The sequence below is a fragment of the Hippoglossus stenolepis genome, chromosome 7 (assembly GCF_022539355.2).
Source record: "Hippoglossus stenolepis isolate QCI-W04-F060 chromosome 7, HSTE1.2, whole genome shotgun sequence".
NCBI classification, from domain to species: domain Eukaryota; kingdom Metazoa; phylum Chordata; class Actinopteri; order Pleuronectiformes; family Pleuronectidae; genus Hippoglossus; species Hippoglossus stenolepis.
Genome location: NC_061489.1, coordinates 23,238,617 through 23,360,512, shown reverse-complemented (window position 1 = coordinate 23,360,512; position 121,896 = coordinate 23,238,617). Strand labels below are relative to the sequence as shown.

The 121,896-nt window shown below is 41.1% G+C and overlaps 7 protein-coding genes across 8 annotated transcripts in view; 3 read left to right on the top strand and 4 right to left on the bottom strand.

The window, feature by feature from the left end:
* Nucleotides 1-575: 575 nt before the first annotated feature.
* Nucleotides 576-4,750, top strand: LOC118111887 (uncharacterized protein C4orf45). Its single transcript, XM_035160656.2, has 4 exons — nt 576-734; nt 1,553-1,782; nt 2,402-2,460; nt 4,603-4,750. Exons 1-4 carry the CDS (start codon nt 671-673, stop codon nt 4,622-4,624), a joined length of 375 nt encoding a protein of 124 aa, XP_035016547.2. The 5' UTR covers nt 576-670; the 3' UTR covers nt 4,625-4,750.
* An 812-nt stretch (nt 4,751-5,562) lies between these two features.
* On the bottom strand, nt 5,563-9,777 carry LOC118111886 (high-affinity choline transporter 1). The gene is made up of 9 exons (XM_035160653.2): nt 9,730-9,777; nt 8,422-8,668; nt 8,049-8,165; nt 7,781-7,936; nt 7,477-7,625; nt 7,256-7,399; nt 6,996-7,149; nt 6,376-6,593; nt 5,563-6,299 (listed from the first exon to the last, which is right to left on the bottom strand). The coding sequence occupies exons 2-9, from the start codon at nt 8,603-8,605 to the stop codon at nt 5,760-5,762; spliced, it is 1,662 nt and encodes a 553-aa protein (XP_035016544.1). The 5' UTR covers nt 8,606-8,668; nt 9,730-9,777; the 3' UTR covers nt 5,563-5,759.
* A 2,417-nt stretch (nt 9,778-12,194) lies between these two features.
* On the top strand, nt 12,195-19,351 carry ppid (peptidylprolyl isomerase D). Its single transcript, XM_035161208.2, has 10 exons — nt 12,195-12,360; nt 13,800-13,940; nt 14,346-14,452; nt 14,797-14,985; nt 15,252-15,374; nt 15,595-15,701; nt 16,112-16,253; nt 16,928-17,014; nt 17,238-17,280; nt 18,909-19,351. The coding sequence occupies exons 1-10, from the start codon at nt 12,276-12,278 to the stop codon at nt 18,995-18,997; spliced, it is 1,113 nt and encodes a 370-aa protein (XP_035017099.1). The 5' UTR covers nt 12,195-12,275; the 3' UTR covers nt 18,998-19,351.
* A 624-nt stretch (nt 19,352-19,975) lies between these two features.
* etfdh (electron transfer flavoprotein dehydrogenase) lies at nt 19,976-29,615 on the bottom strand. Its single transcript, XM_035161207.2, has 13 exons — nt 29,377-29,615; nt 28,546-28,704; nt 27,683-27,912; nt 27,307-27,388; nt 26,716-26,834; nt 26,298-26,375; nt 25,608-25,754; nt 25,076-25,216; nt 24,684-24,827; nt 23,852-24,020; nt 22,899-23,081; nt 22,172-22,393; nt 19,976-20,237 (listed from the first exon to the last, which is right to left on the bottom strand). The coding sequence occupies exons 1-13, from the start codon at nt 29,405-29,407 to the stop codon at nt 20,074-20,076; spliced, it is 1,869 nt and encodes a 622-aa protein (XP_035017098.1). The 5' UTR covers nt 29,408-29,615; the 3' UTR covers nt 19,976-20,073.
* A 1,533-nt stretch (nt 29,616-31,148) lies between these two features.
* rxfp1 (relaxin family peptide receptor 1) lies at nt 31,149-82,395 on the bottom strand. 2 transcript variants are annotated; one of them, XM_035162336.1, is made up of 18 exons: nt 82,050-82,395; nt 75,855-75,992; nt 57,697-57,780; nt 51,882-51,987; nt 48,049-48,120; nt 47,275-47,346; nt 46,046-46,117; nt 45,879-45,950; nt 45,703-45,771; nt 45,486-45,557; nt 45,208-45,279; nt 44,625-44,696; nt 43,375-43,446; nt 42,840-42,911; nt 41,717-41,946; nt 35,635-36,045; nt 35,246-35,464; nt 31,149-34,086 (listed from the first exon to the last, which is right to left on the bottom strand). In XM_035162336.1, exons 1-18 carry the CDS (start codon nt 82,090-82,092, stop codon nt 33,680-33,682), a joined length of 2,355 nt encoding a protein of 784 aa, XP_035018227.1. In that variant the 5' UTR covers nt 82,093-82,395; the 3' UTR covers nt 31,149-33,679. The 2 variants fall into 2 exon arrangements, with proteins under 2 accessions (XP_035018227.1, XP_035018228.1); XM_035162337.1 differs by having other exon boundaries at nt 33,874-34,086; nt 35,259-35,464.
* A 31,345-nt stretch (nt 82,396-113,740) lies between these two features.
* On the bottom strand, nt 113,741-120,588 carry tmem144b (transmembrane protein 144b). The gene is made up of 12 exons (XM_035161661.2): nt 120,388-120,588; nt 120,104-120,271; nt 119,880-120,002; nt 119,305-119,404; nt 119,038-119,118; nt 118,838-118,916; nt 118,577-118,656; nt 117,891-118,009; nt 117,386-117,505; nt 115,906-116,003; nt 114,940-114,993; nt 113,741-114,262 (listed from the first exon to the last, which is right to left on the bottom strand). The coding sequence occupies exons 1-12, from the start codon at nt 120,464-120,466 to the stop codon at nt 114,179-114,181; spliced, it is 1,185 nt and encodes a 394-aa protein (XP_035017552.1). The 5' UTR covers nt 120,467-120,588; the 3' UTR covers nt 113,741-114,178.
* Nucleotides 120,589-121,712: 1,124 nt separating this feature from the next.
* gask1b (golgi associated kinase 1B) overlaps nt 121,713-121,896 on the top strand; it is an 8,768-nt gene continuing 8,584 nt past the window's right edge. The window contains exon 1 of the mRNA XM_035162227.2: nt 121,713-121,896. This exon is cut by the window's right edge and continues 918 nt beyond it. The gene's annotated coding sequence lies outside the window, so the exon portion shown is untranslated.

Genomic DNA, 121,896 nt, shown 5'->3' with positions numbered 1-121,896 from the left:
TAAGAGGAAAACAGATGAAGAACTCTTTAAATAAATACTAGATGAAATAAGAAAGGAGGTGCCAATGTAGGCCTATTATAAGTATAACAATAATATTAGCTTTATTTATATAGCACCTGTGAAAACATGGTTCACAAAGTACTTTGGCAAACAAAGCAGACACGGGATACTCACAAGGGTGACTGCACAAACACATTCACACTGATTACAATTAATAAATAAAAGCAATAAGAAGACAGACATTCCTACATATATATTCATTCATACCTATACATGTGTAGCTATGTGCAATAGTCAAAATGATTCTAAAACTATGAACATTATGCTGTTGATGTTTTGATTATATTTGTTGTGAATTTAATAAATGGTGTTATTATGCAAAAAGAGAACTGGCACCATTTCTGCTCCCATGTTGATTTATGTCATGAAGGTATCCGGGACAAACTGAATTCAAATGTGCAGCGGACATGGTTCAATGGCAGAAACATCCCCTTGCTTTTAGAATGTAACTAGGCCACAAGCACTGACACCATGACAACCGGTTGTTGCATGACAACTGAGCATGACCCCGTGGGCGGAGGAGACCGCTGGGCTCAAGTTATCGCCAAAGGTTGCCCATTATTTAGGTGTAAGCAGCTTTGGACTGACCCTATAAGATGAGAGTGGGGCAATGATGGGAGACAGTGAAGCGGCAGAGGGAGGGTCACCGTGTGGAAGAAGGATGATTTTCACAGGTAGGAGAGAATGTTCTTTTATTGTGTTAATGCAAGTGTAGGAAGATAAATGTGTTTGGAAAAGGATGGAATTTGAGTTAAAGCAACGAGTCGGTTGTCTTTAATATGCATCTGTTGTTATCATAACCAAGACCGCTAATTGGTTGGGACTCATGTGTTGTCAGGCTTCTGTAACACAGGCTTCTTTGAGATGATGCTGAAATAATATAATATCAAAACATATGTTCTGTGTCAGAGCAAATGTGAATGTAACTGGACACACGGTGGCGCTGTAACCAGGGCCACAAGTAAGTGGACATATTCTGCGAGTGTGCAGGTTTGAGTGTGTAGTTATAATAAGGTATTCTGTATGTGCATTAAGATTTTGTGAATTTAAAGTGAACTTGTTTGATACATCTGAGTTTCCTGCTCTGTTTGGGTAAATATTACACAGAGAGTAAATATGGGTGGGAGGCCTTTTCTTCTGTAAATACCTTTTAATGTTGTTTAATGTCGGGGAGGCAGGTAAGATCACCTGTAGTTTCTTTTAGGTAAGTTTGTGGGAATTGATTACAGATTGTTTTGCTTCTTGTTTTGCCTATATCTTCATTTTTTCATTTATGTTGTAAAAATAAATACTTATTGTTTGACTGTCGTGGCACTGGACATCCTGGGGAGTGGGGAAAAGGGTTATTCTCAGGTTACCCCACACCGGGCATAACATTACATTGTCAATGCACATGTTATTGTCTGTCTCTGTCATATGACCGAACACACATGAACATTTCCTCAATAAAGTATTTAGATGTCTTCTCTTTATGTCCCCTGTGTCTGTCAAGGTCCAGATGGAATCGGAGACTACAGGCCGAGATCAAATTATTTCCCCCGGCACATCGGTGAGGGCGCGTCGTCACCTGAGGCCACAGGAGACCTCAGTTATCTGTGCCGAGCTGCACCCTGCGCCCCACCTCCTATGCCCAGGCAGAGCTACGTGGGGGAGGTGGGCTGGGGCTGGCAGTACAACCAGGTGTTGAACAGTGGGACGCTGCTCAGCAATATGCAAATCAAGGTACTGCTTGTGTGCAAATGAGAATGAAGAAGCATCATCATCATCATCTTCACTTAATGCACCACAAAGATTCACTAATGCAGGTAGACATTACATTTGATGCAGGATACTGGGATAAACTGAGGCACAGAAATACCAACAGTCCCCTGAAACTCAATCAGGCTGCACCACATTAAACACACTTACAGAAAGCATTACCCTTAATACTTATTTCCTAGGAAATCAGTGAACATGTTTAAAAACACAGTATCTTGCAAAGTTGAAGAAAGATGTAAAATATTCCTGGATCATTCATTCGACCCAGGATCTGGATACGCATCAATATTTGATGGGTTCTCTGCAGATCCATACCACAACCTTCAATTAGTGCTAATCCATCCTGTAGTTTTTTGCGTAATCCTGCTAAATAACAGACGGACACTTTAACAAACACAGACCTCATTGGCAGAGGTACTGCCACTCATTACTTGTGACCCCAGAAATAGGGATTTCAGAGGAGTCACGATGGATGTCAATTTTCATTTTCTTTCTCAGGAAAACCAATGTTATCATAATGTAGATAAAATAAAACAGCATCTCAGGAATGAAATAACCGAGCCCTGTCTTCCTCTCCCGACAGAAGACGGACATACGGACGGCAGTGGAGGACAGAGTGGCTCACAGGTTTCAGAACCAACAGTGAGACAGAATTTCTTCCCCTCACTTTTGTCTTCATGTTTCAATCGCTCAGACTCGTGTTACAGGATTGTGCTGTGTCAAATGGACAAGTGACAGCATGTTGCACAGTGTTGAGTGACTGCATTGGAGGTTATCTGCTTGTCCGTTCATAATGCAACATGTTTACCTCTGCAGGAACAAACATTGCCTCGAGCTGGAGACAGGAAATCAGAAATCATCAAAAAACACACACACACACACACACGGACCCAAAAAACACCTTGGAAGATTCACATTGTAAATTTATCTTCTTGAATGACACAGTATCTACAAGCCACTGCATGTACACTAAACTTAAAAACTATATCTGGATAGAGATTCTATTTTCTGTTGTGTTCATTTTCTTACATTGTGGTTTAAATCTTGTTTCAAAAAACATTTCTTCACTTTTATGTGTGCAATTGTGGTCGGGCCCCTTTTATTTCAAATTATTTAATTATGTTAATATATTATAACTTTAAAAAAATTCATGTTTTAAGATATTTAAATATCCTTAATGGTGCAGTAGTCCCACAGACTTCAAGAATATATAACTAAACAGACCAACACCTTACAGACGGGTCATGTAGGTTGTATTTTCTAATGTGTCAACCTGGAAGTTTTCACATTTATTCACTCCTTTTGTTTTCTGGTCTAATCTTCAGAGCCTCGTGGGACCAGGACTGTGAGGTTTGTGCAGAGACAGCGCACATTCATCTATGTCACTGCTTCAGTGTGAGAAATAGCAAAACAACTCCATTTTCAAAACAAGAAAATTATCATATGACAACATATCTGGGGAGACAAAAACATATTGAGACATATAGGAAACCAAGTTCTAAGGCTGAATAATGGACTGTCTTTATAAAATGATCGGGTGTTCGAGCTATGAGAGGAGCTCACAAAGAAACATGTGAGTGTCACTCTGCTCATCAAATGGGCCCATTTGTTGAAAGGGTTTGTTATTAGGCTCACAGTCTCTCAGAAGAGATCAACAAATGGTTTCCTGGAATCACGCCCTTCAGCAGCCATGCAGTCAGCACGCAGAACACAATCACCGTCAACAATAGACGAGTCAATATTGTGCGTCTGTCCAGGGGAACAGGACACACAGCGAGAGCCTCTGACACAAAGGAGCACAGACTCTTAAAGGGGCAGATGTCAGCCTCCAGTGAAAAGAACAGGTTTGAACTGTATGTAGGAAAATATACAATTTAAAAACAATTATAGTACATAGTTTGAAGTACATTGTTATGTCCTCCCTTTGAGATTCATTTGTGAGGCTCGATGTTTTTTTCAATTTCCATCCTGAAGTAGAATCAATTCTAGGGCACATTCAATTAAATACTCGACGACTATAATATAAGTAGAAAAACCCCGACTGAGGAGGTGAACAACATCATTTAAAAGCTGTTTATCTCAGCTGGTCAAGCTCAGTTGTTCTACAAGTCTGCAGATTAATTACTTAATTCAAATGATTAAAAATTGTACTAATCTGTAAAACATACTTTTCCTGATTATAATCATAAAACTCTTTAAAGTAAGTGTCTTCTTGAGAAAACATAAATTCAAACTAATTGGTGTAACCGGTGGAGTTTGGTCTAACCAACCAATTAAAAGGAAAAAACGAACATTAACTTTCTTTGTGAGGTGTTTGATTGCTTTATTTTATTATCCCACAGAAAGAGCCAAATAAAGAAATCTTCCTGTCAATTGTGTGCATAACTTTAGCCGGAAAAAAGTCATTTTGGAGGCGGGGCTTTGAGGCAAGGTCCAATGGGAGGAGGTGGGATGTATCGGTTTCATTTCATTGCTTTTCCAGGATTACCAACCCGTACTTTAAATACTCCAAATGTATAATGAACTCTGTTGCACATATTTCCTGCTGTGTAATCGGCTTTGCTCCATTAGCCTCCAATAATAGTTTGATAGGGTTGGAGTCCGGGGTGTGTGAGGTATTACAGGGGGAACACATCTCTGAAAGTGATGAGTTACTACCTATGTGAAATAATATTGAGCCAATTATAAAACATCACACCCTGAAGATTTACATCTAGATCAGTGATGTATTTCTTTCATGGACTCCCTGTCCCCTCCGATGACTTCCTGTTTGTTTCCTCCCAGAAAGAAGATGGCAGATAACTGACGACGAGTCAAGTTTTCACAGAGACGGGTTGAACGGCAGATGGCTTCTCACCACCCACGGCGGCCAGAGGAGCAGGCTGCTAATGAGACTTGTCGAGTTGGATTAAACATCTTTTCATTCCTGTAACATGTCGAACATTCAGCACTTTCATTTGTCACTGCCCCCCCCGCAGCCAGAATGATGAAAGAGAACTTCACATAAATTCCCGACATCAAAGACCCTCAGTTTGTTGTCCTGCACAAGTCCACACACACACACACACACACACACACACACACACACACACACACACCTGTGAAAGTTCATGGAAAGTTTACGACGCCACTTCATTAGTTTCGATCATTGCAAATCATTTTGGAATTCTGAACTCGTGTGAAGCTTTGGCAGTAAAGTCTGGGCAAAGAGGGAATTTGCTCAATGTGGTGGAACATGGCAGATATATAGTTTTTAGATCATTTCCACAAAAAAAAAGCAATCACAAAGTCAAGGTGTTCAAATGTCTCCCTCTGTGTCACATACAGGACTTTTCATTTCCTACACCTGTTTTGTTTCAGTTTTATGTCGGTTTGTTTTGATTCTAAGCAAGATTACACAAAAACAACTAAATGGATTTTCATGAAGCTTAGTAGAAGGATGGAAAATGAGCCAAAGAAGAATCCCTTGAATTTTGTTGCAGATCTGGATAAAAGGGGCAGATCCAGGAATCCTTATCACTTCTGTTAACACGTTTTTGGTGTGGATCAATTTAAAATCTAGGGAATTAAAATGTGGTTTCATAAGGGGACTGTTGGGCCTTAATGGATGTATGCGCTCTACTGAGGGTCATTCTAGTTCCTCTAAATAGACACACAACATGGTGAGATCACAATCTTTGTAGTTCAGTAGATCTCACTGTCATTTGTCCCAGTATAAACAAAGAACCCAATAAAGGACCGAAGTTGCAATAAGAACTTATTTTATTGAAAGACAGTCAATCTTTTTGAACTGTAGACAAATGTGCTCAGTGAATTGTTGCCATCTATGTCCACTTTTCTTAATACCCCTGTGTTTTGGATGCAGAAGTCTCCATCGGGATGTAGGATGCGATAGAACTTCCTGGTCTGTGTTAGAATTCAAACAACAGATATTCAGGGACTCACACACACGCCTCAGTCTGAGGACATGTGTTATCCAGTGTCTCAGTCTCATTGTCTTCTTTGGCCCCATGTACCAGTGTCAGCTCTCGTGCTGATTGCTGGACTTTCACCTTGAACACGTCACACTTCTCAGGTAACAGGCCTTTGTTGAAGAGCACAGACGTCAGATAGGAGAACAACACGATGGCAGCAATGGCAGACAGCATGGAGATGGTCTTAACTGGAGCGTACTGGACATAAACTCCATCCTCAAGAACACATCCTGGGAAGTGGAGGACAACTGGCAGCCCGAGTGATGGGAGTCCACTGAGAACTCTGAGCACCAATCCCACCACACAGCCCATAACAGCTCCGTAACCATTGGAGATATTGGCGAAGAGGACGCAGACCAGTTGAGGGAAGATTATGACGTAGGTCAATTCAGTACTAAGAATCCAGAAGAGTAAGACACTGTGTTTCTGGCTGGTTAGTGATGTATCAACCAAACCCACGACCAACACAGCAACTCGGATCACCCACTGAATCTCTCTGTCTGATGCCTGGAGAAAAAGTGGAGAGGAGGAGGTGAAGAGGTTTGAGATACTAACTATTATCTTATAATTCAAATTTTCTCACCTGTGGCCTCAGGATGTTCGTGTATATGTTGGAGGTGAAGACAGAAGCAGCAGAAATCAAACCAGAATCAACAGATGACATCACAGCAGCAGCAACACATCCAGTTCCGATTATGGAGATGGAGGACGGGGTGAGGTGCTGTAATGTGATGGGCAGGATTTGACCTGCTTCCCCACGATCATATGGAAATGGAGAACCATAAGACGTCAGGTTCCAATCTGAGGAGCAGACCAAAGAAAATTCATTCAAAAATAGAACATTGCAGTGGACACCGTATAAAGTGATCAAGGATAAAGTAATCAAACGTCCACATCGTCAACAGAATCGCTCCTATTCAAAGGCTGGTTAAATAATTTGGTTATAGTGATCAAGTAGTCTGCTTACAGTGATCATTTGGGGTCTTTTTATTTCTTGGACGGTAAAATAGTTGTTTTTTTTTACAGTTGACTCTCCTGCACTAAGGATTGGGACTCAGCACTTTGTTTTATATGGTAATGGATTGGTTTTCTGTGATTTAACTATTGATTTAACATGTTTTGTTATTTCGGTAACATTAAATACAACAGATAAGTGGATGTAAGATTTCACAGTTTACATAAGTATGTAGAAGTTGTCAGTACCTGTAGATGCAGCAGCAGCCCCAAGCAGTATTGGAGGTGTTCCAAACACAAGTATGACGAAAGCAGCGACAAAGCACGAGAACTTAGCTGTGGCTAATGAAGAAGCTGCCAACGTCCTCTGGTGTAAACACTGATATCCCTGACATCCCAGTGCCTTGAAAATGAAACAGAATTAATATATGACTCATTTATCTTGAGGATTTCTCTCAACACTAGAGTGAAGTACATTTGACATCAGCCACAGTTTTGCTCCATCTTACAAACATCAAGAACTCATCAATCATGATCCCGGTCTTCTCCAGTCCTGGTGCACCAATCCAGGGAGCGTGTAAGGTGTTGTTCATCAGTGTCCCGCTGATGTCCAAGCAGTTAGGGTTCATCAAGACAAAGGGAACACACAGCCACTGCAGAGACAAATACAAATGTAAGTAATGAACAAGGACCAGCGCACTTTATAAAACCTTAAAGAACAGCAACTCACCAAGCTAATGAATATAAGAACAAGCTGAATAATATCAGTGTAGGCCACAGAGTAGAAACCTCCCAGCAGAGTGTAGATGATGACAACTGCAGCAGAGATCCAGATACACAGAGTGTAGGGCAAATCCAGGACCACACTCATGGTGCCTCCTGTTAAACACCTTGTATCAGTGGAATTCTACTTATATACAGACTGTACAAATATCACTGACTCATATTCCTTCAAATACATTTATTTTAAACTGACATTTAAACACACACATATATGAGGAGAGGTTAAAGTGCTTCTGTACATTCTCACTTACCTAAACTAATCAGTGTTCCTGCTACCCATAGTATATCAGTAAAAACTGAGGTCAGGCTCAGTCCAGCTGTCAGAACTTGTCCATACTTGATGCGGAAAGGGTCCATCATTGTGACACACTTCATTTCTCTTAGTGGTTTAGCAAACACCAGGCCACCTTGATGTAATGAGGGGGAAAACAGAAACTAATGATAATATCAAGAAATCACAAAAAATAATGATTCAACTTAAGGTGAAATGATGAAGTAAAATTGCCAACTTAAACTTACATATAATAAAAGATACGCTGTATGCAGTTAACATCATGGCTGCCCAGGTTAGTCCCATTGACGGAGTGTACACCATCTCAGCTGTGCCAACAATGAAGCCTCCTCCAACCCATGTAGCTGCAGGATGGATCAACACACAAAGACTAAAGGTTAGATCATAATTCAGTATTATTGATCAATAGGACCAGTAGTACCTCATCCAACCAAGACAGTTGTTAGTCAAATCTGATTTGGCTGTTTATTATTCATACTAAACAACAATTCATGATGTTTTCTTGTAAAAATACTGCTTTTATAAATCGCCAGGTCTTTCTGCCTCCATGCCTGTGACAGACAGTTTCCATCCTGTTGTCTTCAGCTGAGCTGTCCTCACCTGTCAGGGTGAAGATCCCCACCACCCAGTTGATGCTCCGGTTTCCCAGTAACGTCATCTCCATCTCATTGGCTCCACTTTTCTTCTGTTTCCTCTTGGACTTGAAAGAAGCCCAGATGCCGGTCCCAAGGACCATCAGGTAGAAGAACACCATCAGTATCACTCCTGGGATGTTCACTGCCATGATGAAGAATGTTGACTGTCTTTCACACCAGCGTGTTTTCACCTGAGTGACCGATGAGAGAAACTGGGAAAACAACAGACCCACAGAGAAATGTGTGTCTCAAGAGACTTTTCGGCAAAATTTATTTCTTCTTTGGGAAAGAATGGGCAAGGTTTTGTGTGTTAGTTTGTCTCCTTCCATCAGAAAAAGGTGACTTGATTTAATTTGTACTGAATAACTCTCGCTTCTATTACGCAAGATAATGTGGCCTCGATGCCCAGATGTAAAAAAACAACAGAATAAAAACATAAAATGCCTGCATACAGCTCCTGTGGTGTCATCCAAGTATCCGGAAGCCCTGACATTCATATTGCACTCGAAACGGCGTCATTACATTTCATTTAGCTGACGCTTTCATCCAAAGCGACTCACAATAAGTGCATCAACCACGAGGAAACAAACCCAGAACAACAAGAATCAAGTGACTACATTAGCTTCAAAAAAGCCAAACTACAAAGTGTTGCATGTAAGTGCAACTAAACAGAACTAAACTTTTTTATTTGTTAAGAAAAAATGTTTTAATCCAAGTTGTGGTCTGAAGAGATGTGTCTTTAGTCTGCGGTGGAAGATGTGTAGACTTTCTGTCCTGATGCCACTGGTAACCAGTGAAGGGAGCGGAGTAGTGTGAGTGAATTTGGGTTAAAGACCAGTGGAGCTGCTGCTTTCTGTATGAGATGCAGAGGTTCAGATGGCACTAGCACATGGGTAGGCAACCTTAACTATCAAAAGAGCCATTTTGCCCCCTCTTCCCCCAAATAAAATGTGTCTGGAGCCGCAAAACATATTTGATACGCAGCTTATAAAGTTTTATATATAGTTATACTATCCACCACCCGCAGGGAAAAGCGCCTGGCCGTAGACCTAATAGGATGTGACGCATATTATAGTTGACGAAATATTATATAAAAAAGTGAGAGCAGGCCAGACTGGAGGCGGACACAGAAACTGCAGCTCGGTACAAACCAGCTGCAGCTTCTGCTCTGATCTAGAAGCTGCTGCAGCGCTGATCTCTGAGCAGCTGTGACCAGAGGAACTCGGTGTTTTCACTGTTTCCACTGATAAGATGCTGCCGCTAAGTCACTTACCGGCTGCTTCACGTGCTCTGATCTCACTGAGTGCGTCTCTGTCGCGAGTGAGGGGGCGGGGCGGAGCCCCGGGGCCTGTGTTTATGTGCGCTGTCACGGATAACACACACACACACACACACACACACACACACACACACACACACACACACACACACACACACACACACACACTTGCCCGCTCCTGGTATTTCATGATGGCCTGATACGTTCATCGTGACGTTCACTCACGTTCACGTTCATCATATGAAAACTGATTCGTAAAGTTTCTATAAGCATGTAGGCTTTTAATATCTCTGTGATACATGTATGTATGGATCCATTGGGCAGTGCAGCAAATCAAGCACGGTAGCTCGGATTACTGGATTCATATATGACAGATGATCTACTGGATGAGGTGGACAAGACAAATATTTATCTGGGACAAACAAATGATGCCTGGTCAAAGGATGTATGCACATTGTTCTGTAACTTAGGGTTTGCACAGGTTCTTCTGGACAGTGAAAAGGTAAATATGTGTTTAGAGAATCTAAATCTGCACAAAACAAACAACAGGTGGACGACATATGGACTAAACAAAAGATGCATATTCTTACAATGATAAACACTGAACATGGTACAGAGAACTCTGTTGTATACAACCCATCTAATAAGCACAGATCCCTGTGTGCTTAGCTGAGATCAGACTGTGGAAACTGGACGATACCTTATTGCAGCGGGGGAAAGAGCCAATCTTAAAACAAAGATGTAGAAAATGTGTTCCCTTGTTTTCTACTGTTTACTATGTGAACTGCTTAATGGTCTGTTAGATATAAAAAAAAGAGGATATTGATTTTGTAAAAATGGATGATGTGCAAAGGCTAAGTAGGCAGTTTATGTATTAAAAATATAAATTAGCCAATTATCTGGAGGAAGAAACAACGCTCTTCATCGAGTCAATTTAAAGATGCAGTAGTTCTATAGTTTGTCTATGTAAAACCCGACCTGCGGTAACAGAGGCTTTTCCATCACTGGTGATGATCATAAAGTCAAATATCCTGTGAGGATTTTAATGTTTTATCCACAGATTCCATTCCTACTAACATTGGTAAATGTGTTCTATGAAAAAATCTCCCTTTATCTATTAATCATCCTATAACAGGGGTCTTCAACGTTTTCAACGTCAGGCCAAGGACCCCCAAACTGATGGAGAGGTGGAGCAGGGACCCCCTACTATATATATTGTATAAAATTGTGTTTTTATACACAATTTTAAGAGGTCCTCCTCGGGTCCTTGGTTCAACAAGTATTTATTTAGAAGCAATGAAAAGGGTACAGCATAGCTATGTGCACATAGCTATGGGCACTCAATACACAGCCTCGGCTAAGTCAGTAGCACGGGGTAGTCAAGAGTCGCCCCGAACGGACGACAGGTGCAATATTTATAATAGTAGGTAGAACTTCATTGGTCAATAACGAGGGGGAGTCACCGTGGCTTAGCCCTGGCTCGCCCTTGCTGGTGCACAGGCGTGGTCCCAGCATCTTGGAACTGGAATCCACCAATGATGAGGAGCCGCTCCCAGGTTCGTCCCTCCTTTGATAGTAGCTGGGCAAATCTTCACATTCTGACAGTGTTTGGTTTTGTGTATTAAAAACAATCTTTGACCCGGCTGAAGCCTTGTGGGTCTTCAGTAGTTTTGCAGATACGGTGTTGTTGTTCATTGGAGTGAGAAATCTTGTCTTCCTGCTTTATCGGCTGTATGTTCTGTGTGAGTAAGCATGCATGTTTTTCAGACAAGACAACGCCTTTCCTATCTGCCCTTCAGACTGATTTCTTTCTAAGGCATAGGTCACAGCTTTTTATGAGCACAGTGCATTCATGTATGTGTGATGTTGAATAAAGCTAAGGGAATACTGTAATATATATATGTTAGGTATGAGAACAAGTTTAAGTACAGTGTATTGTATGCCACGGATTACAGTCCTAACACTCCTCTTTGTGTACAGGAGGCTTGGAGGGACAGGTCTAGGAGTGAACGGGTGCCCAGCTTGATAGTGTGTCGCTGAATGTGTGCATTGCTGACTGAAAGATAACATCATCTGCCTCCATTTATCCGTTCACTACAATATGTTGGATTCATGTTAATGTGTATTTAAAGACATTTAAATTTGTGGGAAAAAAAAATTGTCTAATCAACCAAACATTTCGCGACCCCCCTGCAGTACCTCCGCGGAACCCCTAGGGGTAATGACGGTCCTCAATTTTATTTTGAGAATAATGACCGGAAGTCTAATTGTAAGTGAACGCAGCCCAGACACAGCCTCGTTTTTATACTTTAGATAAACACCAAACACTTTGCTGTGTGATTATTATTTTACACCATTATTGTTTATTTAATCTCAAATACAATAGTATTTATTACAAATAAACGTATTCCTCCGTTATTCAGACCGTTACTCCACCCCGGTAGGCTCTTACTGTGAAGTTCTATAACCGGAAGTAATTAGCCTTCAGCTAGGCTAGCCGTAACAAGTGAAGTGAAGTGGCCCCAGTCCTTAATTTAAAAATGTCTCACACAGCGCCGGCCGAGAAGCCTTCAAACCCGGAGAACCCCCGAGTCTTCTTCGATGTAGACATCGACGGAGGAAGAGGTCAGCACCAGTCTTTCATTTCACTGTTAGCTAGCAGCTCTGCAGCCGTTAGCCTCGTTAGCTTAGCACCACCCAGGAGAACCTGAGTCATTTTATCAACAGCCACAAATGTAATAACGTGATAATGAACCTCCCTGGGACCCGTAGTTGTTAATGAAAGTAGCGGCTCACTCGTGTTTATATCGTGAGTTCAGCTTTAAGTTGTGTAATATTTGTCTGTGTGCCTTGTCTGAATGAACCACGTGTGGTTTCTTTCGTAGACTTAATTCAGCCATTTTCCACCGTAACACAATTATCAAGTCTGTAAATAATAATCACACGTGTTGGTTATTCAGCAGCTTTTATTTAACACGTCTAAACATCACTAATTGGATTTTTAATATGTTGCTGCAGCTTGGATGGGCCTGTTCTTTCCTATTGGGATAATCAGGCTATTATAGTGATGATAGAATATTTAAATATCCTAATACACCTTTTAATTTGGTAAAGACAACAATAATCTATAATTGGCTCCATGTGAAGGTGCAGGTACAATAAAAGAAAACCCCAGGATGAATGAATGGAGACACATAATGAATGAGGTGCACCGCCTCTGTGTAACTGAGTAGTTAATACTCATACATTTAAAATGGTGATCAGGCTCATTCACTCATTCTGATTCCAAAACAAGATGGAGAGAGGATGGAAGCATCTCAGAGACTTTGATTTAGAAGATCACAGGAGCTTCAGGGACAAAGACCACACTCGGGTTCCTCGGGTTGATCGTCAGTGCAGGGCTCGATCGGACGATATATCGATAATTATCACGATACACGTCACATTATTATTTCTGTTAAGTTTAAAGAGTGAAATTTTGCCTCCTGAGTGAAGGTTTTGGCTTTAAACTCTTCTTTGTTGTCAGAGAATGATAAAAACCTAAACATCTTACAAATCAGAGGTAGATGAATTATGTAGTGTTAAATATCGTATTCATATATCTGACTTTTGTCATGAAAATGATTTTATTCCCAAGTCCTATGTCAACGATTACATGGGGTGATGTTAAATTTATTTTTACCTTAGGGCTGCCGTGCATAAACCTCTCACTACAAAGATGAATGCACATTTGAAAGTATAACCTGGACTCTTATCTATAGAGATGTGTGGTTTGTGATATGGTCAGATGAGGCCATTCTTCACTATGCTGTCCACATGTGGGTGAGTGCATGTGTTGAAAAGGTGTTTCCATTCCTCCATTAAAGTTTTAGTGACTTGTCGAATAAATGTCGAGGCTGTTCTGGCAGCTCGTCGGGGCCCAACATCATATTTTTCCACATTATGTCGGTTTTTCCTTTGATTTATCACCTGTCCGTGTGTGATAACGTGGTCCAGACTGCACTCAGGTAGAATATATTATAGGTGTTTGAGTCTGTCACTAAACTTGTGTTTTCTTTCCACAGCCGGCCGAATAGTTTTTGAGCTGTTTGCCGATATCACCCCGAAGACTGCTGAAAACTTCCGGGCTCTGTGCACTGGAGAAAAAGGCACCGGCAAATCGACCGGGAAACTGATGCACTTCAAAGGATGCCCGTTCCACAGAAGTACGTAAACTTCACATCTGCTTATATCGTGTCATTTCAGTTCGGAGGGACACCTTGAAGTTTGAGTTCGCACACATGAACCCTCGCCTGTGAGCCACTGAACTCCTTTTTCAAAGAAAACTACTTTGAAATGGGAGTTCACCCAACTTTGCGACAAATATAATTATATGTCACATATGGCTACATTTCACAGGGGATGAATGAGAAAATATTCAGGGAATAAAAAAAACAACTTGCTGAGGCTTTCTCTAATCGTCATGAGAAAGTATATCATTAAAAATGCAACGTAAATGGATTTTAATAGACTTTTTTTGGTAACATGTATTTTCGGGAGCCACAAGCAGAGCTGGCGTTCAGTCTGGTTAATCTGGAAATTAAGAGTTGTTGTAAATTTGTTTTTGACAGTCATCAAGAAGTTCATGATCCAAGGAGGTGACTTCTCCAACCACAATGGCACCGGTGGAGAGAGCATCTACGGGGAGAAGTTTGACGATGAAAATTTCCACTACAAGGTAAAACTATCTATTAAGTTTTATATATATATATATATATATATATATATATATAATATATATATATTCAGCCTTTTATATAAACCAATTGTATCACCACAGGAGATTTTAAATAGTTGTTTCTACATCACGTTTCCCTTCACTGATTCTATCTAAGCAGCTATTTTTCAGTTAACTAGCAACACTTAGGCACACACTTAAGTATACTGGGATGGATTTTGGTTTTTCTTAGAACACGTACATTTCTTAATTAGCAATGAGTGCTTGTTATACTTATTTCCATTGCAAATATGTGTCATTTCTATTTAAAAATCCTTTTCTGATTTATTTTCCCCTCCATGTAGCATGATAAACTGGGCCTGCTTAGCATGGCCAACACCGGGCCGGACACCAACGGCTCGCAGTTCTTCATCACCACTGTCCCCACCCCTCACTTAGATGATAAGCACGTTGTCTTCGGACAAGTGTTGAAAGGAATGGGTGTCGTAAAAATGCTGGAGTTAATGGACACTAAGGATGATGCCCCTGAAAAGGTAATTACTTTAAAAGTTCTACTCCGAAATAGTATGTACAGTTTTACCAACTTTGCATTAAACACTCACAAAAGAGTCAATTAGCGTTTTATAATAGTGATTTCCGCACTGGTGTGTTGCTTTCATTTCATATTTTCTTCCTTAAAGAGTATTAACATGTCGCTCGGGCTCTAATTATGTTTTTAAGAATGCTACTAAGACTTTTATCTGTTTCTATAAATAACACTTTTTCCGTCTAACATTTTTTCGAATATCTCTCTCTGCAGCCGTGTGTCATAGCAGACTGCGGTGAGCATAAGGAAGGGGACAGCTGGGGCTGTGCACCAAAAGACGGATCAGGGGACAGCCACCCAGACTTCCCCGAGGACTCCGAAATCGACTTTAAAGATGTAAGTGAGATCTTTGATCATCAAGGACACAGGCAAAGTTTGGCAGATAGCATCAGACGTTGTCAGCAGGTCTCAATCTCCATGTTCTCACACCTGAGCCCCGACTCTGAACTCAGTGCTGGACACAACCAATCGAAATCATGGCCATAACGGCAAGAATAAGAAAGTTCTATTTTTCATGCCAGCAGTCATTTATTCAAACTTGCATTTTCACTTTCAGGTGTTTAAAGTCCTGACGGTTGCTGAGGATTTGAAGAATATTGGAAACAACCTTTTTAAGAGCCAAAACTGGAAAGGTGCTGTCGAAAAATACAGCAAAGCCCTCAGGTAATGTAGTGTGTGTGGGTGTGTGTGTGTGTGTGGTTTACTCCAAGTCACGATCACTTCTATTACACATAGAGGCACACGTTCATCAGAATCATCCAAACGTTAGAAATGATGATGCTGCTCCCAAGACATCTCAACTAACCCTCTCTGTCGCTCTCTAGAATATCATTAACCTCATCTTAATGTTGCAGACATGTTGTACTCTGAGATATGTATCTGTATCTGAAGTAGCAGCAGCAGGTTGATGGCGTTACAGCATCTTATGACTTCAGGCACAATATCATCCTTTCATCCTCCCACCGCCGTTTCACCTGTGATTCACTTCAGATTGAACGCTGCTCAGGCAACATTGATCTAGTGAGTCTAATCAATGCTGTCACTGACAACGAGGCTGATTTGTTCCTCTGCAGGTACTTGGAGGTGGGTGGAGATGTGCTGGACGAGGAGGTGCAGATGAAACTGAATCCCGTGGCCCTCAGCTGCTTCCTCAACATGGCCGCATGCAAGCTGAAGATGCAGCTGTGGCAGGAGGCCCTGGAGAGCTGCAATGAGGTAACAGGCCACAGCATCACAATAACATGGCGCACACTGGTTCACCGCTCATGTGCTGTTAAGACCCCTGATTCTAAGAATGTATGCCTTCACAGTGCTAGACGAGAAAATCAATACCACTCTCCTGTCACTAAATATGAAGCTACTGTCTGCAGCCTCTTGGCTTAGCTGAGCATAGAGGCTGAAGAAGGGGGAAACGAGGAGCTTGGCCTGGCGCTGTCCAATGGTAAATTGGTAAAAATCAATGTAAAAGAGCATTTAACGCTCATTAATTGAGCAGTGAGCTGTTGAGCAGGCAGAGATAAAAGCAAGCAAGTGCATTGTTGACTTGTATGGAAATAATTTAATTTCTGCAAAATAACAACTTACTATCTAAGGCTGAGACCAGACACCCCACATAGAAATCTCATTTCGAACACTTGTATTAGGTCACTACCCAGAGCTCATGGGTGCAGGTCGGAATGCAGATTGATTTAAAAATCGAAAAGCTTTGCTCAGCTCCTTCTTCACCACAACGGTCCGGATGACTGCTGACGCTGCACAAATCCCTCTGTCCATCTCTCCTACAACCTAATACACCCTCAGAGAATACATGATGCAAACTTAATGAATAAAAGAACACACAACGAGGAGGGGATTTGATGCCTGATGTGTATTTCTGTTGTGTCTCACAGGCTCAGGACCTGGACCAAGCGAACACTAAGGCACTTTTCCGGAGGGCCCAGGCGTGGCAGGGGTTAAAGGAAAACAGCAAAGCCATGGTAACGTCAACAACAGCACCTCTGTCTCTGAAGTGACAAATTGAAAAATCAGATACTGTACAACAGAAGTTCAACATGCACACGTCCTGTTGTCTGTATAGATGGATTATGTTCTGTAACTTCTGATTTCTTTCACACTTCTTGAGAACAGACAGAAACCGTGTGCGTTGCATCTGAGGGCAGATCTGCTCACAAACTGTTTTCTGTGTTTCTCACTTGACAGATTGATCTGAAGAAAGCTCAGAAAATAGCTCCAGAAGACAAAGGTGGGGAACGTTTTCTGTTTGTTCAGCTTTTTCACAAGAGCCTTGTTTTGTTACCCTGCCAAGAATGCAGCAAATATTTCCCTCTTTCCTCCACATGTTTAGATAAAATTCAAGCATATGCGTGATCCAAACTATCCACTCAAGCTCAAGCACCATGTTAATATCGTCAAACAAACACAGGGAAAGACTCATATTGGCCGATATAAGCTGTCAACTGATAATCAATCAGGCTTTGATTTAAAGTTACGTCTAGGACAAATAGGATTAAAAAAGAAAACGCCATAAGTGCCTCAGCTGCCAGTCGGTGAAGTGAGTGTGACTCATGAAGGTAAATCACTTCTTCAGTGTTTAGTGACTGATGCACTTTCCAAAAGGACAAATTCTTCCTGTGAGGTAAACACTTGAACAAGTAAATACTAAGGTGTAAACAGATGAGAAAGTTATTTATATGATAATAAGAGCATGTGTTGCTATTTCTTCTTGCTTCTTTGGAGTAGTTCTACTGGTTTGGAGGATTTATTTTTGCTGCCTTCAAATAATCACATTTACCACGGTAACAAGAAATCAGAACAACACCTCCCTCTTGTGGCATTCAGACTTCATGAGTTGTGATGCGTGTGCTGACATTTACAGACGTGGCAGAAGCCTTGAAAGACAATTTGTCGTTGGATGTGATGATTTTAATTTGTTGTAGTTATTTTTAACTTGGCTTGAGCAAAATGTTGACATTTCCAACAGCCTCACTTTTCCCTCCTGACATTATGTTTGTGTTTCCTACTGCACGTTACCCCTCCTCCTGATTACTATAAACACTTTCTGCGTGTGAATGTGGAGAATCTGTTGGTGAGGGACAAGATTTTGGGGCTGGAAGCTTCTGGTTTTTAATTTCTACTTTGACCAATCATGTTTGAGCAGGCTTTGGTTGCCTGCAGGTAAAAAGTCCATGTGAGGAGCAAAATTGACCAAATCATCTGCCTTCATATGGAGATAGCTGTTAATAGAGATCAGCCAAAATGATGTCTGGACCCAAAACACCTCCAAAAAGTATCACTGTTCGTGTGAAGATTCACTCGACTGTAAATGATGTACAGCAAACGTACATATATACGCTGTCTACACCGCTGCCTCCAGAGTCTAATGCGTAGTCAGAGCTCTTGACATCGCTTGCTCGTCCATGTCGCTGCTGCCTTGAAGCTGTATTCTCAGGGTTAAACCACTTCAACACCAAGCACCACTTTTCACGTCATAACCACAAGCTCACGTGTTCCATACGAGCGTTTGTTCCATCTGCACTGGTTGTTTAAGGGAACAGTTCAGAAGTAATACTCCTAATACGTGAAAGCTCCAGGGCTCTGGGTGGAATCCGGCTTCTGCAAATCTCTCTCAAAGTGCCGCGCTGCTCTTCTGATATTTTAATATGCCCTTTATTGGCTGCTGGCTACAAGATAAGAGCCGTCACAGCATGATGCTCTCCCTGTGTCTCAGGGAGCAAGCTTTCTTTAAAATGAAACAGACAGCGAGCAGAAAGAGGCAGAATGTTCCAAAGTGGACCAAAAACAAATCTCATACAAACTAGAAGTGATTAAATTGTTTAATCAACTAAGTGAAACTGATTTTTGTTTCGACAGCCATCAACAACGAGCTGAAGCGAGTGCAGCTGAAGATCCAGGAGGAGAAGGAGAAAGAGAAGAAGATCTATGCTAAAATGTTTGCGTGAACATTTCACCCAATGATGCAATTAGTTGTTAATCAACATTTGAAAATCATCTGTACAGATGAAGGTGCACTGGCAAAGATTTAAGTGTGTAACCAGGTGAAAATGTGCTGTATGTTTAAGTTGACAGGCTTTCTCTTATTCTCCAGTCGGCACTTTTCTCTCTGTGCGTGCGTGTGTGTATGTATTCCAATGAAGGAATAACAGTTGTAAGTTTTGACCTGTTATCATGACAAGTTTTATCACTGTAATGAAAAGTTTGACTCCACTGCTCTGAGAAACTGGATTAAAACTTCTGGGGTTTGAAAGACGACAATAAAGATAATGTTGAATCCGTGCTCTCTGACGAAGCCAGTACATCCATTTGTGTTAGTTTTTTTTTTACAGAGGTTAATAAATCAAACAGGACAGCAGTCACGTGTTCTTTATTCATTCCTGTTATATTATATTTTGTACAATACTGTGTGGATCTTTACAACTGTGATGATGCTAAAATAAAAACATGGATGCACCGATTTGACTGGGTTTTAGTTGTATTGCTTCAATACAAAAACTGGGATCTTTCATGTGTGTAAGGCAACGTCAGGCTTAAATAACATTTCAATATATTCATACATATATTGGTCGTAGTGTCACAGATACCCAGTCCAGCTGTTTTGAATCAATATCACTATCAGATCGGTGCATCACTACAATAAGCCTGAATTAAAAAAAACACCCTATACAGATCTTGAAGGAAATATATTATCTATGACAGCTGATTAAGTACTTCTTTAAAAAAAACTGTTAAATGCCCATATTGTTGAGGGAATCATCCAAAAACTACTGACCTCTGCTTCCACTTGAATTTTATTATGATTCTGAATCTGTTTCACAACCTCTGACCCAATACACTTGAATTTCAACAACAAAATACTGCTTTTGTATTTTTTGAAATTTTATTATTTATATTTAAACTCAAAAACAGCTACATAGATTTTATTTCCCACTTCCACACTTTGGCACATCCGCTGCCAACAGTAATCCTGAATATGTCGTACTTACAGTCGAGAGAAAACATTAAATAAAACTCCTGAGGTTCACATTCCATTGTAGGCGGGTCCGCCGCCGCCTTCGGGCACAACCCAGTTGATGTTCTGGCTCGGGTCCTTGATGTCGCAGGTCTTGCAGTGGACACAGTTCTGAGCGTTAATCTGCAACCTCATCCCGTCTCCTGTTTCCACGGGAACGTACTCGTACACACCTGGGACGGTTCGTTAGAAGAGAGTAAACCAGTTAGAGAACGGGCACAAAGGAACCAAAAAACGGATTTCCACTAAACTTGGTGGAAGGGAAACGATCCACGAAAGAGCCTATTAAAGTTTAACTTTTCACTTCAACACAGCAAGATATGGTGTTTGGCGTTTTCCCAGAGAAATGATTCATGGATCGGGATTAAAAAAATAAATAAATCTGACATTTGGTGCCTCTTCATTGAATTTAAGGGGGACATTGAGCCTTGGTGGTCGTATGTGCTCCACATTCATGTTTGTTCTTGCTTTTGACAAACTACTCAGCCACCGCAGTGTTTTATTTTCTACTCAAGAGACAAAGATGCATCAGCTTTTTTTACACCATTGCCTTTTATTGTCAAAACTCATGCTTTGTTTCAAGTGGTACTGATTCTTCAGTCTAAATAAGCAGCTCAGGGCTTTGTATCTTACAGCTGAACCACAGACCTGACTGCTGCCCCTCCCCACAGCGACCAGAAGTCTACATGAAAGACGGTGGAGTTAAATCCCACTTTTTGAATCCAAAACTGAAAGTAGGACATTTTGAATGAACGTGATGAGACACACATCTTTCACAGATCACAAACGGAGGCGGCCTTTCTGAATGTGGACGATGCTGCAGTTTGAAATCACAGGTTTGAAGATATTGTTAAATCTATCAAAATTAGTAGAAAACATTTTAAAGCATCAATTTGCATTAGCAGGGCATTAGATGTAGAAATTCATAGATTCTGTCTACATGTAGCCTCTTCTACAGAATCCTCTCGACAATTTATGGCAAATAATTCACCATTAAAAGGTTTCTACACGATTTACAATAGATTTCCCTTTGACAACAACAAATGGTGCGAGTTCTGCTCTGGAAATGAAAAGACTAAAGACGTACCGATCACTCTACCCCCCCCCTCACATCATATCCCAGGGGAATAAAAACAAAGCTGCTGTGTGAATGGAGTTTCTTCACTGCTACAGTTTCAGATACTGTGCTGCTGTATCCAATCTCTTCAGCTCTTCATCAGCGCTCACCTCTGTGGACCACACACTGTCTCGCTGCATTTGGCTTCTCACGTGTTCACGTGAGCGTAGCTGCTGTAGCTGCTGACCACACGTCATTAACCTTCATTCAAGTTTCCACAGGATTCAAGCTGTTCCAGTGTCTGAGACAGAATACGGAGCTCAGCTCTTCAATCACAACTGCAGCGAGGAACACAGACAATAACCTGAGACAGCACAGCCTGCTCGCCTCAGTCCCCTCGCTCTCTCTTCTCCTATTGATAAAAAAACGCCAGCACATTCGTTGTGGACATGATTGAAAGATAATGGTTTTAAAACAAAGGCTGTTGCAGCAATCCAGATTTTCAGAAGTGAGGTGTCATATTTCTGGAGATCGTGTGTGAAACCAGGGAAAGTTTTAATCCTTTGCAATTCATTTCTACAGCAATAACTCTTTTTACTGCACATCCAACCACAAAATAAGTTTAAAAAGAAAAATCACACTTCTAGAAATCAGCCTCTATTCCAGTTCAGTAATTTCAGGGTATATACGCGATCAAATGTTTCCCATCCCTCATTTCCTGAATCTGTCAGAATGGAACAGAGTACTTCTCCAAACTGCTGCACCCGGCTGAACATTCAAGTGTTTGCTTCGTTATTGTACTTTGATTGTTTGCCACGGTGCCTGAAACGCTGCTCTTGGCCTTCTTTCAAAAATCGCCTCCAAATCAAACTGTGGTTAACTTCGCTCGGAGTGAGAACACGACCTGGACGCACACACTTGTTTTAGTCTCTTTTGCTTGTGATTTTGGTGAAAAACCACAAGCCACAAAAACAATCAGGGAAATAAAAGAATAACTCATCTATTATAGATTGTATATGTGATGCTTGCCAGCGTTTGTGAGGGTGTTACCTGCGGGGCAGAAGCGCTGCTCGGGCCCGTCGTATATGGCCAGATTCCTGGCAACTGGAACGCTGTCATCCTTCAGGGTCAGATGGGGGGGCTGGTCCCCCTCATGATTGGTGCCACTTAGGGCCACAGAGGAGAGCAGGTCGAAGCTTATCTTGCCGTCGGGCTTGGGATACTCAATCGGTGTGCAATCTTTCGCCGGTTTCAGCTGGTCTGCATCAAGGCCTGAGACAGATGGAGCGGAGCCGGTTATGAAATGTTGTTTTTTTCTCCGCCCGAGATAAGATGACCTCATAGCTCACCTGAAGGAAACCCGCTGGCATTGTGCGGCTACTGCTGCTCATCAGCAGCACAGATAAACACGGTGAAAATCTTTTCTGATGCACTGTACATATAACAACTCTTTCCACGTTCGCCTGGGGCCATGAACGCTACACAGGCTTCACACAGAGCTATATTCTTTATATACCGTGTTTACATGGAAAGGCTGCGTTCTTATAAGAATCAATAGAGTAAGAAAGCAAGAGAAGTTTCTTTTCAATGAGATTATATAAATACAGGAGGTCACATTCTTTTTAGGCCTCCCAATGCGATTTTCTATTCAGTGCTTTGTTATTGAACATATTTATTCTGTTCATGTTCAGTATAGATTCTTTACAGCCATCCTTTCCCTCAGCTCTTTGTTCGCCTTCATACAGCAGCTTATTAGATTCTGCACCATGATCCTCACCACAGTGTTTGAGTGTCCACGGCTCTTTTCCTCTGAAGATCCAGTAGAAAATACCGGTGTAGGCCATTCCACCGTACAGGCCGAAGTAATTGTGGAACGACGGCCTGATGTTTCTCACCGCGCGCAGCTCTTTCCACACCCATGAGCTCTTTAATGCCTCAGCGTACTCCGGCACATGGAGACCTGGGAGGAAAGAGAAGAAAAGTACGATTTCTATTCTGCTCGTTTTATGGAACAATGCCTCGTGTCACCCTGACCGTAGTAAATATACATTTATAAAAGAATGATTCAACTTGAAAATGTTCCAGCAGAAGAAATAACTTGTAGAGATAAGTTCAGTACAGACTAAAACTCCACTGCCATTCCATTGTCACACTTGTCCATTTGTTTAAAAGCATGTTTATGCTACACAACTACTCATTTCAAGGACACTTGTTAGAAGGATGGGACATGGGCCAAGGAAGAACCCTTCACATTTTGGCAGACAAACCGACATATCCCGGATTTCTTTGTTATTACTTTCTGTAACATATTGAGATAAGTCATTGTCTGAGATTTTCACAGATTTCCAAGGTAATAATGAATGAAACCTCGATGAAAGAAACCAGGCATATGTAGGGGACTGATATCTAGAGTGTGCACAATTCGTGGAGGGATTTGTTCTTCTCGAATACAGGACTTTTCTCCATACTTTCTTTAACAAAGCACGATATTGTGTTTTTCCCGACATTTTTGTAAATATCTCCTGAAAGCCAATCAGCTTTGTATGTGCTCTCAGGGCCCTTCTTGTTCTTCAGTGTTATGAGCTGCACAACTGATATTGTATTGCCTAAGTGGATTCAAACCCTGGCACATAAAACATGACCCAACCTTTATGAATGCAATTATTACATGTTCTCTTTTTTCCCTACAGACAGTCACTACGATCCAGGCTATGAATGGATGTTGTGTACCTGCGCTCTCTGAATCCAGGCTCTCGGCTGTGAGTTTGGGGAAAATGGCCTCGGCAGCCAGCATGCCGCTCTTCATCGCTGTGTGGGTGCCTTTGATCTTTGGGACGTTCATGAAACCGGGGCTGCAGCCAATAAGAAGCCCTCCAGGGAACGTCAGCTCTGGGATAGACTGGAGAGGAAGAGGAGTTGGTTCGAGTTAATTTTCAAACTCTACTTTTTGTTCACAACATGTTGAACCTTAGTGCAGATGAGCGACAACTGCATCGGACACTGGATCTCACTCCTGTTAGAGGAATGCAAGATAGGTAATACTCACTTTTATTTTATTACAATGATAGTTTCAAACGTATGAATAAATGTTACCCAGTGCAGATAAAGTGCTATTATTTTAAACTGTCTATATTGTTACACATTATCTTAATGTAATCTAGGGATGTCATGATACCAAAGATTTAGAAGTCGATACCGATACCATGAAACTTCCATGATTGTCAACACCCAATTTGAACAACAGTGGCTATGAAGCCTTCTCTTATTAAAATCCTTGTGTTCTTACTTTAATTTTCAACTAGGAATAAATTGTGTCCCTAAGTTCCTTCAGGGAAACTGGTTATTTTAATAGAGTTGGGCGCTACAGTCTCTACCCATGTAAACAAATTAACTGGGAGTACATCTTTGTTATTTTCCCCAGTGACAAAGCCGCACTGGATCAATCTCATGTAATTTAGATGAGGTCTGTTTAATGACGTTAAAGACCCAACGAAGGGCTGGTTCACTGCTCACAAGTTTGACAGACACACATAATGCCATGCAACTGTCCTCCGTTCATTACCTGTAACCCTCCCTCGTTCAGGGCTCTGGCTCCGTATCCGATTCTGGTGCCTCCCTCCAGAGTTGGTGCTACGAACGGATGGTGTTTCCAGCGCTGGAACTCTCTGAAGGGACTCAGGTAAGGGTTGCTGTAGTCCAGACCGACCTGGAGTGGGAAATAGAAAATATTCTAATTAAATCAACCAAATAAGTCGAAGACACCAAGGAGACAGGTACCTGGAAATCCATTCATTATTGTAATTTTTCCCGAACGTCTTGTACTGTAGTGTTGAATTAAAACTGTTGCATAACCAGAGTCTTGGTTATGACACATCAGGTCCAGCTTCTATCATCTCAGATGACTCGAAAACAAGTTTGAAGTTTGCCAACAGAAATGTCTCCAAAGCAACTCACCACAAAGCCCAATGCCACCAGTGGCTCTCCTTCGTTCAGGTGATACAGGAAGGATCCTCCGTACGTGTTCCTGTTCAGGGGCCAACCCACAGAATGCTCCACTCTGCCTGGCCTCCACTTCTTCTCATCAATCGCCCACACCTTTAAAAAATTCATAGAGCGAACAAAAGTTGCCAACAGGCAGAAGAAATTTCATTAATTTCACTGATTTATATTTATTTAAAATCAGCATCAACTACATTTGGCTTTGAGACTGTTTTGGTTTTCATTAAGGAATAAAATGTTGGTTTCTTGTAACAAAAACAACACATTTAGGAGATATAGACGATATATTTATGTGGTTTAATGCTATCAGGGTCAACAGAGTTTACTTTATGGGGATTGTGATGCTGAATCTCCGGTCGGATTCCTCAGGACGGACATTCCTCATTACGAATGATCAGATAAACCAGATTAAGGGGGGGGGACGGGGGGAGTGGGATACCAGTTTCTTTCGGACTTTATCTTGATGTTGTTGCTATGTGTTGTTTACCTCCTTCAGGCCGATGGCGTAGGTCTGGGGCTCGCAGTTCTCACGCAGGTTGAATTGCCTGTAAAGCTGCTTGGCCAAGTGGCCATGGCAGCCCTCACCGAACAGCGTGACTTTAGCATGGAGCTCCATTCCCCGCTCAAAGACATCCTGAGGGACGAGAGGAAAAGGAGGCATGAAGACATTTCATGAAGACCAAAAAAAAAAAATGGTATAATGAGCAAAAAAGAAAAAAGGCACCTGTTCAAAAAACATCTAAACCTACATTTTTGTCCCAGGTTCAGACTGTATCAAATTTGGTGATGTTAATGTCATAAATTCTTGCAGAAACTTGGCTGAGGGACATGATGGACTACATGTTGCTACCTGGTTAATAACAGCTTGCCATCTCATCATGACTTGTGTGATCTCATTAAAAGTAAATGCCAGAGGCGGATTAACAGGAACAAAATGTAATGTCGCACAAAGTCTGTTGGGTCAGTTCAGTTTAAATTAGTTTTAATAATTATTTTCAAAGCCTTGGTGCATCTAAGCTTTTCATGTGTATATTATAAAATATACTAACTTTAAAATTGTACTTTTATTGTTAATAAATCTGCAAACATTTACAACATGCTCAAGATCAAAAAAAAAAAACAACAACAGTGAAACAATTTTATTAAATTAAATTTTATTAAATAAAAAAAAAGGTACCTTTGGTGAACCATCCTTGGCGATGCCTACATCATTAGTGGCAATTCCTTTTACACTTCCATCTTCATGAAACAAAACCTTGACAAAATAAGACAGATAAAAGTTAACATTTTTAATTAAAATGACTCAAAGGTTTAAAGCAACTTTCCATCATTCTTTGATGAATTATAAAAATCTGATAAGGTAATTTAACACGAATTTACAAACTTAAAGACTGATCTTTCTTAATTAAATTCAAAGAAACTGAAAAGTAAAAAAAAGTCTGACAAAATATATCTCATCTGGTTTTCTTGACTTGACTTCACAACCATAAACTCAACCTGACCACCTATAGCATATTTTCATAAAGATATAAGATGAGAGGGGGGGGGGAAGTAAAAATATTCAGTACATCAAAGAAATTCCAGGGCGGTCTCACCTCAGCTGCAGCGTAACCAGGGTACAGCTCCACTCCGAGCTCCTCAGCCTGCTCCCCCAGCCAGCGCACAAAGTTCCCCAGCCTCACAATGTAGTTGCCATGGTTCCCCATGGGCAGTCCTACAGACAGCCAGAAAAATCATGCACTCAGTAAATCAACACTGCTGAGGGTAACAGTGTTTTATGAAGTTGTGACATGTGGAGCCAGAGTTTGAGAGCTCCTGCATTTCTGCTTTAATAACATAAAAACAAATAGATATAACTTTAATCCATTTAAATAATCATTCTCTGATGTTTCTTTTGACCGTATGGATTACAAATATGTTCTAAACTGATTATAATTGGTAAATAATGTGTGTTGGGCCTTCAGAGGTCATTGCATCTTTCTCTCCATCAGTTTAGATTCACAACATGTCTGTTCGATATATAAACCACTTAATTTGCACTGCAGACATTTAAAGTGTCAGGTTTAAATCCTGCACACCTCTGTTTGGAGCCTCCTCGCTCGCTAATGTAAATAACACATACCGGTCAATAATCTCTGACTGAAACCATGACATCAATACGACAATCCAATAGTGTTTTTTTTTACCTGGCAATATGGGGACTGGGATTCTGTGTTTCTCTGTTAAAATGCTGAACACATCTTCAGTCACTGGCGTGTTCAGAGGTGCCTGAGTTAAGAACAAAATGTGTATTGCTGAGAGCGCACAAGGATTTGTGATTATCAATAAATAAAATTACGATCAAATGACACGCTTTGTTATTCAAATAAATACATTCTCCAATATTAGCATACATATAGACAGTGTATGTGTATGCAAATCATGATGAATAAACAGTACTACATGGCTGTATAAACATATACTGTACAGCCACAAAACATATAATACACAACACAGAGAAGCAGGAAGGGTATATTTATAAACACCTAAGTCCCAAAAGAAGAAATGTTAAACAAGACTCACGCCTCGTTCCTTCCAATCAGGAAAGAGCTCATCGAGTGCGGTGGGCTCCAGGCAAGCTCCGGACAGAGTGTGAGCTCCAATCTGAGAGGCCTTCTCCACAAGGCACACCCGCAGCTCCTTCTCGTGTTCGTTGGCTAGCTGCTTCAGACGAATGGCTGCCGAAAGGCCGGCAGGGCCCCCACCGACGATCACCACATCCGCCTCGTCGGCAAACCGCTCCATTTCCATCCCTGGGAATGAATCAGAACATGAGAGGGAAATATTAAGGGAGACTAACCATGAAAGAGAGAGGCAATACATTCAGACTCGGTGTGCAATATTCCAGGACTGAAGTGTTTGGATTCCGGGTTGAAGACTCCGGTCATGTGCAGGGAGAGCGCAGGCAGGAAGGTCAGTTATTGTCAGACAGGTTCAACAGTGAATAACTTTATAAGGTTCCAATGATATAATAATCTTTATTCATATATAAATAAATATCATTGGTTGTGTTTATTACAGTCGTGCGAGGGCCACAGCCTTTTCCCCCCAGACAACTTTATTTATTGATCAATTGGTACATGAAGAGGAAATCAACAACTTACCAACCCAGCCTATAAGACCATGATACCAAATGTTACAGGAAGTTCTCAAAAGGAGACGTGTAATGCAAGTTATACTTTGAATTGTCGAAAACATCTTGATTTCTTTAGTCATTTCCTAGAAGATGTATTATGAGTTTGCCTGGGAAATTTACTCTTGGGTAAAATTGAAGAATAACAGAATTACTAGTCCTGAACATACATATCAGAAACATGGATAAGATTGAACTGGATCCCTCAACAGTGCCTTGATCATGAGGCAGAAACCCAAGTGACGTGTCTCACCTTCCCATCTCTGGTCCTTCTCCCTGGGGTGGATGGTGTAGTGTGTTGTGATGCGGGGCGCTGACACCGAGGAGCAGGATCTGCTGTGTAGTGTTGTGTACAGCTGAGGGGCAGCATGCTCCGTATGCACTGTTTTCAATGCCCTGATGCACCTGTGGGCTGCAAACACACGATCAGACCAGTTCAGACCTGAGACTGTGTACTTTACAGGCTGGGTTTACTCTTATCTGGTACTTCTGTGATAAGATACTCAGGAAATACAACAAATGCACGTAGCAGTTCAGAGAGGTGACATAATGCATGCAACCTTATGACAGCGTGCCAGAAACAAGCTTAAACGCTATTTTAGTGGCTAACGTGGTGAGAATAACATGAAGCTGCCTCACTAATATGCAGCAGTGGCACCATGCTAGCTAGCTAAGCTATATACAACTGCTGCTAAGCTAAATTCAAGCTCCCTGCTGCGAGTTAAAATCATCATAACATCACACAAACTTTCACAATAACAACAAGTCAGTGACAGAGTTGGTGAATAAATGAAAAACGAGTGAACGGTTCATTTAACCCGGGACAAGGACACAGTTTCAGTGACCCACACACTGGTTCAACTTTAACCTACATGTTAGCATAATGCTAGCACAAGCTGGACTGTTTAGGGCTGGTGCTAACGCAGATGAACCAATGTCAAAAATAATAAAAGCCACTCAATTAAGTGGCTTTTAGTGTGTGAATAAGTGAGCTAACACCACTGTTGGTAAAGTTAGCAAAACAACTTTCAGCACCAAAACATACTCAAAAATACTTTAGCTAACATGCTAACAGCAGACATACCTCTACTGGAGTATCTGCTAGCTGGAAACATGGTGTGTCAGCTAGCGTTAGCTCACTAGCGGACCGTGGGTTTGCCTTTAAAGATCCGCTTCAGGGACGCTGATGTGCGGGAGAGACGAGGAGACACAGTCGCTCTGTTACAAAATCTGAGTCCTTACAAAACACGTCTCATAACCAGGACACATGTCCGCGTCACAAAGCTGCGCTGCTGCTGCTGCTGCGGCGCCGCACGCCTCTCCTGCCCCAGTGTAGATCTGTAAACATTCACCGTGTGTCAGTCAGGGGGTAAATCCAGGAGAAACACGTTTATGAATCAGGTGTGAAGCTGCAGAGGTCGTCCCAGGCCACTGTCCACTGTCTGCAGAAGGTTTATATTATTGTATAGAGACTTTAGACTTAATGGTTTATTCTGCACACGCTCATCTCACCACTAGAAACATCCTGGTGATCCAGGATGTTTCTAAATCAGGGGCCGTACTGTACACAGAGGTGCCCGTTATATGTCCAACATCCACACACAACCCCTGATTCAGTAAGATGCACACTTCCTAATTTACTGTTCGCTATATGGCTGTGACTATACAATGCTCCCAAAAAAATTAAAGGTGCAGTGTGTAGAATTTAGCGACATCTAGTGGTGAAGTAGCATGTTGCAGCGGAACACCCCTCACTTCACCCTCCGCATGCAAGCATAAAGTCATAAAAACTCAAAGGTGTTAAGGTTGTCCAGTCTGGGCTACTGTAAAAAACATGTCTGCCTCCGTAAAAAGGACCTGCTCCTGATGTAAATATAAAGTATTTAAATTTAAAGTATTTAAATATAAAGGGGCCATTCTAGGGTAAAGAAAACCACAATTTGTACAATTTAGATGAAACACACTAGTGAAAACACAACTATAGGATTATTTCATATTCAATGTCTGCCAATAGATCCCTTTCACCTAAATCTTGCACACTTCTACATTTTGTAAATTTAACCAAACATGTAGCCCGTAAAGACACATAAACACAGCTCCAAATATAACGTATAAATAATTACATAAATAAAAAGAAACCACATGAATAAGTTATTTCTAGAGACAGTAATCCTGATTCATTTATGGACAACTAATGACTAATCAGTGGTGGACTAGCACCACCACACACCAGAGTATAAGCCTTTTCCCTCAGGCCACAAGACCTCACTAACTAGTGTAATCAATATCAACAGCAGACACCCGCACTGTGCATTCATGTACAATTGCATCATTCAAGTACTCAGCCTTAACTGTTATTACATATTTGGCTTTCTATTTTTAAATATTTGATGTTCTCATTATGCCTTTGCCCATAATAAAATAAGAATATGTAGTACAAAGTACAAAGTTAAGGCTGGATACTTGAATTGATGCAATTGGATATAAATGTACAATGTGTGTGTCTGTTGTTGATGTTGATTGCACTATAGTAAAAAAAACATTATTCTATGTAATATACTTAACCCATTATTGTTGTATTATCGTGTATCCAAATAAAACTGCACATATTAAGAAATACTTTCTCTTCTGAGTGTATGTGTTCTTCTAGGTGGAATTTAACTGGTTAACTTCCAAAAAACATCTAAAGATATGGAAATCCGAGTTAATTGTTATTTAAAGGTCCGTTGCTGTGCATTAACTTCTTTTAAGTTCCTTACATTTGTGTTAAATTCCCAAAAAATCTTCGATCTTTAAATTTGCATGCAGGAAGCTTCATAGCAGCTGCTTTGCACGACATATAAGGTCAACAAGCAGTTTTTATTCAACTTCATAATTTATTTATTGTCGGGCACAGGTCAATACAACAAAGAAACCAATAACACAAGTTTAAAACAAACGTTCCCATCAATATTCAATAGAATTCTTTTCAGCATGAATGGTAATGTGATGTAAACACAAACGGTCACATAAAGCACAATGTACTCGCATTCCATCGTCATAGCATCGAATTTATTCTCCTCTTGTGTTGTTTGCAAAGCATTCACACATTCAACGTGTCTGAAAAAAAATCTATTTCTACAGGAATCAGTCCTTCACAGAACCAAGTATGCACAGATGCATGCATAATGACCATTGTTACAAATGTCTTTACTGTACAGATCACAGTGTTAAGAATGTGTTGTGTGGTTGTTGGTGAGGTCCATGTTCTGACCCCCAGACCAGCTGGGGAAAGTCTACACAGGGTTTTTATAAAAGACAATTTAAAACTGCTGCCTGTGTAGCTGCAACTCACTTATAACTTTCACCAAGTTATACCTGTCCATATTAAATACAGTACATTCTTTACCAAACCCATCTTATATATTACATTCAATATTTCACAACGGACTAAAGACAAAAATACAGAATACAAAAAGTTCATATTTTTTGTTTCCCTTGCAGACTGCATGAGAAGATGAAGAGGATTTACACAAAGTAAAAAATATCTTTGCTGCTATAGGTTCTTTGTACAGTGCTGTCAGCAATATGAGATTCAAGGAGCAACATACAGCATGAAATGAATTCTGATGTGCATATGAACTCTTGACAAAGGAAAGTTATAAAATGGATCAGTTCATCCATCAGAAGAACTCCTCACTGGCTCATTGTACAAAAAAAAAGAGAATTTAACCTTCAAGTTAATCATATTTTTTCACAATGTACAGGTTTACATTAACTCAGATGGTTCAATGACTTCAGCTGAACATGTAACAGATTTCCAGGTCACACAATGTCCCAATGTCCCAATGAAAAGACGATAATGGAATTACTGCACTGCTGACCACTGTGTTTGATGGAATTCAGATCCATCCTGAACACCATTATCCTCATTTTATTAAACCTTCCTTCCAATTCCCATTTCTTTTAACACTTAATATGACTTTTACAAATATGTAGGAGCATCTTTGGTGATAAATGTGGCTGTGGTGTTTTGCAGAGGGATTCCCATCAGATCATTTGCATGTGTTTTAACAGTTCCCATATTTAAATGAACTGTCACCTGCCATGGCAGCATAGGCTGATTTACAGCTACAGATAATATGATACCAGAGTTTAAGCTGGTGCATCAGTGTCAGGAGAGATGCTAATAAATACGATAAGAAATGTATCAAACATGTCGATATAAAATTATATTACACCAAACGTATTACGGTCAGTATATAAAATACTCAACAAAAGAAAACATTAGCAAACAAACACGTTTATCAGTTTTGACTGCAGTAAAAAAAAACAACAATAAAACTAGTTTAAAGGAAGATTACGTGATTTAAGCAACCTTACACAGAAGGGAGGTCAGTTGTTGGTAGACCAGTCCCAACAGTCTATGGTTCTAAGTGGTTCTAAGTACTGTGGATACTGTGGAAAAAACTTGAAATGATATTCAGGCTTGAGTCGAGTTCGATCAAGTCGACTTATCTACTTGATCTTTTCAGGAATCAGGAAAAACATTGGGTTTAGGTCAGGCTAGGACATAAAAACACAGATGCCCGTCAGGTTTGGGTCATAATCGCTTGGTTTTCTCTTTATAAAAACATTTATAATAAAATTCATGACTTCCAGTGGACATTATATTGTAATTATTTCGTTCAAAATGTTTAAGACCAAATGGTTGATCCACCGTACTAATGCCGCTGCCATGGCTAATAACTAAAAGTAAGAAATGCAGCTGTTATACCTAATGCCTGCAGATGGTGCAAATGTAGTTAATCCACAGATGGGATCCGAACCGCTTCTGTCTTAAGCCTTAAGTGGCTGCCTCTGCTCTACTAACTGAATTCATTAAATTGTGTTGTGTTAATTAACAAGACATACAAAATAATTAAAAACACCGCCTTAGTTGCTGGGAAATGAAACTTACTGGGGTTCAGTGGGCAGAGTCATCTGTGGCTGAGAGACACTTTATCTGTATTTATCTGTCGGCAAGAAAATCCCGTTTTTGTTATTAAGGGATTTATTTTGTAAAATAAATGGATTTTGGCTGGTGACATTGTCAAAAAACCCAACAATGTGTTAATCCGTCTTTCGATATCTTTTCCACCAGTGCCATGCTGTCATCCCCCAGGTCCATTCACCTCCACAATACTTTAGCCCCAGGAGCCATTTAATAGCGGATTTCAGAACCCAACCCTACATATAAAGGATTTATAGACTTCTGCTGGTGCTCCGGTAAGACAGGCACTGGGATTTCCAAAAAACACTCATGAATACTGATGAAGAAATCAACAAGTGTATCTTTAAACAGGTTAAATGCTTGTTATTGTGGCGACGGATGAAGCTGGATCACGTTTACTTGCAGCGAGACACACCTAGATGAGTTCATTTGTTTGTGTGTGAGCGAGCGTGTGCAGCATGGTTTGTTTCTGTGAGCACACCGACACGACCGTACACTGCTTCTGCTGCGTGCACGGCGCAATGACATTGTATCCCTCGTTGGGGTTTTCCACAGGGGTGAGCTTGGCTAGCGTGTTTGTCATTTCCAGAGCGTGGCCCGGGGTGAGGCCGTGGCTGTTCTCCTGCAGCGGCCACGTCTCCTGCCAGGTGAGCGACGGATGATGAGCGGGGTGACCGCTGAGCAGCGGCCTCCTCTGCCTGTAGTTAGCCCACACCTGCAGAATGGTCTCTTTGAAAGGCCGCGTGGTCAGCGTGTACAGGATGGGATTAAGAGCACTGTTGATGGGGAGGATGAATATGACCACCCAGGAGCTGATGGTACCTGCAGGTGCAGAGGGAAAACACAGAGAGAAATGAAACAACCGACCTGGTATGTGGCCTGGCTTTAAAGATGAGAACAATAACATGAAAGCCTTTTTTCACAGGCATTTGTATGATAAAGGGAAATATTTTTATCCCCACATGGGGCCTCCGCTCATCACTAAATGGACTAGAGTGCAAACGTCATCAAGGTGGCTACAGTTAAATGCTCTTTATACAGTAACACAGGTCTTCAGCAGATATTAAACTACTATATTGTAAGATTAACACACGATTATTGAAAAACTTAAAGGAAGATTCCACTGAAAATACATCTTTTGAGTTTTTGCTCCTTGTAAGATTGACAGGTGACTGTAAAACATTTGCAGCTCTGCCAGTCGTCAGATTGGATTCACAGCAGATGGATTCAAAACGTGTGTCAAAACTTTTATCAAATATGTTTTGGTCCAACTTTTATAACATTCATATGCTCTGTATCTCTCAAAAAATAATTTTCTTATTTTCTGTCATGCCATCATGTCTTCAAAGCTCATCGCCTGTGATATTTTAGCTTCATTTCTGGATAGTGGGAGAAAGACGTGTCTCCCATTATTATTTAGTGTATGTGCTAAACCAGTAAAACTGAAATAACATTTTAAGTTGCAGTTCAGTTTACAAAACATGATTATATATCAAGAAAATAAATAAAAATGGGTTTATCATGGTAATGATTTAAAGGTTCAGTGTGTAGTATTTAGTGACATCTAGTGGTGAAGTTGCATGTTGCAGCTGAATACCCCTCACCTCACCCTCTCCTTACAAACATGATACAGAATCTGTGGTAGCCTTCAGTTGTCATAAAAACTCAAAAGGTGTTTAGTTTGTCCAGTTTGGACGCCTGTAGAAAACATGGCGTCCTCCGTAGAAAGAGATTTTCTCTAAATCCAAACACAGGTTGTTTTACCTTGAGCCACGAAGACTCAAGTATAAAAGTATAATTAATAACATTTTAAAACTCCTGTGAATCCTGCTGCTATCCTCTGTGAAGGAACCAACCAAGAACCTTCTGGATGGAGCCACACTGAAGTTACACTGAGGGAGCACGATATTGTACATGACACTCAAAACACAGACTGTCAGTGGAGCGTTTCCTTTAAATGTTTATAGCACTTCTACTATACCGGGAATCTCCACCTGCAGCAGTGACAGGATCTTGAGGATGAAAATGGGGATCCAGCACAGGGAGTCCGTCACGACGATGGAGAAGAACCTCTTGGCGATGGTCACCTCTTTCTTGATGTGGTTGCTGTACATGGTGGTCTGAGTGCCTGTTCTCTGGATGTTATAGAACATGCTTGCATAGGCGAGGACGATGATGAGGAACGCCACCAGGTTCAGACCTACAGGGGAGACATGTTGTTTGATTCTGGATCAGCTGCAGCAGCATGTGTTTGCACTGCGGATTTGCATTCATAACAAGCTATGAATCCACATGCAAATAAATACAAACACACAAATAGACAATCACAACAAAAACCTTGACGGATTATTGAAAGTACAGATTCCCCACCTAGGAAAATAACGATGGAGTAAACGTGAGCCCACAGCGTCTCAGGCTGCTCCGAGTGCAGCGGGAAGCAAACCCCGTTGGTCCCGTAGAAGTTGCGGAACAGCCCCTTGCAGGCCAGCGGCAGGAAGGCAACGATAAAGCCAAACACCCAAATCCCGAGGAGGATGGTGACAGTTCGTCGCCAGCCGGGCGTCAAGTACTGGAAAGGGTAGACGATGCAGATGTATTTCTCCAGGGTGAGATAAGTGAGGAGCAGCACGGACACCTCGGTGGACAGCATGGCCAAGGAGCCGATGACCTGACACTGACCACTGTCCATCCAGGCCTGAGCGTGCCGGTTGTACTCGCCTCGAAACTTCAGGTCATAAGCGCCGATCATGAAGAGGTAGACGCCCATCAGCCCGTCTGCACCTGCAAGTAAGAAGAGCTTTTTTAGATCAGTGGTTGTCAACTTGTCTGAGTCCTGATCCAATGATATAAATCAGGCTGATGCATGTGACCCAGCTGAGCAGAATATGTTTTATTCTGTTTGTCTACTTTACAGATGACCACGAAACTTGGTGGAAGGACAGAATATGGGGCAGGAAAGAGCTCAGAGAATACAAATCAGACAAGTTTAAGGGACTGTTATTAATGGGGTTTGTGCAATTGGTGCAGCTCCAAATAAAGATCTAGATCTAGTGAATTGAAATGTGGGGTTTCATCAGGGGTCTGTTGGGCCTTGGCGTGGAAGTATGATCTCTCTAAGGGCCCTTCGAGTTCATAAATCCTCTTTTTATCCCACAGTCACTCACTAATGTCAGTGGACAGGTTGGGTCGCTGGTGACACCGCATCGCAGGTGTGTAATGCAGCTCTTGTCTCATCAGGTGGGGAAGCTGAGATGTGTTTTCTCCTCAGCGTCGTCTGCCATAACTCTGAACCTTATGATTAAATTGAGCTGAACCTTTGACTGTTTTATGAGCCTTTTCTCACTCTAAGAGCCAATGAGTCATAAGGAACACGATGCATTCACCTGAGCAGCCAGACATCTCCTGCACGGCCAGAACAGACCTGACTTTGACTTTCAAACACACTCAATCACATCCATTCTAAAGCAGATCGTATCGCTGGCACGGAGATTTAAATAAAAAAGCAATTCCAAGTCTTAAATATGCAATTTTATTCTAAATATATCATTTTCTTTGTCCACGACCATCTAGCGACCTCAAGATATTATCTCGCAAGCTCCGCGTTGAGAATCGCTGATTTGAAGAACTTTACAAACTTCTGTGCAATAACAATAAAGCAGTGACTTCAAAATATTCAGCAGCCGCTCAACCTTGAGTCTTCTCTCAAGAGAAACGTGACCGAGGACAAACCACTCGATGCCAACATTTAAAAGGCCTTTTTATACAAAGCTGGATATAAAGAATGGAGCATGTGCAGAATATGAATTACACGACGTACATTCTGAAATCCTCTTGGTCAGACTGCAGTTCTAAAAAAGAGCACATTAGATCACAATCCAGCCAGAGGCAGCCGATCTAAAGATTTTGTGTCACGATTGATGGTGAAGATGTCCACAATCGACTTTTGGAGCAAATCATGAAAGATGCAACAGATCTGACATGAGGGTGGTATTGATTGTCTCTCGTAACTCTCGCCACATAAGCGAGTAACATATTATTCACTGTGTCAATAGTCTTTTTTAAGATTGAATGGTTGAACAAATGTCTTCAATCAGAGGCTGTTTGAGCTAGAAAAAGATCGACCTTGACTATTGTCCAATCATTAAAAAGGATGGGTTTCAACATCCATTCAGTCCCTTTTCCACTGGGCAAAAAGCCCCTGACACCCACTCACATCTGGCTTTTTCTGTGCAAAGGAGATGAAATAACTGGCATTCACTCCAAGGTCAAAGGACTGCGCGGTGGACACACGCTCCGGTACTGAAACATTCATGGAAACATGAAATCTGGGTGAACATATTGATTAGGCAAGACTGCGAGGTGACACCGGAGTTCCTGGTGCATTTGTGACGCAAAAAGTTACGCACCAGTGGGAAAAAACAGATAAACAACTTTTATTAGTGGATTTACCCCCATTAAAAAAAAATAAAATGCATATATCTGTTCAAAGTTCAGATAAAATCTTGAGGTAAGAACAGGGTTGGACAGAAAATTGTGACCTGAGCCGAACTCTAACATCCGTATATGGATATTTATGGGTAAACAATAATTACATGTGCATAATTACATAAAAAACATTGAGGGGTTTATACTGCTCATCTAATGGGAAGACTGCTTGTGCATTTTTCTGATTGAACGCATTGACCTTTAATCTTCACAGATGTCAAAGCATTCGGCTCCAAGCCTGACCTTCAGTTCAGGTTTTCAGATGCACAAACGGTTGCCTGGAAGAAGGATACCAAAATAATGAATGAATCCCTACATCTTGTTTCCTTCACGCTTCACACTTCATCTGCCCTCTGCAAATTCATCACAATGTTCTGCTGACACTCAAAGCTGAAATTTAACTCACAACTTACGACCTCTGAGGGATTTTTTGCTTCATGCTGTCACTGCTTGATGTTTAGTCCTCGACAAAATGATACAGTAAATTCATGACCCGAACCCCCCCCCGAGGGTCGTTTTCTTTGATACACAAACATACCAGTAATCATCAAGAAGCATTTTTAATTCAACATGTGGTGCATATGATCATTAAAGACTCATGTCGGTATATGAAAATTGAACGGGAGAGCGGAGGTGAATGTCAACCTGGATGATTCTCTGACACCTACGCCTAGATGCCACTTAACAATTCAATTTAGTTTGCAGGTTTAGCAGCTTTCTTACGTGTGTATTGGATATAAATGTGAAATGATACTTCAATTCAGAATGCGAATGTAAATCAGTTCATCAAAGATTAAAACTTGACCCTCAGGTTGGCGTTCCCTCGAGCTCAGGGTGGAGAGGACACTGGGGGCCCAGTTGCATGGATACCGAGATAAGTGACAATTAAATAATAGAAAAAGGCGATAGGAAAGAAAATGTTGGATTCAGATCACATAAATGTGTGAAACGACGCTGGGAGCTCCAGCGCTAAAAATACATAGAATTACCACTTCTATATGTCGAGAGGGCCCATTGGTTCAAATTAAATCTATCTGCATGGCTCAACTCGGTCCAGCCCTTTAATAACGGGATGTAAAGCAACATGCAGACACACTCTGATAATTAAGAATATCTCGACTATTACTCTTGTGTTAATTACCTTAAGCCCCGACTGACATTCTGGTCATAAACTTTCGAATTCTGCGACGTATTAAGCGAGTGAGCCCTCACACGAGATATGAAAAACGACTGTGATCTGCGGCTTTCATTGTGGATGCAGCAGGAAAGAGAGGATCCATCCACCGTAACATATATTTTCTGCTCTGCATGTGTGAGTCCTTTGATCCGAACAGCTGAGTCTTATGGTAAATCCATATAGGGGACCTTCAATGTCTTCTCGCTCGGCACAGTTGCTCGTCAAACTAAATTATCTCTCTGCGGTAACCATACAGGTAATTTACATCACCTCTGAGGGCTTCTGACAACAGGATGATGTGGCTGAGATTGATGTGGTCGGCTTTAGTGTACGTTCTCTCCTCCCATCTGCCTAATGACTCCACAAATCTCTCTAAGTTTGTAACTTGCATATCAGGAGAAAACGTTCATGCTCACACCTTCACACTTGGCACGTGTCCTTAGGGCCCAATGAAGATCAGTGTTGAATCTGGTGTAATTAAGACATGGCGATATTTTTAATATTAATCAACTTCAACACAGATTTTCCAGTTCAGGGTTCTGCGTACTGAGTGGAGCTTCACCAAACTTTGAATAGACAGGTGAACAGCTCTTTGAGCAGCAGCGATCGAGCAGCTTCAGAGTCCCAGAGACTGTTTGAAGAAGGAGAAATCCGAGAGACGCTTTGCACGAGCAGAGTATATCTGAGTGCAGGGTTTTGAGTGGGAGCATTCGAAAATCTGTACGTGTCCTGCTCTCAAAGCGAAAGACCGCACTCTTGAATAAAGATATAGGAGGAAACCCATCCAGCATCACCACAGCGCGTTCCGAACAGACATGTGTAGAACGAGCGATGCACTGACTTCACACATCATGACGGGATAAACAGCGTTCTTCAATCAGAGGCCAGAGAACGACACGCTGCTACGTGAAGGGAAATGCACTTTCTTAGCTTGAGCGGCTCCATCTCAAATCAAACCTTCTGTTCGGCATCAGTGCCGAGTCTCATCTTTAAATCATTTCCTGTCTCTCCACGAGAACACACACGTCTTTTCTATCAACCGTCCATTTTAACCTGACACACTCGAGAATCTCTCTTTTTTGATCCCACTCTTTACAGCTTTAAATGACTCTTTATAAAACTTGGACTCGTTTTTCGAATAATAGATTTTGGACATTATTATTTGTCTGGTGTGATCTGCTTTGTCATAGCAAGGACTGAGACAATAAGGCAGACAACAATTTATTAATGTAAGCTTGTTTTTTGGTATACTCTCATATAACATACTCTTGTTGCTACCAGTCTAGTCTGCACTTTGGGTCCTGTTAAATTCAAACTCTATATCCTGAAGACCTTTCACCTGGTAAATAAAGTCAGTTTGCTGTAGAGGAATAAGCTTTTGAACAAACTCCATCCAAACAAGATGCTGATCTATATTTGTCATGTACAACACAAAAATAATAAAAAGAAAAACCCCAACACATAAAGTTAAGGCATTTACTGCAAATGAGTGACTTAAAGATGTTGTTTTAATAACAAATGATTACACACATCTTCCATTAACGTGGCACATGAGTCCAACTATCTAATCAGCCATCGACTGGACTAATCATCTCGTGCAGTTACCACATTTTTATTACAGTTTTGTTTTATGAATCATTTCTTGGAGTGAGTGAATCCTTGTATTCAGGAGATATTTAATGAGATTTTCGGTCATTCACACATTTAGTATTTATGAGGGTGTCTCACAGTGTGTATTATATGAAAGCAGTTGATGAAACACACTGATAATCACTCTGAGCACCAATTTCAACTTCCCACTGGGTGTTGAACGCTTTCAGAATTTGTCAGTTCCACCTCTGCAGTTGTATCTGGCTCAGCTCCACGACCTACAGTCAAGCTTATAAACACACTGAAAGGGTAAATATGAATGTGTGTAAACTGTGAACTCGTTTTCATTAGTCAAGCAGCCATCAAATTAGCATATTTTTAAAAATGTGTTACTGGACAGTACAAATTTAACCATCTCTCCTCGTATAACGTGAAGAAATTGGACTAGACTTGTACTCAGTAGAGCGTTTACCTCCACAAAGGCCCAACAGTTCCCTTAAATCCAATGAAGCTGCACCAAATAAGATAGATTCATAAAGATCAGTGCCCTAAATGCAGTCAGCCGGATTTTCTTTCATCAATTATTCTCTGAGAAATGAGTGAAAATGTCAGAAATGCCCCGTCTCGCAAAGGTGAAGAAAGAAAGTGAAATAAATTCACCCCTTTTGTCGGGATCCACACTAAAGTTTAACGTCTTCTATATTATATTATAGACTTCTATATATTCATATATATTCAACCAGTTCTATCCTTCCATCAACCAGCAAACAAACCGACAGACCAACCAGCCAGCCAACCAATCATCAACAAGCTAACCAACCAACCAGCCAGCCAGCAAGCAATCATCAACTCAAATCAACAACTAACCAACCAACCAGCCAGCCACGCAATCAATCATCAAGCTAACCAACCAGCCAGCCAATCATCAACTAACCAACTAACCAACACCATCAACCAACTAACTAACTAACCAGCCACCAATCAACCAACCATCCAGCCAGCCAGCCAATCATCAACTAACCAATCAACCAGCCAGCCAACCAGCTAACCAACTAATCATCAACCAGCTAACCAACCAGCCAACCAACGAAAACATAACCTCCTTGGCTGAGGTAATAATACTTGTTACGGATAAACTGTATAAGTATTGCACTTTGAGCATAAAAGATATTCAACAAACAGAAATCTGACGTGACTCACAGCAGAGGGAGATGATGCACATGGCGTGCAGTTTGTTCTCGGAGCGAATGTACGAGCGCATGCAGATGACGAAGATGTTGCCGAAGCAGGTGGTGGCCGACACCACCCAGACGAAGACCCTCAGCACGATGTTGGCCAGCAGATCCTCGAAGGACGAGATGCCGTCGGTGTTTGGCTTGCAGCTGCGCACGTGAGGAGCATAGCCGCAGTACTGGAACTTCTTGAAGTAGCTGTGAAAGGAGATACAATCAGGGTATCATGTTAAAGACAAGAGAATGGAGTATAGTATATATTAGATAAGTATATTAGATTTCTCCAATGTTTTGAGACGTTAAATGTTTATTCCTTCACCCAGTAGCAGAGATTAGTTTAATTCTATTTGTGGTGCTCACAGCAATGGCCCTAAATACTAAATACAGCTAATTAGCACTTAACAAAAAGTACAACCGAAGCCTAAGGGAATGTCAGTAAAGTGCTAGTTTTGCAGGTGTCTTTTTATAAAAGAAAGTATTGAACAAATTAAACATTTGACAGGATAAAATTCAATAGGATTCCTCCTCTGGGGAGCATGAATAACTTAATGGAAATCAGTGCAAAAACTGAAGAGACATTTCAGATGTCACTTGCTGCTGAATCAGCGACATGTCGTCCCCGAAACATTGTTCAGGTTTTCTGGTTTATCGCAGTCAGCAGTTTTCAAGGGACTGCTTTCTAGTAGAGAAATAGTCCCTATGAAATCCATTCTATTTGTGTGTATACTGTTTCTGTGTCTCTTTTGAAAGAGACAGAGATTCTTGGACTGTGTCTTAGTGGAACTCGAATTAAGCCCCTAGAATAAAAAGTCTTGAAAAGCTTCTGCGATTGTACCAGAGGCTGAAGAAGGCGTATATTCACTCTCTGTATTATCCTATTCAGGAACTCCATGGGGTATCTCATTCTGTTTCAACCATAGAGTAATCCCGATTTAATCATCTCCCAGCTGGAGATGACACATTTATATATATATATATGTGTGCACGTGAGGTGTATATATATATGTGAAACGCCTGTGATCTTCATGTCAGTCCAGAACAGATCATGAGTGTTAACAGTCGAAACACTGTAAAGCATGAAGAACACTTACATATGAGTCAAGTATTTGAGAGGTTCAAACATCCGCCGTTGTATGTTTCCAATTTCGATCCCCTCTATGCTCCTGGAGAAACATAAAGACGTTGGTTTGGACTCAGATTCACATGACGCACAAACACATAGTCACATGACTGAATAATGATCGTTCAAAAGCACACAAACTTATTTTCAGTTTAAGCTTTTCCTCATGAAACAGCCTTTCATTTTTTGCAACTCAAGCTTGTGTTCAAAAGAGACGGCACATTTACCACATTGTATCCCAATGACAGAGAAGCTGTGCTATTTGGAAAGTGGGACAGTGCAGAACCAAGACCTTTAGCTTATAATTGCCTTCTTTACGCCGATTTCATTATCTGGATTCATCACACTCAGTATGTCTGCTGCTGCTGCTCTGCACCTTAACGTGACCTGAACGCTCTGCAAATGCCTCTTCACACAAAACGGATCTAGTTTCTCTTTGTGCGATGGGGATCATTATTTAATTAGTCGCAGGAGTCATTCGGCGCAAAGCAGCGAGGAATACTTACAAGGACTTCAGTTTGTGCAAGTCGTCGAAGTGGTCAACTTGGAGCTCCAGGATGGGGTTGTAGGATATATTCCTGGAAAATAAAGGAAAACAGTGGTGAAAATAATTTGGATTTGTTTAGTAAAATAACTTTCAATGCTGGACTTCCCTGAAAATAGATCTAACTTTGGTGACATTTGGATTCGTCAAAATGTCAAAATGCATATTTTTTATGCAGGTGTACTCTTTATTTCAACGCCTACAACTTTACCACCCCAGCACATACGACCTTCTGCTACTGTACATATTTACAATGTGTCCTTGACTTATTCTTGTTTGTATGACATCTGTCCTCCACCCACCACCACGTTTGTTTACCGGTAGAGAAGGAATGCATTTGTCTGCCTGCTACTCAAAGTTACAATCCTTCACACAGCATTTTTTCACACAGTTCGTGGTCGCCATTGCTCCGACAATTTCAATTCAATATACAGTATTTATAATCATTCGTTATATATTTCTATATATTAGTTTTCATTGGTTGTGGCTCAGTCTGCCAACTCCTGGCACAGGATTCAGAGTGCACACATAAGGGATTCACAAGGCATGGAATACACCACATGTTCAATATATGTGAGCCCACTGCTAATAAATAAAAACCCCCCACTGTTGTTGTTTCACTTTGAAAGCATCCAACTGGGTAAACACATGGTGGGGGTTTTATTTTGAAAAGGATCCCAAGGCAACGCAATATACATGCAGCTCTGGGAAAGAAGGAAGACACCACTGCAGTTTCTCTGATTCTAACATTAATAGATGAATATTTTAGTTTTATTTATTATACTGACGACATCTCTGGAGTGGTAAGTCCTTTTTTTTCTTCTAGAACTGTATATAAATAGGCTGTAGATCATATAATATCAGCAGGGGTAGCGCTCACAACGGTAAAAAATGAATCTAGACAACTAATTAAAAGATGATTAGGGTTTATCTTAACTCTGCCCAGCTGTTGTGTGACTACAGCCTCAAAGAATACAACTTTAAAGTGTATTTACAAAGAGATAACTCATTAAAAGCGCAGCTTAATGCCTTTAATCAAAGTTACAGCAAAATCAAAGGGGGTGTGATCCGTGTACAGTATTTCTGCAGGATGCCGAAATACCTCTGCATCAAAAATAGCCAGTTGAGTGAGAGCATGAAAGGAAAAATCCCTTTTGATATTCATGGGATAGGTGAGCATGAATACAGCGCTGCAGATCCCTGTGTACTCACAGTTGAAGCAAATCCCCCAGTAAGACAAAGAGATTGGGCGGAATCGCCACCAGTCTGTTGTTGGAGAGATCCCTGCGCGCCAAAGACAAATCCACGTTGGTTCCCCAAAGGAGATAAAGCAAAAAACAAATGTTGATGCACAACACTCAGCCTCCAACAAAGGCTCACAGATCTTGAAAGAGGAAATATCTATAACCTGTGCAATGTACAGGGGGCGGATTGCATAACGGTGCGATAAAGGCTCCATCTACATGTTTGTAATGTAAGTCAGCGGTTTGATGCCCCCACAGCTGTGGGTTTTATGTGCAAAGATAATGATCACAGCTGAATCAAAGCTGCGGTGGTGAGATACAAGTTGGGCTTGAATTAAATTTACCAGTTTGACAGAAAAGGATATTGTCATTAAACATAGCCCCAAATTAGCAATATATAGGGACTATATATAGGGGGATATAGGGATATAAATGTGTTTTATCATAATAATTTATTAGATATAACACTGTTAGAGATAAACAGTTACCAGGAATAACATATCATCAGATTCTTTTCAATCCGATAGTCCATTCAAACAAAATGGACTTACAATTCTCCGAGCTTCTGGAGGACTGAGAGAGCTTGTTCGTGTATGTGTCCGATCCTGTTCCGCTGTAAAACCCTGGAGGGAGTACAAACAAATACAAAAAGGGGGTGACCAGGTTACTCCCTGACCTTTTAAATCCTGTTTAACGAGCCGCTCGCTCTGACTCCGTGCACGGACCAGAGAAAACCAGGCTGATTTTCACAGGAAATTCAGGAAAAAGGATTTTTCAAAGCAGAAACGTTGCCTTTACCACAGATTACATAATGTATGTTTGTACTTACAGGACTGTCAACATATTGCATGAGCAGAATGAGACGTTTCCAATCGTCTCTATGAGATTGCCCTCCAAATCCCTGCAGGAACAGGTTATGAAAAGCACAACACACACACATGAAATGTACAGAAATGTACACACACACACACACGCAGACAGAATATATTCTTCCAAAGACATTTTCTCCCACGAGGCAGCTTTTGACTTCTTCTCATCCTACTTACAGCCAGTTCAATCTCGGCATTTCCCGACAGACGTCATCCAGCTTTGTCAGAGAGTTGTTCAACAGAACCCTGCGAGACACAACGTGACAAGTACAACAAGAGGCTTTCAGCAGTTTGACAATTTGAAAAGATATCACAGCAAAGCAAAAATAACGATGTACGGAATTAAAACTCACAGTAAAACAAGGGAGTTCAGTCCTGAAAAGGTCATGGGGGATATTAGATGGATGTTGTTATTTTCTAGGATCCTACAAAAACAAAAACAACAGCAACAAGTTAAAGTTAAAGTTTCAGCCTGATGTGCAGAGGGTTAATTCATCAATAGAGAGGAAAATGTACGTACAACCACTCCAGCTTGTGCAGGTCCTGGAACACGCCCGGCATCAGGACCGATATCCTGTTGTAGCTCAGATATCTGCGAGAGAAGACACCCGTTGGGGGGTTATCTGAAGAGAAAGCTCTCTGAACATGATGACATAACTGGTAAAACTTATTTCCAAACATTTAACACGCAGCTTAACATCCCTGGAGCTTTAACCGAGCACTGTGATGGTTTTGAGTGATTCCCGCTCGTCTCTTAGCGTCGCTTTATTTGCTGTAATGGACGTGCGTCTTATCGAGTTCCATCAACGGCTGACATATTGCATCTGTGTGTCACTGCTTTACGCTAATATGAAGTCAGAACAGCCTGCAGGGTTTTCTCTACATTTTTCTACCTGGCTGCAGGGATTTGTTTCCATTCAGCAACGTTATCAAGATCGGACACTGATGGTGGGAGATAAAACCTGGCTCACGGTTATTTTTACATCCTCCCAAAGGTGTTTACAGACGTGGAGGTCGGACTGAACCATTTATGAGTTCGGGTCTATTAATGTTGGATTGTCGTGCCCATTGTAACATAAGAAATGACAGATTATACTCTAAAGCCAATTATTATGTTTCCTTTAATTGTACTTTATATTTTTTATAGTAAATACATCATTTAAGTCTGAGAGACTTAAGAAAAGGCAACAACTATTTGCATGAAATGGGTTTACATTTGGATTTTCTTAAAAAATCACCTGTTGATGTAACTTTGAAAGCATCTGAGCAAAATATGGGGATTCTGTAAAGATATAATTATCAGAAAATTGAGCATTAAGGTGCAATTAAATCAATATTATCAAAAAATATTGTAGTTAGGGTAGAAGTCAGATTTGACACACCAGCAGAGCAACTGTGAGAGGAGCAATTAAAATGTATTGGACTTTATCAGTGTTCGAAATACAAATATATTTTTCATCAAGATCCACGAATGAATCCCTGGCAAATTGGTGAAAATGTGAAAAAAAGACGGACAGGGGTGAAAACATAACCTCCCTGGCAGAGGTAGTGATATCATATAATCATATAATATCTATGTGTGTGTGTGGTAACTGGTGCAGGTTGATTAAATGGAAATGGGAGGCTGGGCCTTGGTGGAGCTATAGATCTACTGAATGCCATTATAGTTATAATATGATAATTCTATGTGCACAGCCACACATTTACATATCAAACACAACTGTTTGCTCTATGACCGAACCGACTCACAGTCTTGTCAGGTTGTAGAGTCCTCTGAAGGCGTCGGGACTCACATCTTGAATTCTATTGTGCTGAAGGTATCTACACAAAAAAAACACACACAAAACTATTTGTGAATCGTTTTGAATTATCTGGAAACAATGACAGAGATCCGATAACTCCCTCCACCTGTGAATGTGATGAAAGAAAAACAAACACACTCTTAATGGGATTGGATATGAACGTCTGATATGCAGCAATCGTCGTCTGTTGACTATCGACAAACCTCCGCTGACGGCGTTCGCATTCTGTATCTCAGTGTTTTCTACAGACCGGTCTGCTCGTGCATATCTCAGGGAGAAATGTTCAAACAGAAAGAAAACGGTTGTGTGCGACGCAGACAAGCGGTTCCTGGCGGAGCATCAGACCTGTTCTCCCCTCGTCAGCGCGGCGCTGTGCGAGGCTGATAAACAGCGCCAGTCGGAAATGAATGAATCCGTAATGCAGAACGGAAGAAATCTCTTCTGTTCTGTTAGGGCTCCCAGCAGAACCCTTAGCCTCATACATATCAGCTTCGCAGGGCTGAAATTTGTCTGTTTTATTTTTCCTCTCAAAAGGCGGCTCCGTGGTATCAGGAGGACATTCTGCTTCTCTGGATGAATAATGTAGAACCCAACCCATGGTCACAGTCCTCATGTTTTACCATATAGGCCTCTTGAAATGAATATAAGATCAGAACAGTGAGGAAGGATGAATGAAAAATATTGTTTTATTTGATAATACTGTTGAAATAAGATTTCTCACAGTTTCTGGAGGCTCTGGTACTTGAAGAACGTGTTTTCCTTCAGCTTCTGAAGCCGGTTCCTCTGTAGAGACCTGAAAAGAAGAAGAAGAACAGTCAAACTCAGAATTCACTGTCAAGGTGAAAATGTTTACACGTGGGTTTATACATTTTCTAATAAATGCCGTTCACAAGGTCTATTCAACATTACACTGACAACTCTCAACCTTTTCCCACTTAGTCACTCACTTAAGCAGTTTCTGCTTTAACGTCTCAGAGTGAACGCTTCGATTCACCAGCTGATTTCAAAGCTTTTAACGGATTAACGGCTCATCAACTCGCACGCCGTCGTCGTCCTGCGGCAGCAAGTGGTCAGGGTTGGGAGGTTTTTCGTCTCTGTGGGCTCGTCGTTCTCTAACAAAACATCCTCTGACCCCGTGTTGCTGGTCTGAACGTTCACTGTGGAGCATTCCAGTAAACAAACAAGCTTTCTGTCCAAAACACAACGGGGTTCATGACATTTTCCACTTTCTTCTGCTCAATGTCCCTTGCTTTCTTCTTTGAGGTGTACTTGTGGTAAATGATGGATCCCTGCCTGTACCCTGGAGCCAATGGGGGCCCCTGGCTTAAGACTTATAATAAAGCTCTCTGTGTTTTAATGTGTGTTGTTTTTTTAGAAAATTGGAGTAAATGGGATTTTGAATATGCTTTTAATGTTTTGTTGAACAACAGATCAAATCTTGTGATGTTACGACTTTAAGGCCATAGACTGTATATAAGGATGCAGCTCTCAATAGTGAAGCAAATCATCTTGATAGCCCCCTGGTGGCTGGCTGCAGGCTGCATAACGGTTAATACAACCTGCCTAATACAAGGCTTTGAATTTTTCCTGCTTCTGTTAAAGTCATGAGACCTTGAAAAGTCCTCCTCCAAATACTGTTTTACTAACTTATGAAGTTTGGCCCTCTGAGCTAAATTTAATCAATATTGTGATTATTTATTTGAAGCCTCACGAGCTGGACTGGGTTCAAATTTGAACTGAACATGTAATTTACAACATGTTTTGCTGGATAAAAAAAATATGAGGTGAATGTTTTACAGTAATCAAATAAAAACTAAATTTTTTCTATTGTTTTCACTCTGTGTGTACTATTAATACTGTTCGATCACATCTAAAAATCCCTTGGTCCAACCTAACAAAATTAAGTTAACTCTGAAGGTGAACACTCAATGTTTAAGATATTTCCTCTGCACATTTTCCCCCAAATGATTTTGTTTTACTTTAAACTTTCTTTTAAATGAGAAAACATTAGTATTAATGACAGATATACAAAGAGTTTAAAGATGTTATATCACTCTGCAGAGAAAACCTACTTTAGACTATGAGTGTAGTTATAGAGACACCAAATCTGACCGACCGACATATATCATCACAGTAACAAAGAAAAGAAATTAACATATAAATGAATAAATCGCCAAAAGTAATTTCCTTATGTTATTACGGAGAGAAAAGGAGAAAAAGAAACTGAAGAATTTCACCTTTTCATGAATAGACGCATTTTCGTGAGATTTGTTCATTAGCACGATTAGTGGATTACATTGGATACAAGTTGACAATCAATTAAACTCTGTAATTATTTTTTAATGAACTATCTATTTATCATGTTTTGGGAAAAGGTCAAACATTTGGACGATGTTGAACAAAACATGACATTTGAAGACTGTTTTCATTGATTTTGTAATAATAATAGATCCTGAAAACAGTCGTTGTTGCCCCCGTTAGTTGGAAGTCAGGGAAGTTTCCAAACAGATACTGAACTGTATCAGGTTCCTGTGCTGCCAATGAAATCATCAAATCTTGTATCAGAATCGGACGAGGTCATTCATTCACGCGAGTGGTTCTTGAATGAGGCCCATTCTACGTAAGTGCAAAATACTAAAACCTTGAAACACATTTCCAAGGTAAATTTCTGTTGTTCCGGCTGTAATTCTTCTTTACTACTTTTTTAAGTGCATTGCTGCCCCTTAAGGTTCAAGGAGCTTAAAGACGACAGGCAGCTATTATTGTCTGCTTCGTTCGAGGACACGGTCGCTCTTGACTACAGACCTTAAACACCTTGAAAACACCAGGTGTGTTTACCTGACTGAGCAGCTCTGATGGGGAAACTGGGACTGCAGCCCAGTCGGTGGTAAACACCACGGTGCATTGTGCAGCACATGAATGGCTGCGTGGGAACCGGCTATCAGAACCAAACACCCACAGCATGTGTATTGTTGCTTTACTTGGCCTTTGGTTGTGTTTGCCTCGTGTTGTGGTTTGTGTGTCTGTGACTGAAACATGAAAAGCATTGAAGAGGCGAATACACAAGTAAATTCACTGCATACAAACCTTTGTTATACTCATTTATACCATATGAAGACAAACTATTGGTCAATATAAATAAACTCTATATATAACTTAATCTGATGGAGAATCACTTTCTGATGATCCCTGTTATGATGCACTAATGTTCAGAAAACACATTAATTTCCTCAGACTGTCCATCGCTGCAGCTCCTCTGTTCAGTCTCTGTCTGAAACACTTTGTCTTTAGCTCCTGTCTGTTTAAGGCCCCCCCTTCCCATAAAGCCCATTTCCAGGATGTATCGTGAATGTCTTCCTTTGCTTTAACTGGTTTTGTTGGGGAGGGCGTGACAGACAAGTCGCTGCGTCTGAGTTATGCAAATATAACGTGATATCACGACGATGCAGAAATATTGGCAGCACTGCTAAAGGGGGGGGATTCAGCTGCAGTGTTTCCTGTGGGGGGAGAGGAGCTCCCTTTATTGCAGACATTTTAACTTTGCAAAACTTAAACATACACAAAAAAATGATATGTTCTTTAAAGTTTTCGAGGCAACTGTGGCCCAATATGTTTTAAATATTCCAGTTTAAACCCAAAGCATAGACGACTGAACTAAAAAAGGAAAAGGTGGTGGAAAGGCATCGCTTCAAAAATGAACGTGATTTTAGCGACATTCGTGATTTACGTGATTTTAGCGACATTCAAACAGGACAAACATTTCAACCTTTTACACAGTCATCGTCACCCATACCCGGAGCCAATTTACCTGGTAAAGTTGCCGATAACCAAGCTGAGTACAAGCCCTCGTGGAGGTCTGCACTCTGCTCGGTGCTCCCCTGTTCTTACGTGTAATTCATATGCATTAGTAGTTTGGTCGGCTGCACTTTAAACTCACAAAGAGAAAAGCTCTTTTGAAAATGCCCGGTCCGTGGAGGGGTGGGGGGGGGTGAGAAGCGACCTGACTACAAAAATGATGAAACAGCCCCAGATACACCATAAAGTACATGGTGCCACGCCAATGACAAAGCAGACGCCGTGTGAATGATAATGAGGGGGCAGGCCGTTCTCCTGCAAAACTGCATTAATTCTCAGTACTTAACAGAAAAGCCTTAAATGATGCATAGAGAATGAAATTGGGTAATTTACACTGATCAAACACTGAAAGCTCTGCAACACCCACAAGGTTGTACGTCCTTGTCAAATATATGTAAAGACGGCAAGAAAGTATTTTGATAGAAATAATTAAAACTTTAGAATTTCGATAGAAAACTCCCCAGGTGTGACGCTGCCTCTTTCACGGGTCCACACGGCTCATCAGGCACTTTAATCTTCAATTCCGTCTGCAAGCAGGTTCCCCCTCACACCTAGTGGCAGTGACGGGGAACGCTCAGTGGCAGGGCTGGTCTTTGGAGAGGGGAGTGGATTTGCTTTAGCACAAGCTATATATATATAGCACACTCACAGCTCGAGTTTTAAGATACCCACAAAATAAGAGATTGCTTTTCTACTCACATCATGGTGACATTTATCGCCACCACAGGGACGTCTCGAAGCTGCGCGCTGTCACAGTCCAGCTCCAGCTCCCGGCACTGGCACAGCTCGGGAACGAGGCCCAGCACTGGAGAAGAGAGGGAAGGGACAGGAGAGAGGACACATCAATCATCCTGATAGCGTGTCATGACCGCAGCTGCTTGGAGGAACTGCTGGATCTAGGATTTGTCTAAATCAGGAGCCAGAATTTACACGGCGGTGTCGATTATATGTCCAACATCCTGATGCACAATTCCTGATTCTTTAAGATGCACATTTAAGCCATTCCTTGTTTTGAATACCTTTTGAAAATTGTTCCTTGTACAAGCACATCGTTTTCTTCAAATAAGCTCCGAAAGTAAATAAATCTCTACAAGTTGTAATTGTAATTTTTGGTATTGTTAATAAGTGTAGCCCAGATTCTGCTGGAGGAGAATTTAAGCCCTGACATTGACGCAGTGAATACAACAAATACAAGAAGAGTTCATTCAGTGACTTGGAGGATAAACACGAGTTCAGAATAGAGATCTTCTCTCACGACTGCTTATTGGATATTCTTGGGTTAAGCTACCTTTAATTAATCAGCTTGGATGAGCAAGATGTGATGAAAAGGAGCTGATGAGATTGTTTAAACAAACTTTTCTGGCTCCAATGGAAACAAATTACATCTGATGACATATCAGAATTAGCCGTGTCAAAGTTACTAAAAAGGCTCCAGGCTAACACTATAATTTGCACAGACAATTGGACTTTTAGCTCCGACTTCAACAATCCAAATGTTTTCAGAATCACTATTGATCGAGGCCAGTAATGAAAATAGTCTGAAATGCTCTGATCATGTGGGACAGTTTAAAAACAAGATGGATTCAGGCGTCTACAAAGGCAGAGAACAAAGGTTTCCTGTCCTTTTATTTCAGCAGCAAATTGTTCGCTTGTTTGTTGTTTGAACAATTGATTTGAACATCAGCAATTTGTTTTCGGACCAGAGAGCGGGAGGGATCTCTTTATTCAACGAGAAACACCCTCCTGCGGTTTGATGCTTCCTCTGACCAGTTTAAGTCTATGTATGTCTTTTTTTCCCAGAACCACATGAGGGCATCGTGACCTTCGATCGCCAGAATCGAATCAGATAATCAGTGGGTTCAAGAGAACGAAGAAAAAACGTTTTAAGAGGCCCCAGTGAAATTCTAAACAGGTCATCCTGGAGTCCAAGGGAATTTTTGTGCCAGATGCAATGAAATATTGTGTGGGTGTTTCTGATATATATCACCTTCACAAAAACATAGCTCAGCATGACCTGGATTTTTAACCTTTGAATAAAAACAATCTTATCAGTTCATCAAGTGAACGTTTGTACGAAATCTGAAGAAGTTCTCTCGAGTGGTTTCTTGAGATCTTCACAAGAATAAGAACAGAAACAGAAAAAGGCAGAAATGTTCCTTTCAGTTTGTCGCAAGTTGTCATCTGTGTGCCTTCGCTCTGCTGTGTCTGTGTATCTGATGAGAACGGGTATAAAAACAACAAAATGCCATTTAGCTGAAACTCTGCCAGTGTTACTGTATGAAAGAAGCTTTGAGATGATTATAATATGAGAGTTCCTGGTAATAATATTGCCCTTTGCTGCAGTTATCAGTCTGAAGCCATCTGAAATGCTGCAAATGAATCCTAATGGAGCTAAATCACAATCTGTATGCGAGTGCCAGAGGGAAAGTCTTGTCGTTTCCAATCATTTTTATTTTCAGGCTGATTCATACAGTTATCAATCATTGCACTAGTCTCTAGACTAATCGTGTTGCACTGCTACTCCTGCAAAAACCTTTGTCTATGTGTGTTTTATAAATTACAGCTGGTGGTATTTATCTCACAACTCGACACTAAAACTGGGACTGAGGAAACGCTATCTCACCGATCTACAAGTGTCCATAGGCAACTAAACCCGCCCGCGCCCCTCGAAGACGACCCCCCCCCACCCAGGAGGGTTCCCCAGCTGCAGCCGACCAGCTGGGGGTCCCGGGCATTTGTGGGTCTTTACCTATTTGTAACATATAGAGCTAAAACCAAAGAAGCCCCCCCACACCCAATGCGAAACATCCCAAAGAAACACAAGCAGGCCCAAACACAAGAGATACTTAAATATAAAGATATATACAAGAGAATATAATAATAAAATCCTAAGAGTGAATAGATTGAAGTGAGTGAAATCCAAAAACAAATATAGTGCATTAAAAGATAAATAATCTGACTTCAATAAAGTAAGTGAATTTAAAAAGACATACCAAATAGTAAAATGGAGTAAAATATGAATAAATGGAAAAATAAACAAGGTGTTTTTTGAGTTTGCTTTCAAAAAAGAATCAACGCTGTGTTTTTGTTCTGACTCAAGTTAGAATTAAAATGCCACAACCAAAAGACCTGAGGGTTTCAGAGGGCTCATACGTTAAAAGCAAATCTGAAAGATCAGAAGGACCGAAAGGCTCACATTGGTCGATATCTATCGTACAACCGAAATATTGTATGTGTGTGAGTAACAGAGGAGGGCAACATGTTTTCAGAAGCGCTGGGTGAATGTGTATACAGCGTAAAGTGCTTTGAGTGGTTGTTAGGACGAGCTATACGATTGCAGTCCATTAATCATTTAACCTTTTCCACAACGAGGTGTGTTGGTAAAGATGTTTGATGCGTGTTTATGTGTTGATAGCTGCTCAAACAACAACCTGTGACTCTGAATAACAGGAATACAAATAGAAACAACACGCCTCTGCTACATGGAACCAATTTCACTTTCATTTCATCGCCCTTTATGTTTCAAAAACATAAACGACAATACGACTGATCAGGCATCAATAAAGTCAGAGTAAGCTTCGCTATCTCTTGTTTCCAGTCTGAAATTCTACTTTTACAGAATCATATGATACATTAAATAGAGTAGGAAATTCCCTCTGGGTTTCATTAGCACGTTCCTGCTGCAGAGGTAAATACACAAGTACCATCCTTTTTCTCAAAGCTTGTGTCATTACCAATTTCAGCCTTCTGCTTTGACACTGAATAACTTGACACGTGCACACGCGTACCTCCATCTGTCAGACGGGGCCTTTGCCGATCAAGATCAACATAAAACGTATTTGTTTTCACTGTCTATGTAAATGTGTTCACTTCCATTCTGATGCCAGGGCGATGGTGGGGACGCCCGTGTGTGCAACATATAAATGCACATGGCTTAGCAGGCTCAGTTAGAGGAAACAACATGGGGCCTCGTCCATGTGGAAGGATTAATGCAGATGTATGCTGATTTTTTAAATAGGGGCAGCAGGGCAAAGAAATGCCTTCCACTGGCTACTGGGAGATAACATTTCATGCCAGAGCTGGTTAATGAGCCACCAGATATGAAACGTTATGGCCCAACGTGAGCAGTAACTCTAAGAATTCATTAAATCATGCACGTCAAGACGGTTCACAGGATTAAATGTTTGAAACTGAAAGTAGTTACCACTCCTAGCACGATCGGGGGTCTGGCACATTTCAAAACAAATGCACGTTTTGGAATGCTCACTGATTTGTAATTTTTTGCCGACGCTGTTCACGATGGTACTTAATCCCTGCCTTTGATCCCTGTCGGCTCAAAATCATGACTTGTCTCTCACTTTAAGTCAGTACCGCTGGCAGGCAAAGATGATCAAAGAGACAATGTCGTTTGATCCCAGACCTCCATTGTTTGAATGCTTGACGGCGTCCTACCACTTTGTGGCATCCCTTAAGTGCACACCTGCACGTCTTAACCATCTCGCCGTTTTTTAAATTCTCCTTTTTTGTGCTGCACTGCTGTTGCTGCTTGTGTGTTTATGTCCTGACAGTTCTCAATTGTAAATTAGGTTAAGTAACAGATTGTATGAAAAGACGGAAAGCCACCAAGTATGAAAAGCCACCAAATGGCAGGCAGCAGCACCCGTCATGCATCCGGCCTCCTCCGTGTTAATGGATAAGACCAGACAAAAAAGTCAAAGTGCACGTCAATATATTTTTACTCTGGATTAAGATACGTTTGGTTTTAATTTGATATTTGATGCTTTATAAACAGGTCTGAAATGTCCTGATTGACAGCTGAGAGTGACTCGTGATTGGTTGAGCGATGGGACCTCGCTTCTCTATTCCCTGATCGCTTCTGCACAGAGTCTGGCTCCAAATGCACAAGATGACAGCGTTCATTTCCGGGATATCTTAGTGGGGGAGGAGTGGAGACGGGTCATTCATCTTAATTCACACTCTATGTGTTAAGCTCACCTCTATGCACTGTATGGACTCTGAAAGCAATATCCTGGATATGAACAAGAGGGTCTCCTTTTGCGGTTACAGATCTCGGTTGGATCACATGACAAGGGAGGCAAAGGGTTAATATAAATATGGAGGTGAAATGAGAATGTCTGCCATATTTCCAACAGCAACATCCTCTGCATCTCAGGGGAGGTGAGAGATGTGGAATCTGAAGCACAGGGGACTGGACAAGGTCACAGCTGAAAGGGAACCGGAACATTTCCCCGCCTGCATGAAACGAGGAAAATCTGCAATGACGACTTGACTTGTGAGAAATAATCAAATATTGAAGTTGGCAAATATAGATTATATGTCTTCCTCAGCTAAAGCAAACCTCGGTCACCACCGACATGACACCAATTAATCTGAGCGTAGCTGGCGGCTCGCTGAGGTTTCATTTGGTCAAACGGTGTGAATGCACGGCCCACGCATTCCAGGGCTCCGTCTGAAAAGTCAAATGTTTGCATGCTGAATATGTAAGTGCAAAATATATCTGGAGGGCTTGTGTCAATGTTGCAGCAATGAGAGAAACTGGAGGATCACATCAAGATCTTATCTGGTCGATACCTTGGGCCTCAGACTTATCGTTCTTATTGGTTATTTTTCATATTTACATTTATAACCTGATTATTATAAATAAAGAGCAGCAAATATAATGTTTACAGCAGCAAATTCACCTCAGTATACAAATTCAACAATTTATCTGGAAACAAACATAAAATGTCAAATAAACTTAAAACATCCATAACATTTTTACCATCCTTTGACACAAAACCCTTGTTGGTTAACTATCTTGTCACGTGACTAAACTCTGCTACTCTGTGATGTGTAAGTATTATTTTTATTTGATAAACACAAAAATATATAGAATAGGGTTTATGTCTATAGAAATATTAAACCGATGGTGTGGCTGGTGGGGAAGTATGTGCCTGAACAACAACTACTGCAGCAACTTTTGCAACTACTGAAATTGACTATCTACAGGAAGAACAAACAAACAGATTTTCAAAGTAAAAGCTGCAAGAGAGTTTAGGACACGTTCATACACAGAGGGAGAGAGAGAAGGAAAACTTCACTTGGCAACACACACAACTTCAAACAGTCACAAACTCCTTTATACATAGTTAATCCAGCTTTTGATCTTTTACCTTTTAGCAGCGAGCAAGAGACACAGAACGTCAGTAACAGGAATCCCACAGAAATGTCTCCATGAATTCCAAACTAGTGTCCAAAGGTTTTCTTATTTCTTTTTAACTAAGTGAATTTGTATTATCCCTATGTCCTTTTTTTAAATGTGTAGATTTGACGACTTTGAGCTTCACTGCCACTTTTGGTCTCTATGGTCACCATAGCACAGCTGTATTTCCTCTGTCTTCCTTATTCAGTACCGCTGCTCATGTCTGATTGTTTTGTCTCGTGATCGACTGGGCTGTGGTTTATAGAAAAATCTTTAATAGAGCAGTTTCAGAAACAAAATAACAGCACTTACGGCAAATGTTGGACTTGGTCCCTGTGTTGTAGCTTGGCATTCCAAAGTATTTGTCAAAGAGATGGGGCCATCCATTATTGTCTCCTGTAAAAGAAAAGACAAAGACAGAGATTACGAGCAATCGTTGTGTCCTTCAAAGACAAACATCTTTATTACATTAGAGCTCGTCTTGCTGCATGCTCTCACAGATGCCTCCCACGTCCTACAAGCAGTTGTGAAAGGTTTTATTTTACCCCTTAATCTAACAGAGGACAGAATCTGCTGTGGATCTAAAATTGTTTTTTATCATCCATTTAAAAATTGTATTTTAAAGCTGTATGATTGTGAAAAACAGGACAGGATTTTCCCTGCAAATCTGCCTGCACAGCCTCGGCTCTGCCACTCTAACCTCTTTGGTTCCCTTGAGAAAATTACAGAGCAGGTGCAAATGTCAAAACATTGACGTGCAGCTGATGAAAGTGGCCACTGTGCCTCCTCGACCAACAGCTCTGCAGAATTCAAGGCTGGCCACATCCATCTTCAGTCAGTTGCTCTCTCCCCTCTCCCTCTCACATGTTGGACAGGTCGCAACATGGCAAGAAAAGTTTGTTCCCTCATTAAAGATTACTGTTGGTGTTTGACCTGATGCGTCACCTCGAACATCGCCGTCAAACGCTCGCCGCAGGCTGCCGTAGGCCTGCTGCTCTGACTTTGAAAATAAGGACTCATCAATCTGCTGCTGTCACACCCTTCAGGTGAAAATTAAGAGGCGGTGTCAAATGGCGCTAGCACATAAAAGATAATAATGATCGTGTTTATCACGGGTGTAAGTTGTGTTGACCGCTGTCAAGTCCGTGTCATATTCAAATGACTCGCATCTTCCAACGAGGACAACGAGGACAAACAGCAGTCGGACTTCCTGTTAAACAAATAGGAATGGACGGAGAGAACATAGACGATAAGATTATCTGAAACGGCCGTCCACACACAGTGACAATGAATTTTATATAATGTAAACACCCCCAAAAAACTCACTACTTGGTCAGATACTGTACATTCAGATGTTGTTTGTGTGTTTGTAAGCAGTATTACGTAGACAAACTCTGGACATATTGCTGCGAACCTTGGTGGAAGGATGTGCTATGGGTCAGGAAAGATCTCAGTACATTTTGATGTGGTTACGGTTCAGGGGCCAGATCCACAAATGTTTTTTCACCTCCTTTAACAATGCGAGATAGGATGTTTATTTGACATTTTCACATATATCTCAGAGAATAATTCTAGGACCTCAATGACAAAAAAGAACTCAGGGACATTTAAAGGACGGATATCTATTAGCGTGTGCTATCTGGTGCAGTTGTATATAATTCAAGTGGACTGTTGAGTCTTGGCGTAGGTATGCACTCTACTAAGTACCATTCTAGTTACATAATAAATATTCTGCTGATTATTTTCTCCATTGTTATCTGTTAATAGTTTGGTTTATAAAATGACAGAACATTGACATTCTAGAGGTGGACAACCGCACAAATCCCGTAATGTCGTTGCAGGTTCGTAGACCACAGGGCCCCCAGCTGATTACACTATTCATATACAGTTATATCTGCGCTATAAGGATAAAGTAGGAGGATATAACCCTGATTGGAAAAGGAAGAGCAACGTCAACTGTATAAAAACCCAACTTCTCTTCTCTCCTTTTACCTGCTGATTGTCATCACCAGCTCAGCAGCACTGGAAGTGACCCAGTCCGGTTTGGTGGATTTGGATTTGATTGAGGGGGCGTGTCTGGGAACATTGCGAGAAAGGTTATTGCTTAATCTCCCGGACACGCCCCCTCAATCAAATCCAAATCCACCTCCTCTCAAACTTTTTGCTTTGGAACTACAGAAAAAACATTTTTGAAAATCTAAAAAGGCACCACTTCAGAGGCACAGACGCACGGACAGACGGGCATACTGATCGCCCCCGGGAACTTAATGCAGGGGGGGATAAGAATAATCGCGTCATCAGACCATGACTCGAGTAATCAAACTCGCTTGTGTGGCCTGCAAGAGGACAAAGCTCTTGTCAGTGAGGCTAAGGGAGAATTTACCCTCGGATAATCCGCCACACGATCCACCTGCCAATTGTGCACAAACTGTGAAGTTGAGAGGATGAATGACAATGACTTTGACGATCCCTTGACTCTTTCTCCAGCCCGACGAACAACATTCAAACTAGTTCAGTGTAAAACCTCATCCTCTTGTGGTTTTGGCAGAAGCAATCTACACAGAGGATGAATCTTATTGACTTTGTTGATCCTCTGACTTTTTCTCAAGCGCCACCGTCAGGTTGTAATTTAAACATTTTAATTGAGACATGTTAACTCTTTGATTGCCGTAACATTTTGTGCTTACATTCATTTTTAATATTGATTATAAATACTTAAAAATTATAGACTGTATATACAGATGGACGTCTCCTCCCCAAAAGTTACATATAGGTCATAAACACCAACTCCTCCATGTTAGGGGATAGGACATGGGCCAATCTGAAAAGTCTTCTCAAAGATGCTTTCTCTCATTTTCAGTTAAATTTGGTTTTAAATAGTTATTTGATGTCATGATCAACAGCTGCGACTGACTCACAATTGGTCAATCATATGTATCCATGGGACCATCCCCCCCGATGGCTACCGCACACACTCTGGTTCCAAATCCATCCATTATCTATACCGCTTATCTTTTGAGCTGGAGCCAATCACAGCTGATGTTGGCCGAGAAGCACTTCACACCGTGGACAGCAGGGCCAACATACAGAGATAAATCATCCGTTCACACATTCAAACGAACACAACCCCATTCAGCATGTCTCTGGTGTGGTGGGAGGAAGCTGGAGATACTGGAGAATACCCAGGCAGCAACCTTCAGCAACAAAAGAGTTTGTATCCACGATATCTTAGCTTCATTTTTAGATCGCGGAAGGACGAGACACATCCATCGTCTTTATACGCAGCCAGCTGGAAACACTGACAAAATTAACCTTTCTTTTGAAAACCCTTCATTCACTTCAAGGTGGTTTCCCACCCTTAAACACATAAATGTAGATGAAGGTCCCGTATGAATCTGTTCATGTACAGTATGCACTGTGGGAACTTACCAATAATATGTCACAGCATGCAGTGGTTTGTGATCAAAGCGGCTGCAGGGAGACTGCAGGGGCCAGTGGAAACCTGCTCCTCCCTCCGTCATTTAGATTTGTGTTTAGCATTTTACCATTCAGCACCGTAGCGGCGCTTCAAAGGCAGTCAAAATAAAGGTCTGTCACACATTCGCCGCAGTTTGGGTGTGAAATACAAATCTCACAAAGTGCCGTTGCTGCCGCGATGAAGAAAGACAACGCTCCTGGCATTAATTGATAAGCGTTCCACGAATTTGAGTGAGTTCAGAGACAAACACACACACACACAAGTTCATTAATGCTCTCTAGTTAATTGCACAGTGGGCGGAGGCGTAATTTTCACAAACAGATCTGTTATCTGTTTATAGAAAGTTCAAACACACCTCGTTAAATGGCAACTTGTACAGATGATGTTGCCAATGACTGCATCATCTAAAGAGGTGTTTCTGTTGGTTGTCTCTGCTACAAACATCACTGTCTTCACAGATAAACCATTATGACGTTGGTTGTAGGTTCTTCTATTTTCTTTTGCCATGCTAAGACAGCATTTCGTTTACTACGAGAAATCTACATTTACACACTAAACAGAAAAGGAAACAAAATGAATCGACAGTGGCAGCTATATATCTTTTTTTTTTGGGGGGGGGGTATATGTATATATAGAGCATGTAAACCTTTTCAAGCAATAACACAAATTAACTTACTTTTTTTGCACACATTTCTTTAATGTGTGGAAATTAAAAAAATTGCCTTAATCTTTGGATGAGGTATCTTTTGAAAGAGAAGAGGATACACGTGTCTGATCTTAGAGAGATTTTCCTTCCAACATGTCACAAGTTATCATTCATTCATGACACCCACAACTGTGTGTTTACACATCTACTGCAGCTTGGCAAAGAAAAGGTGGGAGTCAAAAACAGTGGGGAACCTGTAATTGACCGACCACTGGCAGAACTTGAGTTGACAGAACATGGAGCTGGTGATGGCCACACACTGGCTGATCCAGATAACCCACAACGTGACTGTGTGGTTCTGCTCACACGATACTCATCTATTTTTCATCCACTGCCAGTGGCTGGGCCATCTGATATTTCTTTATCGAAGGAATGGGTCAGATATACAAAATAAATCCTGTTGCTGTACCTGGAAGTGCAGGAATTGCAGCCATGCATGGCTCGACCAAATGTTGTTTTGGCTTAAAAGCTACAAGTAGAATCATCATCATCATCATCACTATCAGACACTTCACCAAAAAGAAGCAGTTACACTTGTCGTTTAAACAGAGGTTAATATGATATATGAATTCAGCAATTAATACGTCTCTAAAAGGATGTTAGATAAAATCGAAACGCCCTCAGCAGGAAAAAGGTTCTCAACCCCGACCTTGATGATTAGTTCTTGTAAGATAATTATGTGACAGCTCCCTGGATCTCATAATGATTTTTATATTGACTAGTGTCGTCATTAATGTCTCTTAATTTATGCCTTTGTCTTGATTATTAAGTTGCTCTGATGAAGGCTGTAATGAAAACTGCTATGTTAATGGATCCTGCTGCTGCGTGATAAGTTTCAGGTGACGGCAGAACTCTGGTGAGAGCAGGATGACCTGGAAATAAATTAAATTCTCATTTACTTCAAACCCTGCTTTCATTTGTGCACTTTATTAGTCATGCTCTAAATTAAGCAGCAATGACAGGGTTTATTTTTTCCCAAAAAACCCATAAATCAAAACACCTCACAGAACTTTCACAAAGAAAAAAAAAAAATCTCGTTTCATATTCCTTTAGCATTTGCTTATATAAATAACACAACAGCTTATCTTATCATGGCGAGCTGCATGAATATTTGCATCAATTTATTCATTTGATAGGTTAAAACGTATTAATGGCTGCATGCACTCATGCATAAATGTGGTGTTTCTGGTTTAACTGCACCATAGCAGGCAGCTCAAAGGTGTTTTTCCAGTGCTCTGAAAAAAAGTCACAGCATTAAAACCATTAATCTTTTGTCTTACATGATGAATGCCTGAATTTATAATATATCGCTTTGGCCGCTATGGGTCTCTCAATCAAAACAATAACAAAAGACCTAGTTTGCATATGTCCTGCGGCAGCTTGGGATCATGGGAGTTGTTGTCTCCACTGCTTATTGCAGACGAAAAGTCAAGTTTTGTGATACAATACAAACAGTGGCAGGAAACAAGAGAGACGGCTCGCAGTGTGTGTTTCCTTTGTCTTGCGTCATTTGAGCTGGAAGTTACATTAGAGATGGGTGAAGCTGCTGGTGAAGCAGATGTGATGAAATTAAAAAGGGGATCAAAATAAAACGTCTCATTACCTTCTACAACATTGTGGATTTCTCTGGGTTTGAACATTGTTGTTAACATTTTGGATAGTGAAGGTACAGGTCTTGTTGTTTTGTGACATTTTAATGAAGAATTGTTATATTTCATCACTGCAGATATTGGCCCCGACGTCACAATATTTTGTCACATATTGGGAGAAGGGTTTAGCTGATGGCAGTTGCTTTAGAAAAAAAAGCAGAAGACAAAATATGATAAACTTTTTACTTTGCTCCTCTTGGGCTGTGTTTATATCTGTGAAGTTTCAAAGTTGTTGGATGGAAATCATCAACATTTACATGTAAAAAAGATTGAGACCCCACACTTCTAACAACCACCCACATCCAAGAGGAAATTTAGCTTTTATAATTAACCACTGTTGGCACACGAGTTCCATTACTGTATTATATTCTGTTCACAACATTTTCCCATCACAAGTCTAATTAGAGTGGAAGCGAACCATAGATGGTGATGTGATATGATCAGAATTCCACTGAGCCGCTTTGAACTTCAAAGGCAGTTTCATTTGTGACTCATTGTGTTATTGTGATGAGAAATTAGTGGAAAAAAAGCACAAAAAGACCAATCATGGAAAAGTGATTTAAAAAAACGATGGCATCATTGTGGCTCAGAGATCAACAGCCACTCTGATAGGAAACAAGAAGCAGGGAGACGGACGGTCTGTGATGTAGCCTGCACACCATCTGAAGTCAAATTCAAAGAGATACATGATGTGTTTGAAGATGCAGCACTGAGGGAAAAGAAAAAAAGAATTCAAATGTCTTTCTGATAGCAGACCTCCATTCAACCATCTGTCGGTTTCTTAAAGAAGATGGAATAAGACGTGCTCCTTTGTGGACGGGGGCACTTTGTTTTAAAATGAGCCCACTCCAGATCTATCGAGAGGAGACCTGAAACAAGGTGTGACCTACATCACCGCATTATACAAACAGACTTCGCTCCTGAATTGCAATTACAAAGTAAAACTCTTAATCCTCGATTCAGGTTCTCGCAACCTGGAGCCTCCGCTGGTTTTTATTTTAGTCATCTAATCCTGCAGGTACTACCTGGGACACCTGGTAAATGTAATTACATAGACTGGTAGGGCAGAGCAGCTCACAGCACGCCGGTTCACGCCCGGCAATACAATGTGTCTCCAGTGACCACTTGTGATCCAACTTCACTCCCCCCCCCCTTCTACATGCAAATGCACACATGTCAAATCTGTTCACGAACTACAAGTGATGTGTCTTTTAGCTTTTATCCAGTTTGAGAATACACACGTCAGTTGTCGCTGTGATTGGACGAGAAACAGAGGGGGGCAGAGTGAAGCCAGTAGAGGAAGAGTGAATCAAAAGGCAGCTCTACTCTGCGAAAAGGTCATTTTTACCCATGTGAAAAAAGAAAGAAAATGTGGCATCCAATGTTGAAATTGTAGCTGTGGCCATAGATGGATGAAAGGGCACAAAAGACTCTACAGAAGGACGGACAACGCGTCTACACTTTCTCCTGTTGGACAAAGATGTAAATTAATTAAAAACTGGCCTTGTAAACTTAATAACCAGGATGAGGTTGTGAGTCAATGTAATAACTCATCAGAAACACTTGAACAAACATCAGTTTGAAAAGAGACAATCTTTCTTTCAACCTCTGGAATCACTGAACTAATGTATTTTCAGTGTACATACATTTCCTTTCTAAACCCAGATGAGCTCACAGTGACCTTTCACCTTTTAGCCCTGAATTCTAATCAGATCATCTCTCGAGTCCAATTAGCAACTGGTCAAAATTTGGAGAAATGTCGTAAAGGCCGATTTGAGATTATGTTCAAGAGGCCAAAAAAACTTTTGGGGCGCCAGCGTGACGTTGAACTTTGACATCCAAATTCTAATCAGGTTCATCCATGAGTTTAAGTGAACGTACCGAAGTTGTTCTCGAGATATTTTGTTCTCAGGAACGGGACGAATGGACGGACAACCCGAAAACATTATGCCTTGGCTATCAACGCTGCGGCAGATGGCCCACATCCCATTCGCCAACATGGAGGAGGCAGGGCTTATGACCAATACTGCAACCAGCCACCAGGGGTTGATCGGGATAATTCAGCCTCACTTTTGGGGAGTTGTGTCATGTCTTCCATCATTATATGCATATACGTGTCCCAGGGCTTGGTCTAACAACTGCTACTACACAGTGCGTCACCGTTTCTTTTCATAATTGCATACTCTATATGATTTACGGCATCCAGGGGAGTGTTGTGGTTCTTGAGGCTCAGTTATAGCACGAAGAGATGATGCATCTGTCAAGTTTAATTGGGCAGAGGGCTATTTCCCCTGCACGGTGCTGTGTAGCAGGAGCGAGCCACGGAGAACGTATAGCTCGGTGCAGTGGATTTGAACAATTCCTGTTTGCCGGGGGCCAGTGGAAGCACATGCATCTTTAATATTTCCAAGACACTTCCAACCTTATCGGGGGAACAGTCTTCTCAATGCTCTATTGTATGAGAATATATTCAATTACACACCGACTGTCATTACCGCACTTGTGACGATGTGAAATTTCTCATCCATTTGAAGTCCTTCGGTTTTCATTCCAAAGTAATCCCCGCTGCACAATGGGCTTGAAATGAGGCAAACATTGAACACAATGTGCAGTAGACTGTGCGGGTTTTTCTTACATTACCAGCCATTCTCTAGGAGAAGAAGGGAATTCATTACCTCCGTCAATGACGTTCTGTTGTTGCCCCCGTCAGTTGTTTTGTGTATGGGTTGGTTTGTTTGTATGTTTATCTGCAGGATTACATGGAAACTGGATTTCCACAAAACGTCCACAAGACATTGGCCAAGAGAGAAACTATTACATTTGCCACAAATATCTTTTTGCCGACTTTCTTTAATACACTAATATACTTTGACAGATGTGGTATCAGATCGGTATCATAGATGCATACTCGCATACCCATTTTTCTGATGCGAGTATCAGAAGTGGAACATCTCTAGATTGGAACAAGCAGAACAACCAGGTAACTACAGGGAGTGAAGGCTGCAGTTTACTAAGCTCGGTCCTTTCTTTCCTAGGCTAAAAAGAAACAAAAAATCTATCAAGGTCGTGAGCAGAAACTTCAAGGGAAAAGACTTGACATGTCCACATTTGGAAATCTCTAAAGATGCAACACAAAAAGTACCACAGTCGTAAGTGTTGAGCGATAAAGAAGTTGCCGAAACAAATAAATAGTGAGTCAAAAAAAGGAGGCTTGTGACTTCAGGGATTGCAGTTGGATCCTTGGTGCAGGGAAATAAATCTGATTAATGTGTGACGGCCCCAACTGAAGTAACTCCTGCTCAGATGCAGTGAGACGAGGGACATAACAAACCAGACACGTGAGGAAATTCAGCAGCAGCCCATTTGTCTTGTTCCCTTCTACGTGGAGACGCTGGTGACTGAGCATTTATGCGGTTGGTGAACTTGTTGTAGTGTGTCGTTGGCCGTGTGCTTTTCTCACACGTACAATCAAAGAGGAGAGAGCTTTGATTTAAATAAGCCTGTCGGCAACATGTTGCATTATCCTTTGTTTATCTTAGAGTGTCCATTCAGCTCAGCAGCTGCTTAATGACACTGGATAGAAATGGAAATGATTGTGTTCCTAAAATAAGGCCGTCTTTCTACTCGCACTCTGAATTCATTTTAGATGCTAATCAGTTGTGAATATTTGGTTTTACTTTACTGTGTCCTTCTCGAAATTGAGAGGAGGCTCTTTTGTTGTTCGGACTGTAGATACAAATTCATGCTTTTGGGAAATATGAGTAAAATGAACTGGATTTGTTTAAAAATAACCAATTGTGACTTGTAAATTGAATTTGAAGAGCCGATGACGATTAATTATGAATCTAAAATTGACTGGAGCTTTTTGGGGCCCGATGCCAATAACAATATTAATACATTAAAATAAAAAACTTCAGAGCATACCAGGATGCGGAGAAAATCTAATGAAGCAATATTTCGAACACGCTAATCAGCTGCAATTTCTGTTTGTCTCTCATTGTGATTGGTTTCCCAGGAGAAGCACTGCTGCTGGACGGGAATCTCCAACTTTTTGCCGATACCGTGTCCATGAAAAGCTGAATCAAAATACACAAATAACGATAACAAGGAATGACGGTATCCGTATATACAGCAATACTGCAGATATAGTAAGTAACACATATAACGTAAGGTTTCCCAGTAGACATTTTGGACTCTACTGTTGCTCTTGAGCCATTTTTCCATGTCTCGGGCCACGATATGCTCAGGCAGGTGTAATGCCCCAACAAAGGGTGAGGATGTAAATTAATTAAAAACTGGCCTTGTAAATGTTTTATGGAGGAAATGCATAGAATTAATTTCTTAAAGCACAAACAAACAAACTACTCGTTACTCATTAACGAGAAAACCCTAATTTTCTTCATGGCAGAAAGGGCCAAGCATGATGTTCCTATAATTTTTTTGAGGAGGCTTCATTTTGGAATTTAATCAGTGCACTTTTCATCTGGCACCATCACAACAACATTAGATCACTGAGACTGATTGTATAAGCATCAAAGCAAGTGCAATCAACAGGCTGCACAGTTCTTTAGCCTGGCTAATGACTCGTTAATGAAAACCATGCACGGGCTGTTTGTGTTTGCGTCATTTGTGTTTTGTCATGTTCATACAAACGCACACTTAATTAAGCACCAATAGTTGTGTCTTCAATTTGAATATTTTTCAATTTCTGCTATTTGACTCAATGAGGAATTACCCTCATCACATGGTGGTGAGAGCTTCAACTAATCAATGGCTGTTAGTGATATTCATAGTATTTAATATGTGCATCTGCTTATATCTGGGTACCTGGAATTCTGTATCTGTACCCATCTGAACTTTGTTCTGTACTTTTCCCTCTGAAATACTAGAAAATGCTCTTTCGCCTCCAGGACTAAAACATATATTCAAAAGACGGGTGAGGTAATGTTCAGCTTTCAGATACAGTTTGTGTTTGAACAGGCGTCTCAAAAGGTTAGATGTGTTTCACCAGCTTTGCATTTCGCATTACAAATACCTCCGATGGTCACCGTTCAACTTCTGCAACCACACTAGGGACCAGTTTCATCTCGCCACTGCCTCCAATTACCTTCCCCTCTGCGTGATGCACGACTTCCCAAGAAAACAGTGGAGTCACTTGCTACGCAGATACACAACCAAGGCTCTCCATAGACTGCACTCGCTCTCGCACCACTTGCTTTAAATCAGTGCTGGGGTTGTAACAATGTAATTCGGTCGGGACCCTTAACGGCACGGACTCCAGTACCCAATGCTATTTATATCCTCTGGCGCTATAATGAGCTATTCCGAGAGCTATTCTGGATTAAATCAATGGTCCTTCTCCGGTGTTATATTATAGTGCACATATGTCTCCTTGACAGCGGCGGTGGGTGGACAGGGGATCAATATCTGTCTTTATGGGACAGTTAAACACAGAACAATGTGTTTGCTGTGATAAAACCTGGAGCCTTTGCAGCGACAAGATCCTCCAAAGCTTCTTATTTTCAACCTTTTTCAAACCAACAGTCTTTGCACTTTGAAAGTATGTGTGAAGTACTTTTCTCTAGATGGAAACAACATTTAATCTTTCAGATGTCGGGATCCTTTTGCTTTCATACCCCCCCAAAACTCTGATAAGCAGCTGCTGTTGATACAGCCAAAATGGAAAAACAGAGAACATCTAAACTGTATGAACAACGGCATTGTTAAATTATAACATAAGAAATCTACAGCCCTGATACAGGTTTAAATAGAAAAAAATCGATATTAGGCAGCCAATGAGACGAATAATGGTGAAAATTCACAGCACATGAAAATACACATGAAACCTAAATGTCATGTTAGCCCACGGGGCTGGAAAAGGCCGCCTCATACATGTTTCTGTCATTCAGCGTTCGTCTGTGCTTTTATGATTAATTCAGCTTTTCAAAATCCTTAATAACTTTTTTTTCCTGAATCAATTTATTCTGGGCCTTTTACTGTGTTTTCATTACTTTGTTAAGGGGTTCGTGCAATATTTCCTCCAGAAACAGATATTTCATTATAAACACCAAACATTAATCATATATAGAACAATATTTTGAAAAGGCACAAATGATATGAAGTAAAAATGAAAAAAAAAAAGCACAAAGGTCTGGGAATAAAACGCATCAATCAAAGACTTGTTACGTGCACATTTCTCACATGAAGTTCTACGTGGGAACTGTAGCTGGGGTTGAGATTGTGGTAGAAAAGAAAACTACAGGATTATGAGAATTGTGCTTTCGCTAAACTTTTATAAACTATTCTCAGGTCACAGTGAGAAGATGAGTCAGTGCAAAAGTTCAACATAACAAAGGACAGATGACTCAGCAGACATTTTTTTAAATGTCACTCAAAGTTACCCGGCAGAATTTAATTGGGGTCCTAGTTAACTCTGTATTTGCTGTTATTTATTAAAACTGTGAGACTTATTCTCTTGTCATAGGTTAAAACAAGGAGCGCCAGTCCCTCGCGTGGAGATTGTTCCAATTAAAATACTGCAGACAGATTCAGAAGAACCACAACAACTTTGAAGCTTTCAAATCACATTTTCCCGGATCATTGTCTCGATGCTATTTGAGGTGCAACTTTAACAAGAACCAGCTCACACGGCTGTGATGCACACAAGGCACCCTGCAGCGGGGATTAAACCAGTAACAATATCACCAGTGAACATGGTCATTGTGTTGGATATTGTATAGAGCTCACGGCTTAACGTCATGTCTGTCCTTCTATCCGGAGTATGACCTCAGTGTGGTTTAAATAATCATCTAATTCTGTCTGGCAACATCTTATCGAGATTATTGTCTTAATCTTGTTAAAATTTTTATATTTCCGTCGTCTCTATTGCCACCAAATTAAAATACAGATTATTATTTTTCCTGCAGTTGTTGTTTGGGACTTATACAAGTCAAGAGGTTGAAGAGGATCTGAAGTGTATTGACCACATATGGATGTATATGGCAGAGAATGTCCCCATGTCTTTGGGATCAGGGTCCTATTGAAGTAAATCTATTTATAAAGGATGAACAGGCTGTGTGTACATGTGGGTGGTCTAACACTGACAATGTAATGTTCGATGTCTGATGCGTTTATCTCCTCAGGATTGTGTCCTGCAGCCCCCACTGTTGTTTTTGTTTTTCATTCGTCCATTTCAGCTTCAGATACATCTCTCTGAAAGTCGGCTGCCCCCCCCGGGGTCGATGAGTCGCTGAACCCCACGACAGCGTCTCATCTTTCTCAACCAGTCGCGCTGATGCAAGTGGAGAAAGCAATGGTTGGAGAGTCAACCAGAAAATGGGGACGTACACAAAGTGACAACAAAAGTAAAAGGCTTTCAGCGTAAAAATTTGTAAAAAAGAGGAAAGAGCTGGAGTGTGAAAGCCGCAGGGCTACAGGCGCCAATTTCCAAAACATAAAGCCGGGAGTAATCTCTGATTTGAAATGAGGAAATGTTATTTTTCAGCATGATTTTGAGGGAGAAAAAAAAAATAGCCTCAGACAAAAATCAGACCAACTCACTTAGTAAATAATAAAAAGCTGGAGACCTGTGCATCAGTCGAGCAAAAAACTCTACACTGCGAAATAAAAATCTCCTCCAACAAACTTAATCAACTCCACGGTGCCTGAGCAGCCGCTGCCCCTTTGAGTGATGGAGACGCTCCCTGTTGGTTCGGCTGTGAGCAGTGAGAGCCACTGACACTCACAGTGCACAGTGTCGGTTGTGGACATGAGGTCAGAGGGGAACAGGGAGATTAGACACATATTACAGTTACACACGTGGTGGGAGGCTGTGCCGACAATTTGTGTTCTGCGGGAGCGTCGGCAGCGATGGACGGACGCAGCGTTTTATATTTATTTATTGTTTACTGGGGCTGTCACCGTATCAGATCTTCACTAAACGATTATTGTGGCCAAAAGGACTCAAAATAATGATATAATCTCAACATCAATAGATAAATAAAGATGGAAAATAACAACAACACTATCACGCAATTTCATCTTTAGCGGGTTTTTTTGTGCGTCTTATCTCATTCTTGGCAAATACAGATACTAACACACTATTCATTCTTTTTTCATTTCCCTCAGACTGTATATGAAGATGGACGACGTGACAGCTCCCCAGATGTGAAGCCCAAAATTTGTCTTGATCGCCCCCTGGTGGCATGCTGCAGTGTGGGTCATTATCCTTACCTCCTCCATGTTAACAGACGGGACATGGATCAAACTAAAATATAAACTAAAATTGCAGTGAAACCCAACAGTTCCCACAAGGAGCAACACTTTGGCGACTGTGGACAGAAACAACTCGTTCAACTGTGTAAGTTTGTTTTTGATTAGTTATTTGTTGCCATAGAAACGAGGTGAATTGTCAGGATTGACAGCTGAGACTGACTCACGATTGGTCGAGCACGTGTATCGGCTCCATCCCCTGGGATATATTTTGGCTTCTTGTCTGGATCGTGGGAGGAAGTGGAGACGTGTCAGTACAGTTTATGATTTTCTAAAATTTATGCATTTAATTTTTTATAAAATTTCACTTGCACCTAGACGAGTTGATAGGACCTTCGAGGACTTAGCTCTGCCTACGCTATATTTTAGAATAAAATTAGCAAAGATGTGAGACGCTGGGTTTTATTTGTGTGTCTGACGCTCTTCTCTTCTTCACCTCTCCAGCAGCTGGTGTCTAATCTGCCCGTCACACTCAGAAAAACAATGAAATCTGGATGTTCCAACTAAAATCTCATTAAATATCTAATTTATAAATGTTTTTTATACATGGACTAAAGAAAATATTAGATAATCCATTATTAGTCCCACTGAGGGGAAATTTGCTGTTTTAAAGCAGCAAAGGGTAAAAACAGAAACAATAAAAGTAATAAATAAGTAACCACGAAGAGATGTACAAAACACAAATAATACATCCAATGTAAACGGAGTATATATTTAACCAGACAGAATTTATGACTTAGTGCCGTGTAATAACTTCCATGACTTTCGCTGACCTCATCCCTTGTTTCTCTTTCAAGTTCTCAGCAGCTTTAATCATTTTTTAAAAAGGTGTCCTTGAGGAACGCAGTTAGCGAGATGAAGAGTCCTCTCCTTCACCCACCGGAGCTTCTTATTCCAACGTCCTGACACATCTGCTGCTTCAGCCACAGGAGAAAATATCATTATGTCCACAGCCTTCAAGTCCTGCCTCAGTGAATTAGTTGCTAGCTACCTCCAGCTGCCAACACTTTTACAAGTGACCACTGTGCTCGTCCTCTCTCCGTCAAACAAAATGTGCACGTGCTGAGTCGTGAGGTGAAGATCAGAAGATTGAATGACGCACAGAGGACCCAACCCACCCCCCCCCCCCACACACAAACACACACACGTCTCTATGAGGACACTCATTGACATAATGCATTCCCTAGTCCCTTACCCTAACCTCAATAACCAAGATTACAGGCTTGACCAACTATTTTTAAAACAGTGCAATGTTTAAACTGTAAAATATGAAGCCTTAAGTACATTTCTTTGTCATAAAGGTTCGATTACGAATCATAACCATTTAGTTTTTCAATTACAGGCTACCAAAGATATCCAAAATGATTTACTGCTCAATATCAGGCATCAAACTCATATTTTAATTATCGAAACATGGGCAGATAACAAATACATTGAATAATATGAATTAATAATAGTAATTTGTGATCTGATTAGTCTCCACTTCATGCTTGGTGACTTTGTGCTGTAACGGAGTACGGTGCATGACTTTGTGATAAGTATCCATTCACTAAGAGTGAGTCCGACCCTCTGGAGGCAGCGTCATTTTTCATTAATCCGCTGCAGGAGCACAGCCGGCTCCATGCATGCAAATAATCTGCAGCATCTCAGCTGCCACCCGAGCCGGGGATAATAATAGATGCATAGGATTGGATGATTTCTCTTCTATCTCTGCACAGCACCCTGTGACGCCTAGAAACCTTCACGAAGAGTATGAGTAAGAATACATTAAGAAAGATATTAAACTCTGCAGAAGTTTTTTACAGAAGGAAGAATAAGTGCGAGGCTGCAGAGGGTCCGACTCATTCTTCCTTGATAGTGTTTTATTAGTACTACATACTTATCACAATATCATCCACCACACTCAATTAAATGTTCATCAGGAGTTTACTCTCTAGTTTCTAGTCTTCGTCAATACAGCAGGATGTTCGTTTCGTAAATCATGGTCCCATTTAGGGTCAAACAGACCATAAAACACAGTAAGCTTTGGGGCGAGGATGCTGTGTGATTGACAGCTAGTACCGTCCAATGGGTGCAGGTCGCAGGTCGCAGGTGGGCGTGCAGTGGCTTCAAAGCTCCAGTTCACAAATTCTAGTTCTAACAATAACATCACATGATGCATTTGACTGCAGTAATAGAATAAACTATCTCGTAATAACATTAAAAACATTAAATCATTAAACAATTTTACATTATAACATGATCTCTTTTCCCTTTTTCTGATATGGCAGCAATAAGACAAATAGGGTCATTTATCAGATTAATTTGATTTTAAGTGGTTGCAGTTCCCTGACTAAAATGTAAAGTCAGATATGCAGATTTGTCCATTTGCAATCCATCTCAAATTCTATTTTGTTGCAGCAGGTTTTTTTTAATGGATTCTGGGAATTGATTTCAGTTCCTGGAAGCTCAAACAATTTCTCAGAGGAGGGATGTTCACAACAAAACACTGTTAATGTTTTAAAAGGTTTACAAACAAAACAACCATACAACAAAAAGACCCGTGTGAGTTAAACTGAAAAAATTACCAGAGCTTGTTATAAAGATGTTAAATAAATAAATGATATAAATGTTTTTCTTCTGCTTTGTGCCGCAAGTTTTCCAACATAACAAGGAAAAGCAACTACATCCTGAACAAATCCTTTTATAAACACGAGCTGTTGATATTCTATCACTTTCATCCCAAGAGTTTGGCTCATTTTATTATCTTTATTGTATTTTTTATTGTATTTCATTAACGGTACAACATAGAACAGGCATATTTAGAAGAGTGATATTGATGAGGGTGTGCAATTTGGTGCAGATATAAATATAAATCAGGATCTAGTGAATTTAAATGTGGTTTCATTGGGAGACTGTTGCCTCGGTGGAGGTATACGCTCTACTGAGTGTGTTTCTACGTAGTCTCACTATGTGCTTCCAACTTCCAAGCAAACAATATAGATTTGATATGACGTTGTATCAGTAACTTATGTCGCAAAACAAATGTGCAAGACAACGAACCGCGGACGCCTGAAGTGATCTTCAAGCTTCTCTGATAAGTTGGAGGTTTTCCAAGCACTAGATTGATTTGATAATCGTAACTTAATAAAGTTGTTTCTCCTCTCTAATGTCCTCCTGTGAAACTTTGACACACACACACACACAATGTAGGACAATCATTGGCATAATGCATTTGCCAGCCCCTTCCTTAACCCTCAAAATTGTCCTCACTTTCCACAAATGTCCTCACTGCATAAGGTCTATGCTCAAAATGGTCCTCACAAATATATACGAGTACAATTAGACACACACTACACCTTCTCTTAAAGTGACACTCCAGCCCCCTGCTGCTCTGACGCTCTGTGACATTTGAAGGGATTTATTTTTCTAAAGTGCCGATGGAAGTCTAGACAGCCAGAGTCAGATCAGCATGGGGGATTCCTGGTAAGAATCTTACTCACGTCCATCAGTTTAACGGTCGCACTCAACGGGCGTTTATACCTGCGAGTAATATGAGAAGCTCAACCATGATCTCCTTCTGCTTCTGCACAAACGTCCAGGTCCCTCAGCTGTCAGCTTTACACCAGTCGGAGGTCTACCAGAATAATATCAAAAGGAGTGCAAGAAGTATTCCTTCAAACATGCTTCACACCTTTAAATTGGGTATTTCTAAAGATAAGGTAAGTCGACTACGCCGTTAATATGCAAGTCCAAATGTGTTTTACGTTTCACTTTGACTTGGTCTCCATCAAAACTTGTGTTTTGTCGAACTAGTGCTGCTTTGAAGTTCAAGAGGTGTGGGGAGCCAGAAAATAGCCGACCTATCGAACGGGCCCAGCAGCAGCAGCAGCAGCAGCAGTGTTGCATGCTGGGAAAAGGGTCAGTGCACCTAAACAGCGACAGAGCAGATGATTCGTATTCATGCTCGCTGTGAAATTAAAGTTTGAAACTTTGTTCAAAGATAAACCAGCAACAAAAACTTCTGAATAAAAGTTTCTGCAATTTAATGCCTTTAACCTGCAATGCACTGATATCACATTCGGAGGAAAATGCATTTGTCCTGCTAATACAAGCGGCAGCGAAGTGATTCTAACTTCAAACCACCTGCACTTAAAGGACAGGACAGTTGACATCAGACCATAATTCATCCAGAGGCACGACTGAGCCGAGTCTGGGGACTGGACAGAAGTCAGGAGGGTTTTATAGAAATGCCTGGGATTTGGTGTAATGTTGCTTTGACTTTGTGTTTTTATGCATCAGCTATTATCCCACATTGCAGTTGCATAATGAGGTCATACAGTACATGCTCTTAATAACATCTATTCAACGAGATGCACTGACTCACCACAGTTCTCCTCATCTGCTTGATTTCCACAGTCATCGATGCCGTTGCAGTGCAGGAGCTGAGGGAGGCAGACGGTCAGGTTGCCACAGGGGAAATATCCAAGGGGACATGTCGCCTTCTCCTCCGTGACATTGAGTGCTGTGAACAAAGCAGAAAACCCAAGAATGTAATCTGCCCCTCGTCTTCAACGTGCACAAACCAAGAGCCCTCGTTAAAGATCCATCTAATAATCACAGAAATCTCTGTCTGTCTGTCTGTGGCTCGCATTATCTCGAGACTCACTCGTCTTTTCGACAGTGTTGAATTTGGTGCGATATTATCAAAGTTTAAATAACCAGGAGACCAGCGCTCGGTCGCAGCAGCAGCTGGGGCTCATGAAAGTAGGTGCAGTGCAGCACAGCGGCTGATTCTCCAGTTCAGGCTTCTATACGTACATAAGTCAAGCTTCACCCAACTTTGAATAAACAGGTGAGCAGCTCTTTATGCAGCAGCGGAGGTTCTGAGTGAGTCCAGCAGTCGGTCTTTACTTCCTGTGGCTAAATCACTGCAGGGTCACTGCAACCAGCATCACCACAGACTAAGCAAACGGCCCAGTCCAAAGAGGCAGGTTTACAACAACCACTGCAGTGAATCCGTCTCGTTACCCGATGTCAGTGGGCTCCATCAGTCCCTTGTGCACGTTCATCTGCTGTGTTTCTTTAATAAACACTCTTCTGTAACTGCTGTTGACATGTACAGTAAATATCATACAGACTTAGTCGGCTCCGGCAGCTGCAGGAGAAGGTGACTCATCCCCGTCACCCCCTCCTGCCTTGATTAGTAGAGATTCCTTATGGATGTGTCAAAGTGAATCTGCCTCATCACACCAGCGGAACAAAGTAGAAGAGACAGGCCAACGATAAGCTGTTTATCCAGAACTGGCTTTCAATGAAGGACGGAATTTATGGATCTCCTCATCACCTTCAAGGTATTTAACAGTCTGGTTAAATCCTCAGCCCCTGTTTTAATGATGTATTCTGCATCTTTACAATCTACTTTGTGACAGTAATGTATTGTTCACCTTTCAAAATGCAAGTCTCCCCGTGTGTGATTGATCACATAAAATGTATCATCATTATGTAAATGAATATTACAATTAGTTGACAAAGTTGACTAAAGTCTGGCATCGATTTTTTAATAAACCTTTGATGATCAAGTGTTTTACGGCTTAATAACTTTTAATTTGACTTGCAGTGATTCTTCTTAAATAAATGTCCCTCATAAAACATTTATTCAAACTTTAATAAACGCTTATTCATCATCCTGCCGGCCCCTGAAAGACTCGCTGTCCTGCTTCTGAATAGAATCACATGATTGTAAAATTTTGCCTGTTTGCAATACAGAGAACTCCACTTCAAAAACAGAAATCAAATTTACTTCCACCGTTTTTCCTTTTACTTATTTTAATAGTTTTTATTCTATTTCATCCATATTTTATGTCTTACTTTTTTATCCACATGGTTTAGTGGCTGCTAATTCCATGGTTGCTCACAACCTGTGCAGCCCATCGTGCCTCCACCTGGAATGAAATGTCCTCTTTAAATAAAGATTTGCTTGCTTTCTTGCTAATGTGCCTCATTTCCTGGGTTCATTTAGTTTTCCAGGTGTAGCATCAGTGATGTAACATCAGGGTGAGATATTTCCATCATCAACCGTGATTACGTTTCTCTTGGAGGACTTTTCATGACAGGAAATGGAAGATCACAGATATGCAAAGTGAGAATATCGTGGCCAATGACCAGCTACTTAAACCACTGACCACCAGTTGGGGAACAACAGAGACCGACTGACCATTAGAAGACAAAATTTCAACAAAAAAACAACAACTTTAAAGTCACTGCCTCAGCATCAATAACCAAGATTACAGGCTTGACCGACTATTTGGAAACAGTAATTTAGGAAAGTAGAAACCAAATCAGATTAAGAACCTTCGGCAGCAGTAATAATTCATTATGTATAGTGCAGACATATGGCACGACGGCCCGCAGTAACTTAAGCTGATTCATGGTGATGGCATGTGGTGAACAACACAGTGTAATCACCTCTGATCATTGACCCCTGTCCCAGGAAACAGGTGATGAAAAGCCAGAGGAGCCGTTTCATCAGCGGCGCCTCGAAAGCATCATGGATCATAAACTCGATTTCAAGTTTTAATCACTTTGCCAAAGTATGAACTGACTGCATTGTAATTTAAAAAGAGGACACCAACTCATTTCTATGCAAAGAGCGCTGGGCGAGGACGTGACGTTCAACGAGCCGTATCTGGATGTGTCTTCCGCTCCCCTAAAGCATCAACAGCTTGCAACACCAGCTAACGTTCGCATAGACGTCCACCGATGTCAACAAACGTCTGGAGGAAAGCAAAACACAGACTCCAACCGAAACTCCAAAGTAGAACAAAAAACATGAACAAAGATTTAGCTCATCAGGCCGTCAGGACAAACGGGGATGTGTCCAATGTTGGGTGAGAACTAAGATTCAGCTCGTTACGATTTTTATGCACTTTAAACTATAATAGCCCAACAGTCCCCTAAAGGCACCGGATCATTTTCATCTAGACGCATGAAGGATGTCCTGGGGTGAAAACGTCCAAAAACAAGTTACACAAAGTGAAAAAAACATTTCCCCTGATTCGAATCTGCACCAAGACTTAATGGGTTCTTTCCTGACTCTCACTTTCCACCAAGTTCCAAGGGGATCGATCCAGTAGTTTTTTTTCCCAACCTTCTGTAATCCGTTAAAAAACAAATTAACCAGCAGACAAATGGACAGGGGTGAAACATGTTTTACCCAAAGCCAACCAATAGGGTGCGAGTGTAACTTAAGATTTAGTGTCTGAGGAAGATTCAGAAATCTCAGATAACGATCAATCACTCAAAGTTTGTTTTAAGCTGAAAGGGAGTTTCACATGTGTTACATTTTTCACGAGGACCACGACTGCCTGTCTTCCTCGTCTAAAGTAGAAAAGTGAGAAACTTCCACCACCTGTGTCTCCACCCACAGTGGAGTCAACGAGATGGGGCTCAGGCATGCAGCACATTCCTTTAAGGTAATGTGGTTTCGAATAAAGCAAAAAAAAAGAAGCTCGACACATTTCACTGGTTTTCTTTGGCTTCACACATTCATCATAATAAAAGAGTGAGATTTCACATTATTGTGTAATTCCCACCTGACAGGAACTAATGAATAACTCTCGGGCACATTTTCCCTCCCAGCCAGATGGAAGGATGTTTGTTTCCCAAAACAGATGCCAAATAAATCAAACCCCCTCCCCATAATTTGTTGTAATTTACCAGCAAATCTGAAATTCTTTCAGAGGCAGACATGCTCTAATGAGCGGGCTACACACAATGCCTCCCACTACATCACCATGACAAACTATTTTAGTCAAAGGGTCCCGATAGCTCCGTGATTACATGTCAAAAAGAAGATTTTCACGATGAGCAGCAGAGAAAGCCAACGACTATGACACACGAGCACATCTCCTCACAAAGTCTGGGGAAATATGTCGCCTGGGAGCAAAACACTAACGACAGACCAACAGTTGGCTACGACATACATCCATAGACGAGGATCACGAAAGGTCCTTTGTTGCATGTAATGAGGCCTGTCAGCTTTTCAGCAGGAAATTAATCTGACGACAACTGTGGATCGTTGGAGTTGACAGGAAACAATTCCACACTTGGGTTAGACGGTGATGGAACCAGTCGATGTCATCACTGGGCTGTGGGTCGTTAGTGGTGCAGCTCCGACCTTTGACTTAGACACAGGTGTTGCACGATGGAGGAGCTCAATCCGTTCTTTAACCGCCACACAATGAAAACGCTCTGTTATCGAGGGGGAAATGTGTTGAAGAAATCTGTTGTCTCCACCAGTTATGGATTCTTGCCTTTAACCTTGAAGACAAGCAAGCAATAAATATCTTGTGACAGTGATGCGAGGAAGCTCCGTCTCTCTGCAGGTCTGGAGTTGATTCACCTATCTCCGTCACCCTTCATCCAATAGACATCAAACTTGGCATGAGTGTCGCTGGGGGCCCAAGGAAGCGCTGCAGGGTCGTTTTGGACACGTCACTGATGCCGAAAACAGCGCATTGCACTGATGGCAGCGTCCCGAACACATCCACAGGTGAAAGCTACCGAACAAACTGTAGCAACAGACCTTGACCTCTTATCTTAATTTTAGGGAGTATTTTTCACAGAGACAAACCAATGTGGTGCTCTGTGAACTCTGCAGATAGATCACCAGTAATCTTTGCACCACTACTTGCCCGTGATAATTAAAGTGTGGGAGTATATTAGTCACGGATCAGTGGTTCTCTGTGAATGTGGAAAATGGAAATGTCTTCCCACAGCATCAGATATCAGGATGATGAACACAGGGAATGTGCTTCTGTTTGTCAAACTCATTCTCTAAATGTTTCTTCATCAGCACCATCAGTATCTCTGTAATGCTGCTGGATAAAAATCGCACCACACGTCACCCGACGTTATTACTCAGCTCTTTAATATTTTCTGTTTAATTTCACTTCCGACCTAAACTGTTATTGCGATCTGTAAATAATTTCACTGTCAAGTTGTTTCCATGAGCGTTTCTCAAGAATATCTGCAACCGCCATTACCACAGGCAAACAAATGGCCCATTGCAAACAGGCAGAAAGTCCTTTTCAAGAGCCAGAAGCAGAAGTTGAACGTGGTTATTTCTCACTGCAGCGGTGCTGTGGCGAGCGCATCAATTACTTTGCAGCCCCTCAGCGGCTTTAAGTTTACATTTGGGCGCTTCAGGGCACGGAGGAGACCATAACGCTCTCTGCCTACAAATTGAAAAGGGATGTTGAAAGAAACTTTGTGCAGTAGTGAACATTTTAATGGTGACTAATGCTGAGCAACACAGACTAATTAAAAGTTAGTTGATAAAAGTTTCACTTGGACACAAAGCAAAGACCACAGCTGACGCCTACATGCTGACATGCATGAGGGGAAATAACTTGGTCTTATCTGTTTTCCTTATTAAAAATAAGAAAAAAATCGAACAAACAGCAGAGTGATATTTCATTATCTCCGCAGAAAAACATCCCCTGGACTTCACTGCACTCAGCCATAAAACAGCCATAAATATTCACTATGTTTCTGCCAGTTGTTATCAGGGCTTCCTGATGGGAATCTGGGAGAAAAATAAAGCAAATCTGATAGAAAAAGCTTTTCCTGCTGCTGCTTTGCACTGTGTGTTGATGCTCTGTTGCTTGTTGAGAGGGAAGGAAAATACCAGAGGCAGTTCACGGTTAAACTGTGACATCATTTACGAGTTCCCCCCCGCCTGCTGGAGAGATCCAGTGCACAGAAGAGACAGTAACACATTCTCCTCAGATCCTAGATGCATGGCTCCGGCGGCAGAACGTAAGAAATCACCATCATGCAAGATTCCTGTGTATGTGCCTCATGCTCCACGTCATTTTCAGACCTAAATCTGGAGCTTGACAAATGCACTATTGATCTGATCTGCAGCCACATTAAGAGATTTCATTCCCCTTGGGATTTTCAATGCATCAGTGTCCAGACTCCACTGCTCCAAACAGTTTCTGGTCAACACAAATACGATTAAAGTTCCTGTTATCTATGGACTACAAGCGATATTTTGTCAGTCATAGACGTCACATCATTGGCAAAGTTAATTCACTGTGTGGATACAATGCCTTCAGGCTTCACACAGACTTTATACTCTCAGAATAAAATGCACAACATCCTCTGCACAGCTACACGTCTGATAAAGACACAGCTGAAGACATCCCACAGGAGAATAATCAAGCATCCTGCAAGATGCTGCCAACAACTAATCATTTCTTTCCACTTCCAGATATTTAATCAGGCTCTATCCTTGTAGGTGGCTCAGGTATTTCCTCATAAAGCCCCAATGTGTCTCCCTGGTGTTTCCATACCGTTACACCGGATTTAGTGTGCATGCCAGAGAGGTATCCTCCTGATATACAGACACTAACCCTTCTGGAAAAAGACAAATATCTCTCAGCCTCTCTGCAGATTTCAGGGCTATTCCGGCTTTCGATCCTCTCAAGGCTGCTTCTGAAATGTTGGGGAATCCAGTGCAAATTGGACACAGATCACACATTTGGAGAGAAAACGGAGAAGTTGCTGAACTCACCTGTCACTCCATACGCGAGGATCACAGCCACATAAACTCGCATGGTAACCCTCTGGAAGTTTCAGGAGAAACCCGCACGAGTAACAGATGATGGTGGTTGTGGAGCGAGAGGAAAGGAGATGTATTCTCTAGTTTTCCAAATGGTTGGGAACCCGTGCGTAAAAATGGTCTCCAAAAGTTTGCTCGCGTGGACGGTGCGGGGAGAGGGAGCACGCGGCTGCGGGAGGAGGAGGAGGAGGAGAGGACCTGTGGCCGCACGTTTGGACGCGGTGTGAGGAGAGACGCGGGGAAAAAGGTCTAAAAGAAGCTGCTGCCATCGTGACGCACGAGGAGGAGCAGCGGCACAGGTGGAGCGCGCACAGAGGGAGGGTGGGGGGGTGGGGGGGCGATTCCCGAGTGACAGCGCTGATGCGTTCAAGGGCTTCTTTATTCTGGCTTTTTTTTTTAAACCAGCTTTCATGGTTTATTTCTCACGGATTCACCTGAGATGTTTTTTCCCTCCTTTGCCATCCTCCGTTTCTAATCCACTAAATAAACAGAATGAATAGACAGGATGTTGTCAGCGAGGGTTTATCCTCAGGTGCTGTTTGTATATGTGTGTGTAAAGGGACTCGTGGCTTTGGTCTGACAGGCAGGGACACACATCACTGAAATGTGGTTCATCTCGTGTTTCCCTCCATCACTGTCTCTCTCCTCAGTCCATCAGAACTGTCTTAGAGCAGCTGTCAGATTTTTTGTGAAAGCAAATGGAAGAAGGTTATAATACCTGAGGATTTAAAGCTGCACCAGTCAATGTTTTTTGTTTAATAATGGACTATATGTTCACTTCATAGTATTTAATCATTCATATTATTAGTAGGGGACTAATATATATGAGGGTGTGCAATGTGGTGGTGCTTGATTGGCAGACGTTCTGCTGAGTGCCATTCTAGTTTGTGCCATCGTAAAAGCTCATATAAATCCACTGTGTATTATCTGCTCGGCACTCAACAGCAGATAGGAAACGTTTGCAAGCAGTAGATAAACATAGCAGAGCATTTAGCAGCTGAAGAGCTTGATAATCCCCATCAGAATTAGTAGAAAAACTGAAAAAACAGAGCTGAAAAGACTGAATATTGGACTCAAGCCCATCAAGGACGCAACTTTTCAATAAAAGCTTATTTTGCTCCACGAGTTCTGGATGTGTTTGCCACAGCAAGTTTATTTAGTAGTAAAACGTCAATGTTAAAAGCTTGTTCTGTTGCCAAAGAAGTATCAGCTGTTGGTGCTTTAGAAAAGTAAACCTCAGACTGTGTTGAACCACGTCACACAAACACCGTCCAATTCAAAAGATAACAGCAGCAGAGAGTGTTTGGAGAGTGTGAACATCCACTGTTCCTGTTCTTCTATTCCCTTTGATAGAGAGTGTTATAAATACAATTCAATGGCAAGTATGTTCATTATTGATTTATTTAAACAGCCATTCAACCGTGCAACAACATGTAACATGCAAGGAAAAAGGAAAAAAAACAACTATCACCTTTATGCAAGAAAAAACATTTGCTCTGACGCGTTCGCCCTTTTGTTGTCTCTTCCAGAAAAAAACAAGGATGAGACATTTTCAAGGACTTGTTGGAGGTTGTTAGAGAAAACACCTCAATCCTCGGCTCTCAGCGCTTCACACGTGTTTGTTTCTAACTGTTTGGAGTCTCTGACAAGTCTCACATTGTCAGATCATTAGATACAAACAAGCCCCGCGGCTGCCTGGCAAGCCACGGTAGCTTGTAATGTTTTGGCAGTCAATGAATGAGTTGAATTACAACGCTGAAGGCCTCTTCATATCGGCTCTGTGTTCTCGGAAAAAGGGTATTGAGTTTATTTTGAGTCTTTGCTGCTTAAGTATGCAGGTTTTTGCATTGGATCTGTAAATGTACCGACCTGATGTCACGGTGGAAATGGTGAGACTGACAGTTTCTGTAAATAATTAGGTTTGACCTGCTTTACTGGCAAAAACAAATGTGCCGACTCAGCTGCCGTTGTGAAATCTTGTCTTTATGAATTTGGGCATTTTAGCAGGTTTTAGTTTGCAGCTTGTGATGAAAAACATTCGCACAGTGCAGATTTTACAGGGGAATTCCAGAGCTGTTGGATTAGATGCGTAAACTTGACCGAATTGGATGACAGGTTGGTACATGAGTAAAAAAAAAACACGGCTGGTTTTCAGTACTGGTGCACAAACAGTACCTGGCACTATAGCACCTACTGGCAGGACAGCATCAGTTGTCTATCGTCATTTGTTCTGATCCAAAACAGTTACACAGGTTAGATTCAGGCCTCAGACTGTGTATAAAGATGGCCGACGCTTCTTCCTTCCTTTGAGCGCCGCCGCTAACAAGCTCTGGTGAATTATGTCCTTATAACGTCCGCTACAATAGCATCAGATTACTAATTAAAACCAAACTTAACCCTAATGAACAGTTGAACATGCATCAGTGTGCAAGTAATGATCCCAAATGACAAACAAAATATTTATCCTGTACTTGGACTTTTTAGTTTGGTCAATGTCCTATCTGCTAACATGGAGGAGGCAGGATTTATGACCTGTTTAGCAGCCAGCCACTAGGGGGCGATCAAGATTGTGTGGCTCCACCTTTTAGGCAGCTGTGATGTCGTCAAACGTTTACATAGAGTTTATGATTCAAGGTACAGAAACCACTTGACTGTGTTCAAGTATCATAGTTTACGTTATGAAAGGATCTGTCGTGCTGCAAAAACACTGACTGAACATTGCAGAAGAAACATTATGAATATGCACATGAATAAAAATAAGCAAACAAGCAAATGTAAAAGTAAAACAGTGCAGAGTAAATTAATGTGATTATTTGATGAATAAGTTCAATAAAAGAAAGAAAACCACTGTGTATCCTTTAGCTATAGTGCTTATCACCTGAGGGTTGGGGGGGCTGGAGTCCCACTGATAACGAAGTAGAGCAATTGCAGAGTCTAGTACTGGATTAAAAGCAAAGAAAAAAGGTTCTTTACACTTTGACTGACCTATTTTCCAAGCTACAAAAGGTGAAGGAAAATTAGTTTGGATTTTGTACTTTTCGAGAACAGAGGCAGTTCACACGTCACCACTTTAAAACTTAGTACAATTAGAATTAATGTATTTCTATAACTCCGTTGGCAGGCTGTCACTCCCGCTGTGAATTTAGTAACTGAAGTTGTTTAGCTTTATTTCCGTTCGGCTGCATTCACGTACCAGCAGGAGAAAAGAGTCAGACTTAAAACTGAATCTCTGAGTGGACGGGCAATCGTGTTCGAGCCTCGGCAGCCGCGATTGGATCAAGTTGTCCGTTGTCAGCGTTGCTAATAAATAAAACATTTTGTGTTGTCGCTTCCTGAAAAACCAAGTAATTTGAAAAATGTGATCAATATCGGAAAGACGTGCGGAGATTAAATTGATGTAGAATCAGAATATAAATACATTTTATATGTTTTGCTTGTCTTGAGAGGAACATTGTTTGTCTCTTTAAAATCATGGACGCTGCGTCTCTGTCTGTGCCTTTTATTTCAATCACAGTGGGAGGGATTGATTTAAAGGCAAGCTGACAGTAAATATATCTCCTGCAGTTTACTAGTTATGGTTTTAACAAGGTACTTTTAAAGGGTTTTTTAACACACACAGTCCCTGTGAGCTTGTGCCCCTCATAGCGCTCAGTTAGCGCTCAGTGTTTTAACCTAAAGCTCAAACTTGAATCAAGTGTTAACGCTCTAAAAGTCTTTTTAAAGTGGTGAGAATGGGCAAAAATGTCCTCACAATGATGGTTCTAAAGCAAAATTGGTCCTCGTAACCTTAGACAGACACACACACACCACAAAGTGAAGAGATGAGAGTGTCTGTCATCTGCTTATCTTTCGTTTGAAAACTGATAAATAATCACATTTTGCTGCTGCCTTTGCGAGACGTCGGTAAAACCTCCCACGTTTGACTTTACGTTGCTCAGAGGGGAGGCAGCTCCGCCGGCTCTGAAATAATCTCATTACGCTGAATCTAAGACAAAGAACTTCCAATTAACTAAAAACAAACAGAAGGAAACAGAAACAGTGACGTCCGTGATCGAGGACGGGGAGGCAAACACACATCAAGCGTCTTCATTACGTCCCCAACGTTACTTTAAAATGCATTCAAATTAGAAACTTTGACAGTGAAACAAACAGTGGAACAGAGGAACAGTGGAACAGTGGGAAAAGTCTGTCAACTGGAAGTCTGAAGCTTTCATGGCTCAGTCATTCCCTCATGACGTGTCCTTGAATACCATAATAATATCATATTTAAACCCAGGGAGCTGCTTATAACACATGAACTTACACTCATCATATTTTGTGTAAGACTGGAAATGGGCAGAAACAATGCAAAAAGACATTTGAAACAATAACATAGGATAAGAGGTGAGGATTTTTTATACCATCAGACGTTCCATGAATAAAACAATATAGTGGGTCGATAGTTGTATGTCCCATCTCAACAAATGTGTCCTTTCAACCCCAACGAACTCCATTGGATGGATCCCCCCCGGACCAATCTATCCCAGGGTCCATTGCATTTCGCTGACAAATCATTTTTCAAACAGGTAATGGCTCCGGCAAGTAACGAGGCATCCAATGCTCGAGTATCACTCTTCAAATCAACTGATTGGCTAACATGTTAAAAATCAAGGGGCAATAAAACTTCCTCGTCGTTGTCGAACTGCAGTTGTGTTGCTACGCGACAGCCACAAGGGGGAGGGACAAGCTGGGGACGCTGATCATGGAAATCCTCTGTAGACCAGACCGCCTCATTCCATTCAACCCTGTGGTCTACGCAAAGCAGCTAACCCACGAAAACACGTCCTTTGTGGGCTGCGTAGAAAGTGTCCTCTGATGGAGGTGGCCCCTGAATTGGGACACGCGTTGGACTGGTTAGATTTGGGTGGACAAAGGTCAAAGGTCAAAGGTGATCTCGAGTCTGCCTTCAGGGAGTTTCTTCTCAGTTTCACTAGTTGTTACTTGGACTGCACTCGTTGGTGGAGGATTATTAAAACTTTTTGATTCTTCCGGGTTGATTCTCCGGGAGCAAAGGTACTGATCCATCTTCAGACCAGTTTTCCTTTTTGAAAAGTTTCATCACCTCTCCCCTCACATGCCTCTGTCTTCCTCTTTTCATCTGTTTCAGGCTGAGAACCAGACATGTGAGCGTTGGTAAACATACGACTTCCTGCAGGACACGGAGACGCTGCATGCTGAGCTTTGACGGATCCTTTGGGTTTGTAGATTTCCGTGCAGGACACTCGGCATGAAAGAGAACATGGGTTGTTGGTTTTTTGTGCTCTCTCCTCACATCGCGTGGCGAAAGTGATTCCAAAATGTGTAACATCTCTTCAGCTTAACTGGAAGGTAGAGAACAAACGGGTGTTGTGTTTAAATCTAATGGTGGAAAAATGGCTTCAACGTGTTTTCATCATGCAACTTCCTGTTTCATTCATGTGCTTCAAGAGAATTTGTGTGACAATCGGTGGAATTTATGGGTATTATGTCAAGACAGGTATAGAATTAAATCAGAGACACCTGCATGATGTAAAACAACAGAACCGCGCAGCAACATACTCAAGATTTTTAAAGTTCCATGTTTGTTTCTCCGAGTTTTGTTAATTCAGTTTTGCGGTATATTTTAGATGCTACTTCTCTGCGGTGGCTTCATCTCTATAGGAATATCTAATACTTCATTAAGCCAATTAGAAACCACCACACGATATTACGCACATCGCAAAATATGATCTCCAAAAACTTTACCTTCGTTCTTTCACATTCTCCATATTCACAGTCACTGAACAATCAAACTCATTTTGATCTGAGCTGCTATTTTAAGGTCAAAAGAAAATATTCTCTGCTGAGAAAATGCTCATGATATTTTTAAGTGTGCAATTTGATGGAGATCCAAATAAAAATCTGGATCTAGCAGATTTAAATATGGTTTCATAAAGGGACTGTTGGGTCTTGGCATAGTTCTGCTTTCTACTGAGTCCCAGTTTTTTAACGGATTGGCTTTGGATCAGCGCTGTCATGGTCTGACTGGGCCTGACCCAGTTTGCTTAATGAGGTCAGTATCGCCTCTGCTACAATCATGATGGATCAGATCACAGCAGAACATCAGGAAGTGAGTGATTCTACTCATGCAAAGATTATAAAGACCCCACAGGAACAAAATGATCTCTTCTAAAAAAAAACTGAACATTTTGATGGGTAAATGTAGAAATTCTGCACAGTATCAAACTATATTAATAACCTGTTTAATATCCCTTTCTCATTTATGTTTAATTGTTCCACTTCATGACCAGCAGCACCGTTACTTAATGGAACTATTAATGAGCAGCCCACACAGAGGAGAGTTTCCCTTTCAGGGTGAGGGTAATTTCCAACCCCTCTAAATCAGGTTGTGAAAGCAGGTCTTGGTGGGTTTTATGCTGATTGAAAATTGAAAGCATATGCTATCTCATTAAAAAGCTAGTGGGCCTACATGTGATAGCTGTGCTTATATGTTTCTGTGCACGGATCATATCTACGCACACTTTAGTCAGCTCTCATTCAGGGGTTTGAGCAAAATTAATGTTTTACCAGTTTCTCTGCAAATATTGCGGCGATAAGAGGAATGTGGAAACTGAGCTCAGAGGATTGTGGGTATATGAACGGGGTCGTGATCAATGGCCTCAATATACATTTTTCTTTAGGCAGCGATCTGTATGGTTGTGTCAGCACAGACTGATTGATGACATTAATATAATTAAGCTCTCTCTGATTCTGGGAGTTCAAAAAGGCTGAGGCTGAGTAATAAGGACGGCTGGATTTTTCTTTTATCGCTAGTTAATGGTTCTGAGATCAGCTGAATATTTTACAACCCTGTCTCCTTTACGTTTAATTAACTGCAGCAGCAAATACATTTGTAGGAAACGTCATCGCTGCTTTGAGGATGTTGTACTGGATGTTCAAAAAACAAAAGAAAATATACGTGAATATTTTTACTGATATGTTTGGATTTCTAGATATTTGCAACTTGCCAAAGAAAATCCTTTTGGAATCTTATTTTTATAATGCATTTATTTTTTGCAACAAAACATATATACGCTTCATCAGTTTAGTTGTACATAAATATAATTATTAGAAACACAGCAACCAAGCTCGGAGATACATATATTCTAATTTGACCTGCTACAGTTTCATAATGATCCATAAAGTCGCTACCGTCCACGCAGACAGTCAATACAAAGAGTTTTTTTAACAACAATGAGCAAAGTTTGGAGACCGAGCCCAAGACTTGTGCCTCTAGTGGAACACAGGACTTTGACCCACGTGAAGAAATTCTAGCCGCTCCCTTAGTCCTGCTCACCCTGCACAGATGGGATCAACCCCCTCGAAGCTGAGAGTCGGGGCTTCCACTCTACCGTCGCTATTTCACTGGAGTTCACCAAGCTGGAGAAGAGCCACTGCACACACTGCATTTCAATCTCTCCGGCTTCTGCACTTCCCAAGGCTGTCACACACTCAATTTCCAATTTCTCAGTTTATTGGTCTTCGTCACTTCCACGACCGTATTGAGCTGCGTGGGCATTGAGCATCGTGCTCTGATGCAACTACACATGACACGACTGCTGCAGAGGCATAACATAAAAAGAGCAAAAGTTTATTGCTTAAAAGAAGAATCAACCAAATCAAATCTGTCTTTATGTTGTTATTCTTTTGTCTTTGTAAAGAAAATGTAATTTCCAAAACAAAAAGCCGTGTCTTGATCTTAATTATGATCTCTTTCTGCAGGCCGACTCAATTATGTCCCCAAGAAATTATGTTTATATGAAACTAATTGGCAAATATGTATAATCCTAATCATATTCACAGAAAGACACAATGTTGATTGTTAAAATGTCACTAATCTTTAATTAAATGTGTCTTGTCTTTATGCCAATACTGACATTTGGGCAGCGCATTTATAAAAGGAACCTGTGTGTTTACAGTGTTTGGAAGAACCGACCGACATCATGAATGCACATCCTTCCAAAGCCGCTTTGTCGAGCTGAAGAGCAGATCCTTGATAATACGCTCCATGTTTTCAGCGTGGGTTGAGCTGGTGATCAATAAAAGGCAGCAGCAGGTGGCTCGGGCCCTAATGTTACTTACTAGTGAATCGTGTTTGGAATCAAAGACCCGAGACATTGAATTAGTTCTGTGTAAATGAGGAAGCAGTGAGTGGGAACATTTCAAATACAAAGCAAACTGTAAAAAAAAAGCTGCATGTTCCCATCTGGCAGCTGCGCTTTCACACATTCTGTAAATGCATGTTTATATAAGGTTATGCTCCGAGATGTTGAAAAGATATGACTGTCAGTACAAGGCGGCTTTAGTGGGACCACAGCAGCGAGTGATGAAAGGAACGGGGATGTTGTTGCTTCGGTAAAGATGCTGGCGTTGATGCACAAAAAAGTGAAAGAGGAGCACTGGGGACATTTGTGAAAAAAGATGTTTCTCCATTATGTGAAACACCTGCCCTTGAAATGCACAGGGACATGTCCATCCATCCCTCCATCATCCACCCATCCATTGTCTTCCAGCTATCTGGGGCTTGGGTCATGGATTTAGCCCGGCCAGGTATTCAGACATCCAGACATCCCTCCTCCCAGCCGGGCACCCAAGAGACATCCTGATTAGATGCCTGAATCACCTCAACTGAGCAGCGGAAGTCCAAACTCCTCACACTATCTCTAAAGCTTCGCCCACAGCCACCTGATGGAGAAAACTATTTTCGTTTATTCCTGACCAAAGGTAAGCATAGCAATCTAGATTGGCCGGTAAATCTTCAACCTTGCGGCTCGGCTACTTCTTCAACACAACAATCTGGTATAATGGCCCATTTTACTGCTGATGTCGCACCGACCAGCCACTCCATCTTCACCTCACTCGTAAACAAGACCCCAAGATAGTTAAACTTCCCTTTCTTGGAGAAACAACTCCCCCCCCCCCTACACGTAGAGAGCAACTCACATTTTCCGGCAGAGAACCATTGCCTCGGACTTGGAGGTGCTGACCCTCATCCCGACCGCGTCACACTCGCCTGCCAACCGCCCCAGTGCCACTGGAGGTCACGTCCTGATGAAGCCAACAGATCCACATCGCAAAAAAGCAGTTATGCAATTGTTATGTTCCCAATCCTGTCCATGAAAATCACACAGAGTGGTGACAAAGGGAAACCCTGGCGGAGTCCCACACCCACTGGGAACGTGTTCGGATACCCAAAATTAAAAATTCCCATTGAAGTTTGTTGTCGCTTTATTTCTCTGTATCAAAAAACATTCTGAACTGTTTGAAAAAAGTTTTACTCTGACGCATGAAAAATTAAAAGCAAACTAAAATAATAGATCAGCTCTGAGAAACATTCACAATGAATCAGAAAATCAAATCAAGAGAGCCTGAGGCGTTACATGAAATAAAACTTAAATAACAAAACAAATCAATACTGATTCCAAATGTGAGATTCATTATTTAATTAGTGAGAACAGTTCTTGTTATCGAGTGTGTCAGAGAAGATCCTGCAGATAAAAGAAAGGCTCACTTGGTCTAATGATGGTATAACGTGTCCGAGCCGCTACAGTTTGTACACAGGCAACGTTAAACCTATACGTCCATATTATCAGCAATCTGCATATTTCTCTTCAGGAAATACTGGGTTCATTTTCCACATCCCAAAAAATAACTGATGCAAACAATAGGTGTTTCACTGTCACAGCTGTCATCCTTGGGTTCTGGGCTCTATTTTGCATTTTAAACCTGCACATCTGGCAATATTTCACATTGTATATTCGCAGGCAAGAATTAGTGCAAACGAATTTGGAGCATTTCCCAAGTGAGAACTACGGAAAAAACCTGAGCTGCAAACTTTCTACTTTCTTGCGCATGTCAATGTGAGTCAATAAAATGAAGGACTTTATTATAATTGGAATATTTAAATGACTGAGCAAAGCAGAACATCTAAATTCTTTACTTTTTACCTCCTGAATATGTTTGGACCTTATACAATTTGCCAAATGAGGCCTCAGCGGGGGTCAAGCATGAATCTTTCCACTTCGCAAAGGAATTTTTTCATTCATCAAGTATTTTCATGTTTTATTAGGTTTTACTTTATTATATGTCTACATGTATTAGACCATGTTTCTCTCGAGGTCAACTGTTCTTTTGGTTTTTTTAAGGTCTTTAAGGGCCTTCTATCTATCTATCTATCTATCTATCTATCTATTTTATTGTTTTACTCTCATTGGTTGTTAATTATAAAGAACTTTGTGACATTGTAAAGAAAATAAATATTCAAATAAAGTTTTAAGTTTAGGTTCAATGGCCTTTTTAGTTTTTGCATGCAAAAGTTTTAAAAATGGGAGCAGCTCTGGCTCCTCGAAATAAATAAAGATAAATAAGACAAGAGCTGGTGTAAAGTCTTTCACCTTCAGTTGCTCTCGAAGGCTTCTCAGGCTTCACGTGGTTTAGTAACTGCTAAAACTTTCTACTGCTGTTGTCTGATCTAAACTTGTTTATTCCGCTCTTACATTTTACATGATGCGTCCACTGCCCCAGGATAAATGGCAGTGGATTAAATGTATAATAAATCATATCAAACATGTGTGAGATACATTAGTATGTAATCGACTGCCTGCTGCACATGTTGCCGCCATCTGCTTGTTTACATGTTTTCGTATCGCGTATGATCCCGTGGAAATAAAATATGCAAATGCGAACTCCTCTGAGCCGTCAAGAGGCCGACGAAGGTTCAACAGATGAAAGCTGAAGTGGAAAGTTCTCTCTTGAATCAGCTTGAATCAAAGCCCAAGACTTCCCAGTCGTCTCTGTGATTTGTTTTATTGAGCAGGCTGCTAGTCCCTCTGCGACACTGCCTGTTCTCTCACTCTCGCTCTCCCTCTCTCTCTCTCTCTCTGTCTCTCTCTCTCTCTGTGTTTGCTTGACATTGATCCATGAGTTCAATGTTTATGATGGAAAAGTGTTCACTCTGATGCCTGAATAAACCCAAGAACGTACTATTTTTGTCTTGTATATATAATTGTCTCCTTTATTTTATCTTGCAGTGAATTATTACTCCTCGTTGGAGTGCAATTTGTTCTTGTCACTTGCTGTGACATTTTATTATATTTACACCCCTTTAGATATTGGGGAAAAGTAATAGCACCACCAGAAGTCAACATCCTCTTTATTATAGCCGTAATCTTTGGTTTGTCTGTGTGTTTGCTCTCAAGATCAGTGTTTTTCAAAAAAAATACACCATATTAGTTGAGGTCGTAAATCGTCTGAGGTTACAAAGAAGAAACATTCAGGCTCATTGAACACATCTTCCATTGCTATGTGTCGTTTATTGGAGATTTCATCGTGCAATTTAGAGCAGATGGGATTGATCCTACTACATGTCCTGTTTGTAACCGGAGCAGAAAACACAAAAGGTGTTTACGTCGCATACGTTGTCAAAATGTCAGGATATTGATTAACTGTGTCCAAAGACTAACAACATGTTCTTTCACTTGCATTGAAGAGAAAATTGCCTTTCACTGGCTGTAGAAAATAATCACATGTCAGTCGCTTGTGACAAAATGAAGGGCTGCATGCATCATCGCAGTAATGGTGATGCACAGAAGCAGCAGAGAGCTGCCAAGCAAAATGTCAAAAACCCACAAAATACAGCTGCAGGCTTCTTCTCTCAGGCTACTGTACACACTGGGAAATGCAGTATACAAAACAGGCAAACAAACCAAAACAAGTTTGATGGTGTCAATGTTACCCAAAGAAGTGAAATGAAACTCTCTCTCATCTTAAAAATGATGCATGACAACTGGCAAAACAAACTTTCTCAATCACAACAAGCAAAACATTCATATCTGGACCAAGCACCACACACAAATATTAATTTCTCTGAGAATGGGCCACTTTTCGGTCACAGATGCTGATTGGGTCTTTACGCCGACACAGAGGAGAATTTGCCTCCATCACAAGATAGTTTTTGGACTCCCAATTTTAAAAAAAATGAGGAGAGGAAATAAATGAATTGAGGATGTGTGTGAATATAAATCTTCATGCCCCTTTTCATCTGCACACGTCAATATGTTATGAACCAGAAGCATTTATCAAGAAGTGGGTCTGCATATTTGTTGTGTGTCCCATGTCATTATTTGGTTGTTGGATGTCTTCAACGATTGAGAACCTACTTGTTGCTCGGAGGTAATGAACCGAAACATGTGAGTGAAATAGAAAACGCAGCAGTGAGCAAGTGCTTCACTGAGGAAAAAAAAAAAGCTAATTTGCTCCGACTCCTTTATAGATCCATCCAATGTGGAGTTCACAAGATTGGCAGGTAATACAGTTCCAAGAATTTCATACTTTCTGCCTTTTGAGCACACGTGAAATTACCCAGAGCATCGCTACGTCTAAAATCCATCAAATCTTTCACATTCAAAAGAGTAAAAAATGTAGAGTGGTGCTGGGCGACAGCAAAAGAACATGAGGCAGAAAAGACTCGCTCAAAGCACTGGTGTTAACAGCCTCAGATTTCTTGTTTTATTGCACATCCCCGTGCATTCTCCATCTGCTCTTTCAGCTCCTGTGGAGGCTTCTCAGACGCCGCTCGTCTCCCCCTCAGGCTGTGTTTTGTCCCATGGCTCACACAGTGTTCGGGTTGGAGCCGGAGCAGCCGAGGTGGAGAAGGGCAGAGCTAACAACTCAAATCCTGTCGAGGTGAAAAGATTCGGAGCGAGTTAAATAATCTGAACTGGCACGGAAACATTTCATTACGTTTTTTCCAAAATACGCTGGAGCCTGAAGGAGATAAGGAGAAGGTTAAAGTCACTCAATGTGTAATGAACCAATCTCACACTTAACTGGGTGCTGAGGAAGAGGACATTATTAGGAGCTGGCGTCTCCACGTGCGCTTCTGCATCTCGACTTATTCAGATGTTTTTTCAATAAATGACATGCATATTCTCTCCAGCACTTTTTAAATATAGCTTTGAACCTAAGTTCCAGATTTCCTCTGCAGGATCACGTTGCCTCTGAAGTATCTAATCCAGCCAGTGCATCGATTTAAATGTCCCTTTTATGTTTTTCTTTGTATTTTATGTTTTATCTGTATTTCAATGGGTTTTTTAATCCACATAACTGTTAAAAGCAGAGGCATCAGATAATCAGAGAGACTCCTTCTCTATGCATCTCCAGCCATCGTCATGCTACAGTCGCTTAATTCAATAGAAAGGTTAGTTCCTGCTTAAGTGCATCAAAGCAGTGTGTCGCTTTGATGTGAGGGGACCCACATCAAAAAGCCACAACGCAATTACAATACAAACGCACAACACAATAGTAAAAAGGTCACAACTCTTTGTCATTTGACAACAGTCTAAAAATAATGATAATAATAATGTAAAGCCCCTACAGCTGTTTTACAACAAAGAAAGCTGTGCTAGACATAGAAACATTAAATAACATAAGACCAGTAGCAAAAAGCCAGTGTAGTGTTTTCATTTTTTATCATAAAGTGCGGCTGTTGCTCTGGTACAATATGAACTGAAAACATACCGAACACATGGGGTGTCTGATTCAGGTTATATGACACAGAGCAAGGATAGAGCTATAAAGAAATGAGAGGAGGAAGAATTTGAATAACACCAAAGCACTCTATCCATGTGAAATAGAGGCATCAACAGGGACATACACTCTAATACCGTTGTCCCACACAATTTGCTGCTAGATAAAAAAAAAAAAGGCAACTTAAAAACCTGTTTCGTAACGGCCTTTGTCCGACTGTCTGATAATATCCTGCATCAGCACACTGCAGAAACCGTCTTCTGAAAAGAGGATACACACTGTGTAAAGATAATGAGCTGCTGGTGCAACACTAAGCCCCCTAATTTAAATAATTTAAGCAATTAAGGTTATGTTTGTACAGCAGAGACTGATAGCAACCACACAACACACACAACTCTCCTGTGGTGGAGGCGGAATAGCTGTTGTGCATCGTGAGGGAAAGAACATGTGACGATGAGGACAAAGACAGTTGTGATATGTATCGACTTTTCTTATCAGGTCTTTATTCTAATAATCGGATTAGGGAACAATTACACTCATCATCGATGAAACAGCTAATTATCATCTAAATTAATCCATTAAATTGTTTGGAAAGACGAATGACAAATCTTTTGAGTCACTGAATGTGTTATCAATTGTCTTGTTTTAATCAACCAACACTTAAAAACCTACAGCTGGGCATACAGCGATTTCTTTAACCAATTTCTGACAGGCATGATTTACTTTGGAGTCAGAGCAAATGTAGGCTTCGTCAAAGGTCATGCCACACAGTCCGATGATGATGATGAGGATGATGTTGGTTGGCTGTCCTCAAGCTCTCCTCGTTTGAAGCGTAGTCAGGAGTCGATTCGTGAAACTCGGGACCTTAATTTCTCACTGTGCCCGTTCGAAATGGCAAAACACGTGAAAACTGAAAAACTGAATGGTCAGAAAATACAGTCAGGTTACTTGAGATGTGGCAGCAGCATATCTGCCTGTTTAAATGTTTCCTCCTCGTGAGCGACATACCAGAGAAATGCTGCCGCCTCTTGGTTTTGACTTTTGGGGCAAACAGATGATCGAGGCAATGTATTTGTCCCTTGTGAGCATCGTGAAAGGAAACAAACTCTGACTTAATTTTTAACATTAGACAGACTTGTCTGGAGAAGCCGACAGGTCCGTACAGTGACGTGATTGGACGAACAGGGAGAGAATATAAATCATGAGTTTTCGCTTTCTAGTTCTATTTATTGGTACATTGTGAGTTGGAAATTAACAAACATTTTTAAGAGTACACAGCGTATAACCAGTTTACCGATATTTCATTTACTCAGAAAAGCAGCAAATCCTCACAACTCGGAAGGTGGAAACAGAAAGCGATTAATTTTCTGTCAACGTGTGCATCAAAAGACAAATTGATTCTGCTCCACATACTCTGAATCCAATCGTCACAAGTCAAGACCTTAAACCTGCTAATTCTCCACATGCAGATACGATTGTGTCTATATTCATGTATTTTGTTGCTGTTGTTGCAAATGAGTGCCGACACAATGGGAGATCATTTTTCTCGCTTCCAAGCGGAGGTCCTTCTCTTGAAACTGCAGGTGTGTTACTCCTGCAGCTCCTATAAAACATTGCGTTGATAGAAAGCACCACAGTGAAGCCATAACAGCACCAGGCACTTTGTTTGCTGGTGTATTAAACTGCTGCATAAAGCACCTCCCTTTCTTCACTAGTGACTGTGGAAGATATGATGAGGAAACCTTTAAAATCGAAATATGGATGTAGAAACATTTTTGCAATCAATTTCATTCAGAGATATATTTACACTAAGCACAGTCGTTTGGCTCTGTGCCGTGACATGTTCCCCCAATGATGTGCGATAAAAAATCCAGTAGAAAGATTTTTTGAGCTATTAAATATATACATGGATTGCAGAAATAGCTATAGGATGAATCACTACTGTTTTAATCAGCAAATGTGCTGCAGTAAAGAGCTTAATATATGAAAATGTGAAGGGAAAATTCATTTTATTGAATAATTAGATCTGATGTATACTCAAGGATGTGCAGGTCACCGTTAACTTGTTAAAAATGTAATGTGTGGTTTAAAGCTCGTATCTTATGAGGTAATTCTATTATTCTGAGGCAATTTTCCTTCTGTTAATCTCCCAGATATGTATTTTCACTCCCTACAGACATTTGTACTTGCACCAGAATGTGCCATTAACAACTGACCTGCTGCGACTTCGTACGTTCTTCATCTTTTTCTCTCTTCTTCTAATTTTAATTGTCGCCAGTGCGGAGGCATTAAGTTTCCAGGTCATCTGTCCGAGTGCCCATCAGTCCCATTCTCTTGAATCCGATGTTTCAGTAACGCCTTGAGGGGATTTCTTCAGATTTGGCTCTGAAGTTCCCATCGACTCAGAGACGAACAGCCTGGACAGGTCACCAGCGTGTTACGGAGCCAAACAACCATTCAAACTCACATCTACGGTTAAATTTGAGTTTCAAAATAACCCTCACCCGTATCTGCGTGTGTTTGGACTGTGGGAGGAAGCCAGAGGACCCGGAGGGAACACATGAAGAACACGAGGAGAATACGCCACCTCGTCTTATTCTTCTACATCTGATACAGACGTTCAATTGGCCTCCTGGGCTGACTCATTTGAATCTGATGGTTAAAGGTCAAACATGTTCTCTCATATAATCGTATACACTCAACTCTTTTCTGTTCATTTCTTATACCCTTAAGTCTTCACTGAATAAAATACATGAATCTGGACAGACATGCAGATCGATTGGCCGAGGTATTCAACTGCGAGGGGGCAATTAGTTTTACTTTCATTCTTATTTCTTTCCCCGTCTTGTTTACCCTATTTCTAACTAAACATATTGCTTCTATTAGGGTCTGGTTCGAAATTAAATAATGCAGGAGAAGTTGTATAAACTGCTACCGAGGAAGGATGTGGGCAAAGAGATGCTTGGATTCTGTTTACATCGACCAAGGCCAACTCTCGCATCTGAGTGACATTTGATATTTAAAGTGAGTTACACGGAAGCATATTCACTCTGTGGAAGAAAGCCTCAGTGCTCGTGGCGTCAAGGACAGGACTCATAACCAAAGGCCACAGCAACATAACACAGTCTCAAGAAAGATGATAGACTCCTCCACTTGGTGTCAATCACTCCGACTGCGATCTTTAACCCAACATAGGAATCTCCGGAGAGCACTTGGGCAAGTTGTTAGCACAGAGCAGACCAATAGTGCTACCATGATTTTTAGTTCACCGCTGAGATACTAAATGAATTTCAATTCTTTGTTTTGATGGCTCTCACCTGAATCCAGACAACAACAGGTATCTTGTGCACGGATCTATTGTAAGGTGACGTAAGAGTTAAGTAGAAATAAATACGTCAATTTCAGGCTGAAGTTATGTTTCGACTTGCTGGGAAATCACATTTACAACACAGAGGGACTGACTGGTGTGAAAAAGTTGTGCGAGACATGAAGATTAAATGCTGTTTTCTGAAACCCGCTTTAAAACACATTGTCAGCCTGATGCTGCACTGAGGCCACACGACACAGACAAAGAGTCAAGGTTGCAATCTTTTGTGTTCATGGGATTTATGTGAATTCCCTCCTAAAGAGGAATAAACAATGTTTTCCAAGTCGAACATTGCTCTTAATGATACATTCTGAAAGTAGAAATACAAACACGGATTCAACATTTACCTCCCGACTGTAACATTTCAAGGGCTATTGTGTAGTGACGTCTGTGTTCCCTCGCAGACGAATCCCACTTTGCCTTGGTGATGACTTTTCATCTGTAGCATTGCTGAGAGGGCTTAAGAAAATTCCACGCCTTTATTGTAGGAAACTCAAATTGGCCGCACCACTGAGGAGGTGCGTCAGAGGTTTCAGGAGAAGTGTTATCTGTGGCGGAGAGGCGCTCCATTAACCACAGAAATTGGGCTTTTTTAACTTTGCAGACCTTTTAGATACACAAAAGACCATATGCCAGAGGAGAGAAAAACTGCTCACTCATAATAGACGGATGACAGTGGAACGACGGAACAAAAACAAGAGATACAGCAAAGGATTTTAACCATTTTCACCACGAGTGAATATCTCTCACACCATGTGCCAGACACCCACTGGCCTTAGCTTTACTTTGAGATCATTGGCTTTACCCTGCCAACACGAGCCAGTTTTGAATTCATTAGAAAACAATTAACAGGTTAGCATTCAGCTGCACACAGCACAGTTGCTGCTGACAATACACCGCTGAGACTGACAAAGCATCTGGTGACTAGGCAGAGGATAAACTACTTTCATTTAGCGAATAGCACGACTTTGGTGTTTGCCTCCGGGCCAAAATTTATTGTTTTCCGCCCCACTAGTGAGAGAAATCTAAGAATGTCAAAATTGCTCTTTCATTTTACATAAACCTAGTGTTGTGTAACAACACATGCAACCTCCCGGGGCTGCTCGAGTTCATTTCTGTCTGAAAGGCTGACTGCGCCCACAGATTATCTTGAGAGACTAAACACTGGCCTGTCAATTGGAGATGCATCGCGGCACAGACACACTCACAGAATCTCGTGGAAACACACTGACCATCTGACTTTCAACCGCCGTGCTCCTAGAAAAATCTGCATAATTCAAACACTATGCACAATAACAACAAAGCAGGAAAACAGTCCCCATGTAATTGTTAATGTGCACAGGGACATAGGAGGGTACCACAGGAAGTGCTCAAATCCATGTCAATAGTCGTGCAGCTCAGTTCAGGGCTGCAAATAAACCAAAACATGATGTTGACAGTGGAGAAAAGAACATGGTGTACCGTCTTGTTCGATGGTTGATGATTTGACTGGCGCAGATGTGACTGCTAAGTGTGTCTTTTCTATCATTAATCTGTATTACTGGAATAGCTGGAAGTACAATTTTCTGTACATTCGCTGAGGTTTGCCCTTTACGTATAAAGAACGCGGAAAGAGATTCTCCAGGTCAGACGCATTCACAACAACAGGAAATTTCCCATTCAAACATTCAGGTGAGAGGTGCAGCGTGGGTAGAGCATGCAGGAGACAGGACAAAACGTACGAGGCGTCTTCCACATGTATGGCTCCCATTTTGTATCCTGATATATTTGCATTCTTCTTGTTTCGTGTGTCCGTTCCGTGTGGGAAACATCATCAACACTCGCTGTGGATTTTACACAAGGGTTTCTGCTGTATTCTCCAAAGTGCTGGTAGGAAGAAAAATATTTATAATAAATTGGAAAATGTCCAAACATCACGTGTTATTATTACACGTGAATGTTATGATATGCACAGATTTCACAACCTGGGAGTCCCAGACCCTTCTTAGGATCAAGTGAACATAAATAAATCACATGTTTACGTGGGAAAACTCGACAGTTGAAGTTTAAATAACGCATCACAGTGAAGGCACCATTTCAACTCCATCCTGCCACTTCTCCATATGCTCTTCATACATAACGGATCTACTGAGTGGTGATCCACTTATCCCCTGTCAGACTGGAACCAGCTCGTCGTGGTGTTCTGCTTTCACACTTGAGACGAAGCACAAAGTCTTTTTTAATGCATAAAGCAGTTAAGACCCTACGTTTACAAAAAGTCATATCTGAGATTTACTGTGTACATTCTGTCGGGTTTCGCTTTTCAGGAGCTGGTCAGGCTGTCGGATCATCGCTTTAAACTCTTGCTGTTTGCAGAGAACCTATCTCTGTCTCCTTCATCCCATTATCCCTCCGTCTTTCTCCCTAGACCGATAAGAAGCATCAGCAGATGGATGTCTTATGATGCATGAACGCATATAATACCACTGGAGCCCTCCTCACACAGGTGTGTTACTGCGCCAAGAGAAAAGATCCTCACTCTTCATTCAGCAAAAAGTACGAGCACAGATATTTTTATTCTCAGTGTCAGGATCGCTTATATTCTGAAGGATGTGGTGGTTGTTTATTTATTGTTCTGGCACACGTACAACATGACTACAAATGAATGAAATCAAATGCATAAACAAAGGCAGGATAATACTGTCAGTCTGTATTGTTTTGACAGATTGCACAGCAGATTGGAATTATGGATTCATTTCTTAAAAACAGAGCTGCCCTGGAGGCTATTGTGCCTAATTGACTTTTCCAGTTATTGCTGTCAAAAGAGCTTGCTGTGCCTAAAATGATGAAAACTACTCAAATATGAGTGTTAAATAGCATTACATGCATGTGAGGTTGAAGATTCAGAAAAAAATAGAGTTATTAAATAGGCCTCTCAAGGTAAAGGCACATTTAATGTGGACATTGTTTACTTGTTGTAGCCAATATTTAGTTTCCAAAAAAACTCAAAGGACTACAACGTCTACACTAACAGTCAAATGGTCTTTGCTGTACCAAATAACAGAAAACTATCATTTTAAACTAGAATGGCAACCATTAGAGTGCATATCCCTGCCCAGAACCAACAGTTCCCTTAAATTCAAATCAAGTTGCACCAAATAATACACACTCATAGATATCAGTTCCAAAAATATGCCTGTTTTTTCGTTTAGATCCAGGAAATAATCTCCCGGAAATTGGTGAAAATATCAAAAATTGCCCCGTTGAGAAAGTTAGAAAAGATTCATGTCCCTTTGTTCGGATCTGTAGCAAAATGTAATGAGCTCTCTCTTGGTCCACGTCCTGTCCTTCTACCATTTTGGGGGGAAATCTGTAAGTAGTTTGTATAAAATCCTGCTGACAAATACACCAACCAACAAACTAGATTGGCACTTAGAGCGCTTACCTCAACCAAACCTACTAACAAACAAACAGACAGGAGTGAACATACAAACTCCTTTTTTAGTTTTAATGCTATGTAAAACATTTTGTCTATCATAATCATCTAATGTTACATCATAATACAACATAAAATGTATGTGTGTTATGCTCAGTGAAGCCATCTAGGAGCCAATCAGAGCTTAGAAACAGGTAGGTTCATTTCAACAACTGGTGATGAAACCTTTGCCGATGGAGCGGGACAGGCAGCAAGAGCCAGGAGAGGTAATGGTGTGTCAGGCTGAGGTTTAGAGCTTTAGGTACAAGACACAACAAGGAGCTGAGCGTAGCAGGTAAACCAGGAAAATCCAGGGAAGGCAATTCTGTGGATAGGGAGGACTGGGTCTGTACACTGCTGGTTAAAAGTTCGAGGACAACTTTTAATGATATGCCAGCATGGATGAGATGCCTTAAAGAACTCTGACAAATGTTAATTAGGACATTTAAAATCCATCTGCTGAGGAGAATCATCAGATATAATGAAAAACTAAATCGTTTACTAAATGGACAGTGGTCATATTGCTTTTCGCGAAGCCTAAGATTTAGGAGGAAAGAACGAAGCAGAGCTGTTCAGAGACCAGTTCCCTGTACATGCACAGTTAATAGTGAGAATACATATGACACTATTTGTTTCAGGAAAACATGAAACCTAAGGCTCGTACAGAAGGTGTCTTGTTGAATTCTCAAAAGTAAAAGTTGCAAAGTTCTTATCATGCTGCTCACATTGCTGCTGTCGTCTACAAAGCTATTATGCCCTTTAATGACCGTTTTCTAAGATGTATTAATTTTAGGGCAGATATCGTCTCCCTCTTTCTCTCTAATGTAGTCATGCACAGAGCTTTTCCCTGGAAAGAGACATTAGATTAAGTCCAGTCTCGACTACATGAGGACTTTTGAAAGAACGGCACATTGCTGTCCAATTACTTCACAGAACAATGATTTGTTGTCCTCTTTCTGCAAGTCTGTCGTCCTGGCTAGTTCCTGCAAATGTTTGCTGTTGAAATACTTTGTACCTTGGTCATGCAGCCAGTGTCAGTGATACTCAAGTCTGTTACTCAGTCCTAACAAATTGTACTTAAAGTATTAAAAGGTAAAAGCACTTAGGTGAGACAATGACAAAGTCTAGCTGCTCTTTTTGCCCCTGTCCATTTGCCTGTTGAGTTTGAGTTTGTTTGTCTGTGTTAGTTTGCGAGTGTTTTTGGTTGCTTGGTTTGTTTGTCAGCAGGATTACGGAAATACTATTAAACAGAATTCCGCGGAACTTGATAAAAGGATGAAACACAGGCCAAGAAAGACTCCATTACATTTTGCTGCAGATCCAGACAAAGGGGCATGGATAGGATTTTAGTTCACTTTCTTTAACATTTATGTTTTTTTACTTTTCCACCAATTTCCGAGGGAATAATTCCCGGAGCATGAAAAAAAAAAATCAGGCACATGTGGGATTCTGACATCTATAAGCCTGTGCAATTTGGAGCCTGATTGAATTGGAATGGAAAATGATTGGCTTTGTGAAGCTGAGTGCCCTTCTGCTTCATTCTATACATTTATAACCCAGTCATTTGCTTGCACGAGCCTCAAAACTGCATTCAAATACAGTTCCTGAGTAAATCTGCTTAGTTATATTCCACCACTTATCATCAAGGTTACATTTTTATTTTTAAACCTGCACTCCTACTACATCCTTTCCTTCTGATGGACAAGAATCATTATTCTCAAATAAAAATATGTTGTTTTGTGGTATTTGATGAAAGAAACAGGTGCTTTCGTTTCTCTTGACAGGACAGTTTTGCAGAATTATAGGTCATGGTTGAAATGAGGTGAACTTTAAGTGTTGAGACGGCTGCAAGAGTTCGATGTCATGGAAACACTAACATGTAGTATTTTTTGGGCATTTGCTGGAAAAAAAGACAGAGGTGCTTTTTTTTTTTAAACTTGCGATAACAGTTTTGCAAAATCCCAGGATTTCACTGCAAGAGGACAAGCTTTCGAGAATTTATTATGTCTTCACACTTTCATTTGAAGTAAATGTGAGCTGTAGAAAATGTTTGCTGAGGCTGGTGCTAAAGTGATGGCACCTTAAGGGACGATTTGTCAAATTCTCGAATAACAAGTTATTCCAAAGTGTTGAAGTATGTATGATGTCAGGGAGTTAAAAGGATGCTGACTCTACAAATCTGAGTGTTGCCTAACTGGGAATCTTGATATAGGTAATATCTACTTTATATCTCCATCTTATCATTTGGCAGATATTTATCTCAAGGGTCTAATAAGTGAGAAACAACACTTAAGTTTTGGTGGAGACTTTGGAGTAAGCGCTAAGTACCAAATATGTCCAATAAGAGAATTAAGAGGTAACGAAGTGCAAATTAAATGCAAGTAAGGGATGTTACAGATGTTTGGAGAGGAGGTGCGCGCAGAACACATGAGTTTTCAAGTGATTCTTAAAGTTAGAGTGGGACGCCCTCGCTCTGAGCATGTGGTAGCTCCTTCCGCCATCTGTAACCACAAACGAGATGGCCTTGTGTCGAGGGACAGCAACACCAGATGACGTCCTTGGAGGACAGCAGGGGCCGAGAGGGAGAATAAGCCTGTATGATTGAGTTCAAATAGATGGTGCCGATCCAGGAGTCACGCTGTGGACAAGCACAGGGGACTTGAATTTAATTTCGGGGCAGCCCTGGCCTGCCAGTGGATGTCAATGAGCATCACACTGACATGTGCCCTTTTTAGGCTGATTGAAAAGCAGTGCAGCTGAGTTCTGGATGGACATCACTGTGCATGCTGAGTGACCCGCTGGACCGGCACTGCTGTAGTCCAGGAGGAAAATAAACATGTTGACAAGTGTTGTGTGGCATGCTGAGCCAGGTGAGGCCTCCTGCATTAACTTAGCCAGTTGTATAACACAGTGACTTTTTGACATTTGAATGTAGAGCACATCAATTTGGACTTGGGTGTTGTTTTGTTGCATTTAAAGCAGCACCCAAGACCATATTCACATTTCCCTCTTTTTCCTCCCAAGCCCAAACTATCTCAGGATTCATGGTACTTCTGTACCGTGCAGCTGCGAGATGTCCAACGCTTTGAGATTCACGCTTCAACTCGTCCGAGCAGCTGCCAAGCGGCATTAAAACTTTCCCGTACTTGTCCAACTGCAGCTCTCTCGCTAGGCAACAGCAATAAGGGCGGCACGAGCTGGTGAAGCTGATAACAGAAATTCTCTGTGGACCGTTTTGTTTCGGTTCAGCCCTTCGCGGTCTACCTAGCTCTCAAAGATCTCCTCCCCTCGTGAGGTCAAGGATGCGGCCCCTGAATGAGACACCGTTTTAATCTATTCAAGTGTTGGGATGTCTATTAAAGATGATGAATTCTCAATTGTGCCTTTTGGCATGCCTTAAGAACATGGCCGACTTTGTAAATCAAGGCCACTTTTAGCTTTCACATCACTTCACTTGTGATCATTATGATTCAATTGGCTGGCTTTAAAAACTATTCTACATGTACTTCAGACCTAAAGGCCACTGGAGGGGCCGGATTTGAAGTGTGTCCTTGGTTAGGAATCTCTGGAGGATGCTCAGCAGGGGACAGGACCGCATTAAAGGTGGGGAGAGAAATATAACCACGACCACTTCAATGAAACATCACTCAGCAGCAGATTTAGCAAAAGCTTGAGGTCCTGTGGTGTCATGCAAAAAAAATTCTATATTTCACCCATTAAATAAATGAAGGAGAACAAAGCGGTGCCCTCCCCTGTGGTCAAATTAACTGCTGTATATTAGTATGCTTAACGTGTTGTAAACTTACTAAAGTCATGATAAAGTGAATATTAAAAAGCTTGGAGGGGTAGGAAATTTGATTTTTAATTTGGAGTCTGAAAACATCAGTAATTGCATTGTTCCTATAGACTGAACCTTTTTGAAGTTTAACCCAAAGGTGAAGTACAAAAAGAGAATTTTCAGGTTTATACTTTTCCTGAAAATGAAATTCCTGTGAGGGGAGCAGAAGTAGTCATCCCAGGAACCCAGGAAGATAGACTTACTTTGATTCAAAAGAAATACCATTCGTGTTGATATACAGTAGAACGAACATTACATACATTTGCAAATGCAGCTTTGCAGTAGCTGCAAGGAGGGATAAAGAGATTGTCACTCTCTCTTGCTCAGTGCTTCTCTGGAATAGGTGCATTTCCCCACACTTGAATGTAAATCCATCATATGTTGTTATCTCTGCCACTATTTCACAGTATTTTGTATGAGGTGTGAATCCTCAAGCTCTGTGGGCGCACTTGAGATTTTCTCCCGCTAAGACTCAATATGTTGCCACAAGCTCCTTTTTGAACCTCTGCCACATATTATCTTTCCTTCACAGATGACACACTTCACATTTTCATTGTTAACACCTTTAAAATGTTTCTACGAATAGGTATCGGCAGACTTTTTGTTGTTGGCCAACTAAGTTGACTGAGTTTTGAACCAGTGTCCACTGCCGACTTCAGCATTTATGTGGGGAGACTTGTGAAAAGTCAGGACAAGAGATGTAATGTATTTTGTATGCATCGTATCTTATGGTTTACACCTATAGGAGTAGCTATTTTTCCCCATGCAACCGTTATTATGGTTCTCATGGATGAATTCTCGAGATTAAACGCTGGTTAACAAATAGAAACCACAATTGCAAGACACTTGAAAAGTTTCAAGTAGTAGATCAGTGGAGCAGAGATTATGTCCCGTTTGATTTAGAGATTTGCTTGAAACATGTTTTTGCACTTTTTTGGTTTAGTTCGACACATGGCAGTGAACATTTTATTGCTATCTACCAATGTGCGTTTTAAGTTACGACCACCGGTTTGTGCCACAGACATAAATCCCATGAATCATAAAAATAATACTTACAAGCCCAAATCTACATCGGAGAATTGTGTGTCACTGTAATCATCCTGCTGACCATGGGTTTCCACAGTTTGACAATGTGGGCCACTGTGAAATCAAACTTTTATTCATCTTTGCCGAATAATGACATCCTTGGTAAGTTTGATCTGTGACACACCTTGTGGCCGTAGGGTTGTGGTAACTTGATTGCCTCCATAAGCCGTGTGTCGCAGCCACTGCTGCAGCTACAACCTGAGACGGTGCTGATAAGAGGCTAAATCGTTGCACCAAACCGCTACGACTAAATTCCTGTTGTTTCCAGAACACTAACACACACGCCCCCCCTTTCACCTCATGCAGTGTCCTCGTGTCGCTGCTTCACCTCACCAGCACCCCTCATAGTCAAACAGCTGATAACCAGCATGTGACCACATTGCTTTCAGGCAGACCTGGAAAAACAACGGTGACCTGTCCTTTCATGATAATTTAATAAATTGATAAAATGTCAAAGTGAAAAGAACTAGTGGAAAAACTCAGGGATGTGACCACACCTGCAACTGGCAGACACGACACGTGAATCCAGGTCATGGCAATTTACGATATCAAGCTGCGCGCTGAATAGTCATTTTCTACCATTTAATCACAAAGTGAAGGAGGGCACAACTTTCCACAGTCATCACTCTATCCTTGACTCAGTGCAGTCAGTAGCTTGTTATATGTAAAACACAAAAACAGCTTTAATTATCTCTGCCATTGAGGTTAGGTTTTCACCCCGTCTGTTTCTTTGTTGGTTGGTTTAATAGTTTAGCAAGATTATACAAAAACAACACAACAGATTCCCTTGGAAGTTGGTGGAAGGATTCAGTGTGGGTCAGGGAAGAAGTCAGACAGTTTCAGTGCGGACTTTGATCAGAGGACGGAGTCAACACGACGTCCTTGTTGGAGGTAACAGTGAGGAGTCAATTCGTAATGTGCAGTTAAGAGAAAGAGAATTCACTTGCGAAATAAAACATCCTGTCTAAGACCTAAATCTCGTGGAAATTGGTTCAGTGGGTTTTGCTTAATCCTGCTGACGACCAACCGACAAAGACTCTCAATCAAACACGGCTTCCCAACCTTACCTTGAATTGGATGAGTCATGTAATTGAGTTTTTGCAAAGGAGTTGTTGATTGACTACAGGAACTTGCACAATTGCCTCTGACACTAATGGAACTCATCCTTTCATTTTTCGTAAACCACTCCAACTTATTCATGCTTTAAGTGGACGTTGATCGGCCCACGAGGACGGTTTGTCCCACCCAGACAGATTGATACTCAGAGGATAGATGGAGGACCACAAGGTTTTCCCTGAATGACATCTACTGTATCTTCAGCTCGGTTTTTCATGCCCCAAACTCGCCTGAGCTGTCACTCGTCTCTGCTGGATTTGCGAAACTGCACTGGACTTTTTTAAAATCTAGTCATCCATATGATAGGATGACGGATGTGAAAAGATTCCTTAGATCGTGTTTACGTTGTGTGGTATGATTTCACTGCATGACCTTAAAATGTCCCTGCAAATGCTGTAGCTGCAATCCTCTCGTTAATTATTAACTTTACAGCGAGACTGATGCAAGACTAAGTTCTGCATTCAACGCTGTCAAGAAAGTCTCTTCAGCCATCTCTCCTCACCTCCCTCTTCACGTTTCTTTCCACCAGCTGTCGGACTCTGGTTTTGACCTCGGGTCATTATTCCTGAAGCCTGTCCACTGCCTGCCCAGTTCCTCTTAATTTGAGGCAGCTCCTGTATACACAGAGGACATCCATCAGTCACTTTCTAACAGGTTGTCCATCCACCAATCATTCAATTCCCCGTCTGCACCTGTTTGTCCACCTTGCTTCTCCTCAATATGTTTTCTCAATGCAGACTGTAAGCTGCCTCTTTATATTTATTCAGACAATGTTTTACCAAACTTGATTTAACATGAGAATTTAACCACTTTTGGGGCATTTCATTGGCTGAGAACATCAAATCATTATGCTTCTTGCATTTATGGTCAATTATTCATATTATAAATAAATAAAAACACATTTTTAAGGTCCCTGGTTTAGTTTTCTCCAGCTCCAGCTGGTGCATCGTAATATTTGGTTGACTAATGAAAAGCTTGACATTTTCAAGCCTCTAAGGGAGACAATACACAAATATGTGCTTTTAAAGATCAAGATTAGTTTGCATGTAAGATACAAAGCTACAGCCAGCAGCTGGTTAGTTCAGGCCCTGTCCAAAGAAAACCTTCATGCACCTATAAAAGCACCAATTTGAGTTTTCTATCTTGTATAATCAATCAAAACACTTCGATACCAACTGAATATCCAGGTTATTTACAGTGGTATAGTTAAATGGAACTCAGTAGAGCACAAACCTACACCAAGACCAAACAAGTCCCCCTAAATTTAAGCTAGTTGCACCAAATTGCACACTCATCAGTCCCCTAAGGGTCAAAAAAACACGTGTCTCTCAGTGTTGAAGAAAAGAATAATAAAGTCCCGGATCCGCACCAAAATTCAATTTGTTCTTTCTTGACCCACATTCTTCCACCAAATGCTGTGGTAATACGTTCAGTAGTTTTTTGTGTTATCCTGCTGTGCAACAAACACATAAACCAACCAATGGACAGGTGTGTGAGAACGTAACCTCCTTTCCGGTGTTATTGCATTTTTTTAAAGCACAGACCTTTGCCAAAGCCCAACAGTCTACTAATGAAACCACATTTAAATCTACTGAAGATATAGGAGATAACAGTTTATTGTGTTAGTTTCTGCGTAATCCTGCTGACAAACAAACCAACTGGTGGAAAGATAACTTCCTTAGCGGAGGTAAGTGCATATGTTGCCGGCATCATCTTAAATCATCAAGCAGATGTGTTCAAAGCAGTCAAGCAAATCTTGTTAATAGATCTTTACTCTTTTTGCACCTAATTTAAATAACCTCTGATCCTCTTGCATCATGTGTTAATCCACTGAAGTCTTAAATTGGGTGAAATGAAAGTGCGTTAACAAGCCGACAAAGCATTTTACTGCTAATGTGTGAATCCAAGATTTACATCACCAAGTTGTTGGGATTCTGTGTGTGTGTGTTAATCCTGTTTAAGAGCATAACGCCATTATGACAAATCTCCTTTCCAACCCAGAGCTCTTCACTAAGGAGTCACGGTGTGTGGCGAGCGCTGCTCCACTTTGAACAACAGCCAGTTTCAATTTACTGCCGCTGCCCGGGAGGAGCAGGATGTGGCTTTAAAGCCGAATGTGTCTCACATGCTGCTTGTGTCCTGTGAGCCATCCACTGCTGCACTTAACCGCCAAATTTCCCTTGTGTTTGAGCGCAGAAAAGGACACAGTTGGAAACACCGGATAAATTAAGGAGGGCTTTCAAAGTCAGGTTCAATTTCCCCACTTCACGTTTAGGCATTTTCTCCTCCTCTCCACTTGCAAATTTCAGCCGTGCGATGAAACAATTGAGGACAGTCGAGTCAGCCAGTCAATTTTGGCAATTAAGTGCGTTTCGCAGTGAATTACACACGCGCCTCAGAACCTCTTAATGGGCTCATTTGTATTGTGGATTAACTCTGGTGAATGAAATTGACGATAGCAGCTCGGGAACTTTGCGGAAAACCGAGTCTGCAAAAAATCCAACTCTTCAAACTAAAGCCATGTGGACTTGTCATCTCGCATCACACCTCCGTGTGTTGGAAGTAAAGTGGAGATAAAGCTTTTAGTTCAGTGTTTGATGAGGTGAGCTGTGTGGTCGAGCTTTCAAAGGTACAGCCGTCTGCCAGGTTCAGCATCGTCAATGTGTGAAGAGAGGAACTAATAAGTGATAATAACAGAATTATTAACAGTTCACAAATCACAAAGACTTTAGTGTTGATGATTAACGGAATAGTTAGGCCATGTAGCAAAGGCATATATTGCGTATATAAAATATTAGTGTGTATTAAGTAAGTTATAATTTTGATAAGGTGACATGTATAAATTGAATAAAATGTTCGCTGGTTTAATTGCCTACTTGATGAGCTACAGACTGCAGACCAGCCTGTTAGCATGGTAGCCAGTTTGTTACAGATTGTATATTAAGACAGATAACTTCCAAAAAGTCAAGCTAAATCATCTGCATTGCCCCCTGGTGGCTGGTAAACCCCCCCTTCTCCATGTTAGCAGATGGGCATGGACCAAAATAAAATGTCAAAGTACTCCATACAAATTTTTTTCCTCAAAGATGTTCACTGTCATTTTTAATATTTATCGCACTGACATATGTCCAAGTGCTCTTTTGTCGGTAAGAGTAGTTTTGATCAATTATTTCCATCTATTAATGTATATACCATCTTAAATGTGTGAGAATGTTAACTTCAATATATATACACAGTACGCTGTTGCTGTGCAGCTTCTCAGTTTTATTGTTATACGTACGTATGTAGGTTCGCCCACTTGATGCTGTCAGAAGCTTCACTGGCGCGATTTAGATTTTAAGAGGATTAGGACAGCAAAGTGAAAAGAAACTGTTACATAAAAGTGTAAATTCACATAGTTTTATTCTCGTCTTGTTTACGAGTTTTCACTCTTGACATAAAGCCGGGGGAAATAAATGCTGAAAGAAAAATAGGCTCTTCAGCCGTACTGTCAGACTTAACATCTCCATCAGGGTGAATCCAGGGCTCGGCCTACTTGAGGTAACAGCAGTATTGTGTGAATAACACATTCACATTGTTACAATATATAGACAATAACACTGTGCTGATGTCGGGGACATCTAAAGACATTCCAACAAGCACATCTACTCCGCATGACAATTCAAAAATAATGAAAGACAAATAAAGACTTCAAATTAGGGTCCAATTCTCCAAAACATGTCATCTCTGTCTGTGAGATCCTGACTCATGGGAACTGTGTCCTCTCATTTCTATTATGTCTCTGTCTCGTCAGTAATCCATCCGCTGGAGCATTAACACCAGAAAAACAAGTCTATAAAAAGGGCAAGTCCTCAGAGATGGTCGGGGAGTCTGGGGACATGGTGCCGTAAAAACAAACACCATATCAATACAGTATAAATCCAATGCTTTTGGCTTTGCTCCCATTTGAAGCAGACAAAAGGCTCATTTTTTAAATTAAATTTGAGTTCACAGATTTGCTTAGATCAATATTTGTGAGCCATTCTCCTTTTTTTAATCCACCCGTATGACAAGTGAACATACTGCTTTACACACCATGATCACTGCACAGACCTTACAGTTGTCTAGTTACAATGAAAGGCCATTTCAAGATGTCAAATTCCGTCAAACGTCACAATGAACACAGATGTTCTTTAGCCACGAGGGAGCGTGGAACGTCAACAAGAGCAGCGTCTGCGGAATTGAGTGTCCATCATCCGACCATCAGTTGTGGGAAACCGTCTGCACGCCTGCCAACCGCGAACGACCACCGCCACCACCACAAGGTCCTTAGCGGATACCGAGTCGTTAAATTGGACCACAGATGGAGGTCTGTGTTGTTCTGTTGTCTGTGCTCCAGTGGAAAAAACTTACCAGATTTGTTGTTTTCTTTAAAATGCTAAATCAACTGTAAAGTTCTTGGTTTTCTGTGTGATTTTTTTTTTTATCTTGCTCGGTGGATTTACATGTTTTCCCCCCCTAGTGCATATTAAAAATAAACAAACATGACTGAACGTCTTTGAGCTGGATTATGCAAAAGCAGTTACATTAGCCTCTTTACATTTTCTTTCCCCCACAATCACACACATTAATATTAATGCTCACGAAATACCAAGGAATTTAAGAGATGGTGATTTAGATTGTTGCTTTGAAGTATTAAATAAAAAAATGAATGAGGAAGAGCTGTGTGATTCATCTTTTAAAGACTGAAACTCTGTTTTTAAGTGTAAAATAGAAATAGAAGCACCATGTCAGTATACAGCATTTAATTAAGGAGGGTTTTCTTCATTTTACGTGATTGCCACATTTTAAATTGACTGTGTATCAAAGCTTCCCTGACACATCATCCATAACTTCCTTTGCTGTACAAGATCTCATTAATTACCACCATACAGGTATATTTACAAAGAAATGACAACTTTTATATCAGCTTTTCTCCCGTATGGAGCTCAATTTACCGCACTGAGCTTTAATGTTACACATCACTGCACTCAGGGCTCTTTGGGGAGAAGACTCACGATGCCTTGACCTCAGAACTAATAATTCTGCCTGTCAGTTTTCTATATGAAGCACATACAGTTATAATATGTCTGTAGAAGCCAGGCACATAGTGTATGTGTGTCAGTAGCTCAGCAGGATGTGAGTGACCCGTTGGGGAAAACAATTAAGTGACAACTGGGTACAATATTAAATATTTTTAATAGTGGAGTCTTACAAAAACAGAATTGTTTAATTCTGTTTTTGTGCTGACACATACAACCACCACATCTGTATACATCTGCAGCATGTATGCATGACAGTCCCTTTCAAAAGGTGTATTTTGTTACCAACACCTGAACAAAGCACAAGTGATAAGCATATTTTCAATTAACACAAAGACGAAGTTCCTGTGAGACTCTATCCAATGCTGGTCCAGAGCATAAACCCCATTGGTTCAAAATGACATTTTGCAAATCAAAGAAAACCCGACACTGAACTCCACCATCATGCTTTTGGGTTTAATCTGATTGGATTCAAAGAGTTTCATAAAAAAAACAAGGTCATCATTTTCAAAGCGAGTTGGGGAAATGGAGGAAAAATGACAGTCAGATGTTTTAATTGACAGATAATGTGCATTATCAAAGCTTGGAGATGGCGGTCAGCGAGGAGCCAGTCAGGACGACGCAGGAGGCGACGAAGAAGATACAGCAGTTTGCCCTCCCCTGACGGAAAAACAGAGGTTTAATATAAGCAATAAAAAGGTAATTTGCTAAAATGCTGTTTTTGCTGAATGGAATTATCACATTTTCTTGATGTCAAAGTGTGTAGTTTGCCTGAACTGTTACCTGGAAAAGTTCTAACGATTTTCTACTCATACATTTATTTAAACAGTGATTTTAAATTGTCAACCCCAAAAATGCCCCATTGAAACCAATTATAAGAGCTTTTTTCCATCTCTGCCAGTAGACATAAAATCATGCATTCCACCTTTTTATGGTTTCATTCCGAGGTCCTGGCTTCAAATGTATAAATACCATTTCCTGGTCTGCTGTAGCAGCACAATTTATTTATAATCAAACCGAGAAACCTTTTGTTTGCAACTGAAATGATGTGTGTGTGTTCATATGGACTTTTAAAAATTGTCTAAGCAAAGACAAAATCCAGGGTTAGAAAAATCGGACAAAAAAACAAACAAACATTGTGCAGTTATTACACCTCCTCGCTGCTCATCTCTCTCACCCTCTCACATATGCACACATCACACAAACATGACGTGCACATCTACATGTACACTCAATATAGCAGAACAACTAAAACCTAAAATTTCTGTATACAAGTAACAGCGTGTGTGTACGTGTTAGTGTGTGTGCATGAACATGATGCGTGTTGTGACCCTCACCTTAATCTCCTTGAAAACCAGGGATCCCCACAGTGCTGCAACCAGACCGTATCCCTACAGAGGAGAAATCAAACAAGGTGTTGACTGATTCAAATCACTTTCCATAAATCTGCTTCCACTTTGTAGAACTTCCAAGGTCTTTGATTTCCAAACTCTGCATTACATATCATTTAGAAGACGCCTACATCCAAAGCGACTCACAATTAGTGCATTCAACATCTACGAGGGGCCATTTAGGGTTTCAGTATTTTGCCCATGGACACTTCGGCATGCAGATGGGGAAGACTGAGGATTGACGACCTCTCTACCCCTCGGCCACAGCCGCCCACTCACTGGCCAACTGTCTGTAAAACTGTCCCCAGGGAACAACTATAGACTGTTTCTGACGCCTTCTGTTGACGTCAATATTTCTCATTCAATACCCTTCTACATGAAAGCTTTTATTGAAAATTTCTGTCACGAGCACAAGAATCCAAATGCCTTTCCCCCCCCCCGATTGCTTGACATTTTGTTCATCTGACCAAAGACGAAAAGTCATTGCCTTCTAAACGCAGGTCAAAAATACAATAAGAGGCAGACATTGAACCGGAAAATCCAAAAACCTGCACAAATACATCACATATGGAGAAAAAGATTAATCTACTACAATGTTCTTTTTGAATTTGGACATCTGAGTTTCTGTGAAAAATAGTTTCAGACATCAAAACTAAAATCTTTAAATAAAAACCGATTGGAACATTTTTACCTTTAGCCCCAGTTATGTTTTCATCCCTGTCTGTTTATAGGTAAGATTAGACCAAAGGGGTTTAAAATCGAGGGTTTATTTTTAATCACTTTCAATAATTTATCTTGACATTTTCGGGACTGATGGCTGCAGATAATAATAATTAGGGGACTGATATCTATAAGTGTGTAAATGTTGGTGCATCTTGATTCAATTCAAGGGATCGGTTTAGAGTTACTTACTGCAGTGACAATGGGGAAGGTGACGACTGCACTCAGGTAGTTATTAGCCAGGAACCAGCAGTACGTAGCCAGAGCCCACATCAGTCCAGACAATAGACCTGAAGAGCACAATGAGATGTTAGAATGCACCCGTGCGTGAGACAGAAACCTATTAAACTGGGATAGAGTCAGGAATTCAATGTAGAGATGAATCTAGGTAAATGCTCACAAAGAGACGCATGCCCCAGTTTAAATTATCACTCGGCCGTTTTACAGACAATCAGGACACGGTGGCCAAACGGCGCAGGTGTTACGAGACAAATTCCAATTTCAAGGTTCCGTCCACCGAGCTGTAAACCAAATAACAGCTTAAAACTGAAGTTGTACAGGATGTAAGGTTCTGAGCCAGAGTGGATATGTGTGCCCCCGAGCACTTTCGGTGATTCCGTGGTTACCTGAGCGGATGTGTTTGCACTTGCAGCTCAGCGAAAAGGAGGCTGTGATAGTTCCCCCAACAACAGCTGATTCCTGGCATCTTGGTGAGAGTCAAACTGAGGCTATTATTAGACCCGCCGCTTGGCCCTAGTGCGGCCGACAGCTCAGTGGTTCACAGAAAATCAATCAACCGGTGGAAAATGTTAGTTATTGCCGGGCCACTCAGTTTCCCCACACAGTCTGAGAAGAACAGCGGCTCACAAACCACATGCCAGATCTGGGGCAGCAGCTTGTGGTTTTGGCCCCGACAACAAAGGGTGGTGCACACAGGAGGTTCCAACCTTTAATGGAATTTTCTTTTTTTAACATCAAGATGATTCTGCTTTCACCTGTTACAGCTTTGACTTTTATGACAGTTTCATTTTTGAAAGTATTTGATGAGGGGGAAAAAAAGCTGAATTTACCAGAAGAACATTTTTCTTTCACATCTTTAATCCCCGACAATCCTCATCCCATAAAGTAATGTCGGAATAAGTCTAAGAAACCCAATTTTCTCAGGATTTCTTCAAATGCAGCCTGGCTTTGTCCAAAACTTTACACAATTTAAAGAAAATGCTTTGAATTAATTTACTATGGGGGAAGGTTTTACCTGTTTGTTTGGGAAAGTCACATTTTAAGAATACACAGTCTCAGGCCACAGTGAAAGGCAGCAGGGTGAATTGGCTCAAGGATTTCTGTAGAGCTCAATTAACACATCTCTGCCAATGTCACCAGAAATTGAAGATGTAGACGGAAAAGAAAGTTGAGCCAGACTTAAAGCCAGACTGTGGGTTGCTGTTCTTTTTCCAAATTAACTAAATTTAAATCATGATTTCAGAAAAATACGTTATCTCATTTACTTTAGAAAAATAAATCTCAAGTTACAGAAAAGAAATAATTTGATACTTATACAGCAATCTGGTCCTTGATGGGCGTAAAACAGTTTCATTTTCAGTCAATGACGACTCAAATCACCACAGTCACGTCACAAGCATGAAGAAAACATGAAGTCTGTAAAAACCTTTACCTGGGAGGATGAGCCTGGAGTAAATCCTGGGTCTGTTGCGCATAGCCACACAGTAGACGGTGAAGTACACCGTGCTGGTAACAAAAATGCCGGAGCACTGCGCATAAACATAGTCGAGGTCTGTGGAGAAGACGAAACAAGAATCGACAGTTTTACATCAATTGTGTTCACCTCTGGTTTTGCAATAAAGAAGAGGTTAAGTCAGCTGTATTCCCTTGTGTCTACAGGAAGTCGGTCAATAAAGTGAAAATCAAAATCAAAACAAGAGCAGCAAGACATTTTATTTTTGAGATCTTCACACGCAGTGACTTTAGAGACTCCTCCAGAAAACCGGATATTAAACCAAGTCCTCTGGTGGAGCCACTGCTATTTATAGACCAACACTAGGGCGCATTAAATTGAGAAGGCATTAATCATTTTTTGACTGTTCCCCCCCCCCCCATTATTTTTCTGTAAGGTGCATGTATGGGTATAGTAATATTAACAGTTATTATTGATTCCATACCGTAGTCACTGGCTCCACTGAACAAGCTTCCCTGGCATGATGAATGGCTTTTAATGTAGAGGATCGGTGCAAAGGAGGAACCGTACAGCAGCCCCGACACCACGGCCAGCAGGCAGCCTCTGATGAAGAGGAGGAGTCGCAGGGTGAAGAACTGCATAACGGCCGCTGTTTACGCTCCACTGCTCAATTTGTAAAGTTGATTTTAGGATTGTTCAAAGCTGATAAAATGGGTTGTTGAGAATGAATGAGTTTCAAGCAATTCCATACTAAGATAAGGGTTCTGTAACTTGGTGTATTGCGCTATCATCCATAAAGATTTTACCGTCCACGCAGACAATTAGACCTCATTGTTCCAGCAGCAGTTGTGCACATACAGTACATGCAAGTGGCATTTACGCAATTCTCTCTCACGCAAAGAAATGCTTGCTTGGAATTTGTTGCACATGTGATCAACGTTCGTAAGCTTGCACCCCCCCCCCACTGATTGAATCAATTTAGTTTGAAATCAATCAATTATCAATACTTGATAAATTAGCTGAATTAAATGGTTTCAGTGAGCAGTTAATAAGTGTGATTCAACTCTTACACACGTCCCATTGAGGATTAAAAAAGGCCGGCAGCTATATAATGTAACATAGTCAAATTTATTCTTGAGCGCTGGCTGATTGCTAATGAGTTGAGCTCACATGACCCGCCTGGTCTTCTGTCCGATCTGGTCTATCCAGAACTCAGAGGCAGTTGGTCCGTAACTGCCTGAATAAGTTCTCTGCAGAAAAAGAACAAGGTTCCATCACTGAGGCGTCTTTCACAACAATCAGAGGATTCACAACTCACTTTGGGAACAAAATAATTGATCAACCCTCCCATTTTACTTGAGAATATCATTAAAATTTACATTCTTGCGAGAAGGTGAGAAAAACAAACTAGCGCCCGATCAACATACTCACCCTGTCGATAAGTAATGGAATTGATTCTGAATTGGGATGCAGGTCCACATCTGCTTTCACAAAGAAAAAGATCAGCCCGCTGGAACAAAACAAAATTAATATCTGTCATCCCAAAAAAAAACTGCTACGAACACAATTTCTTTGCTGCTGCAACAGCCAGAAGAAAAACGTCAGTGGGAAGAAGGTGGGAGACATTTCACCTCAGCAGACACAACCCAGCTCCGCAGTAATTTAATATCGGCCTGGAAACATCCTGAGGGTCAATCCCAAACCAGCCGAATCTGAGAGAGACACACACCATTTCTTAATTTAATGCCAGAAAGTGGACCAAAAAAAATTTGCTTTCACACCATTAATGTCTCAGAATGCCCTTTTCAAAAGTTACAGTTCAATTACACTTCGCCCCAAAGAACTTTATTTTTTATTCACTCAATTCTGGGAAGAATACTATATATTGTCTGACTTACTTTGAACTGGCCCAGCCCATCAACAAACTAGAGGATCCCCAAATTAAACTCCCAAGGCCGAGGCCGATGGCTTTAACGATTGGAACAACAGCTATATTTCCTGTGGACGACATGGAAGGAGAATTTAGCGACACGTTTATCTTATAGTGCACCATTCACACAACCAATAAAGACAGAAGGAAGAACGCACAAGGTTTTTAGGGGGTTTTAAATCAGGGGGAAATTGTTGCACCATCCTCTGTATTTGTCCACAGTCTACTCACAGCTGGAGGAAAAGAAAATATGGCATGACAGCTCAGCTCGTAAAAAAAAACAATGTAACACACAAGGTGCACCTCATGGCAGAGTAGTATGAAGTAGGGACACTTTGGAGCGAATGTCCTCAAAGTTGTTCTCAACTCTCACAGAAGTGCATCAACATTTTAAGATGGACGGAAGCAGACGGATGCTAAGTCGGACGCTTTGAGTCCATCTGCTGCTACAAACATCCAGATGGACCCTTGAAGACTTAATTCCGTTTGAGAACAACTTCAGGATCATAAGAGGATGAAGTTTGACTTTTTATGATATATTACCTGTGGCCCAGATTGCTCCTCCAAGCATTGCGAAAGGGTGGAATTTGGGCGAATCTAGAATCAAGTCTCCAACCATAGATACAACCCATATTGCTGCACAGCACACCCACTGAAAAAACATCCCTGCAAATAGAGAGTAGGCCATTAACCTTTTTAAATGCACTCAAGGATTTAAATGTAGATTAAATTGTTTCTTTAGATGAAATGAGGCGCTGCGTGCTTACCGTCTCCGGTCTCTGTCCTTTTGATAGGAACAAAGCTGCTTCCATACAACAACACAGCAACTAAGTTTGCAGTGATTCCATAGGCAAAGTGACTCGTGTCGGTTGAGTTGAAGTTGTAATCAAATGTTTCCAGTTCCCCAAATACTGCATCTCCACCACACCGGGCCCCTGGAGGAGTTTTAAAGCCACAAAATAAAAAAAATCCAATAGATTTCAGACAACAACAGCCACATACAGGCCCACATTCAGGCCCTCATTCACTCCTTCATTTACACATGTTGTACCTTGTTCAGCGCTGGGACAGCTCACCATCAACAAAGAGGCCACTAATAAAAGCCAAGGGGGACATTTCACTTGGAACATGTTAAAACTAAACACTGTTTCTCGATGTGGCCACAGTGTGAAAACCAGCTGAGGCAGTGAATGAGTGTGTGGGTGTGGGTGTGTGTGAGTGTGTGTGTGTCTGCAGAGAGGAGCCGATGACATCAGGTGCGGCCACTTATCTAATCGCTCAGTCTGATACATGAGGCTGCAGAGGACAGAGACAGAGACACTTCGATATGAGATGAAATAATCCCATTTTAGTTATTGTTAATATATTTATATTTTCATTTTTATTGTGATCATTTATTTACATTCATATTTTTTTACATTTTATTATTATCCTTATATTTTGGATATATATATATTTTAAATTTATTTATTTAAATGTTCCTTTGGAATATCATGAATATACCTGCGTCAGCCTCTTTCACAGACACTGGACAGGACACCTACACCTACAGACAGCACAGACAGCCCCCCCCCCCTTTTACTGGCTTCTTGGTTCAGCAGACACATTGAAGATGACAACGCTTATCTGCTCATCAGCAGACGATGGTCCACAACAATAGTTCTATATTTAAACCTGCTTTAAGGAAATCCTGTGAGAATACGCTGCTGCACTCAGCCCTTATTTCCTACCGGCTACTTCCTGATGTCGATTCTAATCTATTCTATTTCTAGTATATTCTAGTCTATAGTCTATTCTAATCTAATCTAGTCTATTCGAATCTATTCTAATCTACTCTATTCTAGTCTAGTCTAGTCTAGTCTAATCTATTATATTATATTCTAATCTATTATATTCTAGTCTATAGTCTATTGTAATCTATTATATTCCAATCTATTATATTCTAGTCTATTTGATATGATTAGCCTGCACTCAGGCAATTAAGACTAAGGGCCAGCAGATGTCGCCTAAAACACATGGATGCATAATGTATGAATGAATGAATGTGTAATTTATCACCCTCATCTCTGGCCTATGTATTTAAATCTAGTCCCTATTAAATGTAGTTTCCTTAGAGATGAATAGGCCTCAACCATGAGATTGTAGCAGCAGTTGTGATATCTTTAATCCATATAGATCCATATAGAAGCAAATATTGTGCCTAAGTGCTATCAAAACATTTTGCCTGATTACTTTAGCTGTAACTTATTTTTGATATCTACTTTTTTATAACTGGTTTAAGGGGAATTTCCAGGGACACAGTCCAGAGGGATGCGAGCTATTTGGTGACTTCACAACACATCCATGAGGTGTCCCTGTCCCTGCGTATTCCACCATGTGTCCACTCTGCATCTGACAGAGAAAGACAGTGTTCATGTGGCTTCATGTTTGGGTTGGAGGGTGGTTTCCCAGCAGCTCCGTCCACTGCGCACTGTGCGCAAAAGTCTCTGTGCCCTATAGTGGCCACGAGTCCTCCCTTCCAGGATGCATTTCGGAAGTGGTGCGCTCCTCCCTGGTTCGA

Excerpts from the sequence above, each read along its gene's own strand:
- etfdh (XM_035161207.2), bottom strand. The coding sequence starts at position 29,407 with ATGTTTCCAGCTAGCAGATACTCCAGTAGAG. Across the intron at positions 28,705-29,376 it reads TAGCAGATACTCCAGTAGAG|CCCACAGGTGCATCAGGGCA; the intron begins GTATGTCTGCTG and ends GTGTGTTTGCAG. Across the intron at positions 20,238-22,171 it reads GCAGCGCTTCTGCCCCGCAG|GTGTGTACGAGTACGTTCCC; the intron begins GTAACACCCTCA and ends GAACCGTCCCAG.
- tmem144b (XM_035161661.2), bottom strand. The coding sequence starts at position 120,466 with ATGTTCCAAGTGAAATGTCCCCCTTGGCTTTTATTAGTGGCCTCTTTG. Across the intron at positions 118,657-118,837 it reads TTCCATTACTTATCGACAGG|AGAACTTATTCAGGCAGTTA; the intron begins GTGAGTATGTTG and ends CTTTTTCTGCAG. Across the intron at positions 118,010-118,576 it reads CAGAAGACCAGGCGGGTCAT|AGGCTGCCTGCTGGCCGTGG; the intron begins GTGAGCTCAACT and ends CCTCTTCATCAG.
- LOC118111887 (XM_035160656.2), top strand. The coding sequence starts at position 671 with ATGATGGGAGACAGTGAAGCGGCAGAGGGAGGGTCACCGTGTGGAAGA. Across the intron at positions 735-1,552 it reads AAGAAGGATGATTTTCACAG|GTCCAGATGGAATCGGAGAC; the intron begins GTAGGAGAGAAT and ends GTGTCTGTCAAG. Across the intron at positions 2,461-4,602 it reads CACAGGTTTCAGAACCAACA|AAAGAAGATGGCAGATAACT; the intron begins GTGAGACAGAAT and ends GTTTCCTCCCAG.
- ppid (XM_035161208.2), top strand. The coding sequence starts at position 12,276 with ATGTCTCACACAGCGCCGGCCGAGAAGCCTTCAAACCCGGAGAACCCC. Across the intron at positions 16,254-16,927 it reads CCCTGGAGAGCTGCAATGAG|GCTCAGGACCTGGACCAAGC; the intron begins GTAACAGGCCAC and ends TGTGTCTCACAG. Across the intron at positions 17,015-17,237 it reads AGGAAAACAGCAAAGCCATG|ATTGATCTGAAGAAAGCTCA; the intron begins GTAACGTCAACA and ends CTCACTTGACAG.
- rxfp1 (XM_035162336.1), bottom strand. The coding sequence starts at position 82,092 with ATGCGAGTTTATGTGGCTGTGATCCTCGCGTATGGAGTGACAG. Across the intron at positions 75,993-82,049 it reads CCTCGCGTATGGAGTGACAG|CACTCAATGTCACGGAGGAG; the intron begins GTGAGTTCAGCA and ends CTTTGTTCACAG. Across the intron at positions 48,121-51,881 it reads GCGATAAATGTCACCATGAT|GTCTCTACAGAGGAACCGGC; the intron begins GTGAGTAGAAAA and ends TCTTCTTTTCAG.
- LOC118111886 (XM_035160653.2), bottom strand. The coding sequence starts at position 8,605 with ATGGCAGTGAACATCCCAGGAGTGATACTGATGGTGTTCTTCTACCTG. Across the intron at positions 7,626-7,780 it reads AGGAACACTGATTAGTTTAG|GAGGCACCATGAGTGTGGTC; the intron begins GTAAGTGAGAAT and ends GGTGTTTAACAG. Across the intron at positions 6,300-6,375 it reads CGAACATCCTGAGGCCACAG|GCATCAGACAGAGAGATTCA; the intron begins GTGAGAAAATTT and ends CTTTTTCTCCAG.